Source organism: Mytilus californianus, unplaced genomic scaffold, assembly GCF_021869535.1.
Source record: "Mytilus californianus isolate M0D057914Y unplaced genomic scaffold, xbMytCali1.0.p SCAF_3, whole genome shotgun sequence".
NCBI lineage: Eukaryota > Metazoa > Mollusca > Bivalvia > Mytilida > Mytilidae > Mytilus > Mytilus californianus.
The window spans coordinates 30993598-31137776 of record NW_026262679.1 but is presented as its reverse complement, the minus strand read 5'-3'; the positions used below and the strand labels follow the sequence as shown (position 1 = coordinate 31137776).

Here is a 144179-nt window from a genome sequence, read left to right as displayed (position 1 = left end):
GCATCACATCGAACTACCCGCGGCACTCCTTTCAATTCTTTGATGTAGTCGATATAAAAGCGAGCTACAACACGCGGGTTTTTGTTGGAAGGCATCGCTTTGAGCCAAAGTATCTTTCTTGAAAATCCATCAACAGCACCATGAATGCTTATCCCAAAAGGTTTTAATTTATCGTACCCGTCAATATGAGTTGTGAAGCTCGGACCTTTACTACAATATCTCCTCCTCCTCAATCGATGGGATGAACGCAACGACACGCCTTCAGGGTCCAACACCCCTAGCATAAGTCTCACTGCTTTTTGTGTAACCCGAATACCACACTGCACGTTCAAAAGTTTCCACAATGACCTATACCCTAGATTGGAATATCCTTCTCTCAGCAAATGTTTCATCTGCCGATAAATGTCCATTCCGCTATTTGACGCACGATTCCTCTTTAAGCCTAATTTCTTTGTTGTTCTGTAAAATGTTCTTCTACTGATAACAATGCCATGCAAGAAGGTAAGAAATCCTAAAATTTCGTGAGCAGTATACATTTTTTTAAAGTAATACTCAATGATTTCTTCGACGGTTGCGTGTTGAGGTACACCAGGAAATACAGCTACCTAAAAGTATAAAAAAAACATTGAAGCTTTACAATGCTCTCAATTACAGTCCGATTGTATATCTATTTCCATTTGCTTGTTGAAATTTTCTTTTTACTTCCTTTATTGTTTTGCTATACATGTTTTGTTTATTTTGTGCTGCTTTTACTATCAATGAGTCTCCTGTGGTCACATGATCGGAGTAATAAAAAACGCAAGGTTAATTTATTTTTTTCAAATTAAAAGGTAGTTTCGTATATTAGTAAAACGTAAATAATTATCAAATTGGAGTTATTCCCAAATTCACTAGACATAAAGCAAGTCCAGTAAAAAAAATGTTGTTCCAGTTAAGTTGTAGCCAGTAGAATTTAAATAATTTTGTGCAAATCATATGTGTAAATTTCCTGTATAACAGAATCTGGTTCGATAAAGAAAAAATGATTTACTGAACCAAAAGTCATGGTGATATCTGAAATCCTGGGAACCACTGAATTGATAAAGGTACCTGAACAGGCTTGTTTTTTTTTGGTTTGTTTTTTTTTTACTCAAGACGCGCGTTTCGTCTTTACAAGGTTCATCAATGACGCTAGCGCTGGAATCAAAAAAGCTGTGAGGCCAAATAAAGTACAAAGTTTAAGAGCATTGAAAAGTTCCGAAAAGTTTGGCCAAATACGGCTTAGGAAAATCTGTGTTTGGAGGTATACATTTCTTAGTATTTCAAATAGTTCAAAAGTTGTTAACACAGGAAATCTATATAAATACAAAAATAACATAGTTAAAAACTAGTCAAACAGCACGAAATATTGCTTTCAATAGTATGAAGTAATGCCCCAGTATCTCATTTAAACATACAGCCCCAATTTCGTGAAAATTAAGGTTGGGCATAATAAGGACATCGCAAGACAGAACATATCCTCGCCATGTTTTTATATTAAAGAAATATTTTATATCCAACTGTGACCTTGAACTTTCAATTTTAACCTTGAAAATCAAATGGCAGCTAGATCTAGATGTTTCAAAGGACTATAAAAATTAACTCTAATAAAAGTCTGGTAAGTATCCCTCAAAGCGATGTTGTCACTAAAGTGTTCACAAGATATTTGAGCCCACAATAGTTATTTCAATGTAATCTTGACCATTGACCTTAATAATCAATAATCAATAGTTGATAAAGTGTAGGGTAACAACAAGTTTCTAGATCTTGATGCAGACTAACTACGTACTAAAATTTGGTTAAAACCCGTTAAACCATGCTGACTCAGAAGTGTTCACAAGAATAATACTAACAGATGGTAGCGTTGCAATTTCACATATATATAGCAACTTCGGAAACGAGGCCATGCTAAACAATACACCTTTTCGCTAATATGTCCGCCATTTCTGGACACCACACAGGTTCCCCACAAAAGTTTGACGTCACAAGTGATTGTAGTTTGACGTCAATAGTTCCAGTGACGCAAATTCTGTGGTCAAGTGTCGCAGATTCTCAAATAGCGAAAAGGTCTATTTATAGAAATACGATGATTCAAATTTGAAGTTTGAAGATATAGCCATTTGATGGTCACTCAATTAGTTTTCAATGTACAATAAAATATATTAAATTCATTGGTAGATTATGGGTCACTCAGGGTGTTAACCCCCCTTCCTTTTTTTGAAAATGTTGAATAGAGAAAATACGCGCTGAAGCTCGCTCAAAGGGTCGTTCTCTTAACAAAGCAAGGCCCATATTCATTAAGGAACTGACACTGATCATATTGTCATACATATAAACTAACTTAAGAGAGGGTAATCTTTTGTTCAACATCTGGAGCGAAGATGTTATTTTCCCTATCAATACCGATGTCTTAAAAAGTTCTCATTTGAATGAATTCAATCTAAAAGTTCTTATAGCATTTATTGAACATTCCAAGCATACTATAAGCATTATTAATTTTAGATAAGAACAGAAATATTTTATACGCACCTCCGCCATTGCTTCTCCAGTTTGATAATGAAAAGGGCGCCAAACATTGCATTGAGGCGAGTTACGGAACTTGTGTTAGTGTTTTTGGCTAAACAAACTCGAGTTCTACAACTCGTAATCGGGTTATAAAAACACACAAACTGGCAAAGAAAAACTCGCATAACGCGATCGAAATGAGTAACACGAGTTTGATATCGCACGAAGTTAAAAAAACAAACTCGTAACGTGTAATATATAACTTGTATTACTGCGTTTTAAGACACTAACGTGCGATTTTATAAGTCGGGTTGTTGAGAAGTAAGTCAGCAACTCGTTATATTTAACTCGTGAAACGGAGAAAATAACTCACAAAGACACGGCACATATACGCTTCCGTAATTAGGCAATGTGGTTTTAACATTACTTGATGTGTATGTGACTAAACGTAATGTAGTTGTTTCATTACATGATGTGGTTTTGTTATTTCGTAATGATGACTTGCCAATTCTTTATATGGCTTTAACATTACGTAATGATGTTTCAAAATTTGACGATTTTACACTACATGATGTGTTTGTTTCAGTATTTGACGTGGTCCTATCATTCTTTGATGTGGTTATCACATTACTTGATGAAGTAAAACCACGTGACCATTTCGGAAAAAAAATATGTTCTATTTTTAAACCTATTTCCATATGTCGTTTGTTTAATGCGCTTTGGATGAGTATCGCTATCCATTGAGTTAAAGTTCAAATTAAAGTTCGAGTTGTTGTTCAGAGTTATTTGGTATGAAAAAGGGGAACGGCAGGCAAAATTAAGAAAAAAGTACTAAAAAATTAACAGCATTTCAGACATAAGGGGGATATCCCCAAACCACTTGGTCCTGCCGTTTTTCCTTGGTTCTCAAATGGAAGCAGTATTATAATAAATTCGTAAAAGATTCCACGGAACCCTGTGTCTCGCCTGATATTGCTGCTGTAAGTGTAAAAGCGTAATGTTTTTTTCTGAAGATGCTTTATCTTGATCTTGAAGAATAACTCCTATACAGGTTTTATAACAATTCATGGAGGTTTACACATTTATCATGGCAAAACAGTTTAATTCGGTAATATTTAATGCAAAAATAAACCTTATATAAAAATAAGAAAATGTGGTATGATTGCCAATGAGACAACTGTCAACCACATACCAAATGACGTAGAAGTTAACAACTATATGTGACTGTATGGTCTTCAACAATGAGCAAAACCCATACCACATAGTAAGCTATAAAAGGTCCCGAAATAAAAAATGTAAAAACAATTCAAACGAGAAACCTAACGATCTAAATGATGAAGACGCCGACGCCATTACCGACGACGGAATATAGGTTTGTTGTGTCTCACTGCCGCTACATTAATGTCGCAGGCTCGACACAAATCAAAAGACTTGTACTTGATTGTCAACAAATGAGACACTTTAAATCAACTCACACTAAAGTTACAGGGAAATGGGGGGATCGGACTAAGCGACAAAGCATCAATTCTATAAAATAAGAATTCTCCAATTTTTTTTTAGCGTGTATGATCATTTGAACATATACTAGTACGAATATCAATCTTTTATTTTTATAAATTGCATTCGCTGATATACCTCGCACTAATTGAAAAAAAAAAAACTTTTTGGAATAGCTGTTTCACAGGTGACGACGGATATGTTCCAGTTGTCGTAACTACAATCCCGTCATCTTTTCCTCGAATGTGAACTAGCAAATAAAACCAAATCACTGGGTGTGTACTTTCACGAATAACACGACGGGTGCCACACGTTGAGCAGAATCTGCTTACCCTTCCGGAGCACCCGAGATCATCCCCGATGCCAGTCATACCGATCTATTGAGTTAAGCCAATTGAAACTGTTTTTTTACATTTTTTACTTATGTTGTGCTGTTACACTACAGTCCGAGGTTAGGTTACGGTTTAGCGCTCACATACATGTTAAACTCCGCCACGTTCAGTTTCTTTATGTGCCTGCCCCAAGTCAGGTGCCTGTAGTTCAATGGTTGTCGTTGTTTCATGTGTGTCATATTTGTTTTTCGTAGATTGTTTAGATATAAATTAGACCGTTAGTTTTCTCGTTTTAATTGTTTTACATTTTCACGTGGTGGCCTTTCGTAGCCGACTATACGGTGTGTTGAAGTCTGTACGGTTGCCTATGATTGCTAACATCCACTGTATTTAAACTCTGGTGGATAGTTGTCTCATTGGCAATCACACCACATCTAACTTTAGTTCAATTTCTATGTTGTGTTTTGGATACTGTAACATTGTTTATCTTTTGTACGCATATCCCTGAGCCCTCTTTTCGGAAGCCCGAGCAAAAGCCCTTCATCCGCGATAGAAAATTTAAATACGAACTCATATTAGATAACTCGAATTTCAACTCGAAATCTTAATCTAAATGAGACTCAAATTCGAGTCTAACTCGAACTCTATCTTAAAAGGTGACTCAAATTCAAAGTTGAAGTCGAATTGTAACTCGAACTCTACCTTTAAATATGACTCAAACTCGAAGTTCAACTCGAAACTCAATGCTAACTAGAACTAGAAATTTAAATAATGGCTTGAATTCTAACTCGAAATCGAAGACTAACTCAAAGTTTAACTCGAACAGTAATCCGAACTTTAATTTGAACTCTAACTCGATGGATGGCCACACTCATCCAAGGCACATAAAACATGGAAATCTATTTAAAAATAGAACTAGTTTTTCCGAATTGGTCACGTGGTTTTGTCTCATCAAGTAATGTGATAACCACATCAAAGAATGACAGGACCACATCAAATACTGAAACAAACACATCAGGTAGTGTAAAATCGTCAAATTTTGAAACATCATTGCGTAATGTTAAAGCCATATAAAGAATTGGCAAGTCATCATTACGAAATAACAAAACCACATCATGAAATGACACAACCACATTAAATAATGGTGAAACCACATCGAGTAATGACAAAACCATATTAAGTAATGACAAAACTATATCAAGTCAATACGAAACCATATCGTGTTATATCGAAATATCATTAAGTAATGACTATTCCATATTGAGTTATATCAAAACATCATTACGTAATGTCAAAACCATATTATGTAAAGACAAAATATCATCAAGTAATAATAAAACAACATAACGTAATATCAGAGTTCCACATAAGAAAGCTGTGGCGTTCCATAAATACCTTCACAATAACACAATAAGCTAAAAATACGTTTCCTTCTTTTACCTCTTCTAAAACTACACGTCCTATTGGTTTTGAAAGCAGGCAGCATGGTAAACATCTAACAAGATTTTATCCCATCAAGAATTTTCGCCAGGGTGAAAGGGGGGCATTCAAATAACACATAAAACGCTATCTTGTCTTTATACCTTGATGAAACTATCAGTGGCAGATAAAGGGGGGTTCCGGGGGTTTGAACTCACCCCCTTTTATTTTGACGATCAATGCTTTTGAATGGGGACATATGGTTGGTACCCTCCTTTTAAAAATGGCTGGATCCAACCCTGAGTATCACGACAAGAGTTCATTTACATGTGAATCTTTATCAAATCAAATCCTACTAAAAAAAATCAGATCCATGAGTTCATTTTCTGAAAATAAGAGACGTTTTGTCATAGAAAGCGCCACTATTTGATTGACATATTTAAGTCATGTTGATTCGTGAAAAGCGTGCTATATATATAACATAGAAAACCAAAGACTGAGCAACACGAACCCCACCAAAAACTGGGCATTTGAGCCAATTTAGACCAATTTAATATTTGAAATGGTTGGAATTGACTACATTAGAAGGTCTTAGAAGCATTTAGGTCCATTTAAGCCATTTATATCTGTTTAGTTTCATTTTCATTGAAAAAAAATCCCGCTCCTTATATTCCCGATTCCCGCACCCTAACTCCAGCTTCCCGTCCCCGTAACTCCCGCTTCCCGACCCCCTTACTCCCGCTTTCCGCCTCCTTACTCCCGGGTCCCCCCTGTCCACCACCTCTTATCTCGATCAAAGGACTAACAAAAGGTACACATAGTTGTCTCATTGGCACTCATACCACATCTTCTTATATCTACACACACCAACAATATACATTAATATCAATACAGGCAAATCACTTATCTCTTATTTAACAGTTTAGTTCATGTGAATAACAAAATTATACGGTATCAATTAAGAATTGAATGCTTCTTTTTGTAACTTCATTGGGGTGTAAAAGCGTTGACCGAAGTACATTTTGTATGAAGCGCGGAAGCGCTTCATTCTAAAAATGTGCGCACGGTCAACCTTTTACAACCCTAAGAAGTTACAAAAAGAAGCATTCAATACTTATAATATTACATTTTTTAGCTAGGATCATGAAAACACGATTTTTATCAAGTTTTTATTTAATTTACCTGTGCACTTTATTGTGGGATCTCGTGTCATCATGAATGATAAATTTCATTGTGTAATGAAGTTGATAAAGGAATAACGTGAGATTGCAGTTAGCCAATCAGAATAACGTATTATAATGAAACATACATCTAATGTAATTATAGAACAATGATCATAGTAAGTGAATTCAAGGTTCAAATAACTTGATATGAAATATTCTCTTATGGTTTTGGCTGTGTTATCTATTTCTTGCATGAAGAGATATTTCTCGTATCACACTGCACGGAGTGTGATACAAAAAAGTGATACGTAAACTGCGTTAATTTGATAGGCTTATCCAGCACCATGAGACGATATAGCGACATTCCCATTGGCCATTTGTTAGGTCATTGATAACTTTCAAAGGTTAAGACGATCTACATTTCGTCCATGGTAACAGACATATCGGATTTCTTTCATAATATACAAAATACTCACACTTTTAACGTGGAAATCTTCTCTTTGTCAAATTGTATTACATTCTAAAGCGTACAAAAAGTTTTAAATGTCTGATGTTAAAGTTTGACGCCGGAAAAGGACATATGACGCCATACTTGAACGTACAAAAGACTAAACCAACGATTCGCGGAATTTTTAATTTAGCAGTGAGGATGTTGATCATAAGAGAAATAGTTTTACAACTCGTGAAAATTGGATATCGCTTGATGAATTAATTTGTATCTGAAAGACAACACATATTTTAAACTCCGATAGAATCGATGAACTGTTTAAGAAATATTTTTCTGATTCTTATTCTGAGTTATAATTTTAAATTTGCCAAAATCTATCAATTTTGCAGTTTTTAGTAATTCAAAGGACTTAAAATTATGTTACATGTTCAGATCTATGCTAACTAAACGGTATACCATGATAAATAAAACTGACAAGCCATTGTTTGAGGTGGTATGATTGCTAAAGAAACAAATATCCACCAAAGACGAAAGGACGTGGATATAATCAAGCCAACTTCACTGAGATCACGATAAGGCTTTCAACAATGAGCAAAACCAAACCTTATAGTAATCTATAAAGACCCTGGCTTGTATGTGATGTGCTACTTATATTATGTAGCATGTGTGCTATATATCTGTACCTTATGTATTATGTTTGATATATTGTTGAACCTTCTGTATAATGTGTGTTAAATTGTTGTAACTTATGTATCATGAGTGCTTAATTGATGTACCATATGTATTATATGTGTGCAAATTGTTGTATCTTATGTATCGCTGTGGCATAGCTCCTAATACGCTGCCACGACATGGCGTGCACATCGCAGAGTCTAAAAAAAAAATTGACGCCGAAAATATCATTTAAGGCCATTCTTCAAAGTTCTATGTAGCTTTTCAATATCAATTTATCAAAACAGTTTTGTCGGCAATATGATCAGTGCTGGATGACCTTTAAAAAATAAGGGCAGTAACTAGACATTATCTTTTTGTCCTTTTGAACAGTACCGTATTTGCTAAACAATCAGTTCAAATTTTAGGCCGGATCGGCGTCCAATAAATAATTCTCAAAATTCAGAGAGTGATGAGATAATGGTTTGAAGTTGTATTATGAGCTAGATAGACGCTTGCGCTTCATATGGGCCGTGCGCTGAATTTTAGAACAATATTTGCATTACCGTATATGTTACAAGAGCGCAATTATTTGTTTACATTTTACCGGCAAGTTTTTGTACTCAAATGGTACTCAGAATAGTATCTTGTACGGCTTCTGATTGGATGATACAGGATTGGGATTATTTTTAATCGAAAGCTTATCCAATTAGGTTTATCAAATCCAGAAAAATCAAACACACATTTTACAAAGTAAAAAGTAAAATAAGATCTGCAAGTAAGTCAAATTATAGAAAATATATTCTATATCTGCACGTGCAGTGTTATCACGACTTAAGTGCCGACAGCACTATGTCAAACGCTTGATATCGTTAATTCCGCATTGTATCAGTCTATTGGTACAATACTCTGTGTTCTCTTAACAATGCCCGTTGCAAGTGCCTACGCCGAAAGGTCGTTTAGAGTAATAAGTGAAACGTTCGAAAACGTACATCCGTTCCACAATGAGAAATGACAGATTGTTGTCTTTAGGTTTAATGCACATCCACCGTGATTTTGAAGTCAATTTAGACAAGGCCGTGGACGTTTTCGTTGCAGCTAAAAAAAACGGAGGGCAGATTTTTGAAAATTGCTGATGTTTCTCAGTCTTTCTAATTTGCTTTTCAAACCAAATCTAGGCCCTCAGAATGCACCATTTTGTGTCTAGTAAAAAAAAACCTTACTGGCGTGCTCTTCAAATGGACCCAGCTACGCCCCCAGTATCGTGAGTGCTATATTGTTGTACCTTGTATTTAATGTGTACCATACTGTCGCACCTTGTGTATTATGTGTGCTATATTCAAAGTAACTTTACTTGCTCCTGTTGTAATTTTACACGCAGTATTGAGTAGTGCTTTATATGTTCTATATAGTGACTTAAATGGCTTTTTATGACATGTCAATATCATATCAAATGTTTGGGGTAAATAAAAATTGTGCCTGAGATGTGCAAAATAAAATATAACAATATCATCTTTTCTTTTATTTCGAATTTTATAATACACATTGATTAATCATATGCAATTATCGGCTACCCAATAATGATGCAAGCCAATAATAGATTCATAATAATACATTAACGATGTTGACGAAACTGAATCAAACTGACTGCTAATAGCGAATTATTATTTCACAATTCCATTTTTATAGATGTTTGAAATTTTAATTTTTTGTCAAAATCGTAGCTAATGCCCATTTAAATATTAACCTTTCTTTATTTTCATATTTTGCAATGTATTCTTGAATTAAATTCGTAAACCCGCCGAAAATCCATATGCATCATAAGGTCCAAAGCCGTAAACAGTTACTCCAAACAAAACATTCTCTGTGATATGGTTCACTTTAATCACTGTATTGGCAGGCATGCTCATGACAATTGAGGAATAATTTTCATTGTTTAAAGCTATTTCGGATTTTCGAATTGATAGTAAGTTTCCTACGAATCGAAGTCCTGAAGCCTGCGATGATCGTATAATAATTGAAATATAATTTTCAAGATGCTTATAACGAACAAGTGGTGGTGCGACTACATAATTGTGGGAAAAATGGCTGGTTGCAGGCAAGGATGTCATGAATATTCCGTTTTCACTCTTACAGAAAATTGTAACTAGTACTGGTTGCGAAGAAATTACAGTATGTACATTTGATGATAACTGTATTGAAAAAACATTTCCAGGTTGAATAAGTATTGTTTCTGAAAAATGTTCATTATTGTCAATATTCACAGTTGTATTAAAAGATCTTGTGGTTATACGCAGGGAAACGTATTTCACTTTTGCCATTATTGGCACTACGAAATACTGTCCCCAATGATCGTTCGGTAACATGCATGCATACATAGATTCTTCATCATATGAACTTTTACTATTTCCCGATATTAATGAAATGGAATTATTTGCCTGAACATTGGCGAGGAATCGACCATCATTTGCTTCCAAATGTAAACCTTCCAAATATCCTAACGTAAATGTTCCATTCGTCAATGCTTTGATAGTCGTACCCATGATTTTCAAGTCAGTTTTCAAAGGTTCAATCCAAACTTTTGTGTATGGAGCCGTTGCAACAATAGCAATATGTATGCTAGGATAATCAAGCATCAATGGGTAATATGACTCCCCTAAACTATTAACAGGTAAGACATTAAAGGCATAGGATGAACATTTATAATACTGATATATACAAGGATCATGTTCTCCGAAGTCACTGTAGCATACTACACTAATTGGATGATCTGAACGAATCAAAATAGAAGTGGACGTTCTTCCAATAGGAATCATTGTTATATGCTCAGGTAGGTTAACGTAAGCAACACCTGATGTTATGTCGACTGTTTGGTTAACCCCAGGATAGGCCGAATATATTTTCACCTTTGAAGGAAAATCTGCTGTGATAATCAGCTGCACAGTTAAGGCATATTTTGATGTGTCATCGTGTGAGGGAAACATTGTAATAAATTCCTTTCCTTTATGGTCTGAAAGTAAAAGATAAAAAAATGTAGTATAATCAATTAAAAAGACGTTAAAACATAGTATAATACATAATACATTTAATTGAAAAATGGAAGTGTTTTAGTACAAAATTTCTTAACAATATAATATTCTTATTATTAAGACAGGTTTAATTTTAGTTCTAATATGGTATTCTTTTTTCGCTTTGTAATAGACTTCGTGGTCTCGCCTCGAGTGCAGAAGATTGTGCCAGGGTTCGATCTCCGACCGGGTCAAACCAAAGTCTTCGTCGAAATTTGTATATTTGCTGTGTGTCTGTTAAGCACTCAGCATTTAAGAAAGAGATCAAATACTAGTCGGCTCGGCGTCAGAAAAAATATTTCCGAGTAAGTTGACATGTCTTCCTTCGGACTAAAACCTTGAACAATTACACACCCTTAAATACGACGTTTAGGTCTAGTATAAGTTCGAGGCAACAGTAGTTTACCGATGTCCAAATCTCATAAATCCATCTTGAGGATACAAATCAAGATAAAAAAAAACTGAGGGAATTGCATGAACGTAAATAGGAGCGAGACCGGGTGCGTTGTCAGAGTGAGCGTCTCCTGCTATGCACGCAATATAAGCCATGCGAATCCACACTCAGTAAAAATGTCACAATCGGGAATTGAACAAAATCGGTACAGATCAGACGACTACTAGATAGTATCTAAAGATATAAGAACGGCGAAAACATGTCGCTCGTGCGGTAAGACAAAGCCACATTGTATTGGTCAACCAATTCGTGATGGTGACCGTAAAACGTATGTAGTGTCCATTTCAGACGTTCTTCCTCTTCTCTGTTGGAACAGTTTTAGTATCAGGAGCACACCTCTGTTAATGAAGTCCGTATAGTGTGAACATGCACGAGCGTAACGTATTAATTGAGATATGTAAGCACCATACGATGCGGCAGATGGTATGTTACTGCTGAGAAATGGGAAATTGCCAATTGGAAAGTAATAAAACATGGTTCATCTTCTTGTAACATTAGCACGTTTCGTTCTGATATCATGTAATATTTGCCACTGGATTTTACAGACCTATTAATATCATATTTCACTTCTCAAACAAGGCAATGTTCTTAGACCTTTTTGCAATATTCAGCATTTAGCGACACTTACCCCAATGTTTTGCGATACTTTTAAACGTCATTCAATTAATCTTGTGGTGTCAAAATTTGACGGGAACGTCTGTTGTATCATGTAATGGCAAACAGAAATTAGGTGTATTCAATCCAAGGATAAGGTATACGCCCTTGACGTAACACTTTATTTTGAAACGTCTTAATATTGAATGACATATGAGATCAAAACGGTCACTTCTCTGGGCGTTGTTCGCTATATATGAAAACTTTATTAAACGTAAGTTAAAAATTCTCCAAGTGATCATTGCTGCCACAAATAATTTCTGAAACCAAATAGGATTTTAGCCGATCGCCTTTTTTATCGATCAGTGTTACGCAAAACCAGCATCACCATATTTTATTCAATTTTTTAGTCCAATGAAACAAAATTGAGACTTCAATAGAGTTGGACTTTTACCTTTAGGAGGAGCAGTTATTTGTGAATCAGTTTCCACATGGCTAGTCGGCTTACGTCTTTTACCATGACCAAATCCATCTGAATATAGAAACAGACATTTTTTTCTTTATAGGGCTTTGACATATAGATTCGTACGCTTAATTACCCAAATAGACAAACAGCAACCAATGATGGTTAATGTGAAGAACAAATAAAGACTTGACAAAACAAGATACGTTAAAACAATAGGTTATTATTACTCAAAAATGGAAAACTGGTTTTGTCAAAGGTATTGCATAACTGCTAATGTAGTGTTTAATTCGCCATCTGTTCGAGAAAGGGATCTAAATATGAAGTATTCATTCTTGTCTCTGGAATGTCCATTTGTTTAAGTGGTAGTTGGTTGTAAAATACACAATAGAAAAAAGACACATTTAGTTATCATAAATCATACTGATTTAGACACATCTGTATCAACAGCAAGTTACATAAGGTACAGTCTGCAACATTTCCAGGTAATCGGATTCAATTTGGTGAATAACTTAAAGAAAACAACATTTGCAACCCACTCATACACACGACGATCGACGTGTGTTTGATTTGTTCTATTTTTAAAAGATAAATCTTGTGGTACGGTAGTTCGTTGTTGTTTGTTTTTGCTTTTACGTAATTTTTTTGCGGATGAGTCGGATGTTGGTGGTTGGTAAGGTTTATTGTTCTGCCATGTAATTGTTTTCGGATGACTTAGATGTTGGTGGTTGGTAAGGTTTATTGTTCTGTCATGTAATTTTTTTGCGGATGAGTCGGATGTTGGTGGTTGGTAAGGTTTATTGTTCTGTAATGTAATTTTTTTGCGGATGAGTCTGATGTTGGTGGTTGGTAAGGTTTATTGTTCTGTCATATATTTTTTTTGCGGATGAGTCTGATGTTGGTGGTTGGTAAGGTTTATTGTTCTGTCATGTAATTTTTTTGCGGATGAGTCTGATGTTGGTGGTTGGTAAGGTTTATTGTTCTGTCATGTAATTTTTTTGCGGATGAGTCTGATGTTGGTGGTTGGTAAGGTTTATTGTTCTGTCATGTAATTTTTTTGCGGATGAGTCTGATGTTGGTGGTTGGTAAGGTTTATTGTTCTGTCATGTAATTTTTTTGCGGATGAGTCGGATGTTGGTGGTTGGTAAGGTTTATTGTTCTGTCATGTAATTTTTTTGCGGATGAGTCGGATGTTGGTGGTTGGTAAGGTTTATTGTTCTGTCATGTAATTGTTTTCGGATGACTCAGATGTTGGTGGTTGGTAAGGTTTATTGTTCTGTCTTGTATAATTTTGGTCGGATAAGTTGGATGTTGGTGGTTGGAAAGGTTTATTTTTTCTGTCATGTATAATTTTTGTCTGATGAGTGTGATGTTGGTGGTTGGTAAGGTTTATTGTTCTGTCATGTATATTTTTCAAGAATGACTGTGCTAAAAAACCCATCCCCATTCTCCCGTTATCAGATGCAACCGCATAAGCATTTTAACGCAAACATACTGACTTTGAATAAATGACGGCTTCGGTTCTTTTACACAAACTGCGTCAGACTACAAAATTGATCTGTACCAAATTATTTGCATATTTATAAAATATCGTTTTGTTTACCTGTAATATGTTATTTAGTAATGTGTATGGACCGGTTGTGTATGGTACTTTAAATGCAATAATTTATTGAATGTGTAAAGAAGAGTGGAGAAATAACGTGGCGGTGTACGAAAAAGACAGTGATTTGAGATGAAAATAACTATTGAGCGTAAATAATTTAATAATTACCTTTAAAATATTTGTAAAGCCATACCAGTTTTGTAGTATCATCATTGTTGAACTCAAGAAATTCAGAAACATTTTCTGACGTTTTCAATTTAGACAAAAGTATCACAGTGATATTATTCTGAAGTTTGTGAAGAGTTGAACGCATCTTTTTGATATATTTCTTTTAAATTTTCTAAATTCCTTGATAAATAAACTGTTCAGTTCAACTTTCAGTACGTTTTGTATCTCCTTGAATTTTTCAGAATTTTTCGTCATTATTTCGTCCATCACTTGTACTCTTGATTCCAAGGTTTTTGTTACCATGGTTTTTGTATCCCTTTTGAGTACTTTTCTTAAATTTTTACTGAAACTGGATAGGGCAAATTCAACTGGAATTATCACTTTGCTAAGTCTGTTGTATTTATCCTCATTTGTTGCTGCCATTGCATTAAAAGTATTTGCTGATAAAAGCAGGAATACAAACTGTATATGTCCAACATATAGTGTCATCTCTTTGATGTCTGATATGATTTCGAAAAGCACTTTTTTATTAGAATGTCAGAATATAATTATAAACATTTCTGTGATATATTGCATTCGTAAGACCTTTAATATAAACTTTTGAAGGGAAACAAGCTAATATTAAAGTTCGTTATTATTATTACAGTTCAAATGGGCTAAATTGCACATAAATATGGGAAGCATATTTTAAATCATAGAAATTTAGTTGGGGTACTGGTTGAGGTATAATAGTAGTGGTTTTTAGGATTTAAAAACCACGATATGGACCACGCTCTGATTGGCTTATTTATTTTTCATTTTTGTTATCTATCATACAATTGGTTCTTAATGTAACTCGGATTTATTCTACGAAAAAGAGAATTTCCGAAGTGTACTTTCTGTTTCGATTTCACGTTATATTTATACTGCTGTTAACTGACGGGTAAGTGAGTCCTAAAGATGCAGAAAAGGGTAAACACTAAAACAAAAATTGCCTGTTTACGACCAAATAATAAACATACCTTTGCTTTAAACATTTAGGCCAAAATATCAGGCTCTGGTCCAACCTGGGATTTATAAAATTCCCTGTATAAGTTAATCACTATAACTAGTGATTAGTGTGACCATGTTGATAGTAAGAGTTTTCCCCTGATATTCATGATTATATGATTACACGGTGTGATTATGTTGATAGTTAGAAGAAATTATTATTCATGATAAGTTGATCACACATTCAAATCATGTTGATCATTTGATTATTGCTCTTAATATTCATAATCATCATAATCATATTATTCCACAGATTGACCATGATGATTGTTTAAATATTGACCTTTATGTTCATAATCATATGATTACACAGTCAGGCCGTGATGATCGTCTGAATATTGCCCTTGATAATCATGATCATATTATTAAACAGTTAGGCCATGTTGATTGTTTGATTATTGCCATTAATATTCATAATCATATGATTACTCAGTTGGGCCGTGATGATCGTCTGATTATTGCCCTTGATAATCATGATCATATTATTAAACAGTTAGGCCATGATGATTGTTTGATTATTTCCATTAATATTCATAATCATATGATTACTCAGTTGGGCCGTGATGATTGTCTGATTATTGCCCTTGATAATCATGATCATATGATTAAACAGTTAGGCCATGATGATTGTTTGATTATTGCCCTTAATATTCATAATCATATGATTACACAGTTAGGCCGTGATGATCGTCTGATTATTGCCCTTGATAATCATGATCATATGATTTAACATTTAGGCCATGATGACTGTTTGATTATTGCCCTTAATATATATAACCATATGATTACACAGTAAAGGCCATGATGATCGTCTGATTATTGCCCTTGATAATCATGATCATATGATTAAACAGTTAGGCCATGATGATTGATTGATTTTTGCCCCTGATAATCATGATCATATGATTGAACAGTTAGGCCATGATGATTGTTTGATTATTACCATTAATATTCATGATTATCTGATTACGCAGTTTGACTATGATGATCGTTAGATTATTGCCCTTAATATTCATGATTATTTAATTACATAATTTGAACATGATAATCATTTGATTATTGCCCTGAATATTCATGATCATCTGATTACACAGTTTGAACATGATGATCGTTTGAATATTGCCCTTATATTCATGATCATCTGATTACACAGTTTCGAACATGACGATCATTTGATTATTACCCTTAATAACCATAATCATATGATTGAACAGTTAAACATGATAATCTATTGATTATTGCCTTTACTATTCATGATTATCTGATTACATATTTTTGATTATTGCCCTTAATATTCATAATTATCTAATTTGAGGTTTGATTATTGCCCTTGATATTCATGATAGATTAGATAATGTAATATCACACTTTGATCATGTTAATCATTTGATTATTGCCCTTATAATTCATGATCCATGATTCCAGGATTTTGAAAAAGGGGGTGAGGCCCTATGGAAAACCAACGTTTGGAGCAATATGTTTAAAAGTCTATACATTTATCATATATGAAGCTCCCTGCCCCCTCTAAGTCCGCCTTTGATGATCATGTGATTACAGGGTTTAATCATCATCATCATTTCGAATCGATTGTTTGATTATTGTCCTTTATAACCTGGTTTAATCATGCCGATAGTTTCAATTTCTGCCCTAAAAATTCATGATCATGTTATTATATCGGTTGATCATTTTATTAGTTTGAATACTCCCCTAATGTTTATGATTATGTGGTTACACTTTGATCATGTTAATCATGTTAGTAGTTTGATTACTGCACTGAAATTACAATATATATATATAAAGCCTGTACCTAAGAACCATATCAACAATACATACATGTCATATAGACTGTACCTAAGAACCATATAGACAAAACTTATAACCTGAACCTAAAAACCATATAGACAATTAATAAAGCATATATCTAAGAACCATAAACAATACATGTACCCTATATCTAAGAACCATATATGATACATATAAACTAAACATAAGAACCAAAGAAAATACATTAAGCCTATATCTAAGAACCATAGAAAATACATATAGACTGTACCTAAAGACCATAGACAAAATATCAAGCTGATATCTAAGAATTAAAGACAATATATAACGCTATTATCAAACAACTATATACTATACATATAGACTGAACCTAGGAACCATATAGACAAAACATATAGCCTTTCTTTAAGAACCATAGATAATTCATATAAACTAAACCTAAGAACCATAGACCATACACGAAGCCTTTATCTGAGAACCATAGACAATACATATAGACTGAACATAAGAACCATAGACAATACATATAGACTGTACCTAAGAACCATAGACAATACATATAGACTTAACCTAAGAATCATAGGCAATACATATAGCCTATATCTAAGAACCATAGACAATACACAAAGACTGAACCTAAGAACCATAGGCAATACATATGGACAATATCTTAAGAACCAAATACAATACATATAGCCTATATCTAAGAACCATAGACAATCCATATAGCCTATATCTAAGAACCATAGACAATACATATAGAATATATCTTAGAACCATAGACAATCCATATAGCCTATATCTAAGAACCATAGACAATACATATAGAATATATCTAAGAACCATAGACAATACATATAGACCATATCTAAGAGCCATAGACAATACATATAGACTAAATCTTAGAACCATAGACAATACATATAACCTATATCTAAGAACCATAGACAATACATATAGCCTATATCCAAGAACCATAGACAATTCATGTATAATATATTTAAGAACCAAAGACAATAAATATAGACTGAACCTAAGAAACATAGACAATCCATATAGAATATATCTAAGAACCATAGACAATACATATAGACTATATATCTAAGAACCATAGACAATACATATAAGACTATATCTAAAAACCATAGACAATACATATAGACTAAATCTAAGAACCATAGACACTTCATATAGAATATATCTAAGAACCATAGACAATACATATAGAATATATCTGAGAAGCATACACAATCCATATAGACTATATCTAAGAACCATAGACAATACATATAGAATATATCTTTAAGAACCAAAGACAATACATATTGACTATATCTAAGAACCATAAACAATACATATAGAATATATCTAAGAACCATAAACAATACATATAGACTCTACCCAAGAACCACAGACAAACAACTGAGACAATACAAATTGCATGTACCTATGAACTATAGAAAATACACAACCTGTACCTGAGAACCATAGACAATACATATAGCCTGAAATTCCTGAATGTAAGATCTATTGCTCAAGCATGACATTCACTCTTTGGGGGACACTATAAAATGGCTTAGTACCACAAGCATTATTGGTAAACTTTATATAAATATAATAGCATTCCAATTTCTTCTGGCATTCTGGCTCCCTCGACCAACAAAAATTGTCTGCCCTGAAGTAAGTCAATGCTGCAAAATCAACCAAATCAATAGATTTAAATTTAGTCAAGCCTGAGATGTGAGGAATGTTAAATCACACATGATTTAGAGGGGGTAAAGAACATACAGCCAGCACAACATATACATCTTGTTTCCCACTTTACTTGTGCAGGCCTAAGTTTCTTTATTTCTTTTGGTAATAATGATTCATAAAAATAAATGGTAGTGCATAATACATTTTATAGCTGTTCTAGTTTGATAAATAATTTACTATATTTATTTATAGGACCAAGAAAACAACAAGGAAGATTGGGAAAAGGCGAAGAAGCTGGTTAGTTAAATTTAAATAACCCAACAATTTCTACTAGGAGTTCTACCTTTGATACTTTAGATTTATATATGCAGCTACATCCAATAATTTGGATCAATTTTGTTTTTCGTTGATTGAGAAAAATCATACTTTAATGGATATTTGGATTCATGGTTTTGCAAAAGGCTGCATTCAAGCTAGTACAGAATGGCTTCTTTATTAAATACAATGTATTTAAATTTGTAATAGCGGTTTACCCATGCCCAAGAAATCGACAAAAATGTGTATTCCACAAATAATTATGAAGCCACAATCCTCAAAAGTTGATATAGGTCAAAATATCTTATGTTTGGCATTCTCGTTAAATTTGTTATACATCTAAACTGATAATTTTGATCAAATTGTTCTTTTTAAAAGTTTACATTGACCAAAAATAATCACAGAGAAGAAATAGATTTTTACCTATGTTTTCTAGGTACTCTGAACACTTGTTCTGTCCAAGTCTTTTTGGAACATTTCTTTTTACTTCCAGGTGAATAAAATGTTGGAAAATGGTGAGACCGTGGTGTCAATTATATTGAACAAAGAAACCAAGTCCATTGAGTTTTGAAGTAAGCACACAAATGGTACAATATCTATTCATGAGTATACTATATTGATTAGGAAATACAGCTGTGGCATTAAATGATCATAAACCATTAAGGATCCAAAGTACATGTTGAAAAACAAACAAACCATAATATATCGAGAAAAAAAACATATAATGAGATTTTTTTAGCTGAGGCAACTATCCATCAGATACCATATATCTAAGCAAGTAAATGTCATCATATGGTCCTGTAACAATGAACAAAAACTATACTAGAAATTAAGCTATGAAAGCTAGTAACATGACAAAATGTCTTAGGACAATAACTTACCAAATGAGTACGGGTTAACCATGTTAATGAGGGCTCAACCTTCCATTAACCAGAGAAAGTGGTGTTACAGCACAAATTGAGAACTAACTGTAAAACCAGTTGAAAAAGGCTTGACTCATCAAATCAATACAAAGCCCCATTATTCAAAACCAATTAAAAAAAAATTAAAAAACAGGTTTTCAAGACTGAAATATCAATCAGTTTACCTCCAGTGGATTTAATATGAAGATGCAATTACCAGTCTAAGAAAACCATGACACTACAATTCCAAAACTTAAGTATCAAACAATATGTAGTTCCTGAAGTGTTCACAACTGTATAAAAATACATATTTAGTTATGTTTTAATTTATATATAACAAAATCAATTAAAGAACAGATAAAAATTGTTAAGTTGATTACCTTTTAGAATTAGTACTAAAAGAATGGATAACTTTACATGTATTTATGTCTGGTCATGTACCAGTATGCACTATAATAGCTTTTTGAGATAAGTGTTTTTAATTTTAGTTAATTGTGTTTCAAAGGACACATTATTTAATTTAGCTACCTTTGTACTGAAAGAAGATCGATGACAACTTTTTATGTGTAACTATACATTTTTTTCTCCTAGATTTTATATGTGTTCTTATTTTTTTACAGAATGTGTAGGGCTTAAAATACATCAGCCCAGCACATCCAGGTTTAAACATCCTCAGGCTATTCTTCAGGGTGTTTAGAACAGAACAATGCAAGTTGCTAAAAGACTGCCAATGGCTGACAAGAGAAATGTATGACATAATGGGATGCCATTAGCTGGTACAATTGTCATGGAGAATAAGGTGTTCAGCGTGTGGCAGGTGGTCACACTTTTAATGTGTCAATACAACAACACATGAGGGACATGTAGTATAATAGAAAATGAAAGCGACAATTTATGTAAAAAAGAAATATTTTTTTTTATGCCCCACCTACATTAGTAGAGGTGCATTACATTTTCTAGTCTGTTCGTTTGTCCGTCTGTCCCGCTTCAGGTTAAAGTTTTTAGTCAAGGTAGATTTTGATGAAGTTGAAGTCCAATCAACTTGTTACTTAGTACACATGTTCCCTATGATATAATCTTCCTAATTTTAATGCCAAATTAGAGTTTTGACCCCAATTTCACGGTCCACATAGAAAATGATAGTGCAAGTGAGGCATCCATGTACTATGGACACATTCTTGTTTTTATATGCATACATTTTCAGTGATGTATTTAAGCTAAAAAGTTTGTTGTAATTAGAACATCTTAATAATCCATATCTCAATTGATTTTGAACAGCACAAATTTCTTAGATATTTATGTAATTGATACAAAATTGATTTTTCATGTGACAGGAAATGCTGAAATACAACCAGGGGATAAATTTAGAAAATAAATATTTGTGAATCTTTTATTTGTCTTTTTATTATATCTTTGTATATGGCATTGTTTAGATTGCATGACCAACCAACCTGTATTAGGTTATAGACTCTTTATTCATGTTTGATTTGATTTTATTGTATTTTAAATGTTGTAAAATATAATTGGAAAGCCCAAAATATTGTTTACTCAGTCATCTAATTATTACAAATGCAGCCTTCTTCCAACAATGAAAGCACAATCCCAATTTATGAGCATTTACTTGTACTGGCTAATACTGGGAAAAACAGTTGACCATGATATGCCCAAGTATGCTGCAGAGCCAAAACAACACTTTGATTCCGCAAAATATTATTGAAATTCACTAACAAAAAACTGTTGAAATATACAAACATACATAACATTAAGAGTAATTAAGGCGAGAATACATTGAGGACTGTAAAGTTATACATACAACCTGTGACCAACTATCTTCGTTTGACCATAAAACTGTGTGAAAATATCGTATACACTACCAAATGCAACCAAGTGACAAAATTCTAGATGTGAACAGTGTCTCTTCATAACCATAGCTTATATTAATACTGTTGTGTAATGTTGGAAGGAATAACTGGTTGAATTTTCAAATAAAAATACAGAGTAAAGGCGTATATTAATCATATATACTAGTATATCTAAGGTTCAAATCTACAGGTTCTTTTTACATGGTTTATATATATATATATATATATATATATATATGGCTCTCATATGAAGTAGTTTTTATAATGTGGAGTTCTTCGATACAGGTTGTTTTAACAGGTAGTTCATGGTTCTTAAAACAAAAGGATTCAAATTGGTATGTGTCTTAAGTACTGGTTATGTAAAAAAGCCTTGTAAGGTTCTTCAATACAGTTAACGTTTTTGGTGGGTTTCATGTTGCTCAGTCTTTAGTTTTCTATTTTGTGTTTTGTATAATTTTGTTTGTTGGTCTTTTTTTCCCTTTTTTAGCCATAGTGTTGTCAGTTTATTTTCGGCTTATGATAGATATAAGAAGATGCGGTATGAGTGCCAATGAAACAACTCTCCATCCAAGTTACAATTTATAAAAGTAAACCATTATAGGTCAAAGTACGGTCTTCAACACAGAGCCTTGGCTCACACCAAACACCAAGCTCTAAAGGGCCCCAACAATGACTAGTGTAAAACCATTCAAACGGGAAAACCAACGGTTATGAGTTTGAATGTCTCTTTGGTATCTTTTGCCTCTCTTGTCTATACATAACATGGTTCCTAGATTCTAGTTTAATATATTTCGTATGGTTCCTGCGTACATGTTGTCTATATACGGTGTGGTTCCTCAATATGAGTTGTCTATAGATGGTGTGGTTCCTAGATACAAGCTGACTATATGTTGTGTGGTTCCTAGAAACATGTTGTCTATATAAGGTGTGGTTCCTCGATCTAAGTTGTCTATAGATGGTGTGGTTCCTAGATACAAGTTTTAAATAAATGGCATGATTCATAGAAATAAGTTATTTATAGAAGGTATGGTTCCTAGATATAAGTTATTTATATAAGGCGTGGCTCCTAGATATAAGTTGTTTATATGTGGTTTGGTTCTTAGATACAAGTTTTCTGTAGATGTAATGGTTGCTGGATACAAGTTTTAAATACGTAGTATGGTTCCTAGATATAAATAAACTCATCATAGATACCAGGACTACATTTTTTATTTACGCCAGACGCGCGTTTCGTCTACAAAAGACTCGTCAGTGATGCTCGAATCCAACAAAGTTAAAAAGGCCCAAAAAAGTACGAAGTTTAAGAGCATTGAGGACTAAAATTCCTAAATTTTTTGCCAAATACAGCTAAGGTAATCTATTCCTAAGTTTATCTTAAGATGGTGTGTTAAGATGGCGTGTTTCTTAGATACAAATTGTCTATAGATGGTGTGGTTCCAAGATACAAGTTTTAAATAAATGGTATGGTTTCTAGAAATAAGGTATTTATTGAAGGTATTGTTTCTGGATACGGATACAAGTTGTCTTTAGATGGTATGGTTCCAAAAAAATAACTTAGTCTTATGGAGATGAAACGCGCGTCTGGCGTATTAAATTATAAGCCTGGTACCTTTGCTATCTATTAGCATGTATTATTGTATTGTTTATTTGTGTATTTCTTTGTCCTGAAAGTTCTTGCATTTATTTGTACTGTAGTCCTGTCATGTAATGTTGTCCTTTTAGTGTTATATTTAACATTGCCATAAAAGCACGAGGTTTGGCTAGCCACAAAACCAGGTTCAACCCACCATTTTTTCTTAAAATGTCCTGTACCAAGTCAGGAATATGGCAGTTGTTATCTTATAGTTCGTTTCTGTGTGTGTTGCATTGTCGTTTGGTTTTTTGTTGCACTTTAGTGTTTCTGTTGTTTCGTTGTTTTCCTCATATAGTTGATGTGTTTCCCTCGGTTTTAATTTGTACCCCGGATTTGTTTTCTCTCAATAGATTTATGACTTTCGAACAGCGGTGGACTACTGATGCCTTTATTTATCTATATATTGCTTGGTTCCTAGATAACAGGTGTCTACAGACGGTGTGGTTACTAGATATAAGTTATCTATATATGGTGTGGTTCCTAGATACAGGTTATCTTTATATGGTTTTGTTCCTCGATAAAATTTTTTTTATAGATGTTGGGGTTCCTAGATACAAGTTGTCTATAGATGGTGTGGTTCCTTAGTACATGTTGTCCATATATGGTGTGGTTCCTTGATACAAGTTGTGTACAGATGGTATGGTTCCTAGATATATGTTATCTATAGAATGTGTGGTTCTTAAATTTATACAAGTTGTCATTTATGGTGTTGTTTCCTCGGTATAAGTTGTCTATAGATGGTATGGTTCCCCGATACAAGATGTCTGTAGATGGTGTGATTCCTAGATACATGTTGTCTATAGATTACTCTACCACTTGGAACTCATAGATCAATATCTTCCTTTTAAGCAGCAATTCCCTATTAAGGAGATCATGATAGGGAATGCAAACTTTTGAATATCATATCAACTGTGAGATAAATAATCTATATGCAGCTGCTGCTGGGATGTCATTACATAGAAACGGAAAATGTACAGCGGGAAGCTGAATCATCTCTATATTGTCGTAAAGTTTTGATCTCAGCCGATACTCATTGTCAATTTAAGATATAAGTCATGATATGAGGCAGATTTATCTGTATATTGTGTATCCTTAATTTCACGTTCGATGGGATAGATTTGTTCAACATAGTCACCAAACTTTGAATTATTCAGTGAGATGACCTCATCTTGATAGCAAAATGTGAACAAATTAATGCTAGCTTCTTTTCATTCTTCCGTAGAAGCTCCGTATGGAGTCTGTCTCATGTGAATAACGGAACAATTCGGCAGGAAGAAGGGCCCAGTTGCTTTCCATGGGATTCGGTCGATAGTTTGTGGAAAAAAAAACGCCCTCCGAACGTGATATAAACTGTATCAGAGTTTTTTGTTTGTTTACAAAGTACGATTTATTCAACCCTTAACAAAGACTTTTGAAGCTACGTTGGCCATTTATTTTTCATGAAACGAAGCAGAATCCATTAAAATCTTCAATAATAATTGTATGTACTGTAACACATTATAATTTTATTCAACAAATTATGCTTGTTTCAATTACTATCAAGATTCAAAACTTCTCTTGACGTACCCTTTTAATTCGAATAATCTCTTACAACACTCAATTTATACTGTTTTAAATAGCTACATGTCTTATACCAGAAGATCCAAATACCTCAGACAACAATCATAGAATGAATCAAATAGCCATATACTTCATACCTCAAGGTCGAATTGTCTCAAAACTTATAGACTGTACTAAAAAACAACATACCTTATACAATTAGGTCAAATAACCACATGCAACACTTATAGAAGAGGGACGAAAGATACCAGAGGGACAGTCAAACTCAAAGATCGAAAACAAACTGACAACGCCATGGCCAAAAATAAAAAGACAAACAGACAAATAATAGTACAGATGACAAAACATAGAAAACAAAAGACTTAGCAACACGAACCCCACCAAAAACTGGGGGTGATCTCAGGTGCTCCGGAAGGGTAAGCCGATCCTGCTCCACATGTGGCACCCGTCGTGTCGCTTATGTTATTAGAAATCCGGTATATAGTCTAATTCGGTAAGTCACATTCGTGAAAAGGGAGGGTATTATAGTTACGACATAAGGAACATATCCGATATCATCTGTGAAACGGTTATTCCTCAACGGTCAACCAACTCGTGATGGCGTCCGTGAAATTTACGAAGGGATGACTTCAACTTCACCATTTGGAACTCTTGGTTTAATAGCTTCCTTGTGAGCAGCAATCCTCTATCAAGGAAATCATGATAGGAAACACAAGCCCGGGAATATCGCATCAATTGGGAGATATATACTCCGTATGCAGGCGCTGCTGGAATGTTGCTACATAGAAATGGAAAGTTCACAATTGGGAAGCTGAAATCATCTCTTTTGTCGTAAAGTTTTGTTTTCAACCGACCCTCATTGTCAATTTCTAGATGTAAGTCAAGATATGAGGCAAACTTAACTGTATCTGTAGTATCCTTTATCTATAGTTCGATGGGATAGATTCATTCAACATAGTCACCAAACTTTGTATTATTTAGTGAGGGAACATCATCTATATAGCGGAATGTAGAGTTAAAGGATATTGCTAACTTCTTATCTATCTTCCTAAGAAGTTCCTATATGAAGTCAGCCTCATAATAATAATAAAGAGACAAGTCGGCAAGAAGAGGGGCACAATTGGTTCCCATTGGAATTCCGACAGTCTGTTGAAAAACACGTACGTCCTCCAAACGTAACAAATATGTTGTCAATCAAGAAATCAAGCATCTTGATAATGTCAGTTTCAGAGAATTTTTTGTTTGAATCAGAGTGATTCTTTACAAAGTCTTTATAGACTGTACCAAATAACCATTTATCTTATACCATAAGGTCCAATTACTAGTACATCATACAACACTTACAGAATTATCAAATGACCGTATACTTTGTATCATAAGGTCCAATTACATCATACAAAACGGTACACACTTTTTTCATATTATATAATTACCATGTAAATCTTTGAATGATTGTTTTTTTTTGAGTTAATATTGATTTTGTTATCATTAAGTTAAAAGCAAACTCAATGATATTATTGTTATATATATACACACTTTCATTGATCTACAATCTATCGACTCTCGTATCTTGGCATTGCACAAGGTCATGTTTTTCTCTGACTGTTTATGATGTCTTTACACTAAATCCATTGGATGGTGGATGTGTACTGATTAATAATTTAGTCTTGGATGAATGATTTTTTTTATATATAAGTTGATATTGGCTTGGAACTAGCTGCCGGTAACTTCGATCGAGTACTCTCAGATCTGTACTTAGTGTCTTTATGTTGTTGGGATGTACAATACCCGGTCACGTCCACGTTGTTTTGTTATATTTATTTCTATGTGTATCATCTGATGAGTTAAGCCTTTTTCAACTGATTTTTTTAGTTCGGTCTTATGTTGTACTGTTACACCACAGTTCCAGGTTAGGAGAGGGTTGGATTCCCGCTAACATGTTCAACCCCCGCCACATTATGTATCTATGTGCTCACTGCTGGTCCCAAGTCGGGTGCCTGTAATTCAGTGGTTGTCGTTTTTTGTTGTGTTACATATTTGTTTTTCTTTCATTTTTTTTGTACATTATGCCGTTATTTTTTTGTTTTTTGAATTGTATTACATTAGTGATTTCGGGGCCTTTTATAGCTGACAATGCAGTTTCAGGCTTTGTTGATTGTTGAAGGCCGTACGATGACCTATAGCTATTAATTTCTGTGTCATTTGGTCTCTTGTGGAGAGTTGTCTCATTGGCAATCATACATCATCTTCTTTATATATATATATTCCTTTTTTTTTAACTGAACTAGTATACATTATTTTAGGAGCAAACTGAAGCCCGCCACCAGATGTTGGATTTTCTCTATTCGTTAAAGACACATCGGTTGTCTTTTTGACACATTCCCTGTTTCTATATAACCTCTATTCTAGATTTACCTATCAACCATAGACAACATATACAGACTGTATCTAAAACCTACAGACAGCATATACTGGCTTTGTCTAACAAGCACAGACAATATATACACACTGTATCTAGCAATCGCAGTCAATATACACAGAATGCATCTAACAACCACAGACAATATACACAGACTGTATCTAAAACCCACAAACAGCCTATACTGACTGTGTCTAACAAACACAGACAACATATACACACTGTATCTAGCAACCACAGACAATATCCAAAGACTATCAAAGAACCACAGACAATATACACAGAATGCATCTAACAACCACAGACAATTTAAACAGACTGCATTTGACAACCACAAACAACATATACATACTGTATCTAGCAATCACAGACAATATACACTGACTGTAATTAAGGACCGCAGACAACATATATAGACTGTATCTGATAACCACAGACAACATATACTGTGGATTCATTAATATTCGTTGGATACTAATTTTCGTGGATTTCGTGGGTACAGGGGAACCACGAATTTAAATGTTCAACGAATTACAAATTTTCTTTAGGAATGTATGCAGACTTTGCCAAAACCACGAATTTAAATATCCACGAATATGCAAGTTTTCCTCAATCCACGAAAATTGGTACCCACGAAAATAAATGAATCCACAGTACACCCTTATCTAGCAACCATATACAACATATACACACTATATCTAGCAACCACAGACAACATATACACACTGTATCTAGCAACCACAGACAACATATACACACTGTATCTAGCAACCACAGACAAACATATACACACTGTATCTAGCAACCACAAACAACATATACACACTATCTAGCAACCACAGACAACATATACACACTGTATCTAGCAACCACAAACAACATATACACACTGTATCTAGCAACCACAGACAACATATACCCACTGTATCTAGCAACCACAACCAACATATACACACTATCTAGCAACCACAGACAATATACACAGACTGTATCTAAGAACCACAGACACCATATTCACACTGTATCTAGCAACCACAGACAAACATATACACACTGTATCTAGCAACCACAAACAACATATACACACTGTATCTAGCAACCAGAGACAACATATACCCACTGTATCTAGCAACCACAAACAACATATACACACTGTATCTAGCAACCACAGACAACATATACCCACTGTATCTAGCAACCACAAACAACATATACACACTATCTAGCAACCACAGACAATATACACAGACTGTATCTAAGAACCACAGACACCATATTCACACTGTATCTAAGAACCACAGACAACATATTCACACTGTATCTAGGAACCACAGACAACATATACACACTGTATCTAAAAACAACAGACAATAAATGCAGATAGTATCTTATAACTGCACTATTGGTGTGCCTTTCCCAAGTAAGGACACTGAAGTTCAGTGGTTGTTGTTGGTTCATGTCTGTCATATTTGTAAATTGATTTGCTATAAGTTAAGACATTAGTTTTCTCAATTGAATTGTTTCATTTTTTTTTCACATCGATGCCTTTTAATGCTGACTATATGGTATGGGTTATTTTTCTCATTGTAGAATTCTGTACGGTTGTCAATAACTGCTAACATCATTTGAACTTTGGTGGATAGTTGTCTCATTGGCAAACATACCATATCTCCTTATTCATATACAGACAATTTATATAGTCTGTATCGAACAAACTGCAGACAATTTATATAAACTTTCTTGAAGAACCACAGACAATATATATAGACTGTATATAATAACCACAGCTAACAAATATTTCAGGTTTATATTATTTTCTCTAATTCTTCGTCAATTTATCCCTTTCTGCACCCATTGTATAAAAAAAATTAATCAACGTGTGGTTCGTTTGATCTCAGTTCTTCATTGGTTAAAATACGATTATGACGTCGAATTTTCTTGCTTTCCTCTGAATTTCCTATTGTGACGGCATGAAAAAAGGCGACCATGCCTGATGACGTCAGATAGAAAGAACACATCTTTTTGCAGATCATTCGAAAAGAAGGAATAAGTTTGCCTGCATATTGTTAGAAAATCATTAGAGAAACAGATTCCACCACCAAATCTCGTGTAAAACGATATTTATCCACTCTCGACAGTTAATTTTTAAATATTTAAAACGCTCGGCGAGCCTCTGATTTTAAATTTGAAAATTTAACTGTCTCGAGTGGATTAATATCGTATCACACTCGATGCAGTGGTAGAATCTATATTTATTAGTTGTTTATTAATATGTGTATACTCTGTAAACAACAGAATTGTAACACAAATGTGTTTAATACCTTTGTTTCTGTTATTACCTGTATTATCTAAAACTAATGTGTTTGTAAATATGCCTTTACGTCAAAATATGTTTTTAATATAACAAGTGATGGCCTCATTAAGTATTAAGCTTATATAATCAAAAACTAAAATAGTCCTTTTGCTAATGTCACATATATTCTGATAATTTACAAAATGTAATGGATAATATGTCCTTCACACCTTGGTTCTAGTTATTGGTAAGCATTTCTGAGCAAGTTGTTTCAATTAATGATAATGATTTTTACTCATTATTGAAATATAAGCATAAATATTTACAAACAATCGATGGTATTGATTTAATTGTTATACTCAATTATTTTCATGGATAATTTAAATATTACAAAAATATTTTTAAAATAGGTATTTTTTTCATGTCATTATTATATACTAAACAACTTGTATATAGTTCCTATAATTAAAGACATCAAAAGTTTATATTTTTTCATATACATTTATGTGCAGTGCCTATGAAAAATTTCAATAGTTCATGTATTACAGAATGTTAAAATCTTTTTTTGTTGTTTTGTTCAGTTATTCTGCTCAACCATCTGTGTGCTAACTCCTTGAGGTTTTATGTGAACTTTGACATAGAAGATGTTGAACAACCTGAAATATAAAATTCTTATGTTAGAATGTGTAAGCTCTCATTATTTCTTTTAGAACTTAAACTATAAATTTTCAAAGAAGTCAGACAGAACACATTGCATTTTGAGAAGAGAGTATAGAATTTGGTGCATGAAAGACCTGAAAAGAGCAAACTCTCTACAACTCATTACTGTATAGCAGTTGACCACATTCTGTCAAATAGTTTCTGACGAAAATATCTTTTTTTTTCATGCATGATCTTGCAGAATTCATAGAATTGGCAAGCAAGAGGTTTTGTGAGTTGATACATGTCTTTTCATCTTTGTTATTCATGTAAATTAATCATTGAGTGATAGATTTCTCTTAGAAGATATTTAAAGGTCCAAGTGAATAAACTATAAAGAGACTTATAACTATTGTAATTATTCAATTGGTAATAGAACAGATAAATGTTTAAATACCTTGACCAAAAGAAGATGACTCAATGTAAAAGTCCCAATAGGTTTGCAAGAAGATAATATTACACTCTTACATAGAATAACATTCTTGTGTAAATAACCAAGGGTTTCCTTGCCACATATTTTATAATGTATATGTTTTCTTGTGTTAGAAATATATAAAAGAGTAGATTAAGAAATGTCTTTTCTGACCATTGCAACAAGCTGAAAGTGTTTCAAATTGATGATTACATGTGTAAGAAAGTATTAAAACAGGACACTTTTGTTTATCTTTTCATAAGAAAATTGCCCAAGACACTTCAATTATGTAAAACGGAGGTTGTTGAAAAAGTGGACAAATGGTCAGGATTTCAACCAATATTATAATCCTAGGAAACATAAATAGCAGGGACTTGCAGACTTAATTTTCAAGCTAAATATTTCATTTGTCACAACAAACATGAACAGAAAAATCTTTTTTGCTGATAAATTGGCTCCAGTTGTTTTTGTGGTTTAATTGTCATATGTGTATTGATCTGATGAGTTAGGCCATTTATCAGCTGAACATTTTTATTTGTTCTTTAATGGGTTTGCTCATTGTTGAAGGCTGTACAATGACCTTAAGTTCCTTGCCTTTATGTCAATTAGTCTCTGGTGGCAATCATACCACATCCTTTTATTTTAATACCTATGTTTCCAGTCCAAAAACCTATGGATTAATTCATAGAGAAAAAGGGAATTTTTAATTTTAAATGATGGGGTTCAAAATTAATGCATGGGGCACTTACCAAATCTAAAAATAAAACAATATTGATATTGTCTATATACATACCAGTATCTAATACATCTGGTGTGACATTACAGTGTGTGTCCAAAACCTTTACAATGTGATTTGTTAACTAAGAATGAATGCACCAAGTCTCCTGGAACTCTGTAGACAGAAAAAAAATTGAATTCAATATAACAATTACTACAGGTAATGTATAAGCTAAATGTATTGTCTGTGGTTGTTACATTTGGATTTATATATTGTCTATGGTTCTAAGATACAGGCTATATGTATTGTCTATGGTTCTTAGGTTCAGTCTATATGTATTGTCTATGGTTCTTACGTTCAGTCTATATGCATTGTTTATGGTTCTTACGTTCGGTCTATATGCATTGTCTATGGTTCTTAGGTTCAGTATATATGCATTGTCTATGGTTCTTAGATATAGGCTATGTGTATTGTCTATGGTTTTAAGGTATAGTCTATATGTATTGTTTATGGTTCTAAGTTATAGGCTATATACATTGTCTATGGTTCCAAGTTATAGGCTATATGTATTGTCTATGGTTCTTAGGTAGAGTCTATGTGCATTGTCTAAGGTTCTCAGATATGGTCCATATGCATTGTCTATGGTTCTTACGTTCGGTCTATATGCATTGTCTATGGTTCTTAGGTTCAGTCTATATGCATTGTCTATGGTTTTTAGGTTCAGTCTATATGCATTGGCTATGGTTCTTATGGTTGGTCTATATGTATTGTCTATGGTTCTTAGGTTCAGTCTATATGCATTGTCTATGGTTCTTATGTTCAATTTATATGTATTGTCTATGGTGCTTAGGTACAGTCTGTATGCATTGTCTATAGTTCTTAGATATAGGCTATATGTATTGTCTATGGTTCTTAGGTATAGTCTATATGCATTGTCCATGGTTCTTAGGTTCAGTCTATATGTTTTGTTGATGTTTAGGTACAGTCTATTTGTATTGTCTATTGTTCTTAGGTATATAGATATAGGAAGATGAATTCCAATGAGACAACTCTCCATCCAAGTAACAATTTATAAAAGTAAACCATTATAGGTCAAAGTAATGCCTTCAACACGGAACTATATGTATTGTCTATGGTTCTTAGATATAAGCCATATGTATTGTCTATGGTTCTTAGGTACAGTCTATATATATATTGTCTATGGTTCGTAGTTATAGGCTATATGTATTGTCTATGGTTCTTAGGTACAGTCTATATGTATTGTTTATGGTTCTTAGGTTCAGTCTGTATGTATAGTCTATGCTTCTTAGATATGGTCTATATGTATTGTTTATGGTTCTTAGGTACAGACTGTACAGTCTTTTTGTATTGTCTATGGTTCTTAGGTTTAGTCTACGTGTATTGTCTATGGTTCTTAGGTATAGGCTATATGTATTGTCTATGGTTCTTAGATATAGGCAATATGTATTGTCTATGGTTCTTATGTATAGAGTTTATATGTATTGTCTATGGTTCTTAGGTTCAGTCTGCATGTACAGTCTAGTGTTCTTAGATATAGGTTATATGTATTATCTATGTTTCTAAGGTACAGTCTATATGTATTGTCTATGGTTTTTAGGTACAGTCTATATGTATTGTCTATGGTTATTAGGTACAGTCTATATACATATATTATGTGTTGTCTATAGTTCTTAGGTTCAGTCTATATGTATTGTCTGTGGTTCTTAGGTAGAGTCTATATGTATTGTCTATGGTTCTTAGGTTCCACCTACAGAATTAATACAGTCTATATGTATAATGTATTGTCTATGGTTCTTAGGTTCAGTCTATATGTATAATGTATTGTCTATGGTTCTTAGGTTCAGTCTATATGTATTATGTATTGTCTATGGTTCTTAGGTACAGTCTATATGTATTGTCTGTGGTTCTTAGGTAGAGTATATATGTATAGTCTATGGTTCTTAGGTTTAGTTTATATGTATTATCTATTGTTCTTCGATAAAGGATATATGCATGATATGTTTTGTCTATGGTTCTTAGTTTCCGTCTATATGTATAGTATATTGTTGTTAGAAATAGGCTGTATATATTGTCTATAATTCTTAGATATAAGCTTATTATGTTGTCTATGGTGTTTAAGTATAGTCTACAGTATATATGTATTTTCTACGGTTCTTAGATATAGGCTTTATATATTTTTCTATGGTTCTTATATTGAAGGTATATGTATTGTTTATGATTCTTAGGTTTATGTTATAAGTTTTGTCTATATGTTTCTTAGGTTCAGGTTATAAGTTTTGTCTATATGGTTCGTAGGTACAGTCTATATGACATGTATGTATTGTTTTGTTGATATGGTTCTTAGGTACAGGCTTGATATAAGTATTGCAATTACATTGCAGTGATCAAACTATTTAACTATTTAATGATCAACCTATTTAATAACATGATCATGAATTTTTAGGGCAGAAATCAAAACTATTGGCATGATTAAACAAGGTTATAAAAGACAATAATTAACCAATCAATTTGAAGTGATGATTAAACCCTGTAATCATATTATCATCAAAGGCAGATTTAGAGGGAGCAGGGAGCTTCATATATGATAAATGTATAGACTTTATAAACGTATTGCTCTAAATGTTGGTTTACCATAGGGCCTCTACCCCTTTTTCAAAATCCGGGTTCATGTACAATAAGGGGAATAATCAAATGATTAACATGATCAAAGTGTGATATAACATTATCTAATCTATCATGAATATCAAGGGCAACAATCAAACCTTACACTAGATAATTATGAATATTAAGGGCAATAATCAAAAATATGTAATCAGATAATCATGAAAAGTTAGGGAGATAATCAAATGATCATCACGGTCAAACTGTGTAATCAGATAATCATGAATTTTGATGGCAATAATCAAACAATCATCATGGCCTAACTGTTTAATCATGATTATCGAGGGCAATAATCAGACGATCATCACGGCCTAACTGTTTAGTCATATGATCATGATTATCAAGGGCAATACTCAGACAATCATCACGGCCTAACTGTTTAATCATATGATCATGATTATCAAGGGAAATAATCAGACGATCATCACAGCCTAACTGTTTATTCATATGGTTATAAATACTAAGGGCAATAATCAAACAATCATCATGGCCTAACTGTTTAATCATATGATACTGATTATCAAGGGCAATAATCAGACGATCATCACGGCCGAACTGTTTAATCATATGATCAAGATTATCAAGGGCAATAATCAGACAATGATCACAGCCTAACTGTTTAATCATATGGTTATGAATACTAATTAAGTGGGTCTCATTAGGGTCTAAGCGTGACCCCGTATTGGCTGATTTTTTTAGCACGACACTTGATGGTCGAATAATTAAGATTAAAAACAGGAAATGAAGTCCGGCAGGACACAGGAAATTACATGCACTATTTTGGCAACGAGAAGAGGGATACTGGATTCTCACTAAACAATAAGTGGGATCCAGGATCAGAACCCCCCCCAAAAAAAATGAGACCCCCTATACTAAGAGCAATAATAAAAAAAATCATAGGGGCACAACTGTGTAAACATATAATAATGAATATGTCAGTATCTCTTACTATCAAAATGCTCACACCACTCATTAGTTATAGACTTATACTGAGAACTTTTAAGTTTATAAATCCCAGGTTGGATCAAATCCTGATATTTTGGCCTTAATGTTTAAAACAAAGCTATGTTTGTTATTTGGTCGTAAACATGCAATTTTTGTTTTAGTGTTTACCCTTTTCCGCATCTTTAGGACTCCTGCCCGTCAATTAACAGCAGTATAAATATAACGTGAAATCGAAACAGAAAGTACACTTCGGAAACTCTTTTTTTCGTAGAATAAATCCGAGTTACATTGAGAACCAATCGTATGATAGATAACAAAAATGAAAAATAAATAAGCCAATCAGAGCGTGGTCCATATCGTGGTTTTTAGATCATTAGAACCCCAACTATTATACCTCACTGGTTATAGTCTTAGAGGAAAATAATCTGGTTCCCTGTCTAATTCCCATGTTTCATCTCAAATGGAGAAAAATTAGGAATTCTTATACTACATTCAGTGTGATGGCGGTCAAAATAAATTTTCATAGAGACTCCGATAAGTTTACTTTTATCGGATATCATTTTAAGGTTATCTTATATATGAAAAGTTGATTAGGCCTTTTGGGTTGAAATATAAGCATAAAGTTTGTCTTCCTTATCTTAGCTATTCCATGACCAGAAACACGCGACGTGCGCATGGAATACCGTGTCCTAGATTTTTTGGTATTGAAAATCTTGAACTAAACTTGTCCATATCTTACCATAAATTGATATCATTGTCTGTTCTTCATTTATACATGACTGCATGTACAATTCATTTCTTTCGGATACGGTTGATATGAGTACACTTCAATAATTGATTAGAAGAAAAATCACATTGATGATAAGGACAGTCGCAAAAAAAAATGTTCTAGAAGATTACCATGGCAAATGTTGATATAGTAAAAGAAATATAAGTTCAAAATTAAAAACAACTGTTCGAATAAAGATCAGGAAGGTGTACAAACAGACGAAAGTTTGCATACATGTAAACAAATAAATAAACAAACAAATAAACAAAACAAAATACGTTATATGCTCCAATGACAACTGCAAATGATATCAGGTGGTTTTAAAGAGTTTGGTATGAAAGAGTTAAAAAATATAATGCCTCGCTTATTGCATCTGGTATACATTCCAAAGTCAGTAGAATTAAAAACCATGGAACTTTGTAATGATGATATCAAGCCATTGTGTAAAAAAATAAGAAATCTTTGGAACATTTAAATGTATGTGGTGGTGGTGGAAGTCAACACAATGTTCAATTGACAAACACAGTTTGAAGGCCAAATCCGACGTTGAAGAGCATTGAAAACTAAAAAAGGCATATAATTTGTTTATTCAAGTGCATCAATATGGTAATCATGCGTTATCAAAATGTTTAAAGCACTTATAAAGATATCGTTCCATCGGGATCTAGCTTCTTATTCACTACAAGGAGCGAAAGGACGGGATAAGTTGTGTCTTAAAGACAAACCATTTCAAAAATATAGAAAACATGCACTTAATTGAGTGTTAATACAGGTAGACATTCTTTGTGTTGATAGCTGCTTCTTTGGATTCTCATTCAAAATAAATACAGAATTTAAATATATGAAATATAAAATGACTTTTATAGAATACTAACGGAATAACATACACCCTAAATTGACAAATTTAATAGATATATTAAATGTTTGCCTACAAACTAGGAAAATCGAGTCTCTTAAAGTTTGACCTGCAATGATGTTGCATAAATATATAATATACATTTTTGTAATCGATTTGTATACCCATTTCATGAGCCGTATATACTAAGTATATAGAATTTTAAAATGCTTAAAATACCTTTCTTTGTTTTAAGGCTATAGGCATTGGTAATGCTCTTTAATTCGATCTCCGGAAAATACATATTTCATTTAAATCGTTCCTATCCAAAGGTCATCTATAAAACAACTACGTATATCTTTTACAGTGATCTTTAACTTTAAATAACATGTACTAACTGTATTTTAATCTGGTTGTTTTACAGAAGGGGAGGTTTGCTTTACATCGACAAGTGAGTTTTATACATTTTTTTCCTTATTCGAAGTTTCCTTATAGTGATGGTGCAGTTGGGACCTCAGTGTTTTTGAATGCATTAAAGTAATACGACAATACTATATAAAATCTGCCCAACATTGCAAGAGTAGACAAGTTTCGGTATCAGGAAGTTTCGGTAATTGCCTTAATTCTATAGGAGAAAATGAGCATTGAAACTATCTGTATCGTACGAAACATATCCTTTGTAACTGAATTAATTGTTTGATTATGCTGTCAACAACCCTTATAGAACTGAAATGTTTGTCGCAAACCTGCAGCAGACCTGCTGCAGGTTTGCGGCAAACAAAAAGTTTGCCGGAAAACAGAAAATAGTGTTTGCAGATGATTACCTATAGCTTTATGTTCAAAACACATTTGAGATTTACCCGTTTTTATTTCTAAATATATAATTACATTTGAGCATGACCCCCCATTCAAAAATGAAATACATGTATTTCCTCAAATATATTGACTAAATCTCAGATAAGTTTGCAAGTTATTCTTTCAACGGATGTTTGTATATGTGAAGTAAGTTCTTTTTGGAGGATTTTGATGTGTAATTTGAAAAAAGATAAAATGAATGTCTCAACACACATGACATTGGTATATGTGTAGTTCCCGCAAGTTTGCTGCAAACATGCAGCAGAAAAAAATAACTGGTATTAAAAATCTGCGGCAAGTTTTCAGCAAATCTAATTTGCATAATTATGTTTGCCGCAAGCTTACCGCAAGCTTCATTTGCATGGTAAAAAGTTGGCGGCAAGTATGCAGCAAATGTTTGCTGCAAACTTGCGGCAATGTTTGCTGCTAGTTTGCTGCAAACGTTTGCCACAAGCATTATTTTTCGGTAAGGGTATATACTTTGACTCTGACAGTGACTCATTTTTGCGTGAACCCCCTTAGGTGTTCACGCCTTTATATTGGCGAGTTTTGGAAGCTTCTATGGGCCATTCGATATCCCCGGAAACAAGATTCTCGGAACGTCTCGAAAAGTTTCGAACAGGTAGTTGTTTATGTCTTTGATACGGTCCCTCTATGGATAGGCTACCACGTGATATTGTATAGTTCAACAATCGAAATTCATCTGAAAAAAAATAAAAACTAGATTGCGGTAAAAAAATCATTTAGATATTAACACCTATTTTCCTTTTGGCAGAGCATATGCGTTTGTAAATAATGCGAAATAATCAGAATGTTTATTAAATTTCAAGTTAATGAAAACGCAATTATATAATTCATGCATTAGACGCCCCCCCCCCCCCCCCCCCCCCCCCCCCCCCTGGGCGCGTTGTGTGTGTAGTATTTAATACAACGTGCTTTTGTGTATTGCGCATTGTGACAATAAACCTGGGAATAGTATACTAATATATTATGTCTCAGAATAAACTGATTATTTTTAAATGGTTACCACGTGACATTATGTAAAAGCAAGCTTGAAGAAAATTAACAAAACGATATTATTGTTATAAATATTTATCTTGCTTAGGTCGGAAAGCATAATTATAATTAAACAAAACGATATTTCTGTCTAAATATTTAATTTCATTAAGATACACTAACAGACCAAGAAAATTTTCATTATCATTATTAAGTATAAACTATATAATAAGACTTAATTCGTCATTAATAGAATATAATATATAATGTTATATAATGTCCGACATGTCTGAACAGTGACTACATTATGAAAATTAAATGCAACTTATGAGCACCAATTATCAGGGATGCGTACACACAAGTTAGTTAAATATAATTTTAGTGAATGAAAAAAATACTTCACAACGATTTTAAATCCATGCATCTCACAAAAAAACCCTATCAAAATATTTCACAATGATCATTTACTACGTTAATTATTTACATGTAATTAATTTTAGTGTGGTTTTATAAGTATCTGCTTATATTTTGTATAGCAATATATTCATATAATGGAAATATATAGACTTGAAGAAGAGATCGATTTAATATATAAAACGTTCATCAGTAAATACTTGATGTTTATTTTCATTGATATTATATCTTAAAAATTTCGGAAATGACTCATTAACAGGAATGCATGTTGATTTAATTTCAATTCTGTTTGTTTTGTTTTTAATAGTTTGATCTTATAGCATCTTAATCTTTTCAATATGGTGCGATTTTGAAAATTGTGTTTTCATTGTGTTGTTCAGCTATCATACACCCGTCTTGGTTTATTTTCATTTTATGACATCTTTTTACGTTTACGTTTACATAAATTTCGGATTAAATGCCCATGAATCCGGAGTCAAACCACTTGAGGTAGGTAGTGATGACGCAATTGTGTATTATAATCCAGACGGTATTCGTGCGAATTGCTTGCGCTGCGCAAGAAAACCACGTGCATACATAAATATTAGTTTCACTCGCGGAATGCAAATTTTTGCCTTTCTTATCTAAATTCAGAACACGGCAGTAAGAGCTGGGCATGTGACGTTGAATCATGGTCATCATAAGTTACGGTATTCTGACCTCTAGCTGTTTCTCTTTTCTTTTTCTTTTTTTTCAGTGGCTGTCCTATTATAAACTCCGAAATACTAAAGATATTCTTCCCAAGGAATAAATAGATTACCGTAGATGTATTTGGCAAAATCTTTGTTTTGAAATTTTGTGTCTTCAATGCTCTTCAATTTCGTACTTTATTTGGCCTTTTTAATATTTTTTATTCGAGAGTCACTGATGAGTCTTCTGTAGACGAAATGCACGTCAGACGTACAACATTTTAATCCTGGTATCTATACAATTTTATATATCTACATAGGGTACATTTTTTTATACTAATTGGGGTTTTTTGAGAGCATATTCAGGTATTCATAAAACTTCTATAGAACTAATTTTTCCTTTATAATATTTTGATTGATTAAAGTAACTTCAGGAAATCTTTAATATTTGAGATGTTTTAAAAGACCAAAATAATTGTCAGTATATAAGAGGTCTCAATGGAGCGGGTGTGTTACTATCAAAAACAAAATACAAAACCGTCTTATAAGTTGCATGCCACAGAGTTACACTTCACATGGAAATTGGACCTTCTATTTCTCTATATACAGAATCTATCATGAGTAAAGACGACAGTTTCAATAATGATTATAAGAATAATTGAAGCCATCAAGGAAACAAAATATGAAGATATGAAAATAAATACATCCAGATCATTTTAGCAAGCTGAGTGCTTAAATTCATATTGCGATTGGTCTGTGCAATTTGTTTTAGACATTCAGTTTGCAGAAACTAAGAATTGAATAGAAGTAGGACTTTGCATGTATATTAACCACGAAGAAAAACTGGTGTACACTCCCAAGTAATAAATAAGATAGTCAAGCCTTAACATGTAAATTCATATAGTAGCTGTATACACTTTTCTGTTTACAACTAAAATCAAACAGTGCTTTTAATTGAATTGCGTAAGAATCTACACACAACTACAAATTTTCAATAAAGGTGGTTTAAAATCATCAGTACCTTATTCTATTCAGTCAATTATTTTATAATCTAAAGCTAAAAAAAAATAAATCAGCAACATGTTTTTGGTGACAAGTCAGTTGTTTCGGGTTCACGTATTGCTTTTCTTTTTTTTAAAGAAAGCAACTTGTTTTTTTGTCATACTTTTTGTATTTGAAAAAAATGCTGTTGATACAGTTTTCACAACACATGCATACCTTCTCAATTTCCAACTGACGATGCCCGCCTTGAGATTGGATAGTTAACGAACGAACGATGCACGAAATATGAGACATGACTTTATTGGTATGTTAAACGTAAATTCATACTAGTAATTGAGCACTCGAAATATGATGTACGTACGACATATGATGAGTTCATAAACAATTGAATAATACCGAATGAATTGATTTAAAACATTCTTTTTGATAATATGTCAAGATAAAATTCAGCATTTAAAGCCATAATTCAGATTAACACACAACTTGGATAAAAACAATGATATCGTACTTAACATAACCAATATGGTTAAGTAAAAGATATTATCATTCTTAAAATATAATTAAATATAGATCAAATATTCAAATCTCTGGGTTGCGCAGAATGTTTTTTTTTAAACCAATGGAGAACATTTGAATCTTTAAAATATGAAATGTAAATAATCCTCAAACAATTCCGTAATAGCAGATGTACAACTTCGATATATGTTCAACCATCCTGTGAAGTGTCAGAGATCTGAGTTGAACACTGTAGAAGAAGTAAATCGCACAAAACTTGTATCCACTTTCATAAACTTTGCTGAAAAATGACTTAGTTCCAAATTTAAAAAAGAAATAGAAAAAAATCATCAAACAATTCCGTAATAGCAGGCGCACAACTTGTAAAGTTTCGGGAATCTATATTGAAAACTGACGGAATTAATCACATAAAAATTGTATCCTCTTTCATAAATTATGCTGATAAATTACTTAATTCCCAAGTTTAAAAAAAATTAGAAAAATTTCATCAAACAATTCCATCATAGCTTTCCTCTGAAATCCGCAGGCCCATTCACCCGCCAACCCAACATAACCATACTATAAGCCGGTTTTGGACTTCGTCCAACCCGCCCCAAAAAATGTCTTGTAGTGGTTAAGACAAAATGATTGATTTGAGACTAATTTTCGTTATAATGACCACACATTTCTCCTTACATTGTCTACTCGTTTGGAATGTTAAAGACTCACTTACGTTCCAAACAAGTAAGAAACATTTGTGCCTACAGCTAATTACAATATCATATTCATGATGGCAAAATATACAATCTGAACTTCGTTTTGACCAAACACGGGACTCATAGAGTGAACTTTTGATCCCAGATCTCATATTGAAAATCAGTCGAATTAAAACAATTTTCATATATATTATATAAATCTTCTGTCCGAAAAAAGTATTATATCAACTATGAAAATCTTGAAAGTTGTTCTGTTCTGTTTATTTCATCGATATATTACAATTTATTAACGATATAACATGGATTACAAATGTGTCAATTTTAGTAATTGGATAACAACACGGAGATGTCAGTATATATTCAGGAAACTGCCAGGGTATATACTACATGTTTTACCCCAATTGGAACATCAACAACGTCATCATTGCAAACGTTTATTATGTGACGTAGTCTCAAGCTCTGCAGAACACTTAAAGAATGTAAGAGGCTCTCAGAGGGAAAATAATGACGTGTATCCGTCAATAATATGTTTTAATTTAAAACCATGATTTTTACACATTCAATACTTAAGTAATGTCTTAAAATGCTATTACAAATTATTGCATATATGATAGAATTATTTTCACAGCAAATTATAAAATCCAAAAAAGACAGGAAATTCGACGCGACCTGTCCTAGCAACTGTAGTATAAGTAATGAAATGTGAGATGTGTAAGTTGATAGAACTTGGGGGATAAACAATTGTCATTTAATAACTGACCAGTGATAAAATATGCAATGAATGGCAGTGCAGAGGTATTGCTGTGTAGATGTCCCCGTCACATGCGGAATGAAGGCTGGCTGACAGGGGCAGGCCGGTGGGAATTTTTTGGTAAGACAAAAACTGCAAACGAACAGATCGAAACAAGAAGACAGCGTTATCTATCAAAATAATTTCAATAGTAATTATTTTAACGGCTATGATCTGACCACTATCTGACTGCTAAGCTATAAATTCTTGACGAGACACAGAAACAAAAACAAACACCCGAAAGCCGTTATGGATCATTAAGAGAAGAATTTCTCAACCGAGCAATAACATGCAGCTGTCGAAACAATTATAAACCAAATTATATGCTATATATTCAAATAATTATTTAACATTGGACTTGATAGCATTAGGGTGAAACCCTGGTATATAAGCAGCTGCGCCAATAGCGCATGAAACGCCCTTGTTGTGCATATTGAAATTATTGCATGAATAAAACGGGATATTTTGAAGACCTTTAATCATTAGAAAATAAAAAGGATCTGTAATAAAACATGGCTGCGGATACCCTCTTTTTCAATCGAACAGTTAGTTATATTTACCAATTCCAACAACTATGAAACGTTTCTACTTAATCAATCCAAGCAAATTCAATTTTTGGTAGTATTAGTGAAAAAAAAACTAAAATGTGATAATTAAAGTTCCATAACTTTAATGCAACAAACTGGAAAATAAAAAAAAACCTCACAATGGAGCTTCCTTTTGATCAATCCCCACAATAAAAAAAAGTTTAAAGGAAATCAATCCAGGAATACTAGAGTTAGTGTGCAATTTGTTAAAAATTCCTTAAATGTGACAAACAGTAAAAGTTCCGTAACTCTGGAATGACAAAGCCAAAAATAAAAAAAAAAAAAAAAGCTTTATTCCGTCAATTCAATGTTGATTTAAAATTATTCGAGAACTGGTGAAAGCAAATTTGAGTACGAAAAGTCTTTCGAAGTGGACGGACAGACGGGTGGACGGACGGATATTGGTTTACCATAATACGCCCCTTCTTCGACGGTCGTATACAAACTTATGAAAATACCAGGCTTATCAATACGTTCGCCAGACGCTTGTTCCGTCTAGAAAGGACACTTAAGTGACGCTCGAATAAATTAAAAAGCCGAATAAAGTACGAAGTGGAAGAGCATTGACGACCAAAAATTCCAAATGTTTTTCCTAATAGCGCTAAGAAAGCAAAAGAAAATTATTCATGACACAAAATTAAAAAATAATTTTTACGTTACAATTAGGTTAACTAAAACAGCGACATTGTCGGACTTTTTAAAGTAATTTAGAGAATTATGATGGCGGCTGAGGGTATTATTGTATTTTGATTTTCAAAGATCACCCAGAAAGGGGTCAAAGCAAAAATTGAATAGCCTTCCAAGGCGGCATTCTCATTTGGACTAGATTAATTGCTGTATTTGTTAGATTTAAGCAGTCTATTTGATATAATTTGTTAAACCAAGCCTCAAACAAATCGCTGGTACATCAGTATCTTGCAGGTCATTAATTCGACTTCATTTGGATTTGTTTGCAGGTGACCTGTGCGACGACCTCCCTCAGTATGAGAACGACTGCGAATGTGCGTAGCATGTTCAGTAATTTTAATTGTATGTCATTTTAAAAAGTGAAGCCAGAAAAGACCAAATGCATTGCCAGAAAAAGAAAAAGTCGCTCGCATTCAGGTAAGACGATGATGTTCATGATTATTTGTTAGTCTATGATAAGAATCAAACAGAACGAAGAAGAATTTCACGTTCTTACTTCCGAATCTATGTGAATATTTGTATTGACTAGATATTCCGAGAGTCCGAGTCGATAGTATATAGAATGCATATAACTTCTCTTTTTTGGACAACATAATAATTTCATTTTCTTTCATTTGGTGAGTTTAGTCTAATGAAGTTGTTGCATGAATGCAGTCAACCTGAATTACCGCTCCACATGACATACATTTTTTCCTTCTAATTAATCTTAAATTTATTTCAAAATGTCCTGTGGTTGTATGCATGTTTGTTACTTTGTATTTCCTTTTACTTTGTAGTGACATTAATTATTGGTCATTTAATGACAATGTTTATTAGATTTTGCGTAGGTATGGTGTTTAAATGATGTTATTATACGATAGAGTCTCAATTCCTGGAATATCCCATTAAACATACTTTATATGATGGTAATTCAGTAGTGGAAAGAGAGAAAATGAAAAAAGAATAACATTTATGACGTAACAGAATTCTAGAACATTCAAATTTCATATTTAAAAGTGCATACACCATACACGTTAACGCCTTTAAGAAAAGGTAAAAAAAAAAGCCTCATTTAAAATGAAAACTCTTGTATCTTATATAACATAGAATCGGATCATTTTTAATTTAAACCGCTGGATATTTCTACAGAAAGAAATTCCATAACACCGTAATGTAAAAATCATATCTATTTTTTGCCATAGGTTGAGTGTCTTGACATTTGGTCAGAATGAACTTGTTTTTGTCTTCCTATTTTCCCTTATCTAATTTTGTTTCAAGTTACAATGAAGCTTTTTTTATTTTTGGGTTTAAATATCTGAATGCTCTGCTTTTGTTTCATTGTCAGTCTTTTTTAAATCATTATTTTCATATAATTATTAAATCTACTTTTTCTATTGTTATTAAAATTGTATGACTTATAACTTGTATTTTGTTGAAATAATTAGCATTGTTAATAATGTTGTTGATTTAATGCGTCTACATATGCTTTGTTCCCATGAACGACGAATCTAACGACAATATAATTAAGAGCCACATCTTCTCATATGTTTAGGGGAAAGCTTATTGTGACCTGATGGCATAGTTTTAGTACGTTTCTCTGTCTTTATGGCAGAATTTACTTCTGTTATGATTTTTTAGACAGAAACCTTGTCTTGCACAAATCTGCTTCAATTTTTACTAGATAACATTTTTGTTCGCTTTTGAGATTCCGTATATCGTCAAGTTATCGGAATTCCAATGGGGACTAACTGTGCACCACTTATTGCGGACCTGTTTCTGTATTGTTATGAGTAACAATTTATGACTAAAATCAGCAAAGAACCATCGAAACAACATCTGATACAAAAATTTAATAACTTTTTTTTAGATATTTGGATGATGTATTTGCTCTCAATAATGACGACTTCAGTATGTACTTTAAAGAGATTTATCCTGTTGAACGTACTTTAAATAAAGCTAATACTACAAATGAACACTGCCCTTTCCTGGATCTTGATATCTATATCTTTAACAGGAAGGTCAATACCAAAATTTATGATAAAAGAGATGATTTTTCATTTCCTATTGTTAATTATCCATTTTTCGATGGTGACGTTCCCTTGTCACCATCTTATGGTGGTTATATATCTCAACTTGTTCGATTCGCTCGTGTATGTAACAACGTATTTGATTTTAACGAATAAAATCTATGTATTACTGAAAAATTATTACACCAGGGTTTTCGATATCACAAACTAGTCAAAACATTTACTAAATTTTATCATCGGTACAAGGACATCATTCGTAAATATAAATCAACATGCAGACATCTTATACGTTCAGGTATTTCACATCCAATCTTTTATAGTAATATTCTTTACAAAGCACAAAAATGTCGGCATTCACCTCAAAAGCTAACCAAACTTTTAAACAGACTTATTAAGAAGGAATATAGTTACGATACTGTTGTCATTAAAGATGGCATATTTTGGTTTTAATATTGATTCACTCATAGGGTCTTTGCATCGGAAATAAACACATTTATTGTGGCATGCTACGGGTTATGTTCTTCTCATACATTTTATGATGGTATGATACTAAACCCCTAACGGGAGGGATTGTGCTTGATTTTTATATGATGCAGACATTATCTTTCAATCAGTTTAATTGAGGTCTGGAGCTGGCATATCAGTAACTGGTAGTAGTCCTTTGTTATTTTATGTATCATTGTCATTTTGCTTAGTTTCTTTTGTTACCTATTCTGACATCGGACTCGGACTTCTTTTAAACTGAGTTTTACTGTGCGTATTGCTGAGTGTTTGTTTTTTCTACATTGGCTAGAGGTATAGGGGGAGGGTTGAGATCTCACAAAACATGTTTAACCCCCGCCGCATTTTTGCCAAGTCAGGAGCCTCTGGCCTTTGTTAGTCTTGTATGATTTTTAATTTTAGTTCATTTATGTGTTTTGGAGTTAAGTATGACGTTAAATATCACTGAACTAATACACATTTTTGTTTAGGGGCCAGCTGAAGCACGCCATCGGGTGCGGGATTTTCTCGCTGTGTTGAAGACCCATTGGTGGCCTTGGGCTGTTTTGTGCTCTTTGGTCGAGTTGTTGTCTCTTTGACACATTCCCCATTCCCATTCTCAATTGTATTCAGTAACTACGACCTTGACCTAAGATCACTAACTGATTAACGTCAAAATCAGTACAGAAATGCCTCTTATGACATGTGACTACATATCCAGAATAGGTTGCAGTCTCGTATTTGGCATCATAATTAGCAGCTCGAAGCCACACAAATGTCAGTATATTATCAGAAACTATGATTTGGTCATTATAACACCTGTCATGCAAGTGGAATGTTAGCTAGCTCTAAGACCAGGTTTAACCCACCATTTTACTTTCGAAAACGCTTGTACCAAGTCTGGAATATGGCCGTTGTTTTTCACTTGTTCTGTTGATTGATAGCGTTTGATTTTGTCAGTTTTTATAGACTTCCCTTCTTCAAATTTGACTTGGAGTTCGGATTTTTTGTTATGTCTTTTTGACAACCTACATAGTGACCCCATATCAATAGGCTTCTCTCTGTCATTATTCTTAATAATTTATCCATATAAGGTTGCAATTCATAATGCAGTATTTGATATACATCACATTGACATGAGTGTATAGGTAAATGTAATATTTTTGGGTAGCTTGCTTGCTATCTGAACCATGAAATCATTACAACCTTCTTTTGGGCGAAGTCAATATTTAAGCAGGGACCAAATCAAAAGTAAAAGCAGTATACAAATATTGTGAAACCAGTTTTACAATTTAGTTCAATAATATTGTGCTGAAGGTGTGTTTGATTTGTCAATTTTATTTCCATCAATTACCTCTGTTCATTTATTTTAATTAGATTGTTTACATAAGCGATTGTATAGAACATTATGATTTAATCGATTTAAAAAAAACACTTTTCATATCCTTGAGTATAACATATGTGTATGCACTGTCCTTACTTTTGATTAGTTCTCTACTTAACTATAATTCTTATATCAGCCCAAGGAAGGTGGTGCCTTAACTAATAATGATTTCATGGTTCAGCTAGCAAGTTAGCTTACCAAAGAAATTACCTCTACTTTCACACTCAAGTCATTGTGCTATAACACCCGGCTACCACTTTTCTTCACAATGTTTTTCTTTTCTAAGTAATCGCGATCTTGACCTTTGACTTGTGACTTCAAAATCAATAGGGATTTTCCTCTCATTTTGTTTTGATCATATGTCCAAGTGATATGTAATCCGATACCAATTATTTGAGTTAGCAGACTGAAACCAAAATGACTAGCAGACCGAAGGGTCAATAACCATATTCTCCTGACAACAAAAGTGTCAAAAAAGAAGGAGATGTGGTAGGGACCGATCATTCATCTTTTACGTGTGTTAGAATGGGGAGGAAGGGCTTGACTTTTTAAAAAGAACCTTTGCTGGTAAATACCCCGGCACATGGAATTCCCTAATGACAAATACACTGGCAGAGAAAGGAAAATCTCAATATATAGAAAATTGGTGAAAAATACCATTTCTCTCATCCAATCAAAATACAGCATTACTACATAAGGTGGAATTATGAACATATATATTATATATCTTATGGAAGGGTATTTGCGAAAAATACCAGTCAAGGGACTGTGAAATTTCCCGAGCCGCTAGGCAAGGGAAATTTGGTCCCAAGACTGGTATTTTTTGCAAATAACCCCACATAACATGATATACCTGTTTAATTACACCGAATATATTTTGATTGTTATTACACCTTATGTAAGAATCCTGGGTTTTGATTGGTTGATAGCCAGTGTATTTTTCACCAATTTACTGTTATCAAATGAATATCGTTCATTTTTTAACGCCGCCGGGGTATATGCAAAAAGGATATGCCTTTTTTACCCTCTCTGCCGTGGTATTTGCCAAAAAATACTCTATCCGAATGGACGCTTGTAACGTCACGATCATCAATGCGTTTTTGAACGTTAACATTCGGTGTAATTAAACAGATATATCATGTTCTTGAGGGGTATTTGCGAAAAATACCAGTCTTGAGAATGAATTTCCCTCGCCTTACGGCTCGCGAAATTTAACATTCTCTCGACTGGTATTTTTCGCAAATACCACTCCTTAACATGATATATCTGTTCAAAACTCTCTGTACAGGTGAAGGGAAATCTTTTTCTACTAGTAAGCTGTAATCCATAAAAATGTTTATGCATAATTTTGAGGATAAGTAAAGACTATCATAGTACTGTGGGAATTATACATGTACTTTTACGCGTTAGCGCTGCCTTTATGTAACGTCATGGTATCTATGTGTAAACGTCATTGTCATTCCATCATTAAATCGTTCATTTGTCTTCTTGCCTGACATTTTTGTTTACAGTATTGAATTACCTGTATCAATCAATATTGCTTAATCATGTTGCCTAAATAATCGGGATAAGGTGAAAAAGATTCCGAATAAATTTGGCAGGAAGAGGCTCGCAAGGGTAAAAAAGGGAATATCCAAAATGGCAAATGCCACGGAATAGAGGGGAATTTGAGACATATTCACTAGTAGTGGTGAAAAACAGACAAATTCGTTTGAAATGAGGAAAAAATGTTAGAATATGCGAAAAATACACTGGCTACCAACCAATCAAAATCCGGCATTCTTAAATAAGGTGTAATCATATAGAATAAACTTCGTGTAATGTCTATTAACCAACCAAAAAGGGAACTATAGCTCGGGTATATACAAATCAACAGGTTCTTAAATGCTTAATTTTACAAAAACGTTTACAGTTGCAATATTTTATCCAAACTAACTTCAACAACAATGTCTAGGGCTGAATAACATTTGAAGTTTATTACTATATGCATTTTTAAAATTATCTTCAATTTGTAATGTGTAATATTAAGACTCATTTATATATAATAATTATTGTTTAGTCATTTAAGCTCAAGACATGTACGGAAAGATACTTATACTGACACACATACGGTGAAAAAAGAAAAGAACAGAGTACATAAAAATATCGAAGCATTCTGAATACAGGAGCATTCAAAATCATAATTTGAAAAAGTCATCTGAACAAGTTTAAGCTTTCAAATGTTTTACAACCTTAATATTAAATCAATATTTTACAGATTTTCCAGGTCTAATAAGATAATCAAGCCTGGAAATACTGATAGCGAACAGGCACGAATAAATGACAAGAATCAACCCGTAGTCGAATCAGAAGATCATCATAAAAAATCAACAAAAGCCAATAAATTATCTGCAACATATTTGATTGATGACTTATCAGGAGCACGAAATTTGATAAATACATTGTTAGGAGAACGAGTGCGACCTCCGAAACTGGTTTTGTCAATTATTGGTGATTCTAGCAGTTTTGTGCCGAAGCCATGGTTGATACCTGTATTGAAGACTGGACTCATAGCCACTGCAAAGGGTGCTAAAGGTAGTTCAGACTTATTATACTTCATGTAGAAATTCAAGTATTTTCTTTTATATGAGAGTAACATTCTATTCTAAATTTGAGGCAACAGTAGTTTAACAATGTTCAAATCTCATAAATTCATTCAGAAGATACTAATCAAGGTATAAACAATTCTGGAGGAATTACATGAACTCCAAAAGGAGCAAGAATGGGTACGTCGACAAGGTAAAACTTCTTCTACTATCCATGAATCACCCGCCATGCAAATATACACTCAGTCAAAATGTCACAGTCAGGAATTGGACACAATCGCCACATTAAAAAATTCTGTTATATAAAGATCTAAAACCACGTAAACATGTAGCTAATGAGTTGAGACACATCGTATCAGTCAACAAATTAGTAATAATAACGCAAAAAAACTTATGTTGTATCTATTTCAGTCGTCCCTCTTCACAATTTTAAAGGAGTACACACCTGTAATAATATATAAAGTGTAGAAAAAATTTAAAGTTCTGATAGAACTAAACATTATAAAGATTGTGATTGAAGCTTTTGGTGAAAATCTTTAGAATTTGTTTCAATCCATATCTTATTGTCACCGTTGGTTGAATAAACCTCATAACAATATTTCTGACTGCCATCTTGAACTGTAGAAAGAATGAAAGTAAGAACATCTTAACGACCAGGCTATATCTCGTTCAATCAAAGGAAATTTAGGTATCTAGTATACAGACGTGAGATTTGAATCGTTCGTTTTGATGTCAGTAAAGGACAACAGAACAGATTTGTTATTTTCTAAAATCACCTCTTTAGTGAATGATGTAGGGTATCTGTGAGATTCATTGTTTTGCTGTAAATTCCAATTTTGTTTAGATAGACATTCCAAAAAATACTGTTTACATATACATTTAATATTGTTTGCTGCTAAGGTGTTTTTTGTAAAGGGAGGATAAATCATTCTAAATCTCGGGCTTCTTGAGAGGGTAAGGATCCCGTGTGCACAAAGTACATCATAGTTTTTGAATGTCACTCTGACTGAATGAACGAACAGCTTCGCTTTATTCACATAAAGTGCCCATGTTTGTTTCATCTGGCTCCCTCTTTTGTCATTTTCTGGCATAGTACTGCATCTATCAGTAACCTGAGGTTGTTCTTCCTCTAGTTGGTGGGTTGTGGTATGTGATATTTAGGGCTTTTGGCTAATAATTCTCTAAGTTGCTGATTGTTTACTTTGCCAAGCTCTTAAGTTATACCTTTACCAGCATGTACATATTTTATGCGGACGATGACTATGCAAACCCTCATGATCGAATTCTACCTAAAAAACTAAGATTTTCATCTTCTGTGGAAGAGGTTGCCACGGATTTTAAATAGCCAGTAGTTAGCAAATTCCTAAATTATTGCAACCAATCTGTACTTTTGTTTTAATAACGGAAGTGGTTTGGGCTTTTTGAAAGAGTTGATTGATCTTCAATAATGGTATGGAAAACAGTTTAGTTCGAATATAGTGAATTATTAAAGGTTTAATGTAGACGTAGAATAACAAACCATCCGTAGACACAGTGTGAACTGCAGGCGGTGTATATTTTCCATGATCGTGATTCATATAGAGTCTAACAGAAGAGTTAGATGATTTTAATTTGTATATATCGCTACACCTTGACTAGACTAAATACATACACCATCAATTTTTTGTTGCATTCATAAGGAATAGCTTTTCCAAAATCTCAAATCCAGAAATCGTTTCTTTGTAAGCGATTTGGTGTACTCAATGATACATTTTCTCTATAATCATGACTTTGAGAGAAACAATGAAAAGATAAGACTGGTTTAAATGTTAAAAGAGAAAATTTTGTTATCAGGATCATCAACATCAGTCTTGTACAGCTGACATAGACGAGTCCACAAAGCAAAACATCTAAAAATACTATAGTGAGTGATAACACTTTGTGAGGGAATTCGATGTTTGCTATACCACGTTCATTTGAACCCACTTTATGAAAATACCACTGTACCAATCAAAATGAAATTTTTTGCAATGTTTTAAGAACTGGTTTTACTTTGTATCCATGTATTATTTGTGAAACAATAAATGTTTGAAAAGGGCGAATTTTCAGTATAAAGTCAATTATTATGTAGACTTTTGAAGCCCAAACTTTCTATTGCCTTAAATACGCAAATGAAAAACCCGAAAACTATACCAATACAGAACGACTTGTATTTGTAATGATAGCAAAAGTTTTGGTTGACAAATAATAATTCATCATTGCAAAAAAAATGAACTTAAAATATCTGCCATTTTCTCCCTACCCAGTTTACCCCTATTACTTATTTTGATGTGGACCGGCCATTGTTATTGAATCTTACGCAATTTGATTGGATTAATTTATCATTCGTTTACCTTCAAACTGTTCATTTTGTTATACATGTTTATTGATTAAATCAGAACGTGCATGAATGTGCACAGAGACTTAAATGACCTTCAAACTGGACACTGGACGAGTCCACATTATTTTTTATCAATGAAACTAAAGGTATGAAAGGTAAGAATTGCCACTTCTTATATTTTCATAAAATTTTCGAAATATAGAGTAGATAAATTATTTTTTAATAGCATATTCATGAGATAAAAGTAAAGGTTTACAAATCGACGTTTTATTCCATTAAACAAGTCATTTTTCGAAAAGAAATGCCGAAATATATTTTACGCACGGCTACGCCAGATAAAATTATTGTTTATCTTAAAAAAAAAAAAAAATTAGTCTCATTATAAATCTATAATTACAATTGTTTCTAAACAAAAGTATTCAGTAAATAAAGTCAAAATATGTCCGATCTGTCTATTTTTGTACATCAAAATTCAATACGATCGTTTTAGGGTCAATTTCGTCTATCTCACAAAATCTAGTTACGCACTATACAATCGCTAACATTTTAAATAATAGATCTATCGATAAGTGTCATGTCAAAAAATGACTTACATGTCCCTGTCTTTCAACCAACAATACGGTAACGTCCACGTTTAATGGTCGCTCATTTTTCTAAATTTCGAAACTGATATAAATGGAAAAACTAACAGTATTATCTATTTACTGACATGAAACAAACAGGAATGCGGTATTCATTACGTTGGTTGAATCGGACGCTATTTATCTTAAATCACGCAAGAACACCTTTATCGTTTTAGAAGACCTAATCTATTTAAAAGTATCATTTATCAACACCTTAAGAAGCACAATCGTCCTATTAAATATTTAACAGTCCACCCTTTAGAAGTAGTAAAATCAGACTGGGAAATCTCATTCTAAGTTTGTACGATCACGGAAAGTAATCGAATTAAATTGGATTATAAAATTACAGACAGTCAATCATCTCGGTCTTAATGAAAGTATCATGGGAATTGGTAATATATCAAGAACCGATTCTGTTAACATTTTGGATATAGTTTCTAAAACTGTTCGTAAAAACCGTTCTCATAAGCGTAGAATAAATCGCAATCAGAAAATTTCGTACCAACAATACAAATATTTCGAACCTTATTACTATTTAAAAAAACAACGGCAAACATTATCTGTTCACCAAGCTCTGTTCTTTAACTGTTAATAAATTACATCAAATTTTAAAGGATTGCAACACAATTCCATATTGCAGTCCTAAGTATGAAATCATCCAAATTATGATTTCATATTGTTATGCTTAACTGTTTCCCAAAATTCATTGCCCTCATGTTCATAAAAAATATTTTATTAAAATCACATATGTCAATAAAGGTTTTGAGTTTATTAATATTGGCGGTATTTTTAATTATCATTCTGTTAAAGAACAAATTCCTGGCTATTTTGAAAATACTGAACTCCGTCTTATTTGTTATGTTTACAAAAAATCTACTCGGAAATATTTGTAAAAGAACATTTTACTCCTAAAACAACCATCAAACATAAGTAGTATAGATACAATTAATAAACGGTGATTCTTGAAAAAGAAACCATGAGCCCGAAGGGCGAATGGGTTGTTTTTCATGAATAAACGCTTATCTATTGTAACTATAACTTAAACTATTGTGTTGGTGTCTTTTGAAAGTTAAAGCCTTTTCTTAGTAAGAAGGCATTGTCAGGAATATGACAGTTGTTATCCATTCGTTTGCTCTGTTTGAGTTTTTGATTTTGCCATTTGCTTAGGGACTTTTCCGTTTAGAATCTTCCTCGGAGTTCGGTATTTTTTGTTATTTTACTTTTTTTGTAAGTGAGTTTAAGTAACCACGTTATCATGTTCAACGATGCATTAATAAATCTAAGTTCACAATTAATTGGTAAGAGGAATACAAATATAAAATAACACGTCTTTCTTTAAATTATCAGGCATCTGAATATTATCCGTAATTTTCAAAATAATACATATTCGAACTTATTTCTAATTAAAAGTATATATAATAAGTATGTTACTGAAATTTCTAGCAAGAAGTCTAATTCTAGGCACATCATGATTTACTCGCATAGGGATTTGCGAATAAACTTTGGCAAATTATGTAGTAAAACAGATGAATTCATACTATATTTATAAAACAAAATTGGACAAATTGAATGTTATCATTTTCGTTTCAAATATGTGAAATAGCTAATAATAATCTAAAAATAAACGGGGAAACGCGTTATTACTACAAAAATATCCACAATAACATGAAAAATAAAATAAACGTAAAAACAAAAGAATGGGGACAATAAAGAGAATACAGGGATTCGAACATAAATCGACAAGTCCTTTAACTTGTCTCTTTAACTCATTGATCCTAACCATGCTAACCTCGCGGCCAAAAATTTATACTATACGATTGCCTATTATGTATGTATAAATGTACAAGCCCTTGTACCGATGTGTTTTACATGTTCTTTTAATAATATGCAAAATAGACATCTAATTGCAACCCATTGGTAGCCAATAGGTTTCGTCGATGTGTTGATGTCAGTCATACATAACAGATTTCAAGGAGTGGTTCGATTCCCAGTGAAGGCATATAAAAATTACAAAAACTAAAGGTAAGTTTTAAAATTAATTCCATTAGTGAACAGAAATCAGTAAATTATCTAATTCAAATTTAATGGAATTAGGCACACAAAAGAAACAATTATATATAATTTGGTGAGTCCATTTCAGCGACAGATTTAGGAAGCGTTGATTTTATAAAAAGAATCCACTTTAAATGAATAGGCTGACGTCACAACAATGGTTTAAGTTTAAAAAACTTGCCAACAATTTGTTTTTGTCCAGGCTGATAAGGCATCCAGTAATATCATTATTGTTTGACGTAAATTTTACATTGAGGTTCTGCAAAAGTAAACACGAATTCACAAACATTCCAACTGACTCCATTTTTGGAAAATTACATATGTAACAAACTTAAACGTTTAGTTACCTCTTTACAAGCAGAACCAAATACAACCAGCATAGTCAACACCCTTCTGATCAATAATCAAATGCAAACAAATCTTTTTGGAGACTACTTGCACGAAATAGGTGTTTTAAATCTGTTGGATCATATGACAGATTTTATTCAACAATGAGAACACATTTTCGTCCACATGAAATTATGGACGTCAATCTTATCAATTACTAGTACGTATGTATATATATATACTCGGAAATACAGCACAAACAACGTTTTCCAAAAGACCAAAACAGTGAAAAAGTATATTTTAACAAAACGCATTTGACTAGCAGGTCGAACAACGGATGTTCTTAAACCCTGCTGACTGCCATTGGCGTTTGCCAAATAAACGGATCACCAGATGTAACAAAATGGATCTTAACTATTAATTTAATACCAAACAGAAAACAATAAACTTGCGGAAAAGATGGTATTCTTTTTCACTGTTTTTGTCTTTTGAAAAATGTTGTTTGTGCTGTATTTATACACCTCTACCAAGAAATTTGTTTTGCATGCACACGTATAAAAATTGCGGATTTTATCCAACGCAAATATAGGTTTGAACGTTGTTTTCAATTTAGACTTGTTTATACTCGGAAATATATATAATGGGTTGCAGAAATCATTGCAACGTACGTTCGACACTGCATGAGATACAATACCGAGTTTAGAAAATTTAGCCCGTATCAGCTGATTCCCTAGGCTAGCTGATTGCATGTAAGCTGATTTTTTTTAGGGGGTGGAGGGTTGCACAAAGGTCTCTGATAGTTTTTAATTGTTTTTATCTGATTTCCAAGCTGGTTTTCACAGATTGGGGGAAGTTAGGTATTTTTTGTATTTAAATATTTTGCTCCTCGGCATACTGAAAACGTTGGCCAATTTTACAGATGTAAAAAGGACGATGCCACAATATCAACTTAATCTGTTCTGTGCCGTTTTGCATCGGAACTACTTCTATATGAACTCTGATGAAGTTCGATTATTTTATCATGGGGATAACTTTATATGTTAAGTACTTTCATTATAACAGTTAGCGTTTTCTGTAGTATGGTATGTAGTTACTGCTTTGTTGTATGCTGTTGCTTTATTATATATGTGGTTTGATTTTCAATGAGACAAATAACCATCAACAAAGTTACTACATAATATAATGCAGAATGTACATAATATAATAACGAGAAAACTACACCATATCACAGAACACCACTACCTAATAAAACAGCCATGGCGTTTCATAGTAAAGGCATTTGAATGTGACACATGCTAATGTTTGTTTTAACTTATCTTATATTGTCCAATTGTTTTAACTGTATAGTTTGAACTTATCATAAATGTCTTTTAACATTTTAGTTTTCAATCTATCAATTATATGGGTTCATTGACACATTTATATCAAGTGGCCTTAACAATTAGTAATGATCAGATAAGTTAGTTCATGCATATTCAGAAAAACAATGTTTGGATTAAAGGCCAATATCTTATTATATGTGATTAGCTCTCCCATTCCTTATGTCTCTCCTGGACATCTTGATAGTGATAGTTGCTATCTGAATTGACCTTAGATCCCAGCTTCCATTTATAATCATTGCATACCAACTCAATGTTCTTTTCAATAGATTACTTGATATTATACAAAGGATCAAACGGGAGAATAAGCTCTATTGTCCAGGAAGCAATAGATGACTTATGGAATTTACGAGAAGATGGGAAGGAAGAAAATTTACCAGAATATAAGGAAGACAATTTTAAGTCAATAGTAAGTCTTACAAACAAAAGAATAGTTGTTTGTTATTAGAATAATTATTGGTTTATATTTGATGACATGCCTCGTTACTAGCTAGGAAGATCCTAGTTATCCATAATAACCAAACCGGGCGAAAGTATAAGAAAAAAAATTGAAAGTAGAAGATTATTATTTTGCATGGATGTTACATTCATTTACTGTATGTACTATCAACTACAAAAATTATTTGTCTTTGTCGTGTTTACTATCAAGTACAATTACTTTTTGTAAGCGTCTATGTTACATCTATTTGTTTGTTTGTTTGAATTTTTAGTCAGTTGTGCTGTAAGTCTGTGATATGTGTACGACTTTGCCCCCAGCACAGCTATAGAAAAGCAGTACAATAACGGGTGTTACACGGACACTTTTTAAGAAGATACCCGGACTTTTTTTATGAATAGAGTGACTCGTGTATTCAGTGAGTTCATAGATACTTTACCGTGCCCAAGTTAATCGTACACCTTGTGACCTAGTTACCTTGATTTATAAATATAATTACATGAAAAGTGTTAATTAAAAAATTATGTTTATAAAAAAAAGCTATGTCTTAAAGTACTGAAATTGAATAAAGTGTTTACGAAGTTACTGACTGCAAGAGTAACGGCAACCATAAAATATTTCCATGTACAAACCTCTCGTGGGTTTGCTTGACAGTTAAGCTGAAATCTTTTAAATCTTTTAAATCGAAATGTATAGAGAATTTCTCTTTTCTCTTCATATTCAAGGAATTTGGTTAAATCGAATTGTGATAGCACATATCAGTCTCAGCGTCAATAAAGTACCACCCATTTTGGGATATAGGGATGGAAAATGAAAACAAATAGTGTGTCACATGATCAATACTTGGGTCTACTTAATATCACATTACTGTATCAAATACATGTTTACACAGTTTTGGCGTTCGGTATTTTTTTTTAGTATTTGCTTAAATTAAAACACAAACAATTACGGGATTTTCAGAGTGACTGTTAGGCATCCAGAGTGTCCTGTATGATTTGATTGATTAACGAATGTTTTTTTTTTATCTTTGCATGCAAAATCAATATGCGATAAACTCGTCATAGATACAATGGTTTGATCCGTGTATAGCAATACAGTAATTCGTTGCTATGTAAGACACGAACAAATTTCAGTCATATTTCTTTTATATTTTAAAGATGAATTACGACGGTTTTGCGAGAGATTGTTTATACCTATTTTTAACGAAGTGGAAGTGATAGAACATCCACTGATATATATAGCATGCATGTTCAGGATGATTACAATCTAAGCAATGCATAAATTTTGTATACCTATAGTATTTTGAGGTCGGTCGACTTAGATGAAAGGGAAAAGAACAGGCTGCCATATGAATAAAAATAAGGGTTTGCGAGGTAGAAGCAGAAATTTTGCATGGCAATATATCAACTTTTTTACCTTTACCAGAGTTATTGATAGAGTTAAAAAAAACGTAAACACATAAAATGGCACTCTGCAACTTACATCTAAAAATTGACAATGAGGGTCGGTTGAAAACAAAACTTGACAATAAAAGAGAATGATTTCAGCTTCCGAATTGTGAACTTTCCATTTCTATGATCCATCATTCCAGCAGTGCTTGCATACGGAGTATACATCTCCAAATGGTGAAGTTGAAATCATCTCTCGTTTATTTTATGGACGCCATCACGAGTTGGTTGACCGTTATGCAATATCCGTTTCACATATGATATTTGATATGTTCCTAATGTCGTAACTAAAATCCAGTCCCCTTTTCACGAATGTGCCGCACCGAATTAGACTTATGACAGGGTTTGTACTAATATGAGCAAGACGACGGGTGCCACATATGGAGTAGGATCTGCTTACCCTTCCGGAGCACCTGTGATCACCCCCAGTTTTTGGTGGGGTTCGTGTTGCTTAGTCTTTAGTTTTCCTGGTCGTGTTTTGTGTACTATTGGTTGTCTATTTGTCTGTCGGTCTTTTGTTTTAGCCATGGCGTTGTCAGTTTATTTCAACTTAAACTTATGAGTTTGAATGTCCCTCTGGTATCTTTCGCCTCTCTTCTCCAGCAATTTAGCATTAGATGAAATGTGTTAGATGAGGATGGGGATTTGGTTTTTTGCGCACACTGAAACGAACTCCCTGTATGCATCATTTTAAAAGTATCAATTTTTAACATCCAATCGGCAAACTATTTTACAAATGACAAGAAAACAAATATATTTACCTTTATTTGTTGTAATACGAACAAGTCTCCTGTTATCATGATCCTTTTTTTTTAGCAAACGGTAATACGTCGATGCTGACTATAGTTTTACCCCTTTAATGTAGTTTTTAAAAATTATTCCAAGTATAGATTTAGAACTGTAGGCTATTTCTAACCGAACTACATGGTATTCAAATGAATCTTCATACGAATGTATTGTTGAAATACTGAGGAATGGGTTTTATTTATGCTAACTTAATTAATTATACATCTGCTCCAAATTAACGGGGCATACTCGTTCACATCTGATCTCCCGTAAGTGCTTTCCTCTGAAGAACAAGCCGACCGTGCAAGACCCTTATTGGTAGCAAATCTCGTTCAAAACCCACATCGTCGTAGAAGAATAAAACATAGGTTGTACCTTGTGATGCGGTGTACAAGCACAGTTAACAGGAATATGATAATCGATGGTTGTACAAACAATCCAGTATCATTTTCCTGCTTACCAAATATTGATAGCGGAGGTATCATTAGTCAGCAATCAATATGTTGTATGCGAATCTTAACTATTTCCGGATACAAATATTCGAAAGAATACAACTAAGTTGGATGAAAGACGTGAAAAGTAGAAAACAGGATGATTAAGTTTCTCTGTTAAAAAAACAGGGGAAAAGATAAGACAATTATTACTCAAAATATCAGTGTTGATCAGTTAGTTTTAATTGTTTTAACCTTACATTCTATATCAACCTCTTAAGGTTAAATTAAGCCAATCGATCACCGGTCAATGAACTTGGATTCCTATTCATAGAGAAATCATTGGACGATGAAAAACACCATTTGAGTTTCAAGATGTCGAAATGCCTTATATATAAAAATTAGAAGATGTGGTATGATAGCCAATGAGACAACTGTCCCTTCACACAGAAGCACGATTTAGAGGAATTATCGAAAGCCCACGGTTTGACTCGAGACATATGTTCAAAACAAACATGTCTGCGTATTTTCACACACTAGCTTCCAAATGGTTTCATAGCAAAGTACCAGAATGCCCTACCACAAAGTATGTAACCTAACGGAAAATTATATACTCCGGAGTTAAAAGTAGGTCTATTGGTTATATTTAAAAAGTACGATTGTTGAAATTAATTTGTTATAAGATCACTAGTTCTATAATCCTGAAAATATAGAAAATACTTATTTCTTTCCGAAAAAACGCCACTTCGGTGGTAAAATCTAGCCTTTCTCAGTTGACCAATGAGCACATTAGAGAACTTTATAGATAAAAGTTACAGAGACATTGAGATGGTAAAAGCAGTATTTAAAAATCTATGCGATTGAGAGTAGCGCTGACATGTGTTTGTATATGTGTTTGTACATGACCAATACTATTTTAGACTTTCATATTTTTTGCATCTTTTAGTAGTCGTAGAGACCTTACAATTCAAAATTTTGAAGTTCAATGAAAAACTAATTAATTTTGATACAGTTAAAAGCCAAAATTGGGGTCAACGTGATCCTCTTCCTATCAAATGTCAATATACATGATATATATGCACTTACTTTATGTTTTTTTGCAGGAAGCTTTCCAAACTGCATTATGTAATACGACTGTATTTGCCAAGTTTCATGCTCAAACTTTGAAAATCATTGCTGAAAAAGAAATAATGTTTATGAAACTTGCAGACAATGAAGATCGTAAGTAGATTACACAAATGTTAATACTAAGAAATACGAAGCGATTAGATACATCATAATTCGTGTGATATTTACGGAATGCCAACGCCTGATATAGAAATGAGAGTTCACATATTTTTCTGCATACATAAAAAGTGTGAGGGCTAACCATATCTATTCATTTGCCATTAATAAAATGATAATTATTTACTATACAAATAACGCAGAGTCATTATTCAGTCTTAGACTGTTACGATTTTATCCCATTTTACCATGTCTATGATTGTCAGAGAAGATTTACTCTTTTATGTGATCAATTATTGTTTGTTTTCTTTATTTCTAAATTGTTTAACTGATGGAATTTACATTGCAACCTGATCTAGAAAACCAAACTCTAAACATTATGAAATAGGCTAATTGTCTTTACATTAATTGCATGTTTTCCACGCTTTTGTAAAAAATGGTGTCTTGTTAACGGCCACGGCCTAACTGATTTAATAATAATGCATTAAATCTAGCTTTGAAGCTCATTTCTAGTCAAACATTTTATTTGTTTGTAAAAACATAATAAAAGTAAGAGATTTAAATTGTTTTTATCTTAAGTTTCTGCTTTGGTGAAAGAACAAAAATTACAGTGTACACTGTTGAAGGATATTCGAGAAAACTGTGGTAAAAAACTAAATTTTCTTTCTAAAATTGGTTAAAAATGGCTAGTCATTTTGTTTTATTGTTCGGGGCGTCCACCATGTTTTAGGTGCATCACTTTAGCTCTTTCTTATAAGAGATAAGCTTAGCACATAATATATAAAGAAACCACGTTTTTATCCCACCCTATTAAGGATCTTTATTTGCATATTACATATGTATGTATATGTGATATGTTTTTTTCTTGAAATGTCTTAGTTTGCAACGTTAGTGAAAGGTTGTTTGCCTTTTTTTTGTTGTTGTAATTTTCAGAAATTTATTTTAACCTTTTATAGGTGATTGTGGTGTTTAGTTTTAATATGACATATAGTTTAACATAACTGTTTCTTTATGCGTGTTTGCATATTTACATTTTGTATACTTATTTGTATTTGATTTATATTATTAAAAACCACCTTTGAATGCAAGCACAGACTTCATTTTTATTATAGTCACTCTGAAAGTACAGTACAAATTAGTGTTTTGTCCTCTTTAATATTTAGCATATTTTAACCCAATTTCCAATGTAAGAATTTATTTCCAGCAGAGCTTTAATTTTCTTTTGATTAATAAAACTTTTGACATTTACATATTTTAAACATAATATTGCAATTTTGTTTTCAAATTTAAGAACCGATTTTGTGTATGCTAATCATCGATAGTACCGGGTAAAGATTTTGTTCGTTGAATGACTAACAGAGGTGCAACTGAATCTAAGCTTAATTGATTATCTCTTCGTCATAAGAGTTCTGAGTAAAAGCTGACCAAAGATACTAGGCCTATAATTTTTACGTCAGACATGCGTTTCGTCTACATAACATACACTTGTGACGTTCAGATTAAAACAGTTGAAATACAAACTTTAAGAACCACAAATTTCGAAAAGTGCACAGCAAGTGTCAAATTTAATGGGGCATATAAGTTACACCTTGCCTCCTGCTATACTCATAATTATTTTGTGGAACAAATTATGAAATCAGTTTTCATACTGATAATAATTATTGTTTTTCTCGGTCGGATCTCTTTAAGAATGATTTCATCCAAAACTAAAAAATGAAATAGTTTCAGCCTTATATATATTTTTCATCATTTTAGCTCTCAAAACTGTATATTGCAAAGCAAATATAACTTAAATCAGATCACCTCAAAATGTTTTTCTCTTCGCTAAGGAAGTGCAACTTTCACTGAATGAACTCAACACCGAATAATTCGAGAATATTTCAAAATACGCTTTATCATTTAAATTCAACAATTAGTCTCCAAATTTATTTATTTATTACAGTTATCTGGAGATTACCAGTTCTAACAGTTGTCGCTGAAGGAGACTTAGATACAATAGACGCTATAGTTCAAGTTCTTGAAATTAATCTACCAATTCTATTGCTGAAAGGATCTGGGAAAGCAGCGGATTTTGTTGCCGGTTTTATAGAGGAGTAAGTCAATCCCTTTAATACTTAATTCTTAAAGTCTGCTGTTTTAGATGCCTTAACAGCATTTATACTTATTTGGTCTTCCAAACGTTTTATCTTGGTGGTACAAGATATAGGTTATCCATGAAACACGTCTTTGTGTTGAAAAAAAGTACACTATACATATACATTTTATTATTTTTTGTTTCCATCGGTTTTTAATAGTTTGTAACCCGGATTTGTTTTCTCTCAATCGATTTATGACTTTTGAACAGCGGTATATTACTGTTGCCTTTATTTATCAAAGAAGACGTGGTTTCTGTATCAAAAAGAAAAGTATTTCTAGCTTTTTTCAGTAACTGTGAGTACAAATTAGAATGTTATGCAGTTATATTTATACTTGTATATTTGTTGCATACCTGTTTTATTTATTTCAGTTCAGTTAAAGGATTATTGATATCTAATTGTTGCAGTGATCCGGAAAAAGTGCGGAGTTGAGTGCTGTTTAACACAGCCACATTTCTATATGTCACTTAAAATGTTTGTTCGTAGTCTTAGGTGCAGCTTTATATAACAGTCGTGGAAGGGAGGGTCAATTAAGTGTCTTATCAGCTGCTCCGTTTGTCTCCATGATAAAATCGAATATAAAGAGCAAGGATTTTTTTTCAGGGACTGAGCAAGCACCTGGTCATATATATATATATATATATTGCTAAGCAGAATAATTGATTAACTGACGGTACATTTGTTAAATGTTGGTATAAATAAATATCACTTGACGCAATTGTATTGCCTAATAAAAGGAGGTCTGAATGAGAATTTGTGCGATCAAAAATGTTTTTTCATTTTTTTTTACTTTTTGATTTATTATGATTTTCATAAAACAAAAACAGATCATATTTCTTGTGCATAACAATTGGTACCGTTTATGTTATCTCCTAAGACACGTCTCATGATATATCTAAATAGAAACTTTTGGACTAGAAAAAGAGCACCCAGGATGCGCCCTTGGTAGTATATAAAGGCTGAACTAGGATAGTCATAATCAAGATTGTCTAGGGACTATTCTATGATATTTTTACGGTCGATGTCAAATAATTCATAATTATTCTACGTTAAGATAATAAAATACTTATTTTACTTTAATATTAATACAAGGATTAAAGTATAGTACGAATAATAATTATTTATTTAATGAAATAAAAAGATAATAAATACAAAGAAGAGGAAAGCATCAAGAAAAATAGTTCATCATTAATAGTTTAATTACCTACCGAATTAGACTCGTTACCGGATTTGTAATAACATAAGCAGCACGACGGTTGCCACATGTGGAGCAGGATCTGCTCACCCTTCCGGTTCACCTGAGATCACCCCCAGTTTTTGGTGGGGTTCGTGTTGCTTAGTCTTTAGTTTTCTGTGTTGTGTCATCTGTACTATTATTTGTCTGTTTGTCTTTTTATTTTTGGCCATGGCGTTGTCAGTTTGTTTTCGATCTATGAGTTTGACTGTCCCTCTGGTATCTTTCGTCCCTCTTTTTTAATTGAATGAAATTTTCTAGTAAGATATTTATTATATCATAGTTATTTGATGTGTTTAGCCGTTTGTTATAGTTGTTAGCAATATGTAAAATTTTTGCCTGTAAAAAAATAAATCGAAACTCCCAGGAGAAATAAAATTAGATGTCAAAAAAATTTAGCAAGTAGTACATATGCTTATTTGCAGCGCAAAAAAAATCTTCCAGTTGCTCTTTCCGTAGCAAATTATAGGAACGACTCATAGTTACATGTATTGAACATTCTATAGCCGTTACGTGATTTCAGTTGTACAGGTTTCATATGTACGCTTTTCTTTCCCTTACACGATAATTTCTTTGGAAAATAGATTTAATAAAACATTTTCATTAGTTGCTGTTGACAGAAATTAAAGACTTATTTTCATATCGATATCAGTCGTATAAATCTAACTTAGCATGAAAAGACTTTGCGTCGGAAAACACATATCTTATCGATATCAACGTACAGAATTTCAGTAGCAGGAATGTGTTCCTGACACAAGAACTGTTTCAACAAATTTTTTTGGGACTTAAATCGACCCTAAGTTAAATTAACAGTTGCCATCATGAATTTGATGACCGATACGACGTGTCTCTGTCTCAACTCATTAGCTACATATTTCGCGATTAAAGATCTTCAGATATCAAGATATTCGTCCAATTTATAAATTTACCAATTGTGTCGCATTCCTTATTGCGACATTCTGACGAATTTGAACATTCGGTGCAATTGAGGCGGAATACACCAAAGGAATATCCAAACTCACGAAGCCATGAAAAAAATAAAGAAGAAAAACGATCAAAAGACATATAACAAACAGTCTTCTACAAAACAAAAAAACAAAAAAAAAACAAAAAACAAAACAACACGAACCCTACTTCTGTTCGGACTTTTGCTTTGCAGTCAATTCAGTGCTCTTCAATACCTTTTTTATAAAATTCATTATGTTGTTGTTTTGTACAGATAAATAACGTCTTCTGACCAGTCTCAACATACAATGAACAGATCTCAATTGACTGGAAGCGAATATTTAAACAGTTCTGAATTTACCACAGTGGATAAGTCTTAAAATTGACTGAAAGACTGAACATGACTTAATTATGTATTGTTCACTCTTTAAAGAGCTGTTGAGTTTAAAATGGCTGTTTCAAAATATGAGATCCAGATAATATATAATATAAACAAAAACGAAGACATGATCAAGATAACACGATGTCTTTGTAAAGGTAAAATGCGCTGTGGTTAAACAGTTAAACGTGCTCACAAAATATCCCCTTTTCATTCATCTATCTGAAGGACATGTCGAAAAAAATTAAATTAAAATCAAAAAAGAAATTATCTTGTACAGTAGCATAGGTTATAAACAGGATTACTTCATAAAGGAACATCTTAGGAAGAAAGAAAAGAAGTTAGCAGTATCCTTTAACTTTACTTTCCGCTATTTAGATGATGTTTTCTCACTAAATAATTCAGAATTTGGTGACTATGTTGAACGCATCTATCCCATCGAACTTGAGATAAAAGATACGACAAATACAGTCAAGTCTGCCTCATATCTTAAATTACATCTAGAAATTGACCATAAAGGTCGATTGAAAACAAAACTTTACGACAAAAGAGATGATTTCAGCTTCCCAATTGTGAACTTTCAATTTCTATGTAGCAACATTCCAGCAGCGTCTGCATACGGAATATATATCGCCCAATTGATACGATATTCAGGGGCTTGTATTTCCTATCATGATTTCCTTGAAAGAAGGTTGCTGCTCACAAGGGCGCTATTAAACCAAGAGTTCCAAATGGTGAAGTTGAAATCATCCCTTCGTAGGTTTTACGGACGCCATCAAGAGTTGGTTGGCCGTTATGGAATATCCGTTTCACAGATGATAGTAGATATGTTCCTAATATCTTAACTAAAATCCAGTCCCCTTTTCCCGAATGTGATCCACCGAATTTGACTTATTACCGGGTTTGTACTGACATGAGCAACACGACGGTTGTCACATGTGGATCAGGATCTGCTTACCCTTCCGGAGCACCTGAGATCACCCCCAGTTTTTGGTGGGGTTCGTGTTGCTTAGTCTTTAGTTTTCTATGTTGTGTTTTGTGTACTATTATTTGTCTGTTTAACAGTCTTTTTCTTTTTAGCCATAGCGTTGTCAGTTAATTTTCGACTTATGAGTTTGAATGTCCTTACTGGTATCTTTCGCCTCTCTTTTTTATGACTTGCACGAGGAAATCAAAGCAAAGACCGCCCACAATTTAGAAATCAGGATCACAATGTGCTCACTACAACAAGAAGCTAGTTTCTGTAGCCACAGTGGTTATTTGAATAATTTTGCTAAAGAAATACGAGCAAAAAGATAGAAATCACGTTCTTGACATGTTAATGGAGTCATAAGATTTAGTTGTCAGTATTTTAAACGCATAATATTAAGGCGGCAGTAATTTACTGATGTTACATATGCGTAATGTTTGTTTAACTTCATCATATCTATGATGTACATATCTCTATCTTATATCAGATACAGACACGATGGTGCTAGTTCAAAGAACAGTATTCATGAATATATTAAGGAAAAATCAGCAATATTGTTTGGAATAGTATCTCCAAGAGATAAAAGTCTCAACAAACTTAGAGAAAGGTTAAGTCGCATTCATAAATGCAAATGTTTGGTAAGTATCATATTGTTTGGGAGGCTTATGCAGCTGTTGAAATAAACAAATTCTGTTATCATTCTGAATACTAGATTACCAAATTAAATAAAAACAATTCAAATAACAATTTTGATTTTAGTTCTAATTCTTTTATGAAACTCATCCTTAGCTGTGTAAACAAAGCATTTGAATTTAAAACGAAGTTCAAAGACGTGTTAAACTATACTGACAAACATAATACTATACGAAGAAGACAAATGGTCTAAAAAAAGTTACAATCAACATTCATTATATCTAGGTGTGGATCAGTTGAAAATAAGCTAATGCGGTATCTAAATTTAATCAATATATAAATGTCTAACACTCTTATTTTTAGTGTAATAACAATTTTTGTTCTGTTCACACAGTATTTTGCTTGACAAACTAGCTTTTCATGCGTATATCTTTCCTGCTTTAGGTTGATGTCTGATGTTAATAATATTTGCAGTTAATCTTACAGTTGAAAACATACAGAAGATTTGTTATTTTGGTTAATGATAAGACTATATTTCTCCTCTCTCACTAAGTCCATCATATTAAAGAGTACGTTTTTGGTGCGTCCAAAACCTCTCTATATTTTCTACCTTGTGTGTTTCAGTTCCGGTAATAATTTTTAATTTGATTTTCAAAAGAATGCCCTGCTCGTAAGAGGCGCATTGTGATTTGTCAGTTTCATATATAATTACAGAAGATAATTCAATATCATGTTAAAATTTATTTCTGTTTCATCAGCATATTGCAGTAAACTTCGTCTGAAAGAAGAAGTTATGATAATACCACTTATTTGCCCCCTTGCATTTGCATTAAAAAAGTATCACGAATCTACCAAAGAACATCATTAGTTTGCTTTAAGACATCACATGATTAGTACAAAACCGAACACACTGCCAATTTTGTCTTTCATTTTTAGATATTAGCCAAGGCTTTACCCAAACGATTTTTTTTGGGATACAGGAATGTATTTTACCAAGATTTTAATGTGAATATAAAATATCGTTTTGGATACAACATTGGCTCATATCTATATTGTTCAAAAACTGTCTGTATTATGGCCATCGCGTGTTGAATTGTCATCTACGACATCTTTATGACACCATAGTGAAATCAAAGATAACACTTCTAAGATATAAATAGTCCCATATATATATACTTTTTAAAATATCAATAAAATACACATTATTTTGTAAGACTGGATAGTTTTACTAATTTTGCAATTTCAGGGGCTTAATAATGACAATCATTTTACCCTCTCTTTTAGCCAAACAATTTAAGATCTGAAATTTGTGTTAGCCAATTGTGTCTTCCTTAGCAGGTTACGACCCCATGATTCTGTGACATCGTGGAAAATCCGCCGGCTTTGTCATTCACAATCTAGACCACTAGGCCAACGAGGGTCCAAAAATATAGCTTTCGTTATTCATAAAATGCATTTTCTCGTATGATTTTATCCTTTGATGTAGATGGAATATATGTATATTTTTCAATTATATATATATAATAAGCAAGTTTAAAAGGGTACAACATCATCAAAAAAAAAACAACAAAAAAAACATGAACAAATGTTAAATATTTCGGATAACTAATATCCTTCATCATTGAGATGTCAAATGATTCTTATCTTGACATGTAGTAGTCAAACTGAAATAATAATCTTGATCGTTATACAAATTATCACGAATCAATACGCTGGTAAATTTTTTCAATATTGATGTTTGGGAGGAGGAATAAATTCCTTTAAACTGTGAAAGTCATGTACTGAAGCCCGAGTTACTGGAAACAAGTGATGGTAGGGACTCATTGTATGTTTTTTCATTAATGCCCTCTGGGGAAACTGTCCTTAAATTTCTTATCCAAAAACTTCCCGAGCAAGTCTGTCGGCCCTTGACCAACCCTCGTTGTGGTCTATAATAGTGATGGTAAGGTTTTTGAGATCAGCTTTGGCGTGCCCAGGAGATCTCAAATGACGACTTACGGGGAGGTCGGGCTTTTGTAGTGTATTGTATCATAATTATATGATCCATCGCCCCGTAAGATTTATCGTTGGCTATTATTCAGACATTTTATATTTATATATATTATTGTAATGGCCTATGTTAAGTACAGTTACGTTTTACTTCTTGACTGGTTTGTATATTCTGTGAATACACAGGATTCTGTCAGGATTATTTGGTACGTCTGTATGATCAGTATAAACCGGAAAGAGAGAGAGTGTATCATGGGATTACTGATTTCTGGTTGGCTTAAAACCAAACACCAATACCCCCCCCCCCCCCGTTTTGTCTTTTAGAAACTCCATCAATTTCATTCATATTGTCCAAAAAGATTAAATTTTAGTATACTGGGGTCCCCTGACTTCAGTGGACCCCTAAAAAGTGCGGAAAGCCAGCTCCTTGTGTCAGCAATCCCATCCCTCCTTACCCACTATGCGTGATGCCCCCTAGTGACAATAAAACAATATTTTAGTTTTTCTTTACATTCCCCTCCTCCCTGGTGGGTATTTAACTAAACTTATAACATTTAACATATTTACAGTTATGTACATTCTGCTATTCAATTTTTTTTATGTGCTCCTAAACCCTATACAGGGTTTGGGCATTGCTGGTGGTTGTTTCCAACAAAGCCCTGAGGGTGTCCCCGGTCACGAAGGTGAGCAGCCCTATTGCTACATCAGCAATATATTGGGGATGGCCGTGACTAGTATTGGGCACCCATGGAGGCCTAAAATAGGGGCATCACTTTCAAGCAATATGATTGACAGGGGGAGGGACGATACCATTTCCCCACAGTTCCCGGTCAAATTTATTCACTGCTGCCGTAAAGCCAAAGTAAGCATGCGGGAATGTAGCCCTCCATTGTTTAGCCTCCTGGACCACCCCCAGACCCCCTGCTGGCTGTCTACCCCATCCCTTACAGTGGTGAGACATTTCAGGTGTGCCTCCGCACTATGGCGGTCCTCAGGTGCCCCTCTGATGTGCAAAATTAGGGGAAACCTCTGGCCTTCCCTTGCACAGATTAAGGACACACCTTTACGTGCCTAGTTGCCTCTGAGATGGGTCCACCCCGACCTCCCCAACAGTCCTCACCCCTGGTGACCCCACCAACTGCTCCATGTGCCCAAATGTATTGTCATCTAGCTGTTGGGCTTTCTTGGGATGGATGCCGATAGCGGTCACCCAGTGTGATCCCTTTGGGGGATCCCTTAACGTCCTGACCGCTGGTCATGGTCCCGGATCGCAATGGACCATAACTCCTCCCACAAGGTCGACTGGGTGTCTAGGTGGGGAAGGCTCATCTCAACGAACCGTCGCCGGTCCGTCCTTACTGCCATCGTCAATTGCCTCCATCCCCGGTCCAGGTGAAAGTGTGCGTCAAATGCACTTGGTGGGGCCCAACTGCAAACGGCATGTCCAGCTACAACTTCTTCCCGGGGGGGGAGGGGGGGGGGGGTCTGAAGGAGACTTCAGAGGATCTTTAATAGGGCACCCCTGGATTGGACACCCTTGCAATGTGGGGAGGTTGCTCTCTCCACCTCAATCCCTCCTGTAGGCCTCTACTTTCGACTGTTTGTCGTAGCTGCCGTATGGGGGGGGGGGGGGGTCCTCTGCTCAGACATCCCCGTCTCCTGTCTTCTTGCGCCATATCGGGGGGTCCTCTGCTCAGACACCCCCGTCTTCTGTCTTCTTGCGCCATATCGGGGGGTCCTCTGCTCAAACACCCCGTCTCCTGTCTTCTTGTGCTTCCCGGCTTGGGGGTGGGGGGGGGGGGGTCCTCTGCTTTTGCACCCTTCTGAGTACTCTTTACAACCGGGCGGCCTCCTCTCTCATGCGATCCGTCTGTTTGACCATCCGCCTCTTTCTCTTCTGGGTTGTTTCTTTGGGTCTGCACCCCCTCCCCAGTGGAGGCGCGCTGTGAGCATCCCTGTCAGATGGAATGCTCAATAGGGTGCCCCTGGAAGTCGGGAATGCGGCCCTGGAGTGCTCCTGGAAGCGCAACATCGGCTCTCTCCTCAACTGGAGTCCCTAACAGATCCACCCCTATTCCCTGACTGGGCCCTATCCCGAGAGTTAAGGCTTCAATACCTGGGCCTCGGACTCTGCCAGCCCACCGCCCCTGAACCCATGCCACTCCTATCTTTTCTGACTCCTGGGATGGTGCCCCGTCATCCCCAAATGGGACAGTAGCTTCAACTGGTACCTTTTTTTCATCTGTTTGGTCCCCTTCCCCTACATGACCAATTATTCGAACATCTGGGTCCGGGGTATCTCTCTATCTCTCAACCACCACTCAGGGGACCCTATCTTGGTGTCGTCCTCTGGGGGGGTGGGGGGGGGGGGGTGGGGGGTTCGGTCCTCACCTCTCTTTGAGTCTGCAGCCCAGCTCCTCTCCGGGCTGCCTTCAGTACTTCCTTCACCACTTGACATTACTTCCTTCAAATTCAAAAATAAAACATTTTAAGGGCCAAACACACTGACATCTGGCCCAGCCATATACACATGACCATAATTTAACTAAATAATCATGAACAGTATAACTTAATGCCTCCATATATACAACAGCAACCCTAAATAATTATTATCAATATGTTAATGGTTAATGCCTCCCTATATACAACAGCACTTTATTCTGAACCCTTCCTACGGGCTGACCTCCGCAGTCCGGTTGGGTTCAGTCTAGCTTTTGGCGGGTCCAGTTTACTTTACGGGCCCCTACAACCCAAGCAGATGTAGTCCTGAGTCTCCCACTCCTCAGCTTCTTAAGGAGAAATTTCCACACACCTGCCATTGAACCACTCGCTGGACTCGTCACAAGAGATCATAAACTCGCCCGTATAAGGTCCTCTGCAAGTGCAGTACAGTGCCCCAGTATTTCCAGTCGGTACATCTGTTCCCCCACTTTCATCTGATAGAAGGGTTGGGAGCATGGGGTTTACCTGTACAGGATTTTGAATACCTGTTTGAGTAGAGGCTACAGTGTCATTAAGTTGTTTTGCTTGTGATACCCCTCCTTTCTGTAGCTCGACTATTGCGCGGTTGATCCGTGCCGGTAACTCCCTATCCTTGCACAGCTTTAGACGGTCATGAATGACTGTGGTGAGCGCCTTCTTTATTTTTACTTTATACAAGTAGGGAGATATCCTTTCCAGAATGACCCCGGGTCCCCACCACATAGGACTTATCTTCTTACATTTCCCTGGTACTGATGCAGTGTCTAACTTGTACACCAAATCCCCCTTATTGTACTGACGGGCTACTACTCTAAGGTCGTATGCTCTTTTTTACCTTAGCTGGGCTGTTTTTAAATTAGCCTGTTCAACTTCATGAGCTGACCTTATAGCCTCTTCTAAGCCACTTATATACCCCTGTAGGTCTGGGGGTCCCAAACAAGAGGGGGTCTGAACATCAATTCTGCAGGAAGATTGACTTCCCTGCCCAACATGAACCTATTAGCTGTGAACACTGTTGACCTGTTCACTGAAGCCCTAACTGTACCAGCTAATTGTGAAATGTGTAGGTCCCACGTTTTTCGGTTTGTCTCTACAAAACACCTGACTGAGGCGAGTAGGGTACGATTGAACCTCTCTACTTGGCCATTTGCAGAGAGACGGTATGGGATGGTTCGGGTTTTATGTATGTGGAGTAATTCTCATACAGACTGAAATAGCTGACTTTCGAAATTGCAACCTTGGTCTGTAAATATTTCATAGGGATACCCAAATCTACAGAAGAACTCATTAATCGCTGCCCTTGCTGTTACCTCCGCAGTTTGTGAGAGAGTGGGATACATTCGACCCATTTACTAAACTGGTCTACTATCATGAGTAGGTGCACATTTGCCCTGTCTGACTTGGGTAGGGGCCCACAAAATCCAAATGGACTCTTTCCATAGGGGATCCTGCCTGGTACATGGTCATAGGGCACCTGACCGTCTTGTTTGCCTTTTTACTCTGGTAACACGCAGTGCATCCTGCAACATAACCCTCGATATCTGTTCTCAACCCATGCCAATAATAAAACTGTTTTACTGGTTCGGTCCATGCCCTGGTGCCCTGCCGAGGGAATGTCATAACACAGTTCCATGATTTCCTTCCTCCACTCCTGGGGCACCAGCAACCTATTCCCCTTGCCTTCCTTTGCATGGTACATAACTATTCGTCCTTCATCTCTACCGAACCTCTCCCTGCCTGTCAAATAAAACTTTGCATGGGGCTACTCCTGAATAATTCACCTTCGGATGGCTGATAGGTTTTGTCATCTAACCAGTTCAATAGCCACTCGAAGTCTTGGTCCCTGCCCTGTCCTTCACGGATTTAGTCAACAGAGTACTTGCCTAGTACTACCCCAAGCCCTTCCTGCACCACCCTCACTGAGCATTCGGGATTGTCAGGGATTATCAACACATCACTACCTGAGATGGCGACAGTCACCCTAGATATGCAGGGGTCCAGTTCACTGTAGTCAATGCACCACCTGACCCCCGTCCCTTTTCCTCACTAATACAGGGGCAAAACACCACTCAGAAACCAAAGGCTGAATGACACCTGCCTCCAACATTTTTTTTTAGTGGGCCTCCTCCTCCCGATAAAGGGTTCTTCTCATTCGTTGCTTTATGGGAGGGTGTCCCCCTGTGCCAATCTGATGCTCATTTGCAGAAAAGTTCCCCAAATCAAACTCACTGGCTGCGAAAACATCCCCATACTCCCTGAGCAGAGACGCCAAGTCCTCTTGCTCCGGGGTTCCAAGTAGTACCTTGGGGCGATCAAAGAGTTCCCTGAGATGCTCTGGGACTCCCTGGTCAGACTCCTGTGGGCCTGTACCTTCCCCAGTGCCCACTACTCGTACTTTAGCTGGAACTTATATTTTGTCAACCTCTACTGCATGGGCAATTAATTCCCCTTGTCGCACTTGTACATGCCTATCTAAGGTGTTTATTAAGCACACTACTGGTTGGCGTCCTCCCGCATGTAAGGTACGAGGAACCAGTAGATCAGAATAGGTGCCTGCCTCAACAATGTTACTCGGCAGCTCACCGTTTACATGGCAGCTGATCTTCATCACTGAATTAGGCGGCACAGTGACTTTCTTGCGTAGTGTCACATTAGCAACTCTCGGGGCCTGCCCAACTTTACCCATAGTCATCGGTATGACCTCTTCCCCCACCCGCAGCTGTCCCTAAGACAGTCGATACAATGAGCTCTCAATAAATTGAACCCAAGTAGCATGTCGTCCCCACTGCTTTGGGCCTCCTCCTTGGGAGGGCTTGGATCTGAAGTGGAGTCCAAACTGTCCTGGGCTCCTCATAACTGGCCAGATTTACCTCAGCTTAGCCAGTCTCCTCAGAGGGGCTCAGATCTTCGTCCCTACCCCATAGGCCTTCAGGTGTTTCCCCCTCAACCTCACCCCAAGGGTCCCCCTGGTCAAGTGTAAGGACTGTCTGAAAAATAGGGTTTTCCAAGTTTATCTGCTCCCCCGAGTGGCCCTGTAAAGTACTTGACCGGAAGGACTCCTGCCAGGTTACCCGGGCATACAATAGCCCTACTAGGAGACCAGAAAACTCAAATTCCTCAGCCTGTGCCCTTGGTACATCTATCATGATTTGTACCTCCCAATGAGGCTTGACACTGCTGGATACCTAACTCAATAAGTGAATGTGCTGCTTACTCATCCGTCTCAACCCTTCTTCTACTATATCTCCACAAGCAAGCATGGTTGTGTAGTGGTAGGCCTGGGCAACCGCATTTTCCTCTACTAACGGCATACCAAAAGATCCAACATCGATGGTATGCCCCTGGTTTACCTTTATCTTCCACCAACCATTTCCCAGATCCCTCTCTAAAGTGAACCGATTGTCTACATTTGCCTCAACAAGGCGGGTGAGCCCCTTCAGGGTGCACCCTGATAGCCCTGGGTACCGGGCCAGGAGCTCAACAACATACACAAATACCCCAGGAAGTAACTTGTGTCCCAATTTATTGGCACCATGCCGTAGAACATATGACAGTGTTTTTGACAAATGACGGTCAAATCCCTGGCCTTGAGCGACCTCCCCCTCTGAATCGGAGGACGCTGTACCCTCAGCCTCTTATAGCCACTCAGGCTCTAAGAAACGGTCAAACCCTGTGTCTTGAGTAACCTCCCCTTCTGAATCTGAGGATGTTGCCCCATTAACCTGTAGGGCACTACCTCCTCCCCTGGGCATCCTGAATCCCCAAAACGATGCCCTAGGGTCACTTCCTCAACATTTGGTCCCGTATATAGCACATCCGATGAAACGTCCAACTCTATTTTCGGGGACTTACTCTGGCCTCTCTGGCCTCTGGAGCTGCCCCGTTTGAGTTTAACGGACTTGAATGTGCTTTATGAGCCAGGTCAGCAAAAGTTACTCTCTTCTTCCTTATCCGAAGATCTGGACAATCATTCCGAATGTCCCGGCTTATAGCAGTGGAAACACAGTCCTTCCTGCCCAGATTCCCTAGATTGGGACCTTCCCCTAAGTTTTGGGCAATCCCTTTTAAAATGGCCCCTCTCCACACAGTGGTAGCAATTTCCAGCTTTTGCCCGTCCGCCCGGTGAGGGGCTTCTTGCTACAGGGTGGGTAAGGAGTTTCTTGAATTGGTCCATTATGTCGTCAAGTTTTTTATGGACCTGACCAAATTTTTGTCAAACTTCCTATCCGTCTTTTCCGGCTCTGCCTTCCATGCACTGGCTTTGGCCCTCTCAGGGGCCATGGTAGCCCTTACATGGGGCACCGGATACTCTTGGTAGGCCTCAGGGTGGTCCTCATACTTGCCTGACCTCGCGCCTATTTAGCTTTCAATATATTGCCTGGGTGTTATGCTGAAATAACCTTATTTTGTCTACTGCCTTCTCAATACTGCGTGGTTGGAGGTTGGAGGCTTGCGCCTCCAACTCCTTGTTCTCAATGCCCTGGCAAAGCCGCGTTACGGCTTGCTCATACATATACTCATCAGGGAGGTTTCTAAATGCGCTGGTCGCCAAGGACAACACACAATCAGCCCAGTCCTCAAGGGACTCCTCAGGGGCTTGCCGGGCATTGTTGAACTAGACCCAGGCAGTCTCAAGGAGCGCCTTGAAACCAAACCGCTTGTGCAGTTTTTCAACTAGCTCCCTGTAACTCACCTCCGTGTCTTTTTCCGTAATGAGGGCATGGTTTTCACTTGCCTTCCCCTCAAGGCACCAGCACAGCTGATCTTTGCACTCTTGCGGGCCTCACTCACAAACCTCTGCATACCTTGAAAATTTCGTGAAAAAAACTTGCCAGTTGCCCTTCCCTTCATACTTTATATTCTTTAGGGCATTACTTACTTTCGAGGTGCTGCCTGAATTCCGTCGTGACCCACCTCGGATGTCGGGTCCCCTCGCACTTTCCCTAGGCCTATCCTCATTATATGCTACTCGGTAGGCCTGCTTGCCCATAGCTCCCCCTCGCGGTGACCTCTTGTTGGGGCACCGGTGTATACCCTTGATTACACATACCCTTGGGTTGCCTATCTACATAGGTACGGGCTGGGGTTTGCCTTGTGTTCTCGCCCCTATTGTCTTGCTACTTTCCATACCTACTACGGGGTGTCTCATACTGCCCCCCCCACCCCCCATATGTGTTGACCGGTTGGTGACGACCCCTGGCTTGTATTATAGTTTGCGTCAATAATTGGGATAATTAGATGTGCCCCCTTGGGTTAGGGCACTCTTGTCCCATGCACTGTATCCACTGGGCCAATATGGCTTGTACCCGGTGCTACTACTACCTCCGGAGTGAGGGGTGCTACCCTGCGTTGGGTCACTAGTGTTGTGGTGCCCAACTCTTTTTTCGCTGGCTGTTCCCCGTAGCCCCCGCTCCAATTAGCTGGGGTCTTAGGCCTAGCTCTAGCCTGCTCGGAATATGGACTATACTCAAGGAAGGCAGAGTCCATCTGGCTGGGCCCTCTCAAAGCCCAAGGACTTTGTCCCTGGTGCCATCCTTCTTGCTTAAATACGGACTGGCCATGCGTTTAGGATGGCGTGCCCTTGCCCTCCCCAATGTCCATTATTTGCTCACCAGTCTTAATACCTATACCTGGGAGCTGGAGCAACTCCTGGAAACTGCGGGTGTTTATGTTTACAATTGACATGATTTGTAAACTACAACAAATGATTACCCACAAAGTTTATTTATTCTAAAAAAATAAACAACAACAAACAAACAACACTCTTTTATTTAATTTATTTATTTAATAGCACAAATGCTTCTGGTAACCCGTTCTTCTGGTCTGCGGTTATCGGAACAAAACAAAACAAATATGAAGTCGACTGGTATCCTGTCCCTTCTGGGTCAAGTGTACCAGGCCACCTATCGTCTGAACAAACTACAAAAACAATCAAAGTACTGAAGTACTGAACATCGGATGACCACAAGTTCTTGAGGATGGTCAAAAGCACTTGTCTCAGAAAAGAACAACATATCTCTTAACCTGAAACTGAGGTTAATGTACAGAGATATATTTTTTTCTAGACAAGTGCGTGCGAGTATGATGAATAAATGACAGGAAATTCAACTTCACCGTAATAACTATTATATTGTAGTGATACAAATCAGTATACACTGATTTGTTGTTATATACTATATTAAAATAACAGTTACATATATATATGATTTGCATCCGTTTGTATATCATTCTATTCTACTGTTCTAATAATAGTGCAATGCAAGTGCATGGTGGACACTTTTCTGTAAAAATTCGATTTTTCTAAGATTGGATACGAGTAGGCATTCATATTTTCCCGCAAAAACAATTACAGAGTTACCGGTCCTGTCGCAAAACGTTCTTTGAGATATTCTTCCGCATGCTTTAACACAATTTTTCGGTACGTGTGCATTGATATTATCAATGATTTTTTACTTATATATATCTAACTACAAAACATTTTCACATTATTAATTTATGTTGTAAACAAAAATATTTTTATCAGTATTCAATGAAGAGATGTATTTATATCAAATGACAAGGAATGTTATTTTGCACTCGTTTATGTGCGCATATTTATCATGTTTATAGATCGGTTACAAACCCAAAACTAATTTACATAATGGAAATCTAGGCGATAGCAATACATCGGGATGACCTCAAGGTCATCGCGATGTAAAAATGATCTGCAAACAACAGGGGTTTTACCGCGCTGCAAAACCACTGAAGTGTTATGAAATAATATCTTCTGAAAAAATTACACAACAGCAGATCCCGAATGGTGAAGGCTTCCCCGAATCCCTTTCCACGGGAAGCCTAGTCCAAGCGAACGTCGCCTCAAATCTCAATTTAATCTCTGTATTGCTTATCATCCCGAAATCTAGAGCTCGCAGCGCCAATATTGTAATGACCTACGTTAAGTACACTTACGTTTTACTTCTTGACTGGTCTGTATATTCTGTGATTACACAGGATTCTCTCAGGATTGTTTGGTACGTCTGTATGATCAGTATAAACCGGAGAGAGAGAGAGAGTGTATCACGGGATTGCTGATTTCCGGTTGGGGTCTGGCGTAAAACCAAACACCAATACCACACTATATATACAGCTAATAATATGTTAGGAGACAGTTCACAGCTATAAGATACGGAACCAAATATGTAAATAAAGATAATCTAGATATTAAGTACCGAAATAGGCCAATTTTATACAAAGATAGATGCACAAACCAATAATAAACGAATGTTTACAAATAGTAAATCCAGAAACTAAAGCTATGAATTCCAGTAAAAATCAGGAGGGATATTAGTTGGTAGCACACGATTTTTCCTTCCAATTGCAGTAACTTCTAGTCATTTTAATTGAAACTTTCATGTTATTTGTTCGCTAGAGATATAGAAATCGCTGTCAATTTTTCGAGACTGCAATTGATAATATTTTTATATTTTTTGTTTATAAGATAACGATCCTTGATGTAAACAAGGAAACAAAACCAACTAATTTCACAGATTCGGTAACTACATCAATTATTCGCGGATGGTCACATATATCAAGAGATGGATTGTCAAATGGCGAACGTTGCAAATCTCCAGAAAGCTCAAAGTGTAAAGAAACTGAAGGTATTTTTGATAAAATGAACTTGAATAAAACAAAAATAAAACGCTTTTAATTGAAAAAAATTAAGGCTTATATCAGAATACTATTTTTAAGTTACACTCTTACTGGTTCACACTAAACGGACTTTATTAAAGGTAACTAAGCTTTATTGTAAGGTGTGAGCTTCTAACACAAACAAAACGCAAACAGAGCTAGATTTATTAGAAAGAACGACTGAAATCGATACTACTAGTATCTAAGTTTAAGGTTACCATCATAAATAATTGGCTTATACTATATGTATCGGTGTCTACAAAAACTCACTTGCGACATGTTTTTTTGTGATCTCAGATCTTTAGATACAGGTATAGTTGTCAGGTCTGTACCAATTGTGTCCTTTTTCCAATTGTGACATTGTGACTAAGTGTGGATTTGCATGGCGGCTGATAGTTGCTTACCCTGTCGTCGCACCCGATCTCGCTCCTTTTGAAATTCAATCGATTGATTCCCTCAGTTTTTATTTGTTACGTTGATTTGTCTCTTCCTAATCAATTTACGATATTAAAAATATTATCGACTGGATTTAGCCTTCTGCGAAATTAGAATTCTCTAGTCTTTCAGATTTATAAATATACAAGAATTGAACCATCACAGTATCCTCGCTAAAACGACATAACGAGAAACAATCTACCATCAATAACATGGAAATTTTGGCGATTCAAACAGAGCGATGAGTTAAAGACTTTCCTTTAGAATAAAATGCAAACACATCTGAAGGGGACAATACTTAGTCATAAGTTAAATAAGAACAGACATATTCTCTGACAAAAAATAAATAAACCAACGGTTCACAAAACATCATACAGGATATAATGATTATGCAAACTTAAACACACAAAAACCGCGAAAAAAGTCAGGTTTTGTTCTCAAGATGGATACTAATACACATAGTATCAATTATGATAGGTGTCATTCTTTGTATAATCAAGTTGAACAAATTGGTTTAATGTATTCTAAGTCTTGTAACCTGAATACTTGTGTATAGGACGCAACACTCGGGTATTACCTGCAGTTGTTCAGAACCACATGATAATATTAAGAACTCCGGTATTCCTGTAGTTGTTCAGAACTTCGTGATAATATTGAGAACAAGGGTATTCCTGCAGTTTCCGCATACTTTTTGTTTATTTCTGTTAAATCAATGTTCCACGCTCATTTCACCGATTTTGTACGAGCAATTCACATCTTTATAATTGCTAAACTCGTTTGAAATGTTTGCATGGAACCTCCAACATGATACGACAATACCGAACAACTTTTAAGTTCAATTATTGATGCAATTTCCAAATTTTCAGAGAGTCAGGATAGTAACCAGCTAGATGAGAGTACTCGGGATCTTCCTAGGCAAACAAACGAAACTAAAACAGTGACAGAAAATGCCCTAAAAACATCTACTGTTCCAATGAAAACAGGAGCATTTATGGAAAAATATCAGGCTACTTTGAGTCCTGCATCGTTACCACTATTTTATTATATTGCATATCAGACTATTCAGGATATGAATACTACAAACAAAACACAGGTATAATTATAAATTAAATAATATGCAAACATAAACCCCATAAAATAGGGTTTTCAAATACATCACGTATTCAATTAAATAGATATTGCTTGGCCTAGTATGAAAGTTTAAGGTCGTAAGGATGAACACTATTTGTGCATTATTATGTTTAATGAAAGTCACTAAATTAAACTTAAGTATTGAAACGTTTATATTGCGTTTAAAATTAACGGTAGTATTGTCTTGTAGCAAAAAGTGTCCATTTTCATTAGAACGCATGGAATGGTGCAGTGAAATGAACTACATTTCCTCCAAATCAAAGGGTAAAATGCCTTGATTGTGATACAAACTTTCTTGTACGAAATTAACCATGCAGATTTTCAAATGTGTGCTGAAGCCCATCTCCAGGTGCGGGATTGTCTCGTTGCGTTGAAGACCCATTGGTGGCCTTGGGCTGTTTTCTGCTCTTTGGTCGGGTTGTTGTCTCTTTGACACATTTCCAGTTATCATTCTCAATTCTAATTGAATTTATTAAAAGTCATACCTGCTTCCAAGTCGTTTTTTGTTCTTCGGAATATATCCGTGATCATCTATGACAAAGATATTTTATAACGGTCAATCGACTCGTAATGACGTCTTTACATCTTATGAGGACATAGGTTCAATAACTTCTTAGCTTGTAAGATCAACCATCTATTCAGAAAATCATGATAGGAACCGCAAGCTCTAAAATTTCATTTCAACTGAGAGATACATACTCCATTTGGAGGCGCTGCTGGAATATTAGTACATAGAAAGTTCACAATTGAAAAGCTGAAGTGATCTTTTCTGTTTTGTTCTTAACCGACTCTCAATCTAGGGGCATTTTTACCGAAAAGATGACAAATGATGAAACTCATTATTAAAATGAAAAACAACATTGTATTAATTTTATGTGTGATTTACCTTCATCACGAACGCTCAAAGCCGAATATTTCAAAGCCAAGAATGTTTTTGGACCGAAAGTTGATGAGCTATCATATGTCACAAAATGAGTCGTAAAGTAGCTTTAAATAGCAATTTTGACAATTTTTTTGCAAAACTTGAGCAGTAAACCAGTTAAACTTACGCAAAAAAACCTACCCTTCGCCTAACTAGACCACACTTGGTAAAATTAAAACCTACACTTAAAAGGAGCAAAGTGTACGATTTTCTTTCCCTACTGTTAATTTTCCTTTTTTTTGACGGTGATGTTCCTTTGGAGGCAGCAGTCCTTTTGTGGCAGTTGCTGTTTTTCAAGACATATCATTTGCATCGACTAATATTTTTTTAAAATGTATCAGTTGCGCCAATTAACGAAAAATCATTTGCGCAAATTTACCTGTGCTGATATTTATCGTACATGATAATTCTTATTAAAAGATGGTACTATAAAAGGACAATTTATGGAATTAGGGACTATCGTTGCGAGATATGCCAAAATGATTAGAAAGTAGAAGCTTTTGCTGACTATGCATTAATCACATATATTGATGAATATGCTTTGTTTCCACTCTACGTATGGACTGAAGCTCAATCAATCTGGAAACGCACTAATAATGGACCAGGGGCGTTTCATAAGCACTACAATAAAATAGTTTTTTTTGGTCTCATCCATCTGTGTTTGTATTTTTTAACAATGTCGCAAATTTTCAAGCCGCTTTTACATTTTATTGCGCAAGGATAACTCAAAAAGGAAAAGTTTGACGTTATAAGAAAAAAAAAATAACAAAAAAAAAAAAAATCCAAAAAACAGAATCATGCAAAAGTAAAAATCTGTCGTAGAGATTATGTTTGTTTTTCAAATTACAAATTTCAGCCTAATTGATAATTTAATTATGTTGGTTGACTGTAAATAGTATTATGTTTTGTTTGCATAGTTTTAAACAAGTTTCAATAAACCACTCCAAACTACTTTTAACTCAATCAATTTCAAATGCCGGTTCATTGCTTTTTATTAAAATACATTGCGGCAATCGTATACTATAATATTGGCGCATATGATACTAGGCGTTTTGAAAACTAGTGGCGCAAACGTTGCATTGGCGCACATGAGTTGTGGTGCAAAAGGACGCATTATTGGCGCAAACAGATGTCTCCCCCTTTGGCACCGACTTACGCTATTGATTTATCCCTAATTGTTCGCTATAACCGTGTCTGTAGAGAGGTTTTGATTTCAATGAGCGTAATCTATGTACTACTGGTAAAATTATCAGGGGTTTCTTTACCACAAATTACTTATAACCTTTGCTAAATTCTGCCATAGATATACAAATTTGGTTTGTAAGTAAGGTTGTAGATGTAGAAAACTTATGTCAAACGGAATAGCACATCCTAATTTTTACGGTGATGTTGTTACCGAGCCAGAAAATTTAGATACGATCAGGGTAAACTTATCAATTCTTAAAATAAACTTATTCTGAAAGGTTATCAATTCTAAATCCATTGGATGTTGGATGTGCACTGATTGATATTTTAGTCTTAGATACATGCTTTTGAATAAGCGGTTATTGGCTTTGAACTAGTTGTCAGTAACTGCGAGAACTCTCAGATCTGTACTTTGTGTCTTTTTTTGTTTGTAGGAATGTATTAATACCCTACCACGTCCGGCCTGTGTTTTTGTTATATATCTTTCTGCTTTGTATTAATCTGATGAGTTAAGCCCCTTTCAAAAATGTTTATAGTGTGTTCGTATATTGTACTGTTATAACACTGTTCCAGGTTAGGGGAGGGTTGGCGCCTTCAAACATGTTTAACCCCGCGACATTCTATATGTGCCTGTCCCAAGTCCAGAGCATGTAGTTCATTGGTTGTCTTTTGTTCATGTCTGTCATATTTGTTTTTCGTAAATTGTTTTGTTAAAAATAATTCTATTAGTTTTCTTATTTTGATTGTTTCACATTTATAGCGGACTTTTCTGTAATGGTTTTACTCATTGTTGAAGGCGAACGGTTGCCTATAATTGCTCACATTCACTTAATTTGAACTTTGATGTATAGTTGTCTCATTGGCAATCATACCACATCTAATTTTATATTACCAACAGGATGGTAAGTAGCTTGAAAAATAAAATGAAAAACGGCACATAAGTTTAAAAGCAGGATTTAAATGTGAATATTACTACAGGCCAAGGAAGTTAGCTAAAGTAGCTACATATAATTTTTGGATACTGTCGCTCAAGAAAAAAGAAATCAGAAACAACGCTCCATCAGTGAAAAAGGTTTTTAAAACTTAAATCTCACCATGATGAAGTGTTTGTCTATTTGTTCATTTTTCTCTTTTTCAACAGAATTTTAAGATCCTTTTAAAAGAAGCGATTATTGCTGATAGACATGAATATGTGTCTGTTTTGTTGGAAGGGGATAAGGTTCTAGTAGGTTCCAATCAAGTTTCGGATATATATCAGGTATGTAAACAAGAATATTTTAAACTTGACCAATCTTATAATAAAATGATTGAACAAAGAATAAGTAAGTTCCCATGTTCAATCATTAATTGTTGACATTTACATACTTTCCATGCACTTATCTTGCTTTCAATTATGATCTGTTCAGAATTTATTTTAGGCTGTTAAAAAACAAAAATTTAGCTGTTCCAAAGCATAAAACTGAATTGTCTAAATAGTATACGCAGAAATTTGCCACAGTAATAATATATGAAAAATAATCGGAACTCTAAACAAGACGTTTCGTGTTATATTCTTCCATGTCTAATAATGTAAAAAAGTAAAATGGCTGTATATATATTTCCCAATTCAAAGTAAAACAAACTATGACATGCTTTTAAATCAGATGATTTAAACTTATAACAGTGTCGTCTTCAGATATAACACATTTAGAAGTTTTACCTATTATCACAAACAATATAAACGTTTTTGTCGAGACACTGAAAGTTTTTTTTTCGAAAATCAACCTTTTGACATTCATTTTCAACATGAAATGTAATTATGTCTAATATGATATGATCAAATCAGTCCAAATACGGATACACCTGTATATGTACAAGTATTACTGGATGCAATTTTAACTGAGATGTTATTTGCTGGCTGTTTCTGTTATAACACTATTTTAACGTTCATCTTATTTTTTTTAGCTTGATTACTTGCGATAAAAAGTCAACCTTTGTGTTGACTAAAATCAATATAATGAAATAAATGGTTCCTAACATCTTAAATACTTCATTTTAAGAAAACACTTCTTCAAAATGGAATGGCAGCCGCTAAGACTGATTTTCAAGGCGTATTCAAGGTAAGTGCATGATCATGAAATTCTTAAAGATAGAAAGATTTAAGAGTCATTGTTTAATTGTTCATCAAAGGATGTCTCTCTTGTAATTTGTTTAGGCCCTAACAAAATTCACCGTTCGTGAGGCGTTTAAACTTTTTTTTGCAGTTGTTATTCTTCATGTAATTTGTCCTGCGTGTACATTGTTGGAAATATCTTTTCTTTCCGCCTATAACGTGAGTGTACCCAAATTGCACCTATTTTGACAGTTTTTTCACCTACGTTTATTTATAATCCAGACAAAAGTTTCCATTCTGTGTTTATTATGTAAATGAATCCTTACTTACTATATAATATCGTTCCACTAATTTAATTTTGAATCCGAATTGAATCATAGAAAAATGAGTTTGAACCGACCTCTAAACGATCCATGATTCTGTAATATTGCATCCATGCTTAATTTCACATCCTTAAAAATCGAATAACAGATGTTTTGTTTTATTTCTTAAAATATTTAGAACACTTTGACATTAGTCCATGCTTACTTTTCATTTTTTTAAGAAATGGATGCTCGTAATATATTTTATTTGCTCATTTTTTAAAAGATAACCTTTTTGTGGACGTCGCATGGAGGCGTTTCCGAAGTTTTTACTTTTTCCAGTGAATACTTCATCTGTTGATATATACTGTGAACGTTTTGTGAATATTTAAATATATCAACCTGTTTTAAAGACGTGCATTATGTCAAATAATAATAAATATAAGTTGTTTAGTCTATAAGAAAACTTGTGAGATTTTCGCTGCTATTTTTGCTAAATGTGAATGTGTGCAATTTGGGTACTCGGTGCAATTTGGGTACTGTGACGTTATATTTATTGAAAATCCTATGCAGTATTTCCGAATTATTTGCCCTGTTCATTTTTCCCTTCCAAGTTATTTTACAAATATCTACATGTGTCCTCTTGTTGACTTAATAATGTGGAAATGTTTTTGCATTTAACGATGAAATTGTCGGACAAAATATTACAGTATTTGTTAGATAACGTTGCCAATGTCAATCTGTTGATATTACTCGGCATTTGTTTTCGTCAATTCTCATTTGTAGCGTGATCGGCAGATGTTTGAATATTTGGTGTTAAATTTAATCACAACTGTATTAATGCAGGAACCGGAACGAGTTACAACTTGACATATTGTATTGACATTGGATTGTTATTTAAGGCTGTATGCTGCCCTTTAGATGTCTTTTGGTACATTTTTGTTGTAATCTCAAAGTCGTTTAACAAATATCTCTATTTAGTGATATCTAGAAAACAAATTCTGTTTTACCCGATGATGGGAGCTATATTGAAATTGCTCTAAGGTATCAATAGAAATAAGAAGATGTGGTATGAGTGCCAATGAGACAACTATCCATCCAAGTCACAATGTGTAAAAGATAAACAATTATAGGTCAAAGTACGGCCTTCAACACGGATCCTTGGCTCACACCGAACAGCAAGCTATAAATGACCCTTAAAATGACTAGTGTAAAACAATTCAAACAGGAAAACCAGCGATCTAATCTATATAAAGACGAGAAACAAACGAGAAGCACTTATGAACCACATCAACAAACGACAACCACTGAACAACAGGTTCCAGACTTAGGACAACTCTGTTTGTGATTTAATTTTTTTTCCATGAGCTGAAAATCAATATAACTACAGATGCAACATCCTTCTGCTTTTAAGTTGTCCAGTTTTTATTCAACATCAATATGATTATAATCCTACATCCAGATAATAGGCTAGTGTTGACCAAGCATAATATGTTTTAGTTCCTTTATTCAACTTCTTTATTTTTCGAGACGTTATAATTAGACGACAAGAAGTTTGCCAGAGGCAATAATTGATTATAATTTGTCAATTTTCTTCTATGAAATTTATGAGATCAAATCGTATTACATCTTAAATGAATAACTTGTTAGAGACTGTCTCTAGTTAATCCTTATTTGGTAGTTATAGAGTAAAATGTCGACTTAGAAGGCTTATTGGTTCCACTGAAAACTTTTGTGTATTACATGCATTTTATTATCTTAATACTGTTCAAGTATCAACATATATTATTAATAGGAAAACGAGATAACTAAAGGATTAACGTGAATGTGTTCAACTCAAGGATTTTTATTTATATTTAATTTTTGGAAGCATGTCTACCAAAGAAAATTATTGATTGTTATTAATCCTCCTTTGAGAGTAACAGTCTAGATGCTTTGAACTTTACAGAAGTTATGATTGGGAGAACCTGCATCAAACTTTCATTGTTGATTTACAATTCCACACTGAAAATACAAGTTCATATCCCCATCACATCCTTAACTCCTTCGTCCTGAAATAATACCAAAGGGACATTCAAAACTCATAAGTAATTAAAAAGGCAATGGCAAAAAAAACAAAAAAAAAAACACAAAAAACACAAAAAAAAAAAAAAAAACCGCAAAACGGCGAAACGGCGAAACGACTAACAGTAGTCTGCAACTGCTGAATAAAAAATGGTATCATTAATGTTGTTACTACAAAACACTACACAGAAAACTAAAGATTGAGCACTACATACCCAAACAGAGACAGGAGTGATCTCAACTGCTCTAATTGTGTTAGCGGAATCGGTTTGACATGTAGCACCCATCGTGTTGCTCATGAAAATGTTCTCTGAACTATTACCATAATATACCATCATGAATTTCTTCTTTGGGTTTCCCATGTGAAATCCTACACTTTACTATAGCTTTATCGAGGAATGTCTAAATTGTATCAAGAACCCCTCAATTCAGAATCAGCATTTCTTGGACTGTTCTCAGAATGTTAACCGAATATTACCATTGTGGTCTTTTTTATTACTTGATCTGAGTTATTGTTACAGTTGGGATTTTCCTTATATATCTTTACTCACAATAAATCTAGCTTTGCGAAAAATGATGTACATTTTCTGCACGTAGTTTCACAGCATTATTCGAGCTTTTGAAAAATACAAACAATATTGAAATGCCATGTATAAATCTGACAAAATATGAAAAATTCCCAGAAATAGCCTTGATTGCAACTTGACTTTCAGAAACAGCGTGATTATGGAACCCTCAACGGAGTTGGGGTGACGTATTCTTATTCTACGTTTCTTTTTTTCTTATTTTTGTTCTTCCACTTTTTTTTGTCCAGCTTATATCTCGGAATTTTATGAACCAATGTTAATGGAACTATACAATATTGTTAACCAGCATGTGCAGATTTGCAATCGGGGTATGGCATTTTCAAGATGGCCGCCGTTACCATGGAAACAGCAAAAATGTCCGAAAAATCAATATGCTCCAAAGTAAATGAAACTTAACACAAATATTGACTGGCATACGCAGATGTCCCGTTTAACTTTGGAATTTCCAAAATGGCCGTTGTTACCATAGAAACAGCAAAATTTCAAAAAATTCAAAATGCTCCAAACTAATTAAAACTTTACAAAAATGATAATTAGCATGTGTAGATGTGCTCTTTGACTTTGGAATTTTCAAAATGGCTGCTGTTACCCTGGCAATGGGGGAAGGGTGCCATCCGTTATTGCTAGCAATTAAAAATCTAGTTTTAATTAAGAGATAACTGTATTGTATTTGAAGCTTTGCGGACGTCCATCGGTAGTTTTACTGTCGCAAATTTAGTTTACCTGGCGACGTGTAGCGGAGACAGGTAAACGGGTATTTGCGACAGTAAAACTACCGATGGACGTCCGCAAAGCTTCAAATACAATACAGTTATCTCTATTCTAATGCAAAACAAGTACATAATTCAATTTCAATCATTATTTCAGTGTAAAATTCTCATTAAAGAAAATTCCGCGAAAAGATGTTATCTTCTTTGGCCCCTAAACTAGGTGACGTCATATGTATGCTTCCGGCGTCAAACGTAAACACCGGGCGTTTTCTGGCTTCTTGGCCGCTTCAGAATGTAATTAAATTTGATAAAAAGAAGATTTCTAGGTGCAACATGTGAGTTTTTTTGCTTATTATTGTAAAAATTGCATGTCAATACATTCCGCAATTCAAAATGTCGGCTGCCTTAGTTACAGACAAGGAGATAGAGAATTTTACGCTTACTGTCATCCAATCAGAACCATTGATACAAAATAATTGCATTAGAATTATTATTTTACCATCATTTTATAAATTATTGTCAAATTGAAAATCGAAATCTTTACAAAGACACAGTAAACGATAGATTTTAAAAGCAATTTAATTTCAGATACTCATAAATTAATTTAAAGCAAAATGGGAAATTATTCTATTTATTTCAGTGGGCCTCAAAAAGAGCAGTAGACACATTAGAGAAAGCGTACAAACTCAAAGAAAGAGAATATGATTTGAAATGCATTGACCTTTCAGACAAAATAATTGGCATATTAAATAAAATTATAGAAGATACTCCTGATACCGAAAATTTATTCGAAGAAGATTTAGAGAAGATTAAAGAGAATTGTGAAACATTTAAAACAAATTTAAGTGGAATGAACAAACAAACACGCAAAGAAAAAATATCTGCTGTAGTATCTAGCATACAAGTACTTACGAGTAAAATGTGTATCATAGCTGGTAGAAATATTTGTCAATCACTGCTGGAATATCCAAAAAGTATGTATTTAATCCTACTTATTTTTCTTGTTACTATTAATGTAAATGGCGGTTATATATGTCAACAATACCGTTTAAAAATAATAATTGAGATACAATATATAAATGTAACAGTAGTTTTTCGGTCGTTCAAATCTCATAGATCGATTAAGAAGACAAACCAAGGTAACACGCATAAACTAAAAAGAAGAAAAACCGGTTGCCTCGACAAGGTAAATGTATCATTATTTACATCCATCAACCCCTATGCGATTCAATCGATCAGCCAAAATGTCACAATCGACATGTTAATCCTAACTTAGTCAAATGTCAAAATCGTGGATAGGACAATATATTTCATTTCGTTTGAAAATGGGTTTTCCCGTTTGGTATTTGTATTAATTATATATAGATGGGAACTAGTGTAACTAGTTCTGAAACTAGTTCTGCAAGAGTATGTACTATTTATAAAGTTTGATGGTACGTGCACAAGGCACGAGAAAAGTTTTGGCGGTTTCTACGGGTGGGGTTTTATGTTACTATATAAAGTTTGGCATTTAAATGTATTAGTATCGAAGGTGCTCGCAGTTACGTCGAATCGTCACGAAGTAAGTCACATTAGTATACGTTTATGATGTCCGATACTGGTTCCGACCATGATGATTTGAGACAGTCCAAAAGTAAGGAGAGTACATCCAATACCGAGTTGTCTACTGATGGTGCTGTATCGTTGTTTTCAACAGTTTTAACAAACGCTCTAGAACAGCAGAAAGTTAATTTAATCAAACATTTTGAAAACCAATTTGTACAACCAGTGAAGTCAACCGGTGTTTCGACTCCAGATTTCGTTTTCAAGAGAGAGGGACATCGCATCCAGTACTTATTCAATACAGAAAGGTCCGACACGATTTCAAGAATAGAGAAACTGATTAAGTCCAAATCGTACGTACAGGCGTTGGAGGTGTTAGCAGAGGAAAAAGAAACGCTGCGGAAGAGGAACAAAATTCTGAAAATCGGCGACAAACATGGATGGGACACCGTTAATGAATACCTTGATAGTCCTTTGGCTGACGATAAGGACGATGCAGCTAATTTGCGTTCCGCTATTGCCAGTGCTTCTAGAAAAAGGAAAAGTTCAAAACCGTATGATCGGCCCAGCAATAAACCTACAGAAAGTGGAAATAAATTCAACGCAAAGAATTTTTTTCGTGGGATTAGTCAAAGCAGTGGATTCGGAGAAAGTACAGGGCAGTCACAGAACAGATCCGGGAAATGCTTTTATTGCAATCAACAAGGACATTTCGCCAGATTCTGTCCATTCAAGGCAAGTCCGTCAGCAACAGTCAGCACGGCCCCAAAGGAACAAGAAAAGTCACAGTAAAGAACAGACGTTAGATGAAAATACAACGAATGGAGTTGAGTATAATTTTGACTTTATTAACAATTATGAAATTAAGTCTGGAGATCAAATTATTAACGTTAAAGGGAATTTAAAAAATAATGTGTTATTTTGGAAATCTGTTTTACAGGCAAATGATTTTATCTTAAATACGATAGAATTTGGCTATCGAATTCCATTTTATACTGAACCATGTTGTATTCATTTACCTAATAACAAATCAGCTCTTAAGCATGCTACTTTTGTTGAAAAGTCAATAGATGAACTTCTTACTACTAATTGTATCAATGAAGTAGAGTGTCCACCTTTTGTAGTAAATCCGTTAACTGTTTCAGTACAAAGTTCAGGTAAAGAAAGACTTGTACTAGATTTGAGACATGTAAACAAATACGTTGAAAAACAAAAGGTTAAATTTGAAGGTGTTAATGAAGCATTATCTTTTGCACATAATTCAAAATACATGTATAAATTTGATTTAAGGCATGGTTATCATCACATAGATGTGCATTGTGATCATCAAAAATTTTTAGGTTTTTCATGGAAATTTGGCAATAAAATCAGATTTTTTACTTTCACAGTTTTGCCTTTCGGTTTATCATCAGCAGGTCACATTTTTACTAAAACGATCAGAGTTTTAGTAAAATATTGGAGAGCTATGAGTATTCCTATTGTGGTTTATTTAGATGACGGGTGGGGAACTGCAGAAAATTCAGAAATTTGTGAAAATATGGCTTTACAGGTTAAAAGTGACTTAGAAAAATCTGGTTTTGTTATAAATAATAATAAGAGCGTATGGACACCAGTTCAAATTATGGAATGGCTAGGTTTTAATTGGAATTTAGAAGAAGGAACTTTAGAAATACCTGTGAAAAAATTCGAGAATTTAAAAAACATTATATCTGCTTTATTTGAACGTAATATACATATCACTTGTAGAAATTTAGCTAAAGTGTGTGGAAAAATAATTTCTATGTTACCAGCATTAGGCAGTATTTGTCAAATTATGACAAGGCATTTACATATGACTATCTCTTGTAGAGCTTATTGGGATTCTTTTGTATATTTGAATGACAATGTTATTCAAGAACTTAGATTTTGGTATTTTTACTGTGACAAAGTTAGTTTTAGGCATATTTCATATTTTCATAGAATGCCTGAGAGAATTATTTTTTCTGATGCCAGCGAATATGCAGGTGCTGGTTATATTGTAGGTTCAAATAATGTATCTCATTTTATGTGGGATAAATCAGACAGAACTAAGAGTTCAACTTGGAGGGAATTAAAAGCAGTAAGCAATATTTTACAGTCTTTACATAATCAATTGAGTGGAAAACTTGTCAAAATTTACACCGATAATCAGAATGTAACTAAGATAATTAGAAAAGGTAGTATGAAGGCAGAGCTTCAGGACATAGCTTTAGATGTTTTTAATATATGCTTAGATAATAATATTGTATTAGAAATTGAATGGATCCCAAGAGATAAAAATATTCAAGCTGACGAATTGAGTAAAATTTTCGATTTTGATGATTGGGGTGTTTCAGATATTATTTTCAAATATTTTGATCGGTTATGGGGTCCATTCAATTGTGATCTATTTGCCGACAGTAGAAATAAGAAAGTACCTAGGTTTTTCTCAAAGTTTTTTACACCTGGTACCTCCGGTGTTGATGCGTTTGCATATGACTGGTCAGCATTTAATAACTGGATAGTTCCTCCTATTGTTTTGATTAATAGGGTTATTAATTATATGCATATATGTAAAGCAAAAGGTGCATTAGTAGTACCTAAGTGGAAATCAGCTGTGTATTGGCCTAAGATTGTGAATCGTTTAACATATCAATATAAAGGCTATATAAAAGATTTCCGTGAGTATAGAAATCCGAAATCATTTTTTATACAAGGATCGGACGAAAACAGTATTTTTGCTAAGCAACCATTTAACAGTAATGTGTTAGTGTTGTTAGTTGATTTTACTACTTAGTAATTTAGATGATTATCTATTTAGATACACTTATATGTGTGTATGTCACACAGTGTGAAATGTTTACTTGTGAACAATATAGTTGTTCTGTGGCATAATATACAGTATTATGATGGACTATGTATGAACTTTTATGAGCTATGTTGCACAGTGTAACATAAAGAATCACACAGTGTGGTTAGAAGTTGATGTATATAGATATGAGATGTATATATTTATAGAAGTTTAATGTTTATCTAATTAAGATACATGTATGTATGAAGATTTTAATTGGGTTTTTTCTATTTACAGACTCAATGGAAACAGTTCGAGAAATTAGCCAATGATTCTAGATTTGCCAAAATTGTCAGTGCATTACCATCAATTGTGGAAGCGTCTAGTTCAAAATCTACTGTTAAAAAATATAAATTTCATTTTGGAAAATTTCGTCTTTGGTGTTCCGATTGTCAACTTGAATTTTCTCCGGCTACTGCAACTACAGTATGTTTATATATCGGTTCACTGATACAGCAAGGTGTTAGCGTGTCCGTTTTAGAATCTAACTTTTATTCCATTAAATGGTATCATGACATTAACTTTAAATACAATCCTTGCTCTGATAAGTTGTTATCTAATATTTTAGAAGGCGGTCGTAGAATTTTGAGTATACCCATCAACAAAAAAGAGCCTATTACTACAGACATTTTAAAGTTAATTTTTTCTAGATATGGCTCTGAACATGATTTGTCTAAGTTAAGAGTGTGTTTACTATGTCTTCTTGGATTTTCCGGTTTCTTGCGCTACAGTGAGTTAGCAAATATAAAAAGAAATAACATTGTTTTCTACGATACTCATGTTGAGATTACTATCAATAAGAGTAAAACAGACATTTATAGAAGAGGAAACAAGGTTATAATCGCTAGGACCGGCAATGAAATGTGTCCTGTTAAGTGGTTAAAGATTTATTTGAAATTAGCTGGTTTAGAATCTGATTCAGACTATTTTATTTTTCGTTCTTTGTCATTTTTGAAATCACAAGGTGTATACAAGCTAAGCAAAAACAATACATCCTTATCGTACACTAGAGCTCGTGAGATATTACTTAAGGCATTGGAAGATATTGGTTTGGATAAATCTAAGTTCGGGTTACATAGTCTAAGAAGTGGAGGTGCTACCTCAGCAGCTAATAACGGGGTTTCTGATAGATTATTGAAGGCGCACGGTAGATGGTCATCAGATCAGTCAAAAGATGGTTATATTAAGGACAATTTACATCGTCAGTTGGTAGTATCTTTGAATCTTGGCATCTAATTCTGAACTGTTTCATTTCCTTTGTTTCGATGTTACTGCGAGCAACTAATCCTATTTCTGTGTTTGTTTTGTTTAAAGCCTATTGAATTTAGAGTAGAAATACTTTAAATTCGGACGAGCAGGGCGAGGGAGAATTTAAATATATTTCATTTCGTTTGAAAATGGGTTTTCCCGTTTGGTATTTGTATTAATTATATATAGATGGGAACTAGTGTAACTAGTTCTGAAACTAGTTCTGCAAGAGTATGTACTATTTATAAAGTTTGATGGTACGTGCACAAGGCACGAGAAAAGTTTTGGCGGTTTCTACGGGTGGGGTTTTATGTTACTATATAAAGTTTGGCATTTAAATGTATTAGTATCGAAGGTGCTCGCAGTTACGTCGAATCGTCACGAAGTAAGTCACATTAGTATATATACAGTGGCTGCTATGTTTATTACATGTATTTATATATGTTGGTTGTATAAAAGAAACCTGTATTATAAAGTTTAATAAAATAATGTATCGCAAGAGAAGATAATATGTTACTGCGAGCAACTAATCCTATTTCTGTGTTTGTTTTGTTTAAAGCCTATTGAATTTAGAGTAGAAATACTTTAAATTCGGACGAGCAGGGCGAGGGAGAATTTAACACTCGGGATTATTACTGATTAGACGATAATAATGTTCAGGTATCTAAAGAAATAATGTGAGTGCATGTCGCTAGTGGATTGAGTCATACATAAATGTATGTATCAACATATTAGTAATTTGTGACCGTAAAATCATGTAGAGTCGATTGCAATTTTTCTTCCTTATCCCCATGTTTGCGGTACTTTTTGGACTGAGCCCACCTTTGCCAATGAACTTTGTATAGTGAATATAAACGAGCGTATCGCAACAATTGATATATATATATAGCGCCATACGATGGAGGGTTTGTTACATCTGAGCAACATGATGAGCAATTCGAAGTTGATAATTATTTGTAGTATTTGTAATCACTGATATATAGAGGAGGAAATTATTCAGTGAAATGTGGGTTATTGAGGGAAAGGCAATAATCAATTTATCTTAAAGTGAAATTAAAGAACTTAGCATTATTATTTTTTTATTAATCTTTCAGAAACATTTGTATGAATTCTACTTCATATTATTTGAAAACAAGTAGACTAATAGGAGTGAAGCATTAGTACCTTTTGTAACGGAATCATATCATTACTTTAAAGCTCATAACATAAATAACCATTTTGGTTGTTTTTGTTTTTTGATGAAATACAAATGAGAGGTGACTTTTACTGACACGGGAATATTATGACGAATGTAAATAGGACGGGGGTAATTAACTCTATAATCGGTACTATCTTATAAGTAAACTCTTATCGAATGATTCGGTATTTTGAAGTAGGAGCATGGCACTATCCAGACACGATGCTTATTTTATTGATATTATCATAGTGTGTTGTTTTTTCGGGATTGGAATCGTACCTTCAGGTAAATAGATTGAGCGTGTAACCATAATGTGTACACCATAAACAACTATTTAGGACACTTTCACCACGCTAGTGTAGCATATCTTCAATAAAAAAACTATCACAAATTGACTGGTTAATATATATATTTCCAAAAAATATCTTATAGTAATACTCATTGTCTAAACCCTTACAAAGAATAGAAAATCTGTATAAGCAATACATTACTGAATTCTCATTTAATACAAAACTATAAACTGTTACACATTCTTCAAATTAAAAAAAAAGTCTGATCCCCTGATCAAGATTAGAAAACGGTAATTATTTATGATGGTGATGGATAATTATAACGGGACCATAATTTTGGCTAATAATTGTTTGGGAGGGTTACATTTAATAGTGAGCTTGAATCAGGGGACCAGTTTTTTTTTTTAAATTTGAAGAATGTGTAGCAGTTTATAGTTTTGTATTAAATGATAATTCAATAATGTATTGCTAATGCAAATGTTCTATTCTTTGTGTTAGGGTTAAGACAATGAGTATTACTATAAGATATTTTTGGAAATAAAATAATACAAGAGAAACTTGTCCTGTTTAGAGAGACCTACAATGAGAAACATAAAATTTTTAAGATTCTTTCAAGGTTCAAAGATAATATTTAAGTGACAACGTAGACAAATATGTTATTATTGTATTCATACACATAAAGTCTGATTTTGTTCACTTTTGAGATTAATCTGACTCGATCGTTTGCTTTTATTGTATTGCGGTGTGTCTGTTGTCCGTTGTTTTTCCTCTTATTGTTTAAGTATTACCAGAATTTTTGTTTTCTGCTTAATCGAATTATAACTATTGAACCGCGGTATACTACTGTTGCCTTTATTTGATAATTAACAGTTGGCTACACTTTTACCATTTCGTAATAAAGCATGAACCACAGAAACACGCCTTCCGTAATAAGAATTTTGCTTTGATAAAGGTATACAAATGAGAAGAAAATAGAACCTTGAAAAATTATGTGCATTTTAATTAGTATCTTTAAACTAGTGAAATACTTTATATGGAATGGTCCTTAAATAAAACATTAGAAAACAATTTAAGATAAATTTGCGTTTTTCAACACTTCATTTATGCATACGTGGTTTAAAGGAAACATTGCAATACCCAGTAGTGAAATAAAACAGTTGGTAAATTGTAAAGTGACTTATTTCCATAACAATATATACATGAAAAAATTGATAAAACCTAGCCTTTGGGAGAATGGTCAAGATTTTCAAACTCTATATTTTAGGGGGTCAAAAAGTTAAAATTGGAAAAAAAGGGTATGTTATTTTTGTTATTGTCACAATACTAGTGAAAAAGGTCAGAACACCTACCCACGAGGATAAAAGCTTATGTGAAGGGTTACTGCCAGTCACCACTTATAAACAAGTAGTGCTGCATATACCTACGCGTATTATCATAAACAATACTATAGGTGCCTGCAGGTCACACCAAAATGTATCTGTATCAAATGTGCCTGCAGGTCTCACCAAAATTTATCTGTACCATATATACCTGCAGATCACATCTCACTTAAGATCTGTAACATAGCCTATCATTGGAGTCTGCAGGTCTCACTGCTAATAATCTGTACCATAGCATATTAATATGTGCCTGCAGGTCACAGCTCCATAGATCTGCACCATATGCTAGTAAAGGTGCCTGCGGGTCACACTTTCATTTATATATCTGCATGGTAGGTACCTGCAGGGCACATCACTATAGTTTTGCACCCAATATATAATAGGAAGACGTGGTTTAATCGCCAATGAGACAACTCTTCACAATAGACCCAATGACACAGAAAGTAACAACTATAGGTCCCCTTACAGTCTTTAACAATTTTCAAAGCCCTTACCGCATAGTCAGCCTTAAATGGCCCTGAAATGACAAATGTAAAATAATTCAAACGAGAAAAATTAACGGCCTAGCTAATTTATGTACAAAATAATAAACGGAAAATAAATATGTAACACAGCAACAAATGACAACCACTGAATTACCGGTTCCTGACTTGAGACAGGCACAGTATCGTACATGTAGGTGACCTACAGGCACATATTAGTTTCTGATGCATGATTCTTTTTTATTAATAATTGATTTTGGCTTTCAACTAGCTTTTAGTAACTGCGAGTACTCTCAAATCGTACTTTAGTGATAATTGGATCTTTTAATACAATTGTAATGTTTTTTGTTATTTAATGGTTATTTAGGGTTATATCTCGTCTTTCTATTTTAATATATACCAGCTTTGATAAGTGTTTAGTATGACTATAAATGTTCACTTCTGTTTCTCGTACTATGAAAAATATTTCCGTTCTCCATTTATACCTTACAACAAAATTATTTTCTTTTACCTGTGTACTTTATTCTATTTGGCGGCAAGGTTATTTGTTCAAGGTTATAGTTAACTTTCTGTAATTATTTAACATCTCACAGCGGTATTCTACTGTTGCCTTTATTTATTCGCCCCTTATTCTATTGACTTTGTATTTACATTGTGTCATAGATATGTTCACTTGTGTTTATGAGTCTTTTGATTGAGTTAAGCCATTTCAATTGATATTTTATAGTGTGTCTTTCTATGTTGTGATGTCACACTATTGTTTCGGGTAAGGGTGAAGGTTGGTACCTATTAAAACGTTTAAACCCGCTGCATTTGTTTGCACCTGTCCTAAGTGAGGAACTTGATGTTCAGTAGTTGTCGTTTGTTGATGTGGTTCACAAGTGTTTCTCGTTTCTCGTTTTTTATATAGATTAGACCGTTGGTTTTCCCGTTTGAATGGTTTTACACTAGTCATTTTTGGGGCCCTTTATAGCTTACTGTTCGGTGTGAGCCAAGGCTCCGTGTTGAAGACCAGCATATAAATGGTTTTTCTTTTACAAATTGTGACTTAAATGGAGAGTTATCTCATTGGCACAAAACTTCTTATATCTACATACAGAATGTGGCAGGGTAAAGGCAGCTACCATTTGATTTTAATAGGGGGGGGGGGGGGGTTTGGATGAAAGTTTTGTCCTGCATTTTGTTAGTTGTAATTTTATTTTTCACTCTATTCGGTCCTGCTCTTTTTTATCCTGACTTTGTCATTCTGCCTTTTTTTTCTAAGTTGCTCATCCTGCCTTTTTTTTCTTTTTTTTTACTCAAAACTCCTATCCTGCCTTTTTCTTCAAATTTCATACTAGCCCCCTTTTATAGGTGCCTGCCTGCTGGTCACATCACCATAGATCTGCATCATAGTTTATCATATATACCTGTCGGTCACTTCAGTACAGGTCTGCTCTATTGCCTATCATAGGTGCCTGTAGGTCATACAACTTTTTATCTGCACCATAGCCTATCATAGGTATATGTAGGTCACACTGCTATTTGTCTGTACCATAGCATATTATAGGTGCCTGCTGGTCACATCACCATATGTCTACATCAAAGCCTACCATAGGGGCCTGCAGGTCCCACATCGTTTTATCTGTACCATAGTCTATAGGTGACTGCAGGTCATACAATTTTTTATCTGTACCATAGCCTATTATAGGTGCCTGTTGGTCATTTCACCAAAGCCTACCATAGGGGCCTGCAGGTCCCACATCGTTTCATCTGTACCATAGTCTATAGGTGACTGCAGGTCATACAACTTTTTATCTGTACCATAGCCTAACATAGGTGCTTGCAGGTCACATCACCTTAGATCTGCACCATAGCCTTTCATAGGTTCCTGTAGGTCATATACCATTTTTCTGTACAATAGCCTAGAATATGTGCTACAGGTCACATCACCATAGATTTATACCATAGTCTATCATGGGTCTATCAAAGGTGCCTGTAGGTCACATCGCCATATGTCTGTACCTAAGCCTTTCATAAGGGCCTGCAGGTCACACTGCTACTTATTTAGACCATAGCATATCATGGGTGCATGTAGGTCACACAGATTTTTTTATTTACCATATTCCATCATAGGTGCCTGCAGGTTTATCATAGGTGATTTTAGGCCACACCGCTTTTTTATGTACCGTATCCTGTCATAGTGCCTGCAAGTTTATTATAGGTGCCTGTAGGTCACAGCGATTTTTATGTTCCATATTCTATCATAGGTGCCTGCAGGTCACACCAAAATTTATCTGTACCATCATTGCCTTCAGGTCACACTTTTATTCATATGTAACATTCACCTTTTATAGCTACCTGCAAGACACACTGATATGTATCTGTACCATAACCCATCATATGAGCCTGCAGGTCACGTCACCATAGATCTGTATAATAGGTGCATGCAGGTTGTATCCTCATAGATCTTTACCAGAGCCAATCATAGAAGCCTGCAGGTCACACTGCAATGTATATGCAACATAGCTTATAATCGGTGCCTACAGGTCACATATCTTTTTATCTTTACTATAGCCTATCATATGTGCCTGCAGGTCACACTGCTATTTATCTATACTTTTGCGTATTATAGGAGCTTGCATATCCAATCACCATATAGATCTGTATCATAGGTACATGAAGGTTGAATACTATAAATACCATGATGACTTACATGCACCTATGATAGGATAAAGAAAATAACAGGGTGACCTACATGTACTATTGATAATTATGATAATATATGGTAATGACAATTACAATCATCTAGTTAACGAAATTAATTATAACATGGTGACCTGCGCGCACTTATGGTACGGATAAATAGCTGGATGACTTACAGGCCCCTATGATAAGATTTGGTAAATAACAGGGTGCCCTACAGGCACCTATAATGTGATATGGCAAATAACAAGAGGACCTACGTGCGCCTATAATATGACATGGTAAACAACAGGGTGACCTACAGGCACCATTGATAATTAGATAGGATATGGTAAATATAAACAGGAATATAATCTTCAGCAACTTTGATAGGATATGGTAGATACTAATAGCAAATGAGTTACAAACACCTTTGATAGGATACGGTACAGATTAACAACAAGCTGACCTACATGCACTTTTGAAAGGTTATGATACAGGTCAATATCAATGTGACTCTTGCACCTATGATATGATATGGTACAGATCAATAGCAGGGTGACCTATAGGTACCCAAGAGATCAATAACAGGGTGACCTACAGGCACCTCAGATGATAATGGTACAGATCAATAGCAGGGTGACCTACAGGCACCTCGGATAATTATGGTACAGATCAATAACAGGGTGACCTACAGGCACCTCAGATGGTAATGGTACAGATCAATAGCAGGGTGACCTGCAGACACCTCGGATAATTATGGTACAGATCAATAGCAGGGTGACCTACAGACACCTCGGATAATTATGATACAGATCAATAACAGGGTGACCTACAGGCACCTCAGATGATAATGGTACAGATCAATAGCAGGGTGACCTACAGGCACCTCGGATAATTATGGTACAGATCAATAACAGGGTGACCTACAGGCACCTCAGATGGTAATGGTACAGATCAATAGCAGGGTGACCTACAGACACCTCGGATAATTATGGTACAGATCAATAGCAGGGTGACCTACAGACACCTCGGATAATTATAGTACATATCAATAACAGGGTGACCTACAGGCACCTAAGATAATTATAGTACAGATCAATAGCAAGGCGACTTACAGGCACTTCAGAAAATTACGGTACAGATCGATAATCAGGAAACGGTCATTTGATGAGCAGATAGACATTTAAGTGCGACTTATGCAATGAATAAACTAATTCTAGTATCTAGTGTCAATTGCATTATGCCTGGGCCGATGTTACAAAATTAAACATGTTCCACATTTATTAAGATGCAGGTAATGTGATGTTGTTATCTGGTTGCTTCATCAATGTGCCTGGAAGTAACCCTGGTGGAACATGTTAACCTGACATGTTTACCAGTATACAGCACAGAACAGAAAGGTTGTTTGGATCGGGCTATACAAGAGCCTTGATATAATGTAATTGTACAAATGCAAATGTAGTTCAAAACATATAGATGTAAAATTATAGAAAATTAGATTGGGAGAAAACCAAAATCTAATTATTATTATTAATTAAAAAAATAATAGATCTGACACACCCCCCCCCCCTACAAGTCGACTCATGCCACGAAATCTTGGTGGACCTCCTACAACACCCATTAGTAGTTCAATATTCAACAAATTAATTTATGACTGGCATGTACGTGTCGCTTAGACCCCTGCCATATACCAAAAAGTAAAATAGCAAAAATACCGAACTCTGAGGGAAATTCTAAACGGAAAGTCCCTAAGCAAATGGCAAAATAAAAAGCTCAAACACATCAAACGAATGGATAACAACTGTCATAATACTGACTTGAAACAGGCATTTCTTATGTAGAAAATGGTGGATTAAACCTGTTTTATAGCTAGCTAAACCTCTCACTTGTATGACAGTCGCATCAAATTCTATTATATTGACAACGATATGTGAACAAAAAAACAGACATAATAAGTAAAAATGTACAAATAGGGATACAGCAGTCAACATTGTGTTATAATCTTAATCACTACAAAAACAAACAAATATTTCAAAAAAGCAAAACAAAAAGGCATATTGACAAAGCACATTAGCAAAAACGAAAGACAAAAGTACAAAAATTAACCATAGCACAATAACACAATGACGGGATGTATAAGTATCTAGTATCAACTTTCTACTCAAACACTGGTGACGTTTAACAAAGTCTAAGTTGCATCTGTGTAATTTTCTTCATGGAATGTTTTCAAAATTTCAACGAAAGACATTTCTTGGCATGACTACTTATCTACCTGAAACAATATTGATGCCACCAAAGAATTCCACACGTGAACACATACATGTCCCCCTTTTAAATGAAGCTACTGCGGGTTTGAAATAGATCTTCTATGTGGAGAAAAACGGTCAGAAATAACATTTAATTAAATTTAAAAGTCCTTTCAATTAACACGACACCACTCTTTGACATCATGAATTACCCCCCCCCCCCCCCCCCCCCCCCCCCCCCCAAAAAAAAAAAGGAAAAACACTGCAACACTCAAGGAAGGAAATGGAAGAAACTAGACTCCACTAAAACATCATTTGAACTAAGACGAAGTTCACCTGTTGATTCAGTTAACTTCCTTAATGTGCCTCTGTAGATTTTTCTCTGGATTCCAAATTCGGTTGCTGTACAGTAAATAAATACCAATGTTTAAACGAAATAAATAAGTAGACATTTGATTTTGTTGATTTTTAAAAGTTCAGGAGCTGGTTTTCGAAAGTATCATAAGATATGTCATAAGATTCATCTTAAGACACATTTTATGACTATCTTATGACTAACATTATCATGATATTTCATAGAATGTAAATCATAGCTGTCATAAGATACTCATACCTATAATGCTCTAATGACAGTCAAAAGTGAAAATATATAACTATGAAAATAATAACTATTACTATTTTTATCTTATACGAATATTTTATTTATTTTTTCATTATAATGAACACGATGAACTTGAAATTATATATGAAGAGGAGTTAAATTCTGAGTTGATAATTTGTTTAAATTAAGTTACAACTTGTATTATTATAATGAAGTTACCCAATTGGGAATACTTTTAAGATTTGGTACATAGAATACCCGCTTAAAGAAATGCCCGTGCAAATACGTTAATGAACTACTATATAAAGAAAGAAATATTATAAATATTTATTAAAAATAATCATTACAAAGAAAAGGATTCCAAATTGTATATCGCAGGAGATTCAAATTTTAAATGAAGAAGTGGAGAAGAAATAAATCTTTACTATTTAGCAGATTAAACGACACAACAAACAGTTCGAATAAGAGAGCAAGAGAGGCTGCATGCAGAAACGGATTTTGTAGGAGAGTCAGGACCTCGCCCCCTATGGAGCTACATATATGGTTTATGTATAGACTTTTAGCATATGCCACTCCAAAAGAGGGACGAAAGATACCAGAGGGACAGTCAAACTCACAGATCGAAAACAAACTGACAACGCCATGGCCAAAAATAAAAAGACAAACAGACAAATAATAGTACAGATGACACAACATAGAAAACTAAAGACTTAGCAACACGAACCCCACCAAAAACTCGGGGTGATCTCAGGTGCTCCGGAAGGGTAAGCAGATCCTGCTCCACATGTGGCACCCGTCGTGTTGCTTATGTTATTACAAATCCGGTAAATAATCTAATTCGGTAGGTCACATTCGTGAAAAGGGAAGGGTATTGTAGTAACGACATAAGGAACATACCAAACGTTGACTAGTTTGTGCCTTTTTCCAAAATCCTGGATCTACATGTTGCATGAGCAAATAAGAAAATGCGTGATGTCGTAACATTTATGACAATCATAAGACCATCATAAGTCATGTCGCGAGGTGTCTTGAGTGTATGATAAAAGTTATGAATATCATGACTTGAGACCCTTTCGAATACAGATCTTATGACTATGACATGTCCTTTAACCATCTTAAGACATGTCTGATTCATTCTTGCCTATCAATTTCCCCCTTGTCCCTCATATAAATAATTGCAAATCCATGATACCCTTAGGCCTACGTGAACAGATCTACAACATTTTAAAAGTTGGTGCTATGTAAATGTGACCTGCAGTCACCTTTCATTTTGCCTGCTATGATTGTTAAAGGTATTTTTTAAAAATATTTCCAATAAACAGTAATTTTCAACGTCATACAAAGAGGATAATCAAAAGATAAAAACGGAATATCTGAAACCTTAGGTTAAAATTAAAGTACAAAAAATGCACATTATAGAGACTATATAAGCACTAACTGAGTCACGTGGCATAAAATAACATCGTCGATTTTAATCTAAATTTTTTGCCGGAATTATTCTTACTTGTAAATCACAGGCTATTCTATTGCTAATCTCGAAACCTTGCATTCAATTCTATGAATTTATTGCAAATTATTTTACCGCACATACATGCTCAATTATGTTTCCTTTTAGATATTTAGATCTATCTTTTTGGTTTGGACTACATTGACTTGCGTATACACTTTTCGTAGTGCTACGGTTTTGACGTTAGGTGACTGGCAGTAACCCTTCACATAAGCTTTTATCCTCGTGCACACCTACCAGCTACATGTAATTAATTAACCATGACCGGTCTCTTATCCGAAAAATACTTGCAAAATGTGTTTTTTACTTGCCAACGGACGTTTAGCAAACAACGATAAATCAGATTTCTGTTTCGAAACAATTCCTTTATTTTCTTACGTAATCACTTTTTATGTACAGGTACCACAATAGAATGGGAGGTTGATTGTTTATATGAAGATTTGTTGCTTTGGGCAATTCTGGAAAACAGACCAAATCTGGCTTCGATTTTCTGGATGAAATCTCAAAATCAATTGCGTAAGTCATTCTTGATTTACTCTTTTCATTTTCACGTCATTTTTATTCATTAAGTTTTTAAAAACCTAGTCTGTTAGATATGCAAATATGGTAAAACAAATCTTACTAATAAATACATTTTACAGAAGAGTTATTGAATCTTTTATTAATACGTGTACGTGTTTCAATTTTCAAATAAAATAGAAGAGGATAATAGGAATTTAAAAAATATTTAACAGTGCAATGTATCTCACCAAATTTGAATACATCACCAAAATAAATACCCAAAAAAAGACAAAACGAACAACACATAGACTTGAAATCGTTACCTTGTTCGGACACACAATGTGTTGGATAAATAGTGTAAGTAATCATGTTAATTTAAAAAAAGTTCTGGAGCTATATCAAATATGAATATGAAAATGCGATTAGTCAAACGCAAATTAGCCCATTAAACATATCTTAAACAACCTTGATGATCATATAACCCAGTTTTGAGGATTCAGCTATCAAGAAAAGTGATTTTACTGCACAATAAGTTGCATATGTGAAACATTCGTTGAAGCCAAAATGCGGCACCACACTTTTAACATTGCCATAAAAGTGCGAGGTTTGGTTAGCCACAAAACCAGGTTCAACCCACCATTTTTTTCTTAAAATGTCCTGTACCAAGTCAGGAAAATGGCCATTGCTATATTATAGTTCGTTTCTGTGTGTGTTACATTTTAATTTTGTGTTTCTGTGTCGTATTTCTCCTCTTATATTTAATGTGTTTCCCTCAGTTTTAGTTTGTAACCCGGATTTGTTTTTTCTCAATCGATTTATGAATTTCGAACAGCGGTATACTACTGTTGCCTTTATTTAACTGTGTATTGCTACCTCATTCAAAATAATAAAAGAGTGATCCATATTTTATATAAGTTAGCACTACAATCTTGATTGAACAACTCGTATTTCATCACAAATTAAATCTATTACACGACAGTGTTTGACTTTTGTTCATTGACCAATACGAACTAAAGAAAAACGTTAATTTTAAAAGTGTTGTAAATTGTTGATAAATGATAATGATTGTATCTTCCTGAAGCATGTTTTATTTTTAAAAGGTTTGGGATCCTAATAATATCAATACTTCATTCAAGATCAGAATCCACTTGATTTGCAACAATGTTCTATGTTTGTAACCATCATGATCATTACAATACGTAAAGGTAAACATAGATATTTCATTACCTATATATTTATTTCAGTTTGCGCCCTACTTGCTAGTTGTCTATACAGTAAAATGGCTTACAAAGTCAAAAGCACAAAAGATCAGTCACGATATGTTGATATGATAAAACAGGCCAGGTAAGAAAATAGTCAGGGATCATAAAGAAATACTAGTACACAGATTACATATGCAACACAACTGATGCTACTAATTGAGCAGAATCTGATTACAATTTTGGATCACCTGAAATCACCCTCATCTTTTGATGGGGTTCGTGTTGCTCAGTCTTTTGTTTTCGATGTTGTGTTTTGTGTTTTGTGTACTGTCATTTGTCTTTTCGTCGTTTTTTGTTTTTTGCATGACATTGTCAGTTTGTTTTCGACTTTGGATCTCCCTTTGCTATCTTTCTCCTTTCTTTACTAGACATGTGCGAAAACTAATTGACATTTTACACACAAGTATAAGCGCTGTACATCTCTTTCATTTTTTTGCGTTTTGAAGCGACAACCACTAGGAGTTGAATATATATAATATTGAAAACAATGCTTATTTATTTAAATTTGAGGCAACAGTAATTTACCGCTGCTGAAATCTGACAGATCCATTTGAAATCCACAATCGGGATTAAAACAAAATTGGTAAAAATACAGAGTAGAAGACTATACTGGTAAACCTGGTTGAAAGACAGTGAAAACATATCGCTAACGATTGAGATACCGACAACTCGTATCCGTCAACTAATTTGTGATGGTGGCCGTAACTCTTGTAAATTGTAGATTTCTGTTGTTCTTTCTCATAACTTTGTTGGAGCAGTGTTTGTATAAGTTTGTACACCACTGTTGTATGAGGTCTGTATAAGGTAAAAATGCACGAGCTCAACGTATTAACTAAAATATTTAACGCATGCCATGGAGAAGAGGGTATGTGCCTGCTGATAAATTGGAAGTTGATTTGATCAAGATATAAAAGAGTGGCGAAATAAAGGGATATTCAAACGCATAAGTTGAAAGCAAGGCAAAGACAAAGACTGGAAAACTATCCAAAGAAAAAAAGTATACAAAACACAACATAGAAAGCTAAAACCGAGCAAAACGAACATCATAAAAAACGGGGTTGATATCAGGTGCCTATCCTGCTCGTCGTGTTGCTCATGTAATTACAAAACCGGGGATAAGTCTAATTCGATTGGTCATATTCGAGGAAATGAGACCGGAATTATGGTTACGACATTTGGAACACATCCGTCGTAATCTGTAAACCAGATATTCCATAACCGTCAACTAATTCTTTTTTTTCTAACCGTCAAATAATTCGTGATGTCGTCCATAACATTTTCGAAGGGATGATTTCATCTTAACCACGTGGTGGCTTTCGGCTGTTTTCTGCTCACTGGTCGGGTTGTTGTCTCTTTCACATATTCCCCATTTCCATTCTCAATGTTATCTTAGTTTAATAGCTTCCTTGTAACTGGTAAACGGGCCGTAATAATAAAACGTACCGTTTATTTGCGGATTGAAATGATCCTATTCCCAACGAGGTGTATATATTTCATTCATTACTTTAATACATTTCATTCCATTTTATAACCTAAACGGACTGCCGAAAATCGTCACTTCCAGTGCAACCTGTTTTTGATATCTCTTACATTTTAAAATAACAATTGGAATCATCTATAATAAAATTGATATGCTTTATGAAGTATAGAAAAAGAAATACCGTCAAAACCCTTTCATGACAAATACCTTCCACCATCAATCGTTGAGAAGTACGTTGGTGGTGGATGCTGAGGTTAGTTTAAACAATATTTATTCAGATAAATCAACATTAAACGATATTATACAAATGAAATAATATTAAGGATTCAGGAACAAGCAATTTGCTTTTACAAATCTGTCTCCTTTTACAAAAAATAATACACTTATTGGACAATACATAAATATAAATACTGGCATGCTCTGTAATAAATATATAAATATGAAAAAGGTGAAAGAAGAAGAAGAAAAAAAAAATTAATTAATGAGAAAAAAATAAATAAATAAATAAACATGAATTATTGTAATGTATACAGTGTGAAATGCTTGGGTTCCTATTGAATGATGAAGCATTAACTTCAAGGGTTAAAACGTTTACTTTTAATAATATATTTCTGCACCAAACTAAATAAAAGACTATTTTGCTCATCTGAGAGTACCGTTGATCCAAAAAGCAAAGTTTTTGTGTTAACTTGGACAGGAAGAACTGAAACAGAATCTAATAGTTCATGTCTTAAATCAGTGTATATGGGACAAGATAACAGGAAGTGAGAATTTGTTTCTACATCACCACACCGACAATTTGGAGAGTCTACTAAATTACGAACGAATAGGTGAAAATTCAATGAACTTGAATCCATTCTTAAGCGAGCATGAAGAATTTGACCAAAACGATGTCCTAATGCTGAGGTTATTCAGACACTATCCAACTTTCAGTATAGATACACTCTAAACTTGTTATCTTTTCTCTACATCCGATTTCTATTCCATCTTTACTTGATGGTTCTCATTTCATGTTCATCACTTTGATATACATTTTGTCCTAATATAAGCAGTCATTTCTTCTTAATGTAAATTGTTAATGTCTATCAAAGGAAAATATGTTTTTTACATTAGGGCTCGTACAATTTATAAAAAATTAAAACCTAGTGGTATCAATTCATATAATTTTTATTGGCTCCAAGGATTTACGAAGAAAGAAGTGTGTACCTTCAATCAAAATTATATGAGGAAAATGCTGCACTTACAATGGAACTAGTTGTGACTGATTTTACTGTTTGGGACATAACAATCAGCCCTCTGGAGTGCGCACACGAAAATATGATGCTTGATTTTATTTCGCAATCCTGTTGTCAGAGACGATTAAACAAGATATGGTACAATGACATTGGTGGGTCATTTAAAGGTGTGTTAAAGGTAAGTAATTTTATACAGTTGAAATATACATTTTTAACTCTTTGAAATCAAACCATCGTATGTGTCAGTGTTGGTAGATAAACGAAGTATTCTATATAGAAAATTTGATTAAACATCTTAAAGGATGGACTATAAGCGTCTTTTCTTTCTAGAAGTGTATTGATTTTAGTTTTTATTACAATTTCTTTTAACAAATTGTGTTTTCCTGCTGTTATTAAGGATGTCAAGAGGTCACAATATGTGTTCAGGTCTGTGTATCCGTCCCGTATAGAGGCTAAGGTTTTGAAGTGAGATAATTTACCATAAAGTTGTATATCAACTTGAAACTAAAAATATATTACAAATTGGGATTTGAAAAAAAAATTTCGAAACACTGAACATTAAAATTTGAAAGTGCGAAGGAAATGTCGGCCTGTGGACACATATGCTTGTATTTTTTTTTTTATCTAAATTCAGATAATATTATTGCACTAATATTACAACCCCTTAGTGCTACAACAATGACACTAAGGTTCCATACTGAATTGCTTTATATTTATCGTTTAACTGCTTTAGTGAATTGGTCAATGGCCATTTGTTCTAGATGGTTATGGTTTTTTTCTTATATAACATGACTAAAAAAAATTCTTTTTTTCACTGACATAAAGCATAGAAAATCTTCTTTTGTAACTATTTTATTCACCGCTGTAACAATCATGCATGTTGAATATAAGACTTGGTACACCTCTCATGTACCTTTATAGTTATTTTCTATAGGTAACATCAATGACGTAGGTTTATGACGTCATGCATATTTTCTTTTTTTTTTCTTTTCTTCTTTTCATACATTTAATTGAATGTTTCAACTTTTAAAAGTTAGCAACTGCCAAAGCAGATAATATATTGAGTATAAAAAAGGAACAAATTGATATCTTAAGCGAGAGCTAGAAAATTGGAGGTGGATAAAAAGTCATAAAAACAATTATTGAATTTTGTTATCAGTTGATGTAATGATTTATCAACCCAATATATTTGACATTCAGCCTCGGTCATTGGCCTCGGTGAATATTATATAAAAGGGATTGATAAATCATAATGTCAACTTCATCAAAAGTAAAAATTGTATATATAGTAACATTAGAAACTACTGCACTGCATAGAAGGCGTCTCATGTTAGTGTCTGCACTGTATATATGTACTTAACGTCTCCTTTCATTCAAATCAAGAATTAAATATTTTTTTAATAATTTGATAATTTTGAAGAAATTTTTTAAGTTGTTAGCAGATACTATCAAAGATCTGCTGTAAATTCTTTAAATAAAACATTCCGAAAAGTCATTTACACTAGGTTCCTGTATTGAGACAGAACAAATGACTTTTGATGGGAGAAGGTCATTTTAATATTTCGATCAATGGGCTAATAAAAGGTATATATAAGAATACAACTAATACAAAAAAAGAAAAGAGTTAACTTAAAAATGACAATATCAATGCAAACAACACACAAGTTGAATTTCCCTTTGGTAACTTCCGGCATTATTTTATTTGACGTGATACATTTTGTTTGTTAATAGACACACATTGAGAAAACGTGTAATCTATATTCTCATGATAATCAAAGAAGGGGTTTAATTCTTATGTTACTCTTTTATGTTTAAATTATTGTAGAAAGGATTGTTGACTGGTTGTTGTTTCTGTTTTACGACAAAAAATGAATGTAGACTTCGCAGACTTCGCCAACTTCGCCAATTCATTTGTTCGCCATTGGCAAGGTTCGGTCTACATTATGTGAGTAAAACCTAAATTATTATTATTTTTGATTCATTATGCAAAAATGTAAGACATATGTATTTGATGTTTGAATCTATTGATTAGTCAACAAAATTACAAGATTAAGTAACGGAAATAAACTCCGTTTATACCCTAAGGCATAGATATCTTTAGCCGTATTGATAACAGATCTTCCGAAGTTTCGGTTTCTAAATCTCTGTATCTTCTAATTTGATTTGACCTTTCATCTGAATCGAGAGTCAATAGCGTGTTCTTTGAACACGAAACACTCGTCCGTAGTACCAATTTATAGGCCTGGTATCGAATAGTTGTTTTAATACATTTTTGTCCCTATTGATTTGTGAATAATGTTTAAATTGGTTCTACTTGTTTATTCTTTTTATCTGAAACTATTAAGTAGCAATGTGCTTTAATTTACAGGATTGCAATTGAATCAAATTTTACAGCTTGAAAGTATACCGCTGATCTGTTGAAATATCAAAATTTCTAGTATTGACAGTGAGACGTGCAAATGAAAACGTTAAAGTCCTTATGGAATCTGCGACAGAAGCAACTCTTGCTAGGCAACACGTGTCATATTAATCCAAAGCCAAATCTAGTAGTGATATGACAGGTTCAAGTGAAATAAAATAAATTACAATAATCAAAGAAACACATTTTTATGCACAAAAGCAGTTTCATATGATTAAATGTGTTCCATATATATATTTATCATGCATTCTTATGAAATATTTCTTTTACAATAACCCTAAATCGTGTTTCAGATGCAGGTTAAAGAAATAAAAAAAATCGATAGGAATACTTTTGAGTGCAGTTTGTTTGAAACCTGTTACTTATATCATATGATTATTCAACACATTATCTGAAATAATAATACTTTATAATTGATATTTAGGCTTTCTTTTTTGTTGCTATGGTGTGCTACAGTGCATTCCTTTTGACAGAACTTGACTTTATTGATGGAATACAATCTGTTGAAATGTATGAATGGATTGTCTACATACACTTGCTTGGAGATGTACTTGAACAGTATCGACATGTGGTAAATTAAATTCCCATTATTAACATCTGTATTTATACTCCCGGAAACAATGATTAGGGGAATACAGGAATCAGCCGGATAGCTAATTATTTGTTAATATTCTTATATGCAAATATAGTCCCAAATAATTCATTTTCTTGCGCTTTCGTGGCTCATTTTTCGAACAACAAGATATTGGAAAATGACTTATCAGCTTGCCTCTTATATGAAAAAAAATGATACTAAAATCTTCTTTAGCCACACTTCCCGTCTGTCCAGATCAACTTCATAACTGATATTGTCATTCCTTCCTCCTACATGGTTTATCGTATCTACACGACACGAAGTACAGTGTTAGATTGTAATTATATGCAGATTTGCATTAATGGTATGATTTCTTAGTTACAGATGTGCACATATGTCTGATACCCAACCTTATTGTGTTTTCTTGAGAGATGCATCCTTTTAAAAGAGATATCTTTGAGCTCACAAATGTTGGCACTGTCCAGCATCTACTTTACCACCCAAACCCCTCCTTCGCGCTTATTTATGTCTACATGGACGTTGGCCTTATTGTTGGATCCTAATATGCAGTTGTATATGTATATGTATATAGTATATACAATTCCATCGTGTGTTTCTGGGATTATGGCCCATTGAACGTTTAATCTACATGCCACCACGTTTTACAATCAAAACAATTAATAAATTGGCTAACGAGGAAAGCCATCACGCGATTGAGCCAAATTTATCGAGGGGTGTCAGGGGCTGCATCCTATACAATTGTCGCATTTCCAAACCTTTTGGAAATTTGGATCCTCAATGCTCTTCAACGTCGTATTTTATTTCGCGTTTATAACTTTTTTATTTCGAGTCTTTTGTAGACAACATTTTAAGCCTACTTACTTATGATGAGTTTAATTTCACCCCCAGTTTTTGGTGGGGTTCGTGTTCCTGTTGTACCCCTGTTTGTAACATGTTTACCTATTGTGTCTGTTTGTTTTGTTCACACATCGTTGTCAATATAATGGAATTTGATGCGACTGTCATACAAGTGAGAGGTTTAGTTAGCTTTAAAACCAGGTTTAGTCCACCATTTTCTACATAAGAAAATGCCTGTACCAAGTCAGGAATATGACAGTTGTTATCCATTCGTTTGATGTGTTTGAGCTTTTGATTTTGCTATTTGATTAGGGACTTTCCTTTTTGAATTTTCCTCGTAGTTCGGTATTTTTGTGATTTTACTTTTTTCATACATACAAGCACAGTTAAATGGGAAAATAGTGTTAACAGTGTTAAGCTTATTTTCAGACCAAAAATATATTTAAATTCTTCGCACATTTGGCCGTACACTTGAAACTTTAGACAGATAAATGTACGCGATTGTTGGGGACACTCAGTTCTGATGACGTTGATGTCAGAACTTTTTAATCTCGAAGAGGAGACAATTCGAAAGGAGACACATTGATAATATAAGGTTTTCCTTTTGTTATCATTTACAATCCAAGAGATCACTTTTATTAAAACAAACAAATTTCTTAAATAATATTTAGACCAAAGGTCGGCTGATTTCCAAATCTAAACCATGAAGTACAGAATACTAGAGACGGTTTATGTGGAACTTTGAATAAATCAGCGACAACAACACAACAAAAGAGAGAGAAAAAAAAAACAGCCCAATGTCACCAACTGGTCTTCCACGCAGCAAGAAAATCCCGCATCCAGAGGCGGGATTTAACTGGCCTTACAATAATGTATACTAGTTTAGTCAAATGGACGTCACATACTCTTATACAGTTGTATACAAATGAACCAAAATTAAACGAAACAAAGATTCCGGACCTGGGACAGGCGCAAAAAAACGTCGGGTTTAAACATGTTTTATGAGATCTCAATCCTCTCCTTATACCTCTAGCCACTATGGAATAAACAGCAAAACACACAGTAAAACTCAGTTCAAAAGAAGTCTGAGTCCGATGTTAGAACAGGCATCAGAAGAAACTAAGCAAAACATAATTAACAAAGGACTATAAGCAGTTACTGAAATGCCAGCTCCAGACTTCAATTACACTGATTGAAAGATTATGTTTTCATCATGCGTCTTTTCTATGCTTGCATCACCGCAATTCGAATCAAGCCCAAAGACATCTCGAAAAGAGATAGGGCCTAACCGGAAAAGTAGAGATCAGAAGGCTCTTATCATATCTTCAATTCTAACACCATTAAAGCATCTCTAGTAAGTTGATACACATATACAGCGTACATGAGAATCAACTCGACTTGTTTATAACCGGTACACTTGTGAACTGCTGATTTCAGTCGTTCTTCCTTACAACAGCTGTTGAAGCACAACCTCGAAAATGAACTTCATATAATGTGAACATGCACATGCGTAATGTATCAATCAACAGTTGACACTATACACAGAAGAGAAGGTGTATGTCTTATTGTAAATTGGAAGTTTACCATGGGAAACGTGACATTATAACTTTATTGGTATCATATGTATCACCAAGTTGCTACATTAAAACACAATTTGATCGTTTTGATAATTAAAATGTGAATATTTGCAAAAACATTCGTTTGTCAGAATTCTTTAATCTTTTTATGATAATGTGCTGGACAAACACATGAATCACGATATTGTCATGATAGAAAAGTTGTCACGATAGAAAAGTCTTAGAAAAAAAAGGAGTTATAAATTGGATAAGTATAAGCCGAGACTTGGTCGAACGGGTTTCTATATATTAAATTATTCCTCTGATCTAGTCGGTTATTGGAAATTAAACGTTTTTTCTTCTGTTTGCATCATAGAAATTATGTTTGTATATATTATGTCGGTTATTGGAAATTAAACGTTTTTTCTTCAGTTTGCATCATAGAAATTATGTTTCTTTTATAGGTTTTGAAAGAACCAAAATTTCCAACAGATTTATCAGAGAACAATGAATCAAAAAGTCTTTTAAGACATTCCTGGTTGTATAGAGTAAAGAATTACTTGTACAACTTTTGGAACATTCTTGATGTCACATCATACATCCTGACAGTGACAGCTATCTTTATACGCTTTTTAAAGCCAACGATCACAAATAACCTAACAAGACGATTTTACAGTCTCGGTCTCTTTACAATGTACATGAGATTTCTTCATATCATATTGGTAGAACGGAAACTAGGACCAAAAATTATCATGATCAAGGAAATGGTACGTATCTTTATCTCATATCATGGAAATTTTAATTTTTTATATTTTTTTCACTCCAGCAACACATATATGTATCAACATAAGAAACGATTACTGGAATACAGGCTACCTTTAGACAGGCATAAATAGAATAGGATGGAATTAAACATGATTGTTCTTTCTAAACCCTCTCAAAACAACATGACAAAATGGTGTACAAACACAACATTATGTTGATGAACATAGCAATGGTTATATGAATGACATATTAGATCTTTGTAAATCGAAAACCAACTGAAATGAAGATCCTGATCCCCTCCCACAAACACTCAAAACTAACAACAACAATACTAAACTCATCGAAGAGTAATCGCGGTTTCGGAAAGCCAATTGAATGCCAAATTAACCTAACAATTGCCTTTCATGGGAACTCAAAAAGCAGAAATGTAATTTGCTCGCCGAAAATACCTTTGCTCAAGCATTGACGAAGGTGTACACATATAGAAACCTTGCAGTGGACCCATGCTCAAAAGAAGGTTTTGTTTGACTGTTCCCTCGACTCATCTTTTAAAATTTTTACGAACACGATCTCGCTTCTAAATGATTTTAACGCAATAACATAAACGGTACCACTTTTTCTGCACCAGATGCGCATTTCGACAATCAATTACTCTTCAGTGATGCTCGAGGCCAAAATATTTGAAAATCCAAAGCTATTCAAAATATGAAGAGCTATAAACCAAAAAGAATACTCCCTAACAAATCTACCAGAATTTCCCTGCAGTAAACTTTTTAAACTGAAGATGGAAGTCCATCACTTGGAATATAATGGTGCAAAGGAAAAGGAAATACTCTGTAATTAAATCTTATTTTTGTACGTATGCAACGAACAATTTATCAGTGAAATTAACCAACATCCTACAAAACCCTACAATACAACATTGAACTATTGAGTTAAGCCATTTCAATTGATATTTTATAGTGTGTCTTTCTATGTTGTGATGTTACACTATTTTTTCAAGTTTGGCGCCTATTAAAACGTTTAAACCCGCTACATTTATTTGCATCTGTCTTAAGTCAGGAACCTGATGTTCAGTGGTTGTCGTTTGTGGATGTGGTTCATAAGTGTTGTGGTTCATAAGTGTTTCTCGTTTCTCGTTTTTTATATAGATTAGACCTTTGGTTTTCCTGTTTGAATGGTTTTACACTAGTCATGTTTGGGGATCTTTATAGCTTGCTGTTCGGTGTGAGCCAAGGCTCTGTGTTGAAGGCCGTACTTTGACTTATAATGGTTTACTTTTACAAATTGTGACTTGGATGGAGAGTTATCTCATACCACATCTTCTTATATCTATTGAACACCGTCATAATTATTTTCTAAACATTGATTTTCGTATTTAAAAATTGGATTTTCTTCAATGTATATTAAAGTCTATTAAAATATCATCCGTTGAGATATGTTCATCTAATTTCCAAATTTCTTCTAACAAATAAGTCTATTTACTGCATTTCTTGCTCCTAAATATATTTTCATCTTTAACTGTGATAATAGAGATTATATGGCGATAATTAATTTGTCCGTTGTGTACATTGAATAAATCCTGGTGTTATTAAGATGAAATCGTATGTTTCTTGTTTTCAAGGATAAGCTTTCATTGTCCGTTTCCCAATTGTGACATTGTGTTAGATGTGCATTAGCATGACGGGTGACTCATGCACAGAATACGGAGCTAACACTGTCGACGCACATGGTGTCATTCGTATTGCAGTTCTTGTTCGTTGATAACTTAAACTGTCTTCCTAACCGATTTATGAAATTTGAAACATCGGTAAAAGAAATACAGAAGATTACAAAAGTGATATTCCAACTCATAAGCCGGGGGTGATCCCAGGTGATCTGGTTAACTAGTGATGCCTATATTTAATCATATATGTTAGTCACCATATGTATATCTTTTATCTATATAGGTTTTATGTATTTTCCTATCTATTAGAATGCACATTTTTCTTAAGTCTGATATTTGCAACCTTACGGGTACTTTCATACATTAAATTTAGTTTATGATATGTGTCAACATTTCGGATAAGTTTCAATGTTTTGATTTTTTGTTAAATAAGTTTAAAATTGAACCTTCGTAGTAAAGTTGTTAGGATGACATTTTACGAAGTATCGTTTGATGAAATAAGTTTATCATGGACTTCCGAGAATACAATGTTAGATAATGTATGTCTCCATATGAAACTTAAATTAAAAAAAATATCGTTAAGTGTTTGCATAATTAGTTTGTTATTGTGTTGTGCCGTTTCACCACTGTCCCAGGTTAGTGGATGGTTGAAGCTTTCAAACATGTTTAACCTCGCCACATTATGTATTTGCCTGACCCAAGTCAGGATCCTGAAATTCAGTGGTCATTGTTTGTTGCTACCTATTATATTTGTTTTTCATTCATTGTTTTGTACATAAATTAGGCCGTTAGTTTTCTCGATTGAATTGTCTTACATTTTTCATTACTGGGCCTTTTATAGCTGACTATGCGGTATTGGTTTTACTAATTGTTGAAGGCCGTATGGTTACCTATAGCTGTTAACTTCTGTGTTATTTGGTCACTGGTGGAGAGCTGTCTCATTGGCAATCATACCAGATCTTTTAATTTTTAAATGCTGTTATTTAAACAAAAAGATGTATGTATCGAACACGAAATATCAACGACACCATTGAAAAGAAATATTTCTTGCTGCTACAATTGAAATTTTTCTAGTGTTAAAGTTTTGTATATGCATAATCGATTTTTTGGTGTGTAAATGCAGTAAACAGGTGCGGATCCAGGATTTTGAAAAAGGAGGCTGATAAGCCAACGTTTGGTGTGATACTAGTAAAAAGTATAGGCATTTATCATACATAATCGGAGACCTGGGCAGATGAAAGACGGAACATAATTTACATTATGTTTAAAAAAAGAGGGGCGAAAGATACCAGAGGGACAGTCAAACTCATAGATCGAAAATAAACTGATAACGCAATGGCTAAAAAAATAAAAAGACAAACAGACAAATAATAGTACTCAAGACACAACATAGAAAACTAAAGACTAGGCAACACGAACCCCACCAAAACTGGGGGTTATCTCAGGTGCTCCGGAAGAGTAAGCAGACCCTGTTCCACATGTGGCCCCCGTCGTTTTGCTCATGTTATTACAAATCCGGTAAATAGTCTAATTCGGTAGGTCACATTCGTTGTGAAAGGAAGTGGATTGCAATTACGACATAAGGAACATATTCTATATCATCTGTGAAACGGTTATTCCATAACGGTCAACCAACTCGTGATGGCGTCCGTAAAATTTACGAATAGATGATCTCAACTTCACCATTTGGAACTCTTGGTTTAATAGCTTCCTTGTGACAGTCCCTTTGCTATTAAATTCTAATGTTTTGTACTTTCTTACAGAATTTAAAAATGTAATTCAACATTTGCTGAGCCATCCAAAGCATGTTCACATGTTGATATCATTTCAGAAAGCTTCATTAAATATCAATTTGCAAAACAAGAAAATTCTGCTTAACTGTATGATCTTTTTTTAAAAATGTTAATTATTACCAGGTGAAAGAACTGCTTAGATTTATAGGAATTCTTTTGGTATTTATGATGGGAGTTGGTGTGCTTTATCATGCTAATATGTATCCAAAGCACAAGGATATGTGGAATTCAGCAGGATGGACATACTGGAGAATATGGAAGATCATGTATATTCCTTACTGGCAAATATATGGATTCAATTTCTTGGATTCTTTTGATGGTAACTATTTTTCAACTCATGGAACTTAAATGTTAATGAAAAATATCTCTGAAAATTTGCTCTAGCAGTAAATTAATTTAAAAGCAGGTAATTTGTATAAAAATTACCTAAGGCGATATGAAGATGTGAATGCAAGAAAATTTCATTTAGTCAGTAGTTATTACAAGTTAATGTAAGTTAAGGAATATTTTTGGTGTTATCTTCATGCAGTTGCTTTTATTATATTAATTATGGCTGTACTTATGTTGATATGTAGATCATTGGAAACTGTAGATTTTGCTTCATACTTTAGACAGTTCTCACATGATGAACAATAGAAACAAATGCTTAATAGATAAGTATGCACTATTTATCAATGTGTTTGTCTGACATTATCAAAAGACTGACAATTATTATTTTTTTACAAATTGCAGTATCAATGAACTTAGCACGACCTTCTGTTATTCCATGAATGAATTAAAAAAGCTCAAAGAACTACAGAAGCCCATATGGACCATCCAAAAATATATATTTAAATTTGAATTCACACATTTTAATCGTATCACAAACGAATATCCTTATTTAGTTAAACAATTTTAAATTCGTAATCACATTTATACTTTATAATTCGTGATAACGTTTAAAAATTGTAATAACAAATTTTATAAGTCGTGGTAAAACATCGTATAAACACATAGATTATAAAGAGAGCTCCCTCGTACGTAGAAAAAACATTTGTAGATTTCCAAAATAAAAAATGCAAAGGAAAAGATTCAATTTCCCTTCTCGAGAAACCACTCCCTTTTCCCGGTAAAGATTTAAAAGCCCCGACAGGGTCATGACGTCGTCGTTTCCTTGCTCTAATAGACTTAGGGGGGGGGGGGGGATGTTGAGTCAAGTAGCTAATTATCGAAACTTGTCACAAATAGCAAAATGTTACAAAATAGTGATAATAATAATAATGAGAGATTTGAAAAAAACTTTGGTTCATAAAAATTCTGGTCAACTCTGGTAGACAATCATACCACATTTCCTTATTTTATATTAGATACAATTATCTTGTTTTGGGAAAGAATACATTAAGACGACTTAATGATATAATAAAACATTGTTTCTTAAAAATATCCACTCTTGATACAAAACAATTTACTCCGAAACTGACATCATGAAAACGAATGATTTTTTAAATTCACTACATATTTGTTTCTATTTGGAGTAACCAAGTAGGTTCCTCTCTATTTCAAAACTAGTTCCTTTGTCCAAGTGAGAAATACGCAATGCAGGAGCTTCTCAGAATTAAAAGAAGCTAGCATTATAATTTAATATCAAGTTCTGCTATAAAGATGATGTCATCTCTCTAAATCATTAAAGGTTGCCTGCCATGCTGACAACATCTATTTCATTGAACTTGAAATAAAGAAAAGGATAGAAATAATAAAGTCAGTGTTTGTTAGAGGTTTAGCTAGCTATAAACCCAGGTCCATCTTATCATTTGTTTCGTAAAATGCATGTACTATTAAAGTAACGAATATGACAGTTGTTTTCACTCGTTCAGTTTGCTGATAACGTTTGATTTTGTCAGTTTTTATTATTGACTCCTCCTTTTAAATTTGTCTTGGAGTTCAATATATCAAATTTTGGATTACTATTTTATATCTCAACTTACATATTTAATTCAAAATTCAAAATGAGCTCGGTTCAAAACAAAGCTTTATGACATAAGAAATGCTTTCAATTCCCAATTATGAACTTTCCTTTTCTGTGCAGATTCTGTTTATGGAGTGTAGATTTCCCAATTGAAATAACAACCCAGAGCTTGCGTTCCTTATTATGATGTCGTTTTATGGAATCTATTGAACGAGAGATTCAACGTTTGTAAGTCGAAGTCATCCAATCGACATTTGAACGAATTACAATTGTTTACTGTTATGAAATATCTCTGTCATAGCTGCTGACGGATATGTTCTCGTACTCAACATTTCATGTTGTTTTCCTTGATTGCGACATCACCACTTTTAACCGAATTTGTAAAAAATGGCTGCCACATGTGAAGCAGAATATAAATATCCGTCCCGATCAGCTGAGATCACCCTCCGATTTTGGTGCGGTTTGTGCTGCTCAGTCTCAAATTTTCCACGTAGTCTTTTGTATACTGTTATTTGTCTATTGTCGTATTTCGCCTCTGGCGTCTTAAATATTTTTAAATACTTTTCGTAACGTCATCATCCCAAGGGTGATTGGGGAATAGAAATATGGTCACTATAGGTCTTCTTCCGACTGGCAGTAAAACCCTGGAGCGTCCGTTTGGCTGTGCGAGATGTACATGTACGCAGCCACGTCCGGTCAGAATGGGTACGTTAAATCCGATGCCTCGTTTAAAGAGTGATCCACGCTCTCTGCACGTTAAGAACCCTTGCAACAACCATTTGAGGGGTCCGTAGTTGTCCTGATTCACGTCAGCATTACCCAATCTGTCAGTAGGAAGGGAGACACTGGGTATGAATAATTTTCTTATTCACTCCTTGCATGTTATGAAGATTATTAAGTCACTTTTGTGTGTTCTTAAAAACAATTCCATAAATAATTTTTCGATTGTCAATACGATTACTGAATCGACGGCGTGCACAAAGCTGAGTCAACAAACGTAGTACGTCTTTAAATTACTTCAATCATTTACGACGTCGGCATTTTCCCCCAGAAAACAAACGCGTAACAAAAACACTGGACACTTAGTTTATCACGTAGCTTTAAACATAAACGTTCAACATATTTCTTTTTTTTTAACAACAAACTGCAGCATATGCACATTCTGGAAATATAAATAAATATATGCTAAGAGCAGTGTAATGGAAATAATAAGCGACTATGTCGTGGACCCTATTCAGAAAATAGCGTTTAAACGTCATTTCTTTAAATTGTAACATAATAGCTGGACATTAAAAAAATTCAGGTGTTCAGCCTGGACTATCGAATCATTCATATTTTGCAGATTTTTTTAAACCTCTTGTTATGCACATTTGGAATATCAAGTTATTTTGAAATAAAAAATAGCAATTAAATATTTTTTCCTATCGATTCTTCCATTTTCGAATATTAATCCTTCCAAATTACTACTTCTTACACATAACGAACTACATTTCAAACTCATCCGCCATGGCCGTTCTTTAATTTTTTTGCGGTGAATTTCGTATGACGTCATAATCCGAATCCGAAAAATTCTATTATACGAAAATGCGGGAAAATATGTTGAATTTGTATAAATTCCAAAACTCTATTTTATGCTTATTTTATGTTACAAGTTTCACATAATTTTGCCGTTTTCTCTATGTTCGTTTCATACTTTATAGATTTAATTTTGATAACTTTATCAGTAATGTGGATTTTAATGACTAGCATTCATTATTTTATCATAATAAAACTTCATATTTAAAAGATATTTTAAACACGGTTGTATGAAACTACTTTTAAAAGCGCATTTTACTGTTGCCTTCAACTTTGTGCACACCGTCTTCGCATGGTCTTTTTTATCATAAAGTTGTTTTCCATTAAATTTTCAGCTCCTGTAATTGTAGGCAAGACTATGTTTCCTATTTTGTGCACACAACAAATTTAACCTAAAACATAATCTATGGAACGCCAAAACTGCCTTATTATGCCCATTTTCATTATATGATGTATGATGTGCATTTACCTTTATATGATGTGCACTTGTCATTATGTGATGTGCAAATATACTTATATGATGTGCAAATATACTTATATGATGTGCAAATGTACTTATATGATGTGCAAATATTTATATGATATGCGAATATACTTACATGATGTGCAAATATACTTATACCGTATAGCGGGTTATTTTAGCGGGTGTAAAATTTCGCGATTTAGGGGCAACAAAGTATACGAAAAATTTTGGCGGTTTTTATTTTGGCGGTATCTGAAATGGTTGCAGTTAAAAAGTTGTAAAAATTGACAAACACGTGTCTATTGTTATGGTTAAATGATTGTTTTTCCTGCACGACGTCTCATTTATTGATTATATTTTGATACCTTTAATCAATAGAGTACCGGTGTACAAACTTCTTGTAAATGTTACGGTTGATTAGTTACGAAATTGACCTTTGATGTACTTATTAGGTTATAAAGTTATTAAGAGTAACTTGCAACGCTTATATAATTTGACACTAATTAAAAAGGGTAAATACCTGACAGAATACCTTACATTCTTATATTATTTAACACTAATTAACTAATTAACACTTGACAGCGATTTCATAAATTATATGTGAATGATGCCCTATGGCATTCGTGTTGTTTAAACTATTACTAACAGTTATTGACCCGTTGACCGGAAAACATAGATCGTTTACAAAACGCTTTAGCTATCAGAATGTACCGAATGTATGCATAAATTTTCGCGGAATTTATTTTCTCGATTTTCCTTCATCCGCCAAATTAAGCGAAAATAAACACCCCGCGAAAATTACCCGCTATACGGTATGATGTGCAAATGTACTAACATGTTTAACCCCGCCACATTCTGTATGTATGTGCCTGTCCCAAGTCAGTAGCCTGTAATTCAATGGTTGTCGTTTGTTTATGTGTTACATATTTGTTTTTCGTTCATTTTTTGTACATAAATTAGGCCGTTAGTTTTCTCGTTTGAATTGTTTTACATTGTCATTTCGGGGCCTTTTATAGCTGACTGTGCAGTATGTGCTTTGCTCATCGTTGAAGGCCGTACGGTGACCTATAGTTGTTAATTTCTGTGTCATTTGGTCTCTTGTGGAGAGTTGTCTCATTGGCAATCATACCACATCTTCTTTTTTATATATTATATGATGTGCAAATGTGCTTATATGATGTCCAAAGATCCTTATATGATGTGCAAATATACTTATATGATGTGCAAATATCCTTATATGATGTGCAAATATACTTATATTATGTGCAAACATCTTTATATGATGTGGTTGTGCCTTTATATTATGTGCTTGTAACATTATATGATGTGGTTCGGATTACTTCATTATATGATGTCAAAACGTTCTTAGGGAGCTGCCATTTGATTTTTATGGGGGTGGGGGGGGGGGGGGGGGTGGGGGGGGAGGGGGGGGGGGGGGGGGCTAGGATGAAAAAAATTTTCCTGCATTTTTTTTTAGTTGTAATCTCTGTCCTGCCTTTTTATTTTTCACTCTATTCGGTCCTACCTTTTTTTTTTAGTTTATCCTGACTTTTTTTTACATAAATTGTCATCCTGCCTTTTTTTTTTGGCAAAGTGTCTCATCCTGCCTTTTTTTTTTACTCAAAACTCCTGTCCTGCCTATTTTTTTCAAATTTCATCCTAGCCCCCCCCCCCCCCCCCAAAAAAATAAAAATCAAATGGTAGCTCCCTTATATGATGTGCTTTCATCGTTGTTCTGGTCAATAAACATGTTCACGATTAGAACGATTACACTCTACGTCATATCTGATTCCAATCTGCTTCTCCGGATTACTATAAATCTGTATAAATATGTAACTATCGTTTGGAAAATTGATGAGATTTTAAAAGAGATAAACCTTTGCACTTTGCTACATCGTTTTAAAGATGGAAAAATCCCATCTGATATTGTTGGAAAATGGTCAGAATAAGAATTGCAAAGTTTAGGTTTTATCGATGGGTTTATAAAATAATGAACATACGGTTAAAATGATATTATGACACTCTAATTAAAATATAGACATTATTATTAGTTTTTTGATTTCGTTATATACACATATGTGTACGAGCACGTGAGTTAATATAGATATGAATTTTAATTAGATTGATATTATGGGTCCTCGAGCGTACCTAGAGTTCAAATATTTGATCTACAAGAGAATATTCTGCTGGAGTTTTTTTTTATGCCAGTTTACTGTTTCTGATCTAGCAGCTCCAGCCTCGTGTCAACTTCCGAAAGTGCAAGTTATAGAAAAAATGAGACAGTGCATTTCATAGAAAAATTGAGACAGTGCAATTTAACAAAAATCAACGTTTTAAACATTTCGGAGGAAGAATTATACCCATTAAAAAAAGAGCTAATTGAAAAATTTCCCTGCTGTGGCAAAAATATGTTAAAAGAACTTTAGTTGTATTTCTATGTCAATTAAATTATAGTCATTTTTGATAGTATTTTATATTATAAGCTGTAAACGTTTCTACGCATGCATAATTATACCGATATGGATGAAAGGAGATATGGGATAAACTTCAACTCGGTGCATTACATTTGCACTCACATTTGCACGTAAAAATCATTACATTTGTGCTCAATTTTTTTTATTTCGTTTGCTCACATTTTTATAACAGCTTCAACTAGACAGCTACCCGCAACATACAAGGATCTTCGTACAAACATCCCGAGGTCTTTGGGACTTAAATTTCGTGGGCAACTGCCTTCATACACCTCCAAACTCAAGGCACCGAACTGTTAAAAGAGCTAAGGTACCGACCGTTCATCTTTTTGTGTGTGTGTGTGTGTGTGTGTACATGTTTCCATTGAAAATTAGAGGAAAAATAAAACAACAATGGAATTTAAAACATAATCTTGTTGTTGAAAAAAATGTTTCAATAAATGTTTTTATTAAAGTCGATAAATATGTTTGTCCTGAGCCCAAAAAAATACACATGCTCCCGCCCACAAAAGATGAATAGTCGGTGCCAAACCAATCTGATTAAAATACAGATCCCGTGTCTAAGCTTTGCTTACACTCCATTTTACTTTCTGTTCTGGTTATTATTACATTAGCCAAAGAAATTTCAGTCTTTAGATTTTTGAAGGGTGTGTATCAATCCGACAAAACCAGACAATCCCAAAAAATCAGTACATGCACAGCAAAAACACACAAAAAGCAAAGAAACAGTGCTTTTAGTCCGGTTTTCCAACAGTAACTGCTTTTTGTCATGCAGGCTTGTAAGGCCATGTGAGCTTTTCTCGTCATTAAGCAAACGTCGTCCGTACACTTTTAGATTTTCACCTTTTTCTCTGAAACAACTCAGCCAATTTTGATAAATCTTTGCAAGAATAATGTATTTACATTCTTATACAAAAGACCCTCATTTAGTTCCGATTGGTAAAAAATAAGAGTGTATCCTTGAATTTGACCGGTAAATTGAAATAAAAAATCCTCTTCACTGAAACTGCAAAGCTACTGACGTTTGGAAACTCTACACGATTGCCTTCCAACGATAACCATTTACTATTGATTGGTTGCCGATACTGGTCACAGTAGCACATAGTTTCCTTTGAAACGCAACGGGAAATAGTATTAATAAACCACTTTTTCATTAAAAAATCCCAAGATATATTCCCACATGTACTTCCTATTTCCACCAAATTTATTCCGGCGATGAATCCTTGTAGGAGTAATTGGCTTTCAATAATAATTTTCGGTAGAAACTGTAAACAGTTGAAATGTTAAGCAATACACAATCTACAGCAATGCCCAAATAGTTAGCCCTAGCTTTTTCGTATTGATTTTGTATAAAGACTCGAGTATCTTGTTATGAATTGTAACACATTTTATACAAGGAAAAAATAATGTTTTTTAAATATTTGTCCCTCCAAGCATACCAAAATTGTGAACCCTTGAAATAAATTTTTATTTCTCGATAACGGTTCGATAACAGTTTGGGGAGATTCAGTTTGCAAGGGCGGCTTTTTTTTTTGCGTTTATCTTACAAAAACTACAATAGATTTAAAAAAAAAAACAAGGGGGTGGGGGTAATGAAAAACAGTCTGAAAATGCTCTATTGGAAAGGTCCCAATTGGACAATTTGTGCTCTTATGAGTTTTATTGTTTAATTGTCTATTATCTTGGTAACTTATTTGTAGAGAGACCTTCCTTGCAAAATGGTAGGCAAGAACAGAGTTACAAATAAATAAAGTAGTGGGGGAAGTGGGGGTTCTGACGACTTTTTGCTAATGTTAACCTTATGGGAAAAAGGTAGCCTCCTGAGAGGTAGCCTCCCAATGTGAGGCTTATTTCTATGACGTCATTTTCGATTTTATGACATTAATTAATTAAATCAATTAATTTCTTTAGATAATTTCATTATTAAGTGTTACTAATTACGGCTAATTAATTGTCGTCATTGAATAATGTACAGAGTGTTTCACCTTTAGTGTGTATGTGTATGTGTATTGATTAAAGGTTTTATCAATGCAAATATTAGCACGGGATTGTCCAATATGTTTACCATCTGTGTGATTGTATCCCTAAGAAGAGTTTTCTGCTTTTTGGTACCACACTAGTAATAATAACAAGAATAGTATGTACAATATTAAATATCCCCGTTAATTTAGACAACCATGGGTCGAAGAGTCATCCACATGATGTAATATGTAAATAAAGATGGCTTTGGACGGACCAAATTATATAATTGCAATTGATAATTATCTATTTCAAATATTCAAGGTTACCGATTCTTTTTTAATAAAGTACAATTTTTAAGTTCATACACTCGTTTTTAGAGGGCCATTATTATTTATAAATTTATTCAATTAAATTAATTCAGTATTTCATTGTTACAAAAATATTCAGCGGTCATAATTCATTTTAAACTGAGCTTACGCAAAATATAAAAATATACCACGGCGATCCAGGTATTCCACCATATTCCTCCCCCAAATAATTTAATATCTTTTTTATTTTCTGTGTCTCAAACTCGCACTCCCGTTTATCATTCATACGAAATGTCATTCACACCTGGAACGGTGAACCGTGACGGCTAAAATTCACTAGATCAAAAGATTAGAATTACAGAATGGTAATCTTTTAATTATCGTGACATTCAACCACGCATTCAACAGGTATAGTGTCAAAGTATAATACACATTGTATTTACACAGTTCTAGCTGGAAATGTTTGCTAGACTGAAATTAAAAGGTGAGAATACAGACATGCATTTTTTTTTACACTATCAGTTATAATTATATGTTTGTTCAACATATCCGTCGGAAAAAAATTTCATTACAATATTCTATTGTATGATTTGCTTTTATTACTATAATCATATCAGAAATCCATAAAATATAAATCGTACATTTTTAATTTAAAGAGTTGCAAGGCTGATCACTTTACTTTCTTAATTATTAGTTGGTTAATAGCTACGCAAAATAGTCGTCGATGCGCTTTAATCGCGTTATTAGATGATTAACGAACAAGACTTAAAATGAGATTAATTCCACCCCCGACATGCAATTAGACTTAAACTACGTCACAGTAGTCAGGAAGTTCGAGTAAATAAAATTAATAATTCCCAATTTTCTTCTTTATTAGTGTTAATATCCAGATAAAACTTGGTGAATATGTTTTTATGGTATTATGAACATAATAAGATGATAAGTAAAAAATCACGAATTTTCCCTTTAACATGTAACGTACAATGGGCATGCAATGTATATGTCAACAGTAGTAAATCAGATACAATTGGATGGTAAAGAAATGTGTTCAACAAATCTTTTCAGCTAACAGTACAACACCATGTACCACTATACAGAGCGAATGGGAGAGTAATCCAGACATAGAACGATGTAATCGGTATGACTGGGTACTGATTGTGATTGCTGCCTTTTATATGTTGATTTCGAACCTTCTTCTCGTCAATCTTGTGATTGCTTTATTTAGGTTTGTAGTTTAATTGTTTCAAATAGAGAGGCGAACGATACCAAAGGAATAATCAAACCCATAAGTAAAAAAAAAACCAAAATAACAATGCCATAACAAAAAAAAAGGAAAAACGATCAAAAGACAAACAGTATAAAAAACACAACAAAGAAAAAAACTTATATAAAGACTGAGCTACACGAACCCAACCAAAAACTGGGGTGATTTCAACATACTAACAATCCATCGATGCTACTTAAAAACATCGAAATAACAGATAACAAATCAGTTATATAAAATATAGTAATCCCCTGGCAGTGTTTGATATCTCCTAACTTATGGGGGTTTTTAACGACCTTGACTTGCTATAAAGCCCTCGCACGGTCGGTATATCTCCTGAGCTTTTAGGCGAAGGTTATATACCGCGCTGACAGGGAATATGTGGAACAGGAATAAGCATTATAATTTACTGGAGTGTCCTGACTTCAACATTAAAGTCATACGAATCTAGTCTCTTAAAATTGAAATGATCTTGAAATTATTGAACCAATGTTTGTATATATAATAAACTAAGTCCTCTATGTTCGATTTTTTACATTTACTACGAATTCGTAATATATAATCGATAAAAAGTATTTCCTTCAGTGAAAAATTTGCCTGGTTACTAACCTTCGTATTTCATTGCCAAAATTAACCAAACGTGAGCTTAACAATCAACAAAGAATCATGGAGCATGTGAAAAATAAGTGAGATGATAGACATACAATAGAGCGATTATTTTAACATTTTTCATACGTTTCTATTTCTATGATTAATCTTTATGAATTAGCTGTTAAATGATTTGGTGTTTTACTGTTTTTTCAATCAGAATTAATTACACTATCTTACTTCAACGTTTGTTTACCTTTTCTTTCGTCACGAGTTTTCCCTTCCAACTGGGCTATGCAGTAGTCGAAATACTAACGAGAGGTCTCGTGAATATGATCACTTCATACGGAAAAGCTATCGGCGAATTAGAGTACGGGAAGACAATTATTCAATAGCAGTACATTTCTGAAGGGTTTAAGAAAGTCTTTGTACACGTGATTTAAAATAAAACGTAGACACTCAAGTATAGAAAGCATATTCAACTTAAAAAAAAATGATGCATCACATGACTTTAACTATCATTCTGATCTTCATTTTTGTTCATAGGGTATATGAGCTCATATACCCTGTAAAAGTAACCAATCACATTGCTTTATTAACCTGGATATTTCACTCCAGTATAATAATATATGTTATTCGGGATCTCCAAAGGGGATATGGGCTCATATTCCCTGTTAGTGTTTTATATCCACTGAGCCATCAGGCAATCAGTCCGAATATAAGAAATATATTCCGTTGAAGTGCCCCGATTTCAAAATTAATTACCATTCTAATCTTCGTTTTTGTTATAAGGTATATTGGCTCATACACCCTGTCAAGGTAACCATACATACATATCAATGAAGTCTCATGTTTATCTTTCAAGCGGTTTAACTGTTCATTTACAGATAATCACGGATGTGTAACTCTGTATTGATAACGGCGTTGTCTAGCGTTACTTGCCGTTATGATAAAAAATTATAATAAAAACGAAAGTTGCGTTACTATACATGTACAAACAGCATAAAGAGAGGTCATCGAAATGAAAAAAAAAACCCAATTCAAAAATAGATCTATACCAAATAATAAAATGTTTCTCTGCATTTATGCGTTCTGTGTTTGTCGTTCCATCTGTAATTTGATAGAAGGGGAATATTTTAAAATGTTGGTTGCTACAAAGGTCCAAACGTTCCCTAGAAGAGATATTTGATGGGTACTTGGATAACAAGTCTACTTAGTAATACCCGAACACATTAATCTGTCACCGATCCGACAAATGTTTACTCTATCTCCAACATTCCAAAAAGGAGATTGAAATTATATTTTTTTTTAACAGTTGTACAAAATTTACTCCTCTTAACGACTATTTGGTTACTCAAAGCGATATAAGCTTAGTCTTTCTCTACCTTTCAGATTGGCTTACGACTCTTAAATTACCAAACACTTGATTCTACTTTAGTGGTGTATACCAATATTCGTCCGTATATGTCCAAGATTACCTAACTGACGAAATTATCCAATTCTGTTTTACTTTTTAAGCGTTAATGCAAAACTCAACGTACCAGAAGAAAGGCGTTTAAAAAAAATCGTCGTATGAGGTACTAAAATTTGAATTGATGTATACAACATCTTAGTGTTAATTTATGGCATGTGTGCTTAAAACAAAGATTTCGTAACCAATGTATGCTTTATGTGTCAACTATCCTAGTTTTGAAGATATTAATCAAGTTACATATAGATCAAGAGTAAGGTTAGATAGTCAAAAAAATAACGAACAATACTGATATCTTTTTCACATAACAGTTAAGCGAAAGGAAAGCAGAATGAGTGTGTTTAGTATAATTTTACAACACTTTTCTGGATTTAGGATAAGTGTCGATATACGACGATTGTCAAACGTTTTAAAGAATGGAGTTATATAAAATGCATTGTATATAAAGATAGCGTTTTATTGTTTTGAGCAAAATTAATAGAACGGAAAGTAACAATAATGATTATGAAAATCAATATTAATTATTATACAAATATATCATGCTTACAAGTAGTATTTGCCAAAAATACCGGTTGAGAGGTACAAATTTCCAGAGCCGTTAGGCGAGGGAAATTTGATAACCTCGAAACCGGTATTTTTGGCAAATACCCCTTGTAAGCATGATATAATTGTTTAATTCCACCGAATGTTCTTTGTATCCATCGTGACCTCAGAAAGTTTATTGTAATCAGGTATCATATGGAGTTTCTACTTGAATGTATAATTTTTGTATATACTACAGCTGTGCTATTTGCGCAGTCAAATTGCATTGGCCGTAAAATCATTTCTGATCATTTTTGATGTACAGTCTCTGACCGTATATATATAGATTTCACCACTGCAACAAGTGTGTTACGATATTTCTCCACTCGAGACAGTTAAATTTTAATATTTAAAGCGCGAGGCTTGCCGAGCTTTTTAAATGATTAAAATTTAACTGTTGAGAGTGGAGAAATATCGTAATAAACGAGTTATAGTGGTGGAATCTGTTTCTCTAATGATTTTTATCCTTCTTTTTCCAAAAAAATGCAGAAAGTTGTGTTGTTTATGTGTGACGTCATCAGGCATGGTCGCCTTTTTTCATGATGACGTCACAATAGGAAAATTCAGAAGAAACCAAGAAAATTTGACGTCATAATTAAATTTCGACCAATCATTTGTCGAGAAAAGATATTTCACTAGTGAGGAGAAATATTTTTCTCACACCGATCAAGAAATGTGAAAATAGCACAAAAATTAGAGAAATATATATCTCCCTGTTTATGATAATCTGGTTCTCGGCTGACTACTACACTTTGTTCATCAGCTTGAGGGAAGCGTAATACAAGCGGATTCCAGTTTATGTTTATGACCGGTTGACAATGTGTTGCCGTTAAGTTTTATTTATGACGTCATTAAAAGTACAGGTTCGCGGAATTTTGACGTCATTCGCTCCAAATTCAATAACGATGTTTTTTATCCGAAATATTTCAATTGGAACCGTATATTAAGAATGACCATAAATTTGTCCTATTAGATTAGAAATAATTCATTGGGTTATTTTGAGACATGGTATTCCCCATCTGCCATGGTATTTGCTAGCAAATACCCCGGCACATGGAATTCCCTAATGACAAATACCCCGGCAGAGAAAAAGAAATCTCAATACATAGAAATTGGTAAAAAATACCATGTCTCTCATCCAATCAAAATACAGCACTATTACATAAGGTGGAATTACAAGTTGAATAGTATTTCAAGGTTTCTTAGTTTCACTATTTTTATAAAGTCGAGATATTTTATTAGGTCTTTCCACTTTTCCGTGGAAAGACCTATTGCTTTTGTTCTGAGTTTTTTTTTCTTCCGCCACATTTTGTTCTTGCGCAGTATTGTGGTTTCGCAAGATGTCGCTTAGATTTTTCATATATGATATCGAACAGTTATTGCCCTTTTGAAACTGACACTGCTTAACCGAACACTTTACTTTGTAAGAGTTATCTCCCCAAACACTGTTTTTCTTGTGTCCACTACTCCTTCGCATCCGTAAAAGATTACGACAAAATTATTTCACTAATTTGCTCATTATATCCTCAGGATCTGTCTAAATGTTGACCGAAGCCATCCGGAGACTCCATATGAGAGTTTTTTCCCCTTATGCATTTGAAAGAAGTGATATGCATATGAACTCATAAACCGTAAGCAGTATAAACCTAGAGTCGTTTTATTTGAGATCCTTGGGTCCCAACTTAGAAAATGAGGACAAGGTCAAAGGTCAAGGCCATGTTCTAAATTTTGATATTCAATTCAAGCTGCTTTTACTCAGAAAAAAGTTAGGGGTAAAATTTTAAAAAATGTGATCAAAATGTTAGTCGCGACATGATTTTACTGGAGAGGTATTGTCGAAATGGTACGCGTAATTTTGTGGGGGGTTCCATGCCACTAAAATGGAAAAATGAACAAATTAACTAATTATTATTATAGCTTCAAACTTTACAGCTATCATGATGCGTACATGTAATTTATCTTTGTTAATCATCCAAGGCCCACAACCACCCCTCTAGCCCCTCTCCCCTTTTTTTGAGGAATCCCATTTCTATTTTATTATAAAAATGCTAATCCTTCTGTTTTACGAATAAACTTCTTTCTGAAATACAAATCCATTCCTGCAAAAATCTGCTCCAATTCTTGTATTTCTGAAAATTAATCGACAAACGTTTTGTTATAATAGTACTATATAACATCAGCATTATTTTTGCCGGTGTGCATTCAATGAATGTAGACCAGTGGTCAGCTATTGGACAATATTTTGTTTACCTGCAAAATGAATCGAGAACATATATATCCGTTAGCAGTATTAATCACGTGCAGTCCGCTTGACGTTACAATCTGGATTGAGAAATTAAAATCAATGACGTAGAAATCTCTCTAAAGCTCGTAAATATTAGTAAAATTTCTAAACATGCATTAAAATACAATTCTGTGCTCCCGTAAATATGTGTACGAAGAAAACATGCATGATCCGACATCAATGACCTGTAAATGAAAGAAAATTAAATCTGTTAGCACAATCTTTATACACATGGGTGTGGTTTGACGACGTCTCCTCTGCAAAGAAATTAAATTTTTTTTTGTGTATATCGATCAGCTTGGTGACGTCACAATCACACCATCCAGTGCAGCGCGTGCTACCTAAAATAAAATAGGGGTTTTCCCCTTTTCGAAAAGAATTAAAATGTGCACGTAGATTTAAAACAAAAGATCCATGCAGGTCAGGTCCGATTTCCTTTAAATACAAAATTTAATACAATGCACACACAATAAGATCATTAAGTACATTAGACACAAATTCCGGGAAGCCCTATAAAAAAAGAGAAAATTTATAAAGGAAGATGCAAGGATATTTTTTGTAGGTGTGTTTAAACTCCTTGCATGTTCCTACAAATATCATAATTTGAATATGAATAAACATGTTGCACGGACCTGTTTTCGCTTGTTCCTAGAGCCTAGGTCCCAAGTGTTTAAACACGGGAACTAGGCTCTCAATTCCTTTTTCGCGTATTCCTAGAGGCTAGGTCTCAAGTGTTTAAACCATATGGCAAAATTTGGGGTAATTTGCTAATTTGCATAGCGGCAATTTTGCCTTATCATGACGGCAGCCATTGCAATAGGATTATATAAGCCCCTTAAATAAAAATGCCGATATGCCAATACCTATCTCGAATGAACAATTTGTTCGCATATAGGTGAATTGTACATGCTTTTAGGCTTCTGTCCGTGTACAAATGGACATTGTCTACTCTGAAATCTTTCGGCCTTTTTAGTTTAAAAATCGGAAGCGTAGTCATAGTATAATTGCTATATAAGATCATATAAAATGACGGAAAATCGTAAAATAGCAAGATTCAAAACAGAAATACATATGCAAGAAGATATTGTTCATGATTTGTTCGCATATAGGGAAACACCTTGTAGGTTGAATTCTAAATTTAAATAACTTTTAACTTACCTGCTTTCTTATGTTTTCGGCCAAATTCTTTTAAAAAAATGATGATTTCAACCTTCCCATTTCAAATTTTAAGCATTTTCCCTTCGAATTACACAGCATTTTTTGTAAATATCCGCCAAAGGAAGTTTTAAAAGATACATTAGTTTAAGATACATGACGGAAAAGGACATGATTATCCGCAAATCTAAAATAAATTATATTTTCAATCTTAAGCTAAGGGAGGTATTTTGATCAAAAGGGACAAAGTCACGTGGTGCAAATCATTTGAATAAAGTACCTTTGATTTTGCCATATGCGCGGCCCCTAGGCTCTCAATTCCTAGAGGCTAGGTCCCAATTGTTTAAACACGGGAACTAGGCTCTCAATTCCTTTTTCGCGTATTCCTAGAGGCTAGGTCTCAAGTGTTTAAACACGGCCACTAGGCTCTCAATTTCTTTTTCGCGTATTCCTAGAGGCTAGGTCTCAAGTGTTTAAACACGGCTACTAGGCTCTCAATTCCTTTTTCGCGTATTCCTAGAGGCTAGGTCCCAAGTGTTTAAACACGGGAACTAGGCTTTCAATTCCTTTTTCGCGTATTCCTAGAGGCTAGGTCTCAAGTGTTTAAACACGGCCACTAGGCTCTCAATTCCTTTTTTGCGTGTTCCTAGAGGCTAGGTCTCAAGTGTTTAAACATTGCCACTAGGCTCTCAATTCCCTTTTTGCATGTTCCTAGTGGCTCGGTCCCATGTGTTTAATTAGTCAATCAATCAATCAATCAATCAATCAATCAATCAATCAATAAAAAAAATCAATTAATCAATCATGTTTCGGAAAGGAAAGACCGTTAACAATTGTTTTTAAAACAATTGATTTATATTTCATTTCAGCTTTCGGTTTAGACGAGTCCAAGAAAACTCCGGGAAATTGTGGCGATATTTGAGATATGAAGTTATAATGGACTATCGTACCATAATACCTGCACCGTTTAACCTAATTATCAGACCGATTATGTTATGCATGGCAATATATCGTAAATTGAAGAGATGCAGGCATGGAAACGATGATCATAATCAGGAAAACGATAGTGAGTTTATATATATTTTTAGCCTGTTTGCAAGATATGATCTACCGTAGAATAGTTCAATCCAAAATTGTCACCGTTATCATGTTGTTTATCCTTAATTTATTAGGCTCTTTGTGGAATGAACTTTGAAGGGTGTCGTTTTACTTTATACCTACCTTACATCAACGATATGAAATCATTCTTGAATCAATTTTTAGCCATATGTCCCATGGGAGCGATTATTTTTTCACTTTGTCTCTTAAATAATATTTAAAAAAAATCTGCTCTGGATATCACGAGTCAAGTTTGAATCAAACGCAACCTGTTTCATCCTTGGTGATTTACTTTAAATATTGTTAACGTTTTGCAATAGGGATCAAATTCAAAGTATATGGCTATAATGATTCAAAACTCTTCAAACATGGCTACAACTACTACTAAAATAACAAAATCGATAAAAATAATTATCCTCTGAAACCACATCATCAAATTTGATATATATAGTGTATCTTCGTCTTCATCACTTTTCGAGTTGCGCTATACGCTTGAGGACCCAGTCGTTAGTTTAACATGGCTGCTTTTGCTAAAAATAGGAGTGAAAAAAGTTCAGTTAAAAAATTCTTAAGAAATGTGAAAAGGCCAATGAGTGTCAAACGTTTAGGAAAGGAACATTTGTGATTATTTTTTATGGCTGATCTTGACAGTCTTCAAACATAACCGCCTCAGTTATTAAAAGTAACTAAATGAAATAAAAGTCAGGAAAATCATGAGGTGATCAAGAACATATAATATAATAGTTTGTAAAACTATACCATGTTTCATCCACTTCAATATTAATGTTTGGTGACCATATCCGCCATCAAACACCTAATTTTATTTGATACAAAACACCAAAGCATTAGTTAATTATACATTTATTATTATCGATAACCCCGTCCACATTTAAATATAGCAGAATCAATTTGAAAATCCAGAAATAATCAGATTGAAAGATTGACGTTTAACGCCAATTTCATCACTATTGACTATTTCATGGCGATTAGTTTTTTTTTTTCCAAAAAAGAAACATTTGAAGAATCAATTATCAGTATTGCTACCACTCTTTGATTAATGACATATTTATGATTCTCTTAAAGTGGCTATATATATGGAAGTTTTTAACGACCTTGACTGGCTATACAGCCCTTGCAAGGTCGGTTATAGTGGCTGGGGTGTCTTCCTCCATTTTGGATTTTGAAGTAGCATATAACAATTGGTTTAGATCTTTTATCAAATGTGCAAATTTTGAGAGTAGTATGTAATTCATATGTAAGACTTTTCATGGTAATATCATATTTACGGCTGTATTTTCTAAAAAACACAATATTTTTGTCTAATTCATTTTTTGTTTAACTTTGCCACATAAGGGGAGATAACTCAGATAGTAAGGGAGATAACTCAGATTACGTAATTTTTATAATATAAAGTGTTGTGAATTTACCTATTTTAATATGTAGCAAGAAAACAAGTCCGGTGACCCCATTTTTTCTTTTTCTTATCTGAAAGCATGTTATAAGAGCTATATATTCACACATTTTATCTTAAAATTCTATGGTGAAGTTTTCTCTTTATCACACAAAATTGGATTTTCCATGCATAAGCTATACAAAATTCGACAACCTGCAGCGTGAAAAAAAGTCCGGTGACCCATACTTTTTATTATATTTAAGAAAAAAGCGTGATAAAAACTACATTTTGACAAATTATTAAAAAATTCTATGGATTTTAATTAAGAGACCTCATCCGCCTTAATGAATAATGCATTCTTGTTTGTGATCCAACCTGCATTGAAACATGTTTACCGCGTTACTTGAAATAGAATTAAAAAATAAATCAACAAAAAAGATGTTTTGTATACTATCTTCCTTAAACAAATGATCTTTGGGGTATTCTTTAAAAGTTATAATTTACATTCTCTTATGGTTGTGGCCTGTTGTGTATTTCTTGTATGAATAGATATTTCTCGTATCGTACAGCACTGAGTCTGATACGAAAACTGCCTTGATTTGATTGGCTTATCCTGCATCATGAGACAATATTACGACATTTGCATTGGCTATTCGTTAGTCATTGATGATTTTCAAAAGTTAAGACGATGTACATTTCGTCCATGGTATTGTACATATGTTATTTCAAGACTTCAATAATGTACAAAACACAAACACTTTTCACCTGAAAATCTTCTATTTGTTGAATTTTATTACATTCCGAAGCGTACAAAAGTTTAACATGTCTGAGTTGCTTTTAAGCGATATCCAATTCTCATTCGTTATGAAACCTATAATAAACTCTTTCGCTAAACTTGAGTTGTTGGAGGTAAAAAGAAAATGAGAATCTTGTAAGAGGCCGATTGGTATTGAACTTTGAGGAAATCAAGGATACATTTGTGATCATTATTAAGAAATATAATTGATGACCACAACTGCTTTGAAACAAGGCCGCAACCAAGACTAAAAATAAAAAAAGTTCCCCAAAACTGAAAAAAAACCATAAAGACTGCCAATTGCTTATTGTCTCTGAATTTTAAAGGATTAGCTATGTTAAATAGGGCAATGGTATGGTCATTGTTGAAAATGGGCGTAGCATAGCACCAGTTCAGCAACAAATGTACATGGATACATATAAAAGATATGGAGATTTGGTATGATTGTCAATGAAACAATTATCAGATAACATGTTGTTTAGTGTATCAAGGTTATTCTAGTAATATATCTATATAATATTTGATTAACATAATGTTTTGTTCCGTTTGTTGCAAATGAGTCGATACAAGTAAGGAATAAGAAGAGTTCCTAATAAACGCATTGTTCGTTTTTCATCATCTTTTTGATTTTTCTCCATCTGATATATGTAATGTATTGACATTCGAAAGGAGTAATTTTGAGTACACTTTTTCTATCCTTGCTATATGACTTTGAAGAATACAAGTAAATGGTATGTGAAAAAAACACATTAGATTTCATTGAACTATTATATCTCACATACAACATAATTTTCATTAAAAGCAACATTTCAACAGCTTAAATCAAAGACACTAATAACATTATTTAGACGCATACTGCTCTTGCAGAGCAAATGGTTGATTAAGTTAATATTTGCCGACAAAAACCGCTGTGTACTTATTTTTGTTCGGAAAAGGAACTCATTTCACAAGAAAAATTTAAATGTCTCTGCTTTCATTAGTAAAACTGTTTAACTGTAATCTGAGAAGTTAATCGTGTGATTGTTTGGTAAATTTATGTCCAGGGTTACATTGTATGCGCTAGTTAATAAAAAACGGGTGATGACGATTTCAGTGCCTAACTTTCTGTAGATAAGTGAAATTAAAATCATGTGTTATTCGCAGATGAAATGTTTGCGTTGTGATCTCTTCACTGGTGATATAATGATGAAGGTAAATGGTGTCTGTAAAACTCTAATCTTTGATATATATTTGTATTGTTTCAGATGAAAAAACAGAAGACGAAATAAGAAGGAAAAAGAAATTAAAGAACATAGAGACACTTCAGACAGTACATGCAGTTAATTGCGTATTAGAAATATGAATGATTGCAAGAGGAAATGAATATTAGCGTCACAGATGACCACGAATATGTTATAATTGTCTTCAAAACTTTCCTCTTTTTCCTTGATTGTGTATCTTTCGCGTCTGTTTTCTTTTTAAACCTCTAAAAATTTATAAAGGGACTATTTAAGAAATGTTTGTTAGAAATCATGTCAGTACCGAAGTACAGACTACTGAGCTGATTATAACCTCGGGGACTGATAGTCCACCAACAGATTAGATTAGTTGAATGAGCGTTTAAATAACAAATATATCTCCCTCATGCAAGCGTTGATTCTATGTCCGGTTTTGGCTATACTTTTGGTCTTTTTAGTTTGATCATCTCTTCAACGTTTGTATTAGATTTTGGAATTCAAATGTTTTGGCTTTGAACATCCCTTAACTGTGGAAATACGCATCTTGTGCAGTAAAACATTTTTTAACATACGTTTTATGTTATCATTAACCTAGTTATCATTATTATGGGATTGTTCTGAACTGCTTTCATAACAGTGTTCATTCTTTCGACCACCTCCATAAGCTTGCGCCATGGAAATGGATATCAAATTTATACATGTTGTATTATTATAAAGAAATCTTGCGTGTAATCAATCGTTTTTCAGACAAATATAGTTTTGTTGCAGAATGGTTATGACAAATAAATAAAGGCAACAGTACTATACCGCTGTTCGAAATTCATAAATCTATTGAGAAAAAAACAAATCCGGGTTACAAACTAAAACTGAGGGAAACACATCAAATATAAGAGGAGAACTACGACACAACAGAAACACAACATTAAAATGTAACACACACAGAAACGAACTATAATATAACAATAGCCATTTTCCTGACTTGGTACAGGACATTTTAAGAAAAAAATGGTGGGTTGAACCTGGTTTTGTGGCAATGTTAAATATAACATTAAAATGACAACATTACATGACAGGACTACAATACAAAAAAATGGGAGAACATATAGGACAGAGAAACATACGAATAATAGCTAACAAAAGGTACCAGGTTTAAAATATAATACGCAAGACGCGCGTTTCGTCCACACAAGACTTAACTTACCAGTATATCAAATATAAAAATAATCAATCGAAGTTATCAACATAGGCAAAACTATCAATTTGGATAATATATACATTTTAATGACATGATCTCAAAGTAAAACTTGTTTTTTATTATTTGCTGCTTGAAAGCTCAAAACAAATCAATAAGACAATATTAATTAAAGAACATCGTTCCAATGTCTTTCTGTCAGTGCAGTATTTAATCTCTCCAATGGTAAAAATTCAAAAAATTATGTTTTAGCTTATTTAAAAACTTTTCAAATAAAAATCAGACAAGAAATGTAAAGCGTTTACAATCCAATTGTTCGTATAATTTCATGTAATTTCTACAAAAAAAAAATAAGGTATTTTTCATGATTCTAATTAAATTTGAAAATTAAGATGTTTGAATAACTTTATTTTGAAAATTTATGTGATTTTCACGTTAAATTCATGTGAAATCAGTTCATGTGAGTTTCACGTATAAGCTCGTTTGAGGTATATCATTCACGCGAATGAGTGAAATTTCCCTGTGTAAACAGATTCAAAACGATTTTCAACGAAATTGATCTCACGACAAACTTGATACAAATTTAAAGTTATTTGTAATTTTATTTGCTGATGATTCTATGCTAATGGCAGAATTCTTCAAAAACAACTTGACTCATTTCAAGATTATGGTTCTAAATCGAATCTGAAAGTAAATGTTTATATTTTTTTTTGTTTCTAGAGGAACACTTCAAAGGAATTTTAGTTTTGTCCTGTACGAAAAAGAACTAGAAACTGAATAATATTAATTATTTAGGCATAAAATTGCCTAGGAATGGGAACTTTAAGAGAACGAAGCAGTTCCAAAGATATTTAGACTTTTTATGAGGTCCTAAAATTGGACAGAAATCATGGCCTTGCAGTCAAAATACAGCTTGAATTATTTGATAAACCTGTTGAAATGTATAGGTGCGAAGTATATATATATATGGGGTTTCAGTAATAACGAAATAATCAAAACGGTTATTTAACATTTTGTAAATTTCTGCTACATTTAAAATCTTGTACATCATCTCATATTATATATTTGACATACATGTAAAAGGTATAATGATATCATTCTGGGCTAATCTTCGTTCTGGAAAAGAGTAAAAATTGTTCAGAATTGTTTATAACTTATGTTATCAGTTGTCAGATGTGAACGGATAACCGTGTCAACTTACGCACGTCTGGCGTATTGAATTTTAAGCCTAGTACCTTTTGTTAGCTATTATTCGTGTGTTTCTTTGTCCTATATGTTCTCCCATTTATTTGTATTGTGGTCCTGTCATGTGATGTTGTCGTTTTGGTGTTGTGTTTGACGTTGCCATTAAAGCGGGAGGTTTGGCATGCCACAAAACCAGGTTCAACCCACCATTTTTTCTTAAAATGTCCTGTACCGAGTCAGGAAAATGGCCATTGTTATATTATAGTTCGTTTCTGTGTGTATTACATTTTAATGTTGTGTTTTTGTTGTGTCGTTGTTCTCCTCTTATATTTGATGCGTTTCCCTCAGTTTTAGTTTGTAACCCGGATTTGTTTTTATCTCTATCGATTTATGAATTTCGAACAGCGGAATACTACTGTTGCCTTTATTTATATATCGTGCTTAATTTTGTCAGTTTTTATGGACTCCGCTTTTTGATTTTGCCTGGGAGTTCGGTATTCTTGTTATACTTTTTATAAGTTAGATTACATAAAACATGTTCTAAATTGATGTGGAATAACATATATTTGGAACACACAAACATTTATGAATTTAAATTATTTGCGTCGTACAGTTAGTAGAAACCCTACAGATGATTTGAACAAAATTGGCATTAATAAATTTTATTTATTGTTAGAATAATCACCGGAGCTGTATATTACAGAATATTTAAGATTATTTCTTTTCGGAAGTTTATTTAGAGATTTTAGATAACAAAACTCTAACGGAAATATGCAAATTTAAAACAACAAACCATAAGTTACCTATTGAAGCTGGTAGATATGATATAACATCAACAGAAAAAAAAAAGAAAGTGTCACTGTGAAGTAAAAATTAAATCGGAGACGAGTTTCACTTTAATCAAGAATGTTCATTTTTTAGCAAGAGAAAAAAATCAACATACAAAAATATAGTTAAAGCAGACCAACTATTTTAAAGTATAAATTATAGATTTCATAAAAAAAGATCATAAATAAAGGTGTGTACTAAAGGCTAAATGTAGTTTGAATCCATCCCTTTTTTGTTGAAAAATGTCTTATACGAATCGAATTTTTTAATGGTACATACATCGTATGTATATATATATCGTTCATATGTATTTCTCTATATCTTGTCAAAAAGATGGTAAATAATGGTTTGGAATAAAGATATACATGATTTAGATGATACATTTTGCCTTTAAATTTACAGTTCATTAAATTATGTAATTGATATCAAATAAGGTGTCCATTCTCTCGGTCAAATTTACCTTAGACGCTTTTTTCTGTTCTGTTTAAACCTTTTAGTTTATATAGTTTCAAACTTTTTGGATGGTATGCGTTACAAAATGAAGGTGTGGACCGTGCGTGAAGATGTCATACACGTGTTGCACACTATAGGATTAAAGGAATTCATTGGTGTATAAACTGGACCAATTCATTCACAAACAAATACAAGTCCGAAGGACTTTTACGGACTTTGATGATATGTTTTTGAGTGACTTGGTTCAGTTTAAAAATTTAAAAATGCGTTTAATCCTTATAATTCTTTTAAATTGGAGATAATGTATTTAATTTCCCGACTCGTAGCT

The 144179-nt window shown here is 34.0% G+C and overlaps 1 protein-coding gene and 2 long non-coding RNA genes across 5 annotated transcripts; 2 read left to right on the top strand and 1 right to left on the bottom strand.

Moving 5' to 3' along the window:
* The first annotated feature begins 15106 nt into the window (after nucleotides 1-15106).
* LOC127734365 (uncharacterized) lies at nucleotides 15107-21497 on the top strand. Of its 2 annotated transcripts, none has more exons than XR_007997532.1 (4): nucleotides 15107-15305; nucleotides 19142-19186; nucleotides 19698-19791; nucleotides 20727-21497. It is a non-coding gene; the product is annotated as an uncharacterized LOC127734365 (long non-coding RNA). The 2 variants fall into 2 exon arrangements; XR_007997531.1 differs by having other exon boundaries at nucleotides 15111-15305; nucleotides 19698-19776.
* Nucleotides 21498-29956: 8459 nt separating this feature from the next.
* On the bottom strand, nucleotides 29957-35613 carry LOC127734358 (uncharacterized). The gene is made up of 3 exons (XR_007997528.1): nucleotides 35498-35613; nucleotides 31778-31876; nucleotides 29957-30529 (listed from the first exon to the last, which is right to left on the bottom strand). It is a non-coding gene; the product is annotated as an uncharacterized LOC127734358 (long non-coding RNA).
* A 1702-nt stretch (nucleotides 35614-37315) lies between these two features.
* Nucleotides 37316-140760, top strand: LOC127734357 (uncharacterized). 2 transcript variants are annotated; one of them, XM_052244193.1, is made up of 22 exons: nucleotides 37316-37384; nucleotides 44413-44560; nucleotides 50271-50587; nucleotides 57608-57747; nucleotides 61543-61660; nucleotides 63606-63756; nucleotides 67814-67964; nucleotides 79907-80066; nucleotides 81399-81625; nucleotides 84912-85028; nucleotides 85810-85869; nucleotides 90166-90499; nucleotides 105912-106028; nucleotides 107258-107357; nucleotides 109937-110168; nucleotides 111816-111935; nucleotides 112834-112980; nucleotides 115862-116164; nucleotides 119745-119940; nucleotides 129411-129570; nucleotides 136559-136755; nucleotides 140221-140760. In XM_052244193.1, the coding sequence occupies exons 2-22, from the start codon at nucleotides 44523-44525 to the stop codon at nucleotides 140316-140318; spliced, it is 3483 nt and encodes a 1160-aa protein (XP_052100153.1). In that variant the 5' UTR covers nucleotides 37316-37384; nucleotides 44413-44522; the 3' UTR covers nucleotides 140319-140760. The 2 variants fall into 2 exon arrangements, with proteins under 2 accessions (XP_052100153.1, XP_052100154.1); XM_052244194.1 differs by lacking the exon at nucleotides 115862-116164.
* The last annotated feature ends 3419 nt before the right edge of the window (nucleotides 140761-144179 follow it).

What these genes read in the sequence shown, in the direction of transcription:
- LOC127734357 (XM_052244193.1), top strand. Translation starts at nt 44,523, where the DNA reads ATGCATTGCCAGAAAAAGAAAAAGTCGCTCGCATTCAG. An exon ending in AAAGTGTAAAGAAACTGAAG is followed by an intron (nt 80,067 to 81,398) that starts GTATTTTTGATA and finishes CCAAATTTTCAG; the next exon opens with AGAGTCAGGATAGTAACCAG. An exon ending in AAGTTTCGGATATATATCAG is followed by an intron (nt 85,029 to 85,809) that starts GTATGTAAACAA and finishes CTTCATTTTAAG; the next exon opens with AAAACACTTCTTCAAAATGG.